The sequence below is a fragment of the Pleuronectes platessa genome, chromosome 5 (assembly GCF_947347685.1).
Source record: "Pleuronectes platessa chromosome 5, fPlePla1.1, whole genome shotgun sequence".
NCBI classification, from domain to species: Eukaryota; Metazoa; Chordata; class Actinopteri; order Pleuronectiformes; family Pleuronectidae; genus Pleuronectes; species Pleuronectes platessa.
Window position 1 is genome coordinate 15,993,194 of NC_070630.1, and position 131,859 is coordinate 16,125,052.

General features: G+C 42.9%; 4 protein-coding genes and 1 long non-coding RNA gene across 6 annotated transcripts; 2 read left to right on the top strand and 3 right to left on the bottom strand.

The window, feature by feature from the left end:
- The first annotated feature begins 33,727 nt into the window (after window positions 1–33,727).
- Window positions 33,728–36,411, top strand: fzd9b (frizzled class receptor 9b). The gene has a single exon (XM_053422695.1). The coding sequence runs from the start codon at window positions 34,119–34,121 to the stop codon at window positions 35,874–35,876; it is 1,758 nt and encodes a 585-aa protein (XP_053278670.1). The 5' UTR covers window positions 33,728–34,118; the 3' UTR covers window positions 35,877–36,411.
- A 21,361-nt stretch (window positions 36,412–57,772) lies between these two features.
- On the bottom strand, window positions 57,773–73,371 carry baz1b (bromodomain adjacent to zinc finger domain, 1B). The gene is made up of 21 exons (XM_053422501.1): window positions 72,592–73,371; window positions 71,100–71,216; window positions 70,005–70,149; window positions 69,365–69,557; window positions 69,155–69,276; window positions 68,809–69,006; window positions 68,537–68,722; window positions 67,132–68,446; window positions 66,816–66,971; window positions 66,426–66,564; window positions 66,171–66,334; window positions 65,856–65,979; window positions 65,633–65,731; window positions 65,070–65,247; window positions 64,672–64,857; window positions 64,182–64,329; window positions 63,392–63,539; window positions 62,621–62,736; window positions 61,730–61,869; window positions 61,511–61,617; window positions 57,773–61,044 (listed from the first exon to the last, which is right to left on the bottom strand). Exons 1-21 carry the CDS (start codon window positions 72,708–72,710, stop codon window positions 60,381–60,383), a joined length of 4,764 nt encoding a protein of 1,587 aa, XP_053278476.1. The 5' UTR covers window positions 72,711–73,371; the 3' UTR covers window positions 57,773–60,380.
- Window positions 73,372–75,012: 1,641 nt separating this feature from the next.
- Window positions 75,013–77,195, bottom strand: bcl7bb (BAF chromatin remodeling complex subunit BCL7B b). Of its 2 annotated transcripts, none has more exons than XM_053422332.1 (6): window positions 77,032–77,195; window positions 76,463–76,538; window positions 76,255–76,345; window positions 76,014–76,172; window positions 75,794–75,897; window positions 75,013–75,661 (listed from the first exon to the last, which is right to left on the bottom strand). In XM_053422332.1, the coding sequence occupies exons 1-6, from the start codon at window positions 77,142–77,144 to the stop codon at window positions 75,590–75,592; spliced, it is 615 nt and encodes a 204-aa protein (XP_053278307.1). In that variant the 5' UTR covers window positions 77,145–77,195; the 3' UTR covers window positions 75,013–75,589. The 2 variants fall into 2 exon arrangements, with proteins under 2 accessions (XP_053278307.1, XP_053278306.1); XM_053422331.1 differs by having other exon boundaries at window positions 75,794–75,948.
- Window positions 77,196–80,080: 2,885 nt separating this feature from the next.
- On the top strand, window positions 80,081–121,370 carry hip1 (huntingtin interacting protein 1). Its single transcript, XM_053422333.1, has 31 exons — window positions 80,081–80,417; window positions 99,340–99,403; window positions 100,061–100,203; window positions 100,316–100,372; window positions 101,138–101,218; window positions 102,048–102,124; window positions 102,730–102,791; window positions 104,367–104,507; window positions 104,809–104,866; window positions 105,060–105,135; window positions 106,373–106,516; window positions 107,217–107,314; window positions 107,994–108,066; window positions 108,186–108,369; window positions 108,928–109,016; window positions 109,557–109,673; window positions 109,984–110,085; window positions 112,249–112,443; window positions 112,617–112,764; window positions 112,928–113,014; window positions 113,785–113,892; window positions 114,742–114,878; window positions 115,032–115,142; window positions 115,318–115,376; window positions 117,416–117,509; window positions 118,233–118,333; window positions 118,571–118,676; window positions 118,911–119,034; window positions 119,244–119,305; window positions 119,992–120,109; window positions 120,211–121,370. The coding sequence occupies exons 1-31, from the start codon at window positions 80,301–80,303 to the stop codon at window positions 120,219–120,221; spliced, it is 3,144 nt and encodes a 1,047-aa protein (XP_053278308.1). The 5' UTR covers window positions 80,081–80,300; the 3' UTR covers window positions 120,222–121,370.
- On the bottom strand, window positions 91,962–96,047 carry LOC128439858 (uncharacterized). The gene is made up of 2 exons (XR_008338456.1): window positions 95,911–96,047; window positions 91,962–92,129 (listed from the first exon to the last, which is right to left on the bottom strand). It is a non-coding gene; the product is annotated as an uncharacterized LOC128439858 (long non-coding RNA).
- Window positions 121,371–131,859: the final 10,489 nt, after the last annotated feature.

Below are 131,859 nucleotides of genomic sequence, written 5' to 3' on the forward strand. Positions count from 1 at the left end.
CCTTACAGGCCTGAGAAGTGGTTCCATTCACGCTCGACTGTCATGAGATTAGAGGGTGGTTCAGATGGAAATCCAAGACGCAATATGATCGCCATCGGCTACGAAGCCAGGGTGGGGAGTCCACTGTGGACGACGTGACGACAAGACAAACTCAACAGAAGGTCTCCAGGAACATGTTCTTAACAGGCGCCTACAAGCCTCTGCCAGGGTTCAGTTCCCCATGGTGTGATGCGGTAACACTGCCCTCCAATACACACACACACATGCATGAACATGCATTGCATATTTACAATTCACTCATATTTGTGCATCTTCAGATACATGTGATATGGCTGATCATGCAAAGATGCACTCACACAGAGACACGCACACACGCAACCCCCCCCCCCCCCCCCCCCCCCCCCCCCCCCCCCCCCCCACACACACACACAAATCGTATTACATCTGTAGAAGCAAGCATGGGGTAGTAGAGATCAAAGGAGCACAGGGTGTAATTTGGTATCTGTGTTTGTTACATGCTCATGCTCTGGATTCACATCAAAGACATGTGCCACACTTTCAGCTCAGTCCTGGCATCCTCACCATCGTATCACACCACTGATGTTGCTGGGATTTGTTTCCCCTTTGCTGGCTGCGAGCATGTGTCTGTTTTTGTGCATACCTGCAAGTTCGGTTCTTCATAGATGGAAAATAAAAAAACTGCACTGATTTATGACTATATATGCACCTCGGTGTGTCTGTGAGAGAGTGTGTGAGAATTTAGGATAGGTGAGAAAGTAGTTAAACAGGGGAGACAGAGGGTCCATTGTCTGCTGAGGGAAAGCGAGAGTGAGCCATGTGGGAGATAGATTGAAGGAGGAAGAGGTTTGCTGCTCGTTGTTTTATACTAACGGCTCGTGTGAGTGAGGTCTATTTTTTGGGTTTTAAAAGTTATTTTCCCTTTGGCAGTTTTTGACATTTCATTTCCCATTAGCTTAGATAAATTAGAATCAGAGAAACAAGACCTGGATCAGACCCGAGATCCTCATTGCCCTGAGCCACTGGGCTGACCCCACTACCGCTCAGGATGTGTTTAGATTTCAGTTAATGTTCAGTTTTCTAAGCTTCATTGCTCAAATTCTTAACATTTCCACAAATAAGTGAATTCCAGCGTGGCAGTCCAACAGAAACAGAGCGTGTGTGTGCCTGATGTTCTTCCCCACTGAGGCCCAATGGGCAGTTTCCAAGGCGCCCAGACCTCAGACCCCTTCCACTGCCAGGGGCATAGATAGAGGCCGATCAGAAACACACAAAAAAACACACACGTTGACAGTCCCCCACTCTCAGCTCTAGACCTATATCTATTCCATGTTTGGTTCCTCTACAGCTAAAATTATCCGTCTTTGGCGTTGTTCTAATGTTAGGACATCAAAAAGTATTTTTCCAAAAACAAATTCTACCAGCGGAGCCAACTAATGCCACTAGCTCCCTGTTTACACTCAGATTCTAGGTATTCTAGTATTCATGTCTTGAACCACAACTGTGAGTCAAGAATACAACATGCCTGCACATAATTCATTAAACAAATTGATTTGTGCTGGAAGAAGTGAAAATGATCTCACCACATTAACAGACTGTTTTCACTTTATTCATGAAAATGGAATTTTATGGCTCGGCAAAGGATGGAAATGGCTTTTTTAGTAGGGGGGGGGGGGGGGGTTGCATGTGGAGGAGGGATGCAGGGGAAATGGTAGACTTTGTAAAAAAGAGAAAAAGAAAATATTTACTTGATTAATAAATAAATAATTCATTTTCAAGGCTACTGCCCCGGGTCCCCAGGTTCACAGGTGCCCCAGGTTTACATAAGAGCTGGTCACACAGATTTGCCCAATCAAAGTACAGTCTAGGGGCAGTATTAGGCACACCTAATCAAAGGCAGATTTTTTTTTTCTCTAATCAACCAACAATATCTACAATTTCCATTCTTAAATTTGTTGAGCTACACTGCAATCTTTCCAACCACCCTGCTGGCAACTATGGGCTGTTTATCAGATTTAATTCCTTGAAAATGCTTATTACGTGACCACTCACATGCACACGGCATGCGAATGCCAGTGTAAACAGGAAGCATGTGGATGGCAGGTGAATCCTTGGCGACGTTGAAGTGTTTCAAATGAAAATGTAATAATATGGATCTAGCCTCAGTGTGTAGGGCCTCTGATCGCCTGGTTCCAGACCTCTTATTCATGGTAATTCAATCAGATGATTGAACCGAGGCTCCGCCAGACTTCTAAAACTTTGATCCCTCTTCTTAGCTTTCACACTTCATGTCCAGCACTCAGCCACATCCCTGCAGTCACCTGTCACTGGGAATAAAAGTTCTCCCACAAGTAGAAAGTCCCAAGGAAGCAGCTTATAGTTCAAAAAGTTGCAGCATCCTGAAACCTGAGTTGACCGGAGCGGAGAGCTTTGTGATGTCCCACACCCCTCCGCTGCAGGGCGTTTGAAGATAAGCACATCAAACAGAGGGAGGGGGGTTCAGTGATACAGAATACTGTATCACGGAAACACTTTACAACCCCTCACTCTGATCTGTGAGGGGGAGAGAAACTGTGGTGCATGTGTTAATGCACTTTAAATACAGTACAACATGTTGCCTGAGAGGTCACTGACCGAGCAGGGTTTGGCATCTGTGTGGACATCTGTGTCTGCCCGCGTTTGTGTGTGTGTGTCTGTGTGTATTAGAGAATAAGAGAAGTGCTCAGAAGCAGGTATAAAAGCAATTGATTCCACAGATCTGGAAGACGGTGACACAAAAACAGAAATATAACCCTGAGTGCTTCCAGTTTGATTTAATTAGCTGGTACTTACTGCATACTTTGTTAGCTGTGTGACAGTTGGTGCGGCAGGCAGGCTGAGCTAAATCCAAGTCCATCTCTGTGTGCGTGTGTGTGTGTGTGTGTGTGTGTGTGTGTGTGTGTGTGTGTGTGTGTGTTGTGTGTGTGTGAGGACCTGCCTCTTCCAGACTGTCACTGTGTTTCAATATCTGTGTAAATTCACCCACACGTCCCTGAGCACCTGGAATGTGTCGATACGCAGCTGTTAATGGATACATTGTTTTTTCTTTGATCAACACAAGTGCAGTAACCCTGTAAAATGTTTGTGTTTTGTTGAAAGACAAAGGTCGGCTCCTGTTCAGTATTATTCAAGACAACTGCTCCGTCTATTGTGGCCAAACTAGGAGCTTTTCTCCCTCACAGGTACTCCTCACACCATGACTCATTTGGTCCTGAGAAGGAAGTACGTTCAGATTCTTGGCGAAAACGTTTAGACCCCTGAAAGCATGCATTTTGTCCAACGTTTCATTCATTGTGGACAGGATGTGAGTATGAGAGGTCTGCAGTGTGCTGGTGACAGCAGCCACATGATGTCATGGTTTACATCTTCAACGGTAAATGATCCCATCCAGAAGAGAAAGAATCAGACCTTTTATGGTCGTGGGTGGCTGGAGCCAATTCCAGTTTACATTTGGCGATAGGAAGGGAACACCCTGGACAGGTCGCCATCACAGATACATAAATACTGAAATCAAAATAATGACTGGTAAGCTCTGAATAAGGCAAACTGTCACTTAAAACGGCAGCTATGGAAATTAAGTTTATGCCAAGTTACTCTAAAGGGCTCTTTCCTTCTTCGAAAGTTATTTTCCTCATGTTTTACTTATATCTTGAGCAGTTATAGAGGTCAGTTGCAGTTGCTTTCCTGCAGCATCAGTCTTGCAGCTCCTCAGGGCTCTGGACATCAGTGGAAGGGGAACGAGGGAGCCGAGCAGAGAGAGGACAGGAGCTGGAAGTCAGGTGTAAAGGGTCTGTTATTTATCTTCCGCTGAGAACACACAATCTGGACGATATCATGGTTGAGGGTTAACAAGATCTAGCCTGTGATAGTCAGTCTATCCTCTCGTGACATTTGCTTCTCACTAAATGCTACAGTGAAGCCAAATGATTGTGAAAGGGATTCCACTCTCCAATCCAAGAGTTATAAGGAGTAGTGGCAGGTGCATAAAGCCAAATATAATGGTCCTACTTCATGCAAAGATTATCCATATATCTATCTATCTATCTATCTATCTATCTATCTATCTATCTATCTATCTATCTATCTATCTATCCTAATAGGCTCATATATGTTCCAGATGGACAGTACAGTTCTCCCTCTCTCTCTCCCATCTCTGGACGCTGCCTGTTTTGACAGACAGGCTAATTTAGGGAGCACTACTTTCGGCTCTTTCTTGTTGCAGGCCATCTCTTGGCATTTGAAATCCAGCTGAGCTCAAGTTGCCTGTCCAGTTAAGGCAGCCATAACTTCTGTTGAGAATGCTTTCAGCGGCAACACGCCTCAAATCTAAAAACTCCACGCTGTAACCTTACCAGACTTATTTTTATCTTCGGTGAATGACGTTTTATAACCGCATGTACAATGGATTAATGGCCCGGGCTTTATCTTGTGCCGATCATGAGGATGTGGTCTGTGAGATCCCACGTACACACACACACAAAATGCCAGCATAAATACATGTACAGACTGCCCCCAGATGTTTCCCGACATGGTCTGCTGTGACAATTGTTTATCCCTGCATGCATCGTTCACTTTCTATGCCCTGCACAACAGAGATCTGCACTTTTCCACTGGAAATCTTCTCTTCTCCTTCCTTTATAAATCGTCTGAACCACCATGCAAAAAAGAAAATGGTTGGAACGGAGATATTCATTAGTGCACGTAAAATGGTGAAAATCATTGTTTTCTTCTTGTGAACATTGTATTACGGTTGTTCTCGATCACTTTGGCTCATTTGTTGAAACTGTCTTTTCGCTGAACTGCAAGTGCAACTATCACAGCTGCTTCATGGGAAACACAATACTCACACACTTCTATAGCATGTTTGCAAAAGCTAAAAAACTGATCCCAAAATTGCAAATGCAGTGTAAGAATGGTATGAAAGAATAATTGTGGCATCTAGAAGTCTGTATGAATGTCTGAGTGAATGGATGTGACTATTAAAAAAGTGCTTGAGTGGTCGATTAGACTGGAAAAGCTCCATGTCAATACGGCCCAGGCTGTTCATCTACCATGCAAGAGTTATTTATTGAACATTTTAATTATTTATTGAATTTGGACTTAGATGAATGGATCATTTTGCATGTGGCGGATAAAAACAAGAATTCAGCAATAGCAAACTGTAAAATGGTGGACAAAAAAAATCACAAATACCAATGTCTTGTCAGAAAATGCCACAGTGCATATAAGACATCTGTGAAAACTCCAACCATAAGTTTCCCAAACGCACCATCCAAGTGATCATTGAGTCGTCCACATATTCTGAAAGGGACATGGAAATCTGTCAAACAGCCAAGAATTACGTCTGTCACCTATGACAAGCTCAAACAGACTGAAGTGTGTAGAGCGTTATCTGTCAGAGAAATCGATTAGGAGAGAGGAACCAGAGGGAGAGAGGAATCGACTCGCCACAGTGATTCAGTCATCTGACTAGTGGCCACTGGCACGAGTCAACAAAAATGTTGGTAAGCACCCAAATGTTGTAACATCATCAGATGGTTACGGGAGGATGAGGAAATTGCTAATTAAATCCACTCACTATAAATGTGGTGACGGTGCGATAACTCACACAAATGACACAGTGCTCACTCTCATATGTTTGACAGATTTTCTCTCTGGTTCATTTCTGCAGTAAAAACATCAGGAGAAGCTATGAACTGGTTTTCTCTTGGCATTGATTTGTTTCCTCTGTGGGAGCAGAACATGTTACAGCAGCTTTCAGAGACTCCTGCAGGTTAAACAAACCAAACTGCAGATGGACCCACAATGCACTAATATAGGGCAGTATGTTGCTGTTGTTGTTTTTTCAGAAATATAGGTTTAAAGGAGACATATTTTACATATTATACTAAGATTTACATTCTCTAATGTTCAGAAAACATCCCTTTCCATTGCTGCAGCTCCTCTTTTCAGCCTCTGTCTGAAATGCTTGGTTTTGGGTCCTGTTTCTTTAAGGATAACCTTAGACTGCTTTGATTGGCCACCTGGCTCACTTTGTAGTGGTCGACCACTTGCAGCACATATAGGAAATGTCGGCCTCTCTTGCTTTAACCTGGCTTTGTAAGGGGGTGTAGCATACTGCCCGCTAGGGACACAATAGGCAAATGTCGGGCATCGTGACATCACAATGATGAGAACAAGGCGTTCCAGGAGCACTACTTTCTGTGGGGGACAGAAGCTCTTTCCCCTGACTTTGGGATTTTAAACTTTACAGAACATTAACATCCACAAAAAAAACATATAATTCTAGGGGAACGAAAAAGAAAACACACATTATGATATCTCTTCTTTAATAAGGGGAAATAGGTTGCCAATCGTGTGAGGCAGCAATCACTCTGTTGAGATCCTGTTTCTCAAAAACAGGGGTTGACTTGTACTTCAGGGTTAGGGTTAGTATACTGCAGGCCAAGACGACCCTAATATGGAAAATCCTTGTGCTGTTTCTGTGCGGTTTTCAGCGGAGCAGTTCAGTGGTCCACCTTCATAAACTGTCCTTGAGTCGAGTCCAGGTCCAGTCCACATAGCTCCTGGGGGGTCCTCTCGCGGACCTCAGTTCATATTCGGTTACAGATCAATTCCCAAAAAAGTTCTCCTCAGTCACCATCCTCACCAGCAACAGTGCGAGGAAGAGCTCATATTCTGGTAGTTGCATTCAATGACAATTCAAGATTCTTACAGAAGAAAACCCCTCCAGGGATTTCTTCATTAGAGGCTGACCGATATGAAAATGTCAGGGCTTATACCGATGTTTAGGAATAAATGATTTACGATACCAATATATGAGCAGATGTATGGTCTCACTTTACATTTGAACTTCTGTAAGGCAACTGGAATTGTTCTTTTGGAAAGCGTACCAATTGTGACTCCTGACCAAAACATTTATTTGGTATACCTGTGCCATATAATGTGAGGACACTGCTAGGAATCTGCAGCACTGTTCTCAACAACCATCTCCTCTTATGCCTCCCATGGAGCGCTGAGAGCATTTAAAACTAGACTGTCACTCAATACAGTGCAAACCTCTGTCAAGGCCATATAGGCCCGCTCTGAAACCAAATTTAAGATCACTACATCAAGACTTGTATTCAATGAATCTTAAAAGAACATTAAAGAACGCTGGGAAAAAAAAGTATACTGTAGATCTGCACCAAAATGTAATGGGATTGTCAGTGACCAATACTTCATCCTTCCACTAAACGTCATGATAATCCATTCAGTATTTGTTGCGTAATCTTGCTCACAAACAAACCAGGGGAGGGGAGAAAACCTAACCCCTTTGGCGGAGGTAGCAATTTTTTTTGGAGCGTTCTCTGGTGGACAAATTTCATAATCACACAACTTCCAACAGTTAAAGCTGTTTTCTGTATCGTTTATTCTGTAAGTTAAAAGTTTTACCATCAGCTGATATCTGCAAACATGAGAGCCAGATACAGATATGTCGTAAAAAGAAGCATTTTGACGAATTATTTGGCTCAATCACATCTCTTTCTTCAACTCTGCTGCCTGAAACTCCACCGTCACCTCTCTGCTCCTGTAGGTGAGAGTTGTGTAGACAGCTGCGATGGATCACATGCTTTGTCAGATTGTTAACACAAAATGAGCCCACACTTATGAACATCAAACACATCCCTTCTTTTGTCAGTGCACTGTCCTCTCTGTTGTTGCCATGACCACGTAGTGTACCATCACTGTGAGGAGACAAGAGCATTTCCTGGGGAATGTGTTAATGTTATATCTCACCCTAACCCAGAATACACATGCAAATGCACACACAAAAACTCAACACACATACTTATATTCACACATACACACACTCGTATATATATACAGCCAAAGCCCTGGCATGTCTGAAAAGAGCTCTTTGATGGTGCGGCCCTCACTCCTCATTTGCCGTTTGAGTTGGCATTGGCAGCGCTCTCCTGAGGTCCCCTGGCCCCTGCACACACACACACACACACACACACACACACACACACACACTAACACACACACAGCCCTGAAAGCTTCATGGAGCCTGCAGGGAGTCAAACTGCTCTCACCTGTTGTCTCTGGCAGCCTAAGAGGAGACGATTAGCGCCCAGCACTGACAATATGCTCTTTGTTCCCCTCTTTCTCTCACTCTCCCTCTCTTGCCATCTCACACTCACAGTCTGTCGCTTCTGCTGCTGCTCACTTCCCCCTCTGCCCGGCCGGCCTTCTGTCTGTCCTCTGTTTTGGCCTCTCAGTGTCTCTGTCACTCTTTGTCAACGTGTCAATCGAGCTCGCCTACTATTTCTGTCTCGCTCCCTCTTACTCTCGCTCTCTCCGTCTCTATTCATCGCTAATGCCCTTGTGGCCGTGAGAGCAGCGTGTGGAAAACAGTTGAGCACTTTATCACAGATCATCGAGGTAATCCCTCACAAATTCGCTCCGTGATGGCGCTGCATATGTCCGGCAGAGGTCTCATTGCCGGCTCAGTCACGATGCCCAAAGACAGATTTAACTCATTTTGCTTTCCGGTGTTATCAAGCCTTTGGAGGTCAAATGTTTTATACATTAGCATCGACGTACAGAATAAGAGAGCATGTTCCGCTCCGAACACATTAGCATGTATTATGGAGGCCTGGTCGTCCTTCACTGGCATCTGTGGTTGAGAGGTCATAACAGTGTCTCTTCACACCAGCACAGAGGCGGCAAACAGCTTGACTGTGTCACTTCCTCAGGCCGGGTCACACATGTACAGCTGTATATAATGTAGTCTTTATAACCAGAGGGAGAGACCTCTGGGACCTCAGAGAGTCCAGCCAGCGCTCCTCCTAAACACAGGCTCTGAAGGGCAGGGTGAGGTGAAGAGAGGAAAGGCGGGTCTGTCAGATCAGTATCAGCTACACTTTTATATGAAAGTAACATTCTTAAGTCTTCTTGGTTTTCAGGCTTAAGGGAAAGAAGATTTAGGGAACATTTCCTGTGATCTACAATATAATTATATGGATCAATCACGAATAAAATTATTACCTGTTTATATTAGTAACAAGTGAGTAACAACTGGAACTTTTAGAGGGAAGAAGAGATAAGTTAACAGTGCACATATTGTCACCTCTGCCAAGGAGGTTATGTTTCCACCCCTGTCCGTGTGTGTTAGTTAGCAAGATTACAAAAAGAAAAACTGATCCGATTTCTATAAAACTTGGTGGAAGGATGTGGTATGGGTTCAGGGAGGCACCCATTACATTTTGGTGCAGATCCATACCTGCCACTCTAAGCCATTTAACTTGTGTGTATTCCGACTTTCCAAGATATTTAAATTTCTCCAGAGACCTTCAGTCATTCTCCACTGTCTCTGCTGTCCATGCCCCTGCCTGCTCCTCTCCTTCATCTCCTTAACTTACTTTACACAAACCAAGAACCAGACACAACACGGCTTAATATTATGTGTGTTTCACATTTCAGTTTTGTTCCAAGTACTTACATTTATTACTTACAGACGTGTGTCTGCAGTGCTTAAATGTATTTGCAAATAAAGTCATTGCATATAGAGGATTTATACATACATTATATAACATTTTTATACTTTGTGTTTATAAGAACTTCATGGTCAAATTCTTAAAGATATAAATAGTTCTAAATAAAATGGTATTTTCAGTGCAAATAGAGTAGGCTTTGACAACAGAAACTATTACATCACTGTAGAGGATTTTCAATTAAAGAGACCTGTGGGATCAGTTGAAGAGCAAATTTCCCTTTTTTTACTGTGGACGAATTTCACAAAAAAGATTTGAAACTATTGAAATAATGAAAGAAGTTGAAGTCGCAGCTGAGAAAGTGTTGACAGGAGCTGAAGACTCAGTTGAACTAAGAGAGTTTAACCGTTAGTCGAAGCTCAGCTGAAATTTGACCTGTAGAAGCTGCAGCTGAAGTGGAAATCAGGAAAATAAATTAAGCTGGATGAATTGTGCGTGAATGTAGGGGGATCTATTTTCTGATCATTTAGATAGTTCATTGTGAGAACATCCAGTCTGTGTTAGAAACTTTCAGGTCACTATAAATCAACTCAAGATGATTTATTTATGAAGCACAGAATCACAAGATTGCCTCACAGAACTTCATTATATGTACATCATGTGAAATACTATAACCTTAGATACTGCTTTAGGAAAAAATCCATTAGAAAACTTTGCCATGTGTCCTGGGGGCAGTGCATGGATGAGAAGGAGGAGGAGGACGGTCCATAAACACATGCTGTAGATTCATGAATATATACACAGTAGCATTATGGACAAACAGAATGACAATATGAGGTAAAACATATTGCTCATAGTTTATATTAAGAGTAGTAAAAAGTATACAAGTTCCACCTCTCAGTGTATATACTGTATGTGCCAGTAGGTGTTGGCAGCACGTACATGCCTCTTTTTTATGTCTCTTATATATAAAAAGTTCAAACACAACAGAGGCCTCAGGCACAATGCATACATATCTGAACAATGAATTTACTGTGATAGGGAATGGAAAGGTCAAACATGAAAAAAATATATTTTTATATTATATGAAGTCAGTTACTCTGGACATTTCCCAGAACTTTCCCTGCCAGTCGCCTCTTGTAAATTGTCCAGAGAACGTCGGGGTGAGCCCATGTGAGAATTCACCAATAGAAAATGAGAAAGAGGTGCCATGCTCAATGAAGACGCCAACAAAGATGTTAACTAAGAAAGACAACAAGATTTGAGCGCTCTGGTGATAAGGGCCGACGGCTCAGTGTCGATAAGCTGAAAACCAAAACACATGATCTGGGCATTGCAACTTAGACGTCATGTCCTGCCTCCTGCGTGCTCCATGCAGACACCACCCCTAAACTCAATGTTCTAGAAATGTTCCTGTTGCTGTGATCCCGTCTGACCCACACAATCTTAGAGCTGCATTCTTCTTGAGAAGAAAGGCAAACGGAAAATGCCCAGACCCAATTTTCCGGACAAAAGTTGTATCAGACACATAAATGCAGCTTCAGTCAACAGAAACACTCAACTAACTGCCCTCCTGTTTCTGTTGGCCCCTCTCAAACTGCAGCAGTGATTTGGTTGGCAGTGGTGAGCAGCTGGAACACAAACTCTACCTGTCAGCTGCTGGAGGCTTGTATCATCCTGCTGTGGTTCTGTATCCAGAGGCCGCCTGAGTCTCCGCTCTGCGTTTCCTCAGCTCCGGGCTGTAGTTCATGTGCCCTGACCCTGACAACATGATATAAAACCTGAAATAATCCATAATATCCTTGGAGGTCATTCGAGCTGCCTTTTTCAACTCAGCAGTTCACTGTAATGACGACCGAAGAACCGACGCAGAGAGAGAGAAAAAGAAACAACCTATCCGAGCCAAACTCCATTTGTGGTTCTTTTACAATCCATTGATGACAGAACACATTAGGAGATGACAGAAGAAACTCGGCTGCTTCAGCTGGCTGCAGACAACACTGGAAAGTATTGTAGAGGACACACATCGGCCACCGTTGATGTGATGACTAATAAATGGACATTTTGGTTCAAGATCAGTGTCAATGTGTTCCTTTACATGAAGCAGGACTCGGGGTGTCGGGCTGTGGGGACGTCAAGCTTCTTGAAGGTGCCTCTTAAAACCAGAGACTGTTTGTAAAGATGGACGACAGGACTGCTCCCAAAAAGTGAAGCCAAAGTCTCTCAATGTCCGAACACAAAAGATAGACAACATACATTTTCACAATGCAGAGGTGGTACTAACAACACACTGCTTTTTTATATCATTATTATTTCACATCCACCAAAAGTTGTACTCTGCACAAACTTGTTCATGGGAAGTTCAGCCTGGTTGGGCGCCATCAGATGCTATTTCCTGCTTTCGCTAACAATCTGCACCATTTGTCAGTCAACATAAATTCTCTCCCACAGATTAAGGCTGAGCCATGTCTACCTTCATCTATCAGGTGTATTAGTCCTTACTGCCTCACTGCAGCTACTGCTTGTAATATGGAGACAGCAGCATAGAGTCAGTTGCAGCTCAGATCTGCTCAGTAACAAACACGACCCCCAATTGTTAGAAATTCAACCATCGTTGTGTTTTAGGGCTTCACTGATCGGCCATGACGGATTGAGTCCGTACTCTGGTTCGGGGCCTCTCTGCCGACACACCAGAGCTTTATTACACTTCAATATGACTCCCTGTGGAACCATGTCACCCAGCCTGACCTGGACCTCTCCGGCCTCCTGATTAGCTGAGAGCCCCCTAGTCACAGATCAGGACTCTCTTTGGTTGCGGGGAAATGATTCAGGCACGTGCTGTAAATCAACAGACCAGAACAATGACTCCCAAGGAAGTCGGCATACATGATTCACAACTCTGTGTAACCTCGAGAGAAACAAGGGCTGATCTGAAGGAAAGGGAGTGCTCAAGCCTTGGATGAAAAATCCTCAGCCAAACTAAAAAGTTGTATTACCTTATATGCACTAACTCCGACTTTTATGAACCCTCTGCAATGTGAACAATTTTGCTTTCAGAATGCATGGCTATCTGCTATAAATTCACATGCAATATTAATGGAGGTTTTTTTCTGTGGTGGATGAAAACATTTTTTGTTGACAGGATTTATGTGAAGTCAGAGCAATCAATATTTTAGCTCATCTTCCATCCTGCTGTTGAGAATGAGAGTTTTATTTGCTGGCTGCAACTTTACAGGATCAAGAACACAGTAAAGTACATTATTGGATGTTGACAGCTCTGGTTTATTAAGACCCTCCTCAGTGGCAGCTCTCCCAAAATCCTATCGCTGCACTGACACGCTGAGACAACGTATGCAGAGAACATCCTGTTGTGTGCACTCAAACATAGACATACATTACCACCAATGAGTTATTTTATACTGACGCTAAACCTCACAAATCCTACACAGCTCTCCCAAGCATGAATGTGCATATGCATCATTAAAAAAAATATTTTTAGCATCAGCGTTACTGTTAGTATAAGTATTATATTTGGTGCTATCTTTACCGTTTGCTGATTGCTGTTATCGTTCATCGCAATATGGATATTGCTAACGGTTCTTCAAAGTTGTACGAGGTGCTATCACATCTACGAAGACATTTTGCAGTTTGACTCTCCCCAACTTCCACTAGCTGTAACTGACCCAATGTGGTGGACTGATAAACTGACTGAGTAGATTTTAGATGACAGCCTCATTACCGCTCTGATATCTATATGCCAAAATCCAAAAGGCCAGCATTTAGTTAGCTTAGCTTAACATCAATATTGAAAAAAGACGGAACCTCTGGCTAAAATGGAGATCGCCATTATCACATTTCCCAGAAAGTTTAACTATTATTTTGAGTGAACTCTGCAGGTCCAGATTATATAAACAAAATAGTAAAATGAAACATGTATCAAATTTGTAACACTGGCCACAGAGTTATGTATTCATTGTTGTGTTTACCACACGGCATGAAATTCCAGACATGTCCAAGTGGAAAGACTGAAACCTTTGTCTGTATCCTCCCCGGCTTTTTCCCCGACCCTATCTCTGCACGTCAAATTCATTCAAGGTTTTCTTTCATGCCCGCTGCACCGAGGAGGTTGTTATGAGTCAGAGTTACCAGCACGAATCCACTGTTTCAGATCTTTTTCATCTGCAAGATCCGTTCTCTGGTGTGTAGCTTGGCATGAGGGCGCTTTATCTCCCATCATCCTCCCTACTGTACGTCTCCCCAACTCCCCCGTGTCTCAGTGTCAGATGAGGGCATTAGTTGGCTCAACACACACACATGCTCATACAGGTAGAGTCAAAAGGCGTAAACCTCCTTTTTCTGCTTGATACTGATATAATTACACCAGATTAAAAGTGAGTGAACTGCTATAAAAGGTCACAGCTCGGATAAACTGTGCGTTCACATGCTCTTCGGATACTCCCCATTTCCCGAGTTTTAGAGTCGTTACAACTTTGTTGTTCATGTGCTCTGAAGTCGAAATATGGAAAAAAATGGACAGTGTAAAAAAACTGTTTAAAACATCAGCATCACGACTCTTTCCTGTATTTTCGAAGAGCAAAGAAAAAGGATTAGGTGTGACAGGCATATCAATAATTTAAAATGTATGCGTTATTCATTTAAATGTCTGCATTGCCTAAAAAGTTTGTTTTTAGGCACTTGTGAGAGATGGACTCATGGTTCGCAAGTGAAAAACTGTAACATTTGAGAAATTCACATAACAGCTAAACTTTTACAGCAGATTTTTTTTTAAATAATGTTGGTTTATGGGACGTTCCGCTTGTTGTTGCAACGACTTTTCCCAGTCAGGAATTCACTTTTACGATTATTCCACTGACACTGTGTGAATGTAGTAAAATACCTTTCTTATTTCTGCTATTCAAAACATGTTTACAGAAAAAAAGAAATCACTGCGTCAATGCACATCAAGCATCGTCTTCTTCTTTTAGGAATAATGGAGGATTTGGAGTTGAAGTTAGGTGGGAGTTATTTGTTCCATGAGCATGAAAGATTAATGAATCAAGGTCACTGCCAGATATTTAGTTTATATCATCTATCTAAAAATCCAGTCAATGAAACACCTGCTTTGTTGAATAAAAGCGTTTATGTATTTTTTTGTCTGGTTGGAAATCTCGTACAAGGGTCTGACTGTAGCAGCCATTGTCAATAGCTCCCTCTGGACTGGGCAAGAGTAATTACCAGACATCTGATGGGGAACCACTCCACAAAAATACAAACATTCTCATTGGAATAAGTCAAAATGGAAAGGGTTTGGCTGAGAGTAAACTGAATGTTTTTTTAGTTTTCTTGTTTTGAGTGGACAGAGGTTAAGGCCAGATTTAAATATCAAATGGGCTTTTGGGACGATTACAAAAGAAACAGGATTTTTATGCGTCCTCTTCAGCAAACCAGAGCGGGCTGTGTGCGCTGGCAGCCAATGAATGTGAGCGTTATGTTCTGACTGACAGAAGAATGAAGGGCTTTATTACCTCTGCACTCGGCTGCCATTCATCATAGGTGTCCATCACACCACTGCAATAACAAGACTATAATATATTAAGATATATAGCTCCAAACTGTAACCTTACAACAGTAATCCTGCTGTGAATAATAAAGTCCCTGAACACAGAAAAGAGTGTGTTCCCTGCTGTCATTTTATCTCTCGTCAAATCCACAGTCTTCATCTCTTTAGCAAGAGTTCAACCATCACCACTCTTCACCTACTCCCAGTGTCACGCTCCCAATCCAGCTCAAATCCCAGCAGATCCTGCTTTTATCACCAGATTCACACCAGTGAGACTCCTGGAGCCAACTCCTATCTGATGGCTTCAGCTGCTGCCTCCTCCAACTTTAATTTCCACTTGATAAGCATCAAATACTTGATCCTCCTCATACCTGCACAGCAAAATGTGATTGTCAGGATTGAAATTTGAAAACCATAACTCAGGGTGTCAACGGATGGAGATTGATTTGTTGACATGAGCGCTCAGTAGTTGTGATGATTTATTTGGGCTTATAAGCAATATAATTGGGTAGTTCTTATCACACTGATGTTTGTTCAAGTGATTTTATTAGAACTTTGATGCTACTGAAGTGAGGTGAAACGTCATGATTGACAGCTGGATAGTGTGAGTTTTCTTCACAAATGATGTTTGATGACAATGTTCATTAGCAACACAAGCAGTAGTTTGACCTGCAAGTGAAGTTTTTCACACGTGTAAACTGAAAGCCTGATGTTGAAATTATACTATAAAGTGATAATGAACCTTCAGAAATTACCTGAAAAGCAGACAGATCTGCAGCTATACATGATAATAAATCATTATTGAAATGCCTTTGAGCTTCTTGTTTAGTAATAAACCAATCAGATTAATATGAAAAAAATAAGGCAAGTAGTTTCTCTCAAACTGGTATATTAATATCCGATATTTAAGGACTTTTATTACTGATCTATTCATAAAAGAGCAAGGCGCTTATAAAACCTTTATAAATTACACCTTATTAGAAATTGGTACCAAATATACTTTGATTAAAGACTCTCGTGTATTTTTAATGTCTCTCGTCTGTAGCATCCCTGGAGGGTAACATCACTCTCCTCAGAGGCCTGTTCATGTCCCGCTGTGGTGCTGTTGGCACAGGGGCAGTAAGGGGATCCACAGGCCATCAGAGGGCCATCAGTATCATCCAGGGTATCTGTGTCATCTCTGGCATGTTCCAGCCCAAGAGCCAGAGCCTGTCTTCATTTCCATTACTTCATCACAAAATCAAAGATGAAAGATAGCTGCGTGCCCGGAGACGAGACGGCCCACCGTCGGTGAGGGGAGACGATCTCCTTCGTTTGGGCTTTGCAATTAAGTCTTTGTTTAATGTCTGGCCACACGGTGTGTTTTCCACATGTCGCCCCAAAATTGCATAACAGGGCCGCTTTATGGCGCAGCATTACCCTGCCAACACTTATCATATCAGCGTGCGACTGGAGGGAGCCGACGTGAGTCAAACTGCACATTTCCCTGCTCGCTCGAACACAAACTGCAGCTCAGTCAGTCACTCTGTCAAATGGCACTGGTCTGGTCTTGCATAAAACACAAAGCTCGAAATCTTAGACAAGTATCAGAACAAGGCACAACTCTGTCTCTACTACAGCCCCCCCCCATTCCCCCCCTTTCTCTTATACACACACACAACCCACCCGCTGACCCCCACCGCCATGTGCCAAAAATTATCATACAAGTTTCTCTTTGTATCCATATTTAAAACATGATGGAGAAGAATTGAGCCTTTATATGAGGAGGAGGTTGTGTGTTTATCCAGCAGCGCCAGCACCAGGAAACAAGAGAAAGCCCCCATTGCTGCTGGTGGAAGCAGGAAAGGGTCGGAGACTGCGGGACGGGCGGGAGGAAAGGTGACTGGAGACGGAGAGAGAGAGAGAGAGCAGGAGAAAGGAAGTCTTTGAGTGACAGTAATTTAGGAACTCCGATTTTTTATGATTTTCCTGCTTTTGGGAAAACATACAGAGTTCTGGGTATAGCACTTGGGACCAAATGAAAGACGTCTTTTACCATCAAAAGGTTTGTGTGTGTGTGTGTGTGTGTGTTTGTGTGCATTGAGTCATCCAATTGCCAAACAGATCAAAAAGTGCAAAAGGGTCTATATAGAGTGGGATGTTTCAGGTAAATATTACCTAGAGATTGCAGCCAGATTATATATGATGTATAATATAATATATGTCATATTTTCAAATTTTTCAAAAGAATAAGCTACAGTTGACATTTGAGAGCCAGCGTTGCTAGGTGACCCACTCATAACCTCCCCGATTGTACTACCAACCTGCATGCTTCCCCGTACGTCCTCTGAATGTTGATACAAGTTTTTTTTTTCTTGAATAATTTCTGTTCCATTAGCTTCTGTAACTCAATGAAATCTCTTCCTGGAAAAAAAACTTAGCCCGCTGAATTTCTGTATTCTGAATTAAATCAGCACAGACTATATATAGGATTTGCTATGATAAGTTAAAACTAAATGTTTCCCAATTTTTTTTGGAAAGTTAATTTATTACAGTATATTTACATCATCCTGACCTGGTTTCGTCCACTACCACAAAATCACCATCCCCCCTCCTCTAATGTTGTTTTTTCAACTTATTATGAATGTAAATTAAGTGTTCTTCTGTTTATCCCACAGAGTAACAAAGCACCGACAAAGTAGATGTCAAATAAATCAGTATTTTAGATTTTATCATCCTTATCTAAACATATATGAAGCAACCACACAACTCTGAGAAAAGCAACTGGTCAGATTCAACTACTGTGAGGTTTTCTTACTTAACTAAACCTGTTACTGTAAAGTTACAGTTTTTCTTTTGACCCTTATTGCTGTCTATTTGCAATGTTCCATATTTAGGAGGAACCATTGTGCTGTGAGGGGTCACAACATGGACATTTGATTTGAGGGCCTACAACACTGAAAAAATCAAAAATTCCCCCACTATCAATTTAGAAATACCTACAGTCTAAATGCCGAACACAACAGATTCCTATCCTCTGAATTCTGGGCTAAAATGAATATAGATCTAATTTTGGACTTTAAATAAGCACATTTATCCCCCAGAGTCCCTCTTCCTTATGTCAACCACCAGAGGGTCAAACCAGAGCTGCGTACATTTTTGTTTTATCACACCCTCTGTCCTCAGGCACCACAAGTTCCTGAGCTCCAGTAAAACAGTAAGTTTGATCAGTTGCATGAGGCAGCATCTACCGCTCCGCAACATTTCATGGTATTTCCTTTAATAGAGAGAGAATAATATCTTCAAGATATTTTGTGTCCGTGAAGCTGAATCGGTTCTCTGCCAGCAAATTATTGAGAAGGCAGCAGAGTGTAGGAATGCAAATGTTTGTGAATGGTCTTACTGATGGATCTGTGCTGTGTCAACACCGAGCCTGGACTCAATGGGCCTCCTCATGACCTTCTGGCCTCGGCTCCCCGCTCATGCCGCTCAGGAAGGCCTGAGGTTTGGAGGTTTCAAACCAAAACGACCTTCTCGCTCCTCTCGCTTCATTATTTTTGGGCTTCATTCTTTATTCCCGAAACGAGACACTGGATAAATTGCGTTGACTATGAAGGGCCCCCTTGTTCAGTTAGAATAATAAAGAAAGGCTACCCTGGTGGAGAACTTTGCAATAATTTCGCCCGTAAGTGTGTGTGAGTGCGTCTGGGCTCAAGAGTTGGCTGAGCGAGCCCGAGCCCAGAGAGGAGAGAGAGAGAGAGCGGGGGAGAGCCTCATTTCCTCCATGATGGATGAGCCTATTAGCTGTCCCGTGTTAGCGCAGGTTTAGCCTTACACCACAGTGGCACACACCACAGAGAGCTGACTGTGACAACCAGAAGGTGGAGAGAAGAGGAGGTGCTGCGGATGACATGACGTTTGGAAAAAGAAGTAACACTGATCAGCCCCTGTGCATTGTCCATACATGTGCCGACATATTGACAACTTAACACAACTATTATCTGAATGAGAGGTCAGTCACAGCCTCTGACATCAGAGCACTCAGCACTTTGATGGATCACTTTTTCCCCATTCTTCACAAAAGATTAAATGGAAGAAAATTCAACATGACTGCCCCATTGATGTGTGTTGTTTTGTCTCACGTGTGTTCTGATAATCGAGATACGAACTGTTCTGTCACTGTGTGTATCTTTATTTACATTTACTCCTTCGGCTTCCGTGATGTTCTGAGCTGAGACAAAAACCTTGAATAGGAACTGAATTTAATTTCTGACCATGAAAATAAAAACTTTTACTCAATAGTTCTATCACAGTAACTACTGATCTTATCTCAACCTCCACTGATGAAGATTTCATGATATGGCTTAAAACCTCAATAGAAGTTTTATCTGCCAGGTGTACTTAAAGTATCTAAAGTAAAAGTATATGACTCCACTGATATTTTTAACAGTGTATTATATTGTTAATACTGATGTGTAGTTTAGTCTAGTGCAGGGGTTCTCAAACTTTTGCAAGCTGGGCCCCCGCAAAGCTGGTTAGGGGTAGTTGCCCCCCCCCGCGCGCCGCCCGCCACCTGCGCCCTCAACTACACCACAATATATAGATAGATAGATAGCTTGGAGACAATGCTATGCTTGTAGATAGTGGATTGTTGTTGCTGGAGGCCATCACGTTTACCTTTTAAAGAAGGCCACAGGCTTCTCTTTCAAGTCGGGGTGTTTGGTGTCGAGGTGCCTTTTTAATTTGCATGGCTTCATGCTGTCATTTGCCAGCACCTCGGCAGACAAAACACACTGAGGACGTGGCTCAGTCGTGCAAGTGACGGTGAAACCAAACTGCAAATGGCTCTCGTCATATTTGCGAGCTTTGGCTTCTTCGCAACTGGCGCATCGGTTGCCTGACTTTTACGAATCAGAAACTTGTCCATAGTTGTATTTATTTGCTGATACAGTGTGTGTGATGTTAATAAAGTTCTAATTGCAATGTCATGGTCTTGTGAGTGTGTTTGTATGTGTGGCTGTGAGCGACTTGCACACGAATAATGAATAAGGCTGTGCTAGGCAATGGTTCCTAACAAAGCGAACAGTACACAATGTGGACAGGGACAGCACAGAATAGTATTGAAGTGCTGGTGTTTTATTTGTTGCAACACGGTGGATGATAGAAGATGTAAAGGTAGGTGTTAAGGAGAAAAGGGCTAGCTGTAGTTGGAAGAAGGCTAGCTCTTGGGGCTATGAGCTTTCTAAAAAAGACTGTGGAGCAAATTACTCCTTAGATTAGGCCACAAATAGGCCTGCTGCAAGTGCAGGAGGGTATTACTAAGGAAGGAGTGAGTCTTTAAAAAGACTGTTTATAAAGCAATGAATATCTAAATTATAGAGGAAACAAGAGAAATCGCACAAACTCTGCAGAGTGTCGTCTCAGTGAGGGTGAGCGCTGACCATGCCTGCAGTTACTTTTATACTCGGAAGCGTACGAGCAACTCGCGTTCAAATGATAACACGCCTCTTTTGATTGGTGGATCAGGAACGAAACAGTTTTTATTTGTTTGTGTAAGTCCAGCCCCTAGCATTTCGCCACTGAGGGAGCTTGCACTAACCAGTGACAGGTCGTCGTCGTTTTTGTTTTTTAGTTTTTTTGTCTGTGACATTGCGCACCCCCTGGAGAGTGTCTGCGCCCCCCACTTTGAGAACCACTGGTCTAGTGGTTCCAAACCAGGGATGAATCTAAGGGGAAAAACAAACTAAAGTAATTTCAGTTTCTTTTAATTTCTTTGGGCCCCTAAGAGTCACTTAAATGAAACAAAAAAATAAAAGTGGTAAGATTATTGTTTGAAACCTCTAACTTTTCACAGAGATATACTTCAAAATTTTACTAGCGTGCAGAACTTGAGTCAGTGTACTTTGTTTCCTCCACTGCTCTATTTACAAATATAACACAAAATAAAGATGATCATTATCGCCCGAAATAATGTATGGCCCAAAATAAATATTTTTACTTAATTGGCTTTACGATTATAGATAGAACATAACTCGAGACTTGGACACTAAAGGTCTTTATCAGACATCTAGTCTAACAGTAATAATACATTAGCAACCCCCCCCCCCCCCCCCCCCCACCCCCGGCCCTCACACGCACACACACACCATTCATACGTCGAGTGTTTCCAAAGGAGAGTCCACCTGATTCCCTCATCCATCCACAGGTTATATTTAGGCCACTTTCGACGTACCAGTGCTTAGGCTTTTACAGGGTGGGCAGACGGGGGCAGGAGGGTGAGGGAGGGTGAGAGGAGGTGGAGGGGGGGTGTGGTTAGAAGGCAGTGGAGGGTCAAAGATAGTTGATATCCTTGTGTGTGTCCTACAACTGCGCTCGCTCTCTATATAACCCCCCACTTTCTCTCTCCGCTGCCAGCTCTCTCTCACATGCTGCTTGCGCTCTGTCTCTTTCACTATGCTTCTCGGTGTCAGCCCACCATGTGTCCTCGCTCACTCACTCACTCCGTGCAACATGTGTCACTTGCACTCTCCCTGGCATGCTCTCTCGCTTTCTCTCTTCTCCTCCCTCTCTCTCTCTGTCTCTCTCTCTATCCAGCTGACAGCATGTAATTGAAATGGTCAAACACATGAAAACATGACAAATGGCGAGAGGTATGTTTGTGCTTCATCATCATCATTGCAGAAACCCTGTCCCTCTTCAGCTGGAGCTCGGCTGACAGCTCGAGCTGCTCGGACACAAGGGGCAAATGGCTGCAGATATTTGTGCTTCATCATAATAATTATAATGGAGCCCAAACCTCTCCTCCTCCTCCTGATGGACGTATCTACACATTTGGCAGCGGCACAGAATGAGTCAACGTGTTAAAATATGAATGGTGGCTCTGTGGCCTGCACATGTTGTATTTCCCATCAGAGGCTCCCTGAGAAACGGGATATGCAGATTAACGAGATTAAGATCAGAACAGCGTGATTAAATGTGGTGTCTAAGTGAGCGGAGGGAACAACAAATTGATTTTAAACCCATCTTACGTCTGAACATATCGTTTTTGGCTCAATCTGTGTGATTGCTGCTGATCCCCTTATGAGGAGCTCTAAACTAAACAAGTCTGGAAGATCACACTTCCTGGTGCCATGCCGGTGCCATGTTTATTCTGGTAGGAAAACAAAGATAAAAGTCTAATCGTGATAAGACAGGAGGTACCATGCTGGGCCGCTGACCTGGGATTGATCACCGACAGTCAGTCCTGACAATCAACACAGAACAATGATAGTGGGTGGGTCACTTACATCAGCCACAGATCTGTGACAGTATGTAAACTGTATTTTTAGATGAGTTTCAACCTGTAAGAAAATATCCATACTATATAATACTATAAAAAAATGATGACATTACAATACAGCCTGCAGTTTACAGCAGGGTACAAGCAAAATCCTGTAGTACAGTGATAGAAAAGGAGGAGAGAAGAACAAAGAATGTATTTAAATATCTATAGGCTACAAAATAAGGGAAACAAAGGGTTTGGGAAATCTTCTGTAAAACTACTGCATAAAGTAGTAATAATAACTAGAATGTCGCTCAGTAGAGCGACAACTTCTGCCAAGGTCCAACGGTCCCTTCACGTTGAATCAAGCTGCCCCAAATCATCATCAGTCCCCTAAATATATCAAATCTTTCAGTTTGTTTCTTTCCATGTACAGTATCTGAGAGAGGCTCGATGTAGAATATGTAAATGTCCCCAGACAAATCAGATCCCTTGTGTCCTGCATTCTTTTCATTTTGGAAAAAGAAAAGTTGTGCTTTATATAAACGGCATATTATTCTTATATGGTCAAAGTCTTCATCATTGGGTGGAGTGAGCTCATCATTATCAATGAAAATGTCCAAATGTCCAAATATTTAAAATTAATTTGTAAAACACCATTTTACACCTTATTGTGAGTTGTATTTGTGTTGTCTCTGCACCAATTGCAAAAGACAGATTTGAGTTTTTTTTATACATTTTCTGATAAACACTATACTAAAGATTATTTTAGTCCTGTGTCTTTGTAGTTTGGAAATGGACATGAAATGTGGGGGAGAGAAGAGGGGAAAACATGCAACCATGGTCCCTTAACAACAACAAACAAATACAACAAATATTTTCATGCCTTGGAAACATGTCCCATACATTTTTTTAAATGTTAATTCATCAAGTGCAGAACAGTCTATCTTGACCAGACAACTTTGTTTGGTCTGTTGTGGTCTGTTGAAAATGAGAAATGAAACATGACACAGAAATTGCACATATGTTGGTCTGTAACTTTACACCGTCCTGGTGGGAGAGCCCTGCATGAACAGACTGGTTTCCTTCTCCTGATAGTGTCTGAAGGGTTTTTCTGCTCTCACTGGGAGTCTTATATTAACAGCGTCTGACAGGTGGAGAATGCTGCGTCTTTTAAACAGGTCATTTGAGCTTAGTTGTGTTTCATTACAAGATACATGTATTAGTTTTGTGGTTGGTTTATGTGTAACCCTCTAACTTGACTGTAATACCTACTGTGTTGGACTATAAAAATGCAAAGGTGTTGCACTACAGTTGCTTTCAGACAAGTGCAGAAGTCTGGAGGTTTCCTGAAAAAAAAAAATTGAAGATTTCATTTGGAAAGACAACGAGATTCGACAGATTTTGGCAATAAGGGCCGACACCAGTGTCGATGGGAAAGCAAAACTCTGGAAAATGCCTGAACCAAAATTTCCCAAATATTTTCCAAGGTTGCAAATCGAGGACGACCTGTAACAGAAAGCCTGTCTATCACACCAAAACAAAAGCTTCCTGATGTTGTAATGTTGCAAATTATATCGCGAGGTGTTCCTGGTATGTTGCCCTCTACATGTTTATCACCCTGCTCTGTCTATTTGTGTTGCGAAATCTTTTTTTGATCAAGGTCCCAATTGCATCAGGATCCAAATAAAGACCGGTGAGTCATTTGGGTCTTTTTATTTTACAGTGGAGCATATCGCGCTGCAGTTAAATCCGTCTGTCCTGCTGTTTAATTGGAGCCAACTCACTTTGATAATGATTTGAAAATACGACACTGGAGACAGTTACACGCACAGGAATTTTCGGCAGGGAATGCGATGTCTGGAATATCAACAACTGCTCGCTGCAGCCAAATGCATAATGAAGTTGTTTTGGTATCTCCAGCTATCTGAAGCAGCCATCTTTCAGCTATCCCAGGCAGCTATCTTATGTCCCCTCCAACATCAGATGGGGGGACAGAACAGTGAGAGGCAGACAACACTGGATACACTGATAGTGCAGGGGGTCTTGTTTTCCCATGTGCGTTGCCAGGATGTGATGTATAAATAGGCACCAGGCTGTTTGTGTGTGAGTGCCGGCTTAAGTTATGTGGCTATAGCTTGATAGGGGCCGTACGTGGCTGCGAGGACGCAGCTGGGTGGGGTGCTATGGCGAGTCAGGGCTGTCGGTGTTGTCTCATGTCCTGAGATCTGAGAGGCCTCTGCCAAGAGGTGGTGACGGGCAGCCGAAGGGCACGGATTCAGAGTATTTTGGTGTTAATTGAGCTTATTGGTCTGCTATTCACAGCCTCAATGTGATTGATTTAAAGGATAGTGTGAGACCGTGACAGGGCTGACCTCTCTGCTCAGCCTCCTTAGATATGGCCTCTTGACTGCACAGCTGTGAGGAGTAATCCTCTCCCCGCATTTTTTTTTTTTCAAAGAAGAGCGAGCAGTTCACCCTCCCTCAGTATTTTATTAGTTTTTCCGGCTGGTCTGGGATTTGAACCTATGCTCCATGGAGGGATTTTCCCCTACAGCTATTATACACAACTCTGTTTACAATGAAAAACCCATTTGATAGCGAGAATATAACACGTGATTCTGAGTTATCTAGTGATTTGACTGCTGTAAAACAACAATGCAAGACTATTTTCTGTTTTTCAAGATTCTGTGCATGGATTTAAAACATTAACATTTGAATATTTTGGGGAAAAAACGTCCTTGTCTCTGTTCGATAAATTTCAGATATCCTGCCTGCAACTGGTTTGCTGAGCTTAGCATGGAGACTGGAGACAAGGGGAAGCTAGCCTGATGCTATTTAAAGGTAACTGTGCCAATCAACACCTCTAAAGCGACTTAACGCTCTAATAAAGGTTTTTCCGTAAGGACCATGGAACAATTTAGTGATGCTTTGCTCAATGCTATGGAGCTAAAAGTAAAAAATGGATGACTTAAATGTGCACCTTACAGAATCAAGAATTCTGCACGTATGTTGGATATATTGGACCCTCTCTGTAAGTTGTGGCCCCCTCTTTATGGCCCCCGATTTAGAAAGTCCGCCACTGACCTCAAATGCCAAGAAAGTCAAGAGTTTAACACAACATGCTTTAGATTCTAGTCAACCTATAAATGTGTTTTTTCCTATAAGTACAATTTACAAAACTGATTGACAGGCATTGACAAAATAAATGGCAACTGCGAGTGTTATTTCAAGTCAGACATGCTACTTGTTCCTTTAACCTTGCTCAGTCCACCACCCCCCTCAGTCCATTTTTAGTCCTTCCAGGCCGGGCCCTGGCTGACGGTTTAAAGTCATTCACTATAGCTGCACTCCAGCCTAGAGTGAAATACAATCAATCCCAGCACCCACCAGTGTGGAGTGTTCATGTTCTGGGATAGAAGCATATATCATGTCCTGTTGTTAAACCTTGGCAAACAGATGTTGTTTCTTCTCATATCGTCCCACAGAAATCCAAACAATTGAAACAACAAAATATCATTGTTTAGACTTCCCTCCCCAAAAAACTTTATCTTTAAATATTTCTAAATCCTCTGACCCCACGTTCCCTCCGCGCAAAGCCTCAGCCATTCAAAACACCCCCACCCCTCTCCACCATGACCGCGCAGGAGTATTGCTTTCAGCTGCATTGCTCCCCAAGGACGTCTGAGAGTGGACCTGAGTGTGCCCAGAAACTTCAGCCTCTAAAAACAAAGCCGAAATGTTTAACTATTGCAAATTGAGCCATTCAGCGTCGGTCTTCCAGTGCAAACACACACGTCCGCATATTAAATGCAGACATACATAAACACACGAATACATCATTCGTTTATTTCATTTTCCTGACGCGGCTAAAGGGCTGAAGATGTTAATCCATACTGAACACTTCATTCTGACCTTTTCATTACCCCCACCCAGGAGGTCATGTTTGTGCCTCTTTGTTTGTTGGCTGGTTTGTTTGTCAGTAAGATAACGCACAAACTACAGAACGGATTTCCATGAAACCGGTGGTAGGACGAGACATGGGCCACGTAAGACCGCATACACTTTTTCAGGATGTCCTGAAAAGGGCGCGGACAACTTTATTTTAAATTCCGAGAAATCTTTTGACATTTTCACCAATTTCCAAGTGAATAATGCATGGGAAATAAGAGAAAGACAATGGTTGTCCTGGGCATGACACCTTTACTGATGAATCACTATAGAAGGAGCTGTGTAGGGGAATAAGGGGCAGGTGTGCAGGCAGGTGTGCAGGCAGGTGATCAGGTGACTTGGGGGGTGGCAAGAAGCCCTGGGCGCAATTATTGCATTGAGGAAATAACAGGCTCTGGAATTACAGGAAATGTTAAGTGCAGGTGGACATGGATAAAAGCCCTTTGTGATGACACTTGTGGTTCTTCACACGTCTTAAATGGAATCCAAACCTAAATCTAAACACTTTCATCTTTATCCCTAAACAGCTTGAGGCTCATGCCTAAGTATATCTGCTGTTCATCATAAACCAAGCCTTTCACATTGGTCAGCCGCTGCCCAGCACCCTGCTGGGATCACACTTATTTAAACTTCTTCTGCTGTGCTTCATATCTCTAGAGTTCTGTGCAACCTTTCTCCCATTCCAAACAGGGAACTATGACAAATTAAATATCCTATTTATATGAACAGCCTCTGGCAATTTGCAAATCCTGTTTTAGCAGCAAGTAGCCACTGTCCTTGGAAGCCATGCTATAAAAATGTTGTCTGTAGCCAGTTGCTAGCAAAGACAGATGATAAATTCAACCAGTTAGTTAGTTTCCGTGATCAATGTTTGGTTTACATGAACTTTGTGCTTGATTGTGGGACACTAGTTTATAAATATGACAGGAAAAGAATGTGTAGTTTAAAACAGCTGCAGAAACCAGGATGCTGTACTCGATGTAGCTTCAGACAACTCAGTTTTAGTGAACAAGAAATGACTGTACGAAACTGCAGTTTTACAATGAAGAAAACATTTGGATCAGACATATATCTATGGAACAAAACCACCAGATTAATTATTAATTATATACCCCTGTCAACAGTAAGTGTACATAAAAAAAACGCCCAGACTCATATGAGGTCACTGTGACCTTTGTACTGAAATCGAATTGTTTAAGCTTTGAATCCAAAATTTTAATAAAATTCTGTGAAGGAATGCTCGTGATATCAAGTTCAAGAGGCCAGAAATATTTTGGATTTCTTAGTTCGAATCAGTTCATCCCTGTTCCTGATATATTATGTCCTGAGTACATGAGGTCACTGTGACATTTGACCTTTGACAGTCCACCGCCAAAATGATATAGGACGAACGTTTGTACATTTCGAAAACATATAGCTCCAGCCTAGGGTTGTTGCCAGCATGGAGTAATAAAATTCACAAATAGCTGTCGGTATTGCAGCCAGCCCCTAGGTAGCAATCGATATGCCTTGGCGTTGCTTTTCGGGAGCAGTCATATCATCCATCTTTATGTGAGTCTGTTGTTTATCTCGAATAATAATGATATTTTGAGGATAGGAGAGCAGCGTCATTCGCTACCTGCCACAAGCTGTAGAGAACATTATCTTTTTTCAAAACTCTGGACGATGAGTAACACAGCTGGACTGAGGTGATGAACCAGGCCTATTCAGTCCAGTCATCTAATAGCATGACATAAAATTGCATAACAGTGAAATGGAGACGTTTTGTGCACACTGTCCTCTCATTACAGCAAATAACAAACTGTGGATTTCAAAAGAACTGAACAATGTCACTTAAACAGACATCCTTACTCTGTAGCCTGGTGAATAGAAAACAAGAAAACTCCAGCTGCTGCACAAACTTTCGCTCGTCTCCTGTGTCAGCTCATTCCCCTGGCAAGGCATAAATTACAGATTATTACTACACAATATGAACAAAGAGATATCACACGATCCGAGCCTGAACAATTCGCCTTTATACTCCCAGTCAAAGGCAGTACACTGGTTCAGATGTATTGCTTTAAGTGTGAGGTGTCTCTTATTTCACCTATAACAATCTCAGACAGCCCGTGTCTCTGGGATAGTAATGTCATGCCGGGCTGTGTCGGCCCTTTGCCATTGTTCTCCACGGGATGTTTATAGCTGTGTGCCTGATATACGATAACCAATAAGTGAGAGGTAGTAATTACAAGGCCCACACTGCACCGTTGCCTGATGAATGCGTGAAATAAAAGATGGGGGGGTTCTCTGTGGAGGGTAGTCATTACAAAGACATACAGAGTCTTGACATACAGCAGCACTATGAGCGGGAGAATGCCAGCAGGGGGAGAAATAAATAGCATATATTCATTTCCTCCTTCAAATGGCAAAGTAAATAGCGCTGACCCTCTAAAAACAACTTCACTGCAAGCCAGCGAGTGTCCAAATCAAAATACTACATACTTGCACACAAAGTCTTTCTTCATCCACTGTTCAGGTCAAGAAGAAATAACACAAGGAGAAATAAAAACACACTAAAACAGCAGAATGGTATTCTATTGTAGGGCCCAGGAAACAGAGCAGTGGTGCGGTCAGACCTCGTGTCTCCTAAACGAACTAATCGGCAGCACAGTGCCATTTATTCTTTGTGCGTGTCATCCTAGGAACGCATGGAAGAAATAAAAGTCACCCATACTTGACTGTTTGTTTTAATCAATCCAGCAAGTGGTAGAAAAGGGGATTAAATGAACAGTTTTCAAATATGGGAAATGTTTGTTCTTTATGCTTTTTGCCAAGAGCTGGATTATAAGATTAATATCACTCTAGTATTTGCACGAAACTACAAAAAAGGTGCAGGTTAGGTTAGCTTACCAACTGAAAACAGACGTAAACAGCTGCCTGATTCTGTCCAACACCAACAGAATTAGCTAGTTTTACTGGGGTTACGTGGCAGACATTTTGTTGGCCTGGCACAGTCACTTCCTGAGATGATTAGGCCTACAGCTTTAAACATTTTGGAAGTTGGATTCTGTTACCATTGGACTGTTAGACAAAGCCAGGCTAGCAATATCTTACCATTGTTTCCAAATGTCTTAGGGGAATAGTCTGACATTTTGCAAAATAGTAGAGTAGTAGAATAGCAAAGAGCAAGATGAGAAGATTAATACTCCTCTCATACTGCTTCTGTCCATTAAGTATACAGCTGGAGCCAGTAGCTGGCTAGCTTAGCATATTTTAGATTAGCTTAGTTAAGCTAAGTTTAGCATGATGACTGGAAACAGCTAGCTTCTCCCTGTTTGACACCTACAAAATCCATAGCAACACCTACGACCTACAGTATGTGCATCTAAGCTGATGTGAATAAACAGCACTTAATAGCGAATAATTCAGAGGTAAATTTCAACACACCTGACTATTCACATTAGCATAACAGAAGTTAGCGATTCATTTTAAGATTCAAATGGATTAAAGACAAAAATAACCATGAGCAATGGCTATATTAGATAAATCAACAAATAAACGTTATATCAGACTGCGTGGACGAAGAATTAATTCGACAACTGTTGCCTCAAAATGTGACATTGTTAACAACTCGCATTCTCATTGGTAAGATGTCCCTCGCGGATGTCAAACCTTGTCTTGGTACAAAATATAAATACATGTGATATAATCGCTAGTGTGCAAAGGCGTTCATTATCTATATCTTCTTTGTTTAAAGCCAAAGTAAAAAAATAACATGACAAAAATTCTAAAGCCTGCTAGCTTTTACCACTATTTTCACACCGTTAAGCTAACTGACTGAAGATGGTATCTTCAAATTGACCATATAGAAATAAAGATGTTTTTTTTGTTGTTGGTTTGAAAACTATTCTTCTGACATAAGAGCAAACAAAACGTAACTAGGTGGCTTCATGATTGTTACTGCACTAGTTGGACCTCCACAGAGGGGCAGTCAATTATAATCCAAACTGCTTTGAAGGTCAGACTTTGATGAAAGTGCTCCCACCTAAAGAGGCTTTGTGACTTGTATGCTAATGCCTAGTGATGTGTGCATCTTACCTTGGACAGCGATATCTCTCTGATAATAATCTGAGGGCACTCTCAGGCCTCTCCAGGCCCTCTCCAATGACCCCCTGTCTTTCAAGTGTGAACTTGAAATGTTAAAGTGGAGTGTAGTAATGGAACTTCAGTCAAAGCATTTCTATTTGATTCACAAAAAGTCCCAGCGCTGGAGCACAATGAGATATCATCTCTGAGTCTGGAATGTATTTCCTCCCCCGCTCGATCAGCCTCAATTTGAAGTTGGAGTGAGGTTTTTTTTCTACCTAAAGCCAAATCTGATAAAGCTGCACACACAGTCTTCACCTAGCCCAATTTGTCATCTCGAAAGCACAAGACGAGGAGATTTCCTTTCAGAAGGCCGGGGTAAATTTACAAACTGTTAGAACAAAGTGTGGTATTTAAGCAGCAGTATTTTCACACCTCATTGGACAAGATCAAAATATTGTGCGATGCAGTCGTCCTATAGAAATTGTTCTAGGAATTGATCCGGGAATTGTTTTTTTGCCTAGAGTTAGAAAAGGTATTTCCTATTACTGTGATATTATTCTGCCAAATAGCCTGGCAACCATATAGCCTTCAGCTCCTCCATGTGATACATTCAAAACTCATAAATCAACACATTAATCCTGTTTATGGAATCCATACAAACAAATGACATGTTCAAACTACAATGCGTGGATTCATTGCCAAAAGATTTTGTTGTTATGTTTTTCCGGAAATTGTGTCGAAATTTCTGGAGTTTACCTTTCACATATGATGAACGCAACAGGAGAGTGTCTGGGCCAGATGCATCCACCAAAACAGGAAGATTTCCCAAACATTCACTCGAGGGGCGGTGCCTCGGTGGAATAGGCAGGAGAAGATGTTTAAATTACGCTGCGGAAATCAGCAGGAAAAGTTTGGGGAAATCTTCAGAGGAACTGACTCATGCAAAGTCTGACAGCAGCTTTAAATAAATATGACGTATCTGAAATATATATCCATACATAATATCGTATTCAAGAGGCCACTGCTTTATGCTTATCTCTCCTTACACAAGATTGTCAATGTGTTGTCGGCATTGATCTAAATGTTAGACAACACAAATTGTTCTCAGGCCAGACAAGTGCAAAACTGCCCTCAGCAGACAGAGTTTGAGCACAGGGGCTAATAGAGATAGTATGTAGTTGACAGCCTGCAGGGCGAGCGGCCAAAATCCAAGAGTTCCAACCCTGTTGGAGAAAAGATCAGATGTTCAGAGGAAGCTGTGGAGCTGCAGGCTCTCCCCACTCTGCCACTAGATGGAAACAATAGTCCTCCGCTCAGCACAATCACTCCTCCATTCATTTGTTCTCTGTTATGCCTCATTCTATATAGACACAGCTTTGTGTTTCTTTTTCATCATGCAAACAAAACAACAACCTATAGTATTTATGGTTTCCTTGTATGTGCATGTGTCTGTGTTTGTTGAGGCATCATTCTTCAGCTGGTCCATCCAGAGCCACCTGCCTCTGCTGAAGTGCCATTAGCAAGGCAGTGAAACCCCCACCAGCTGGAGGAGCACTGTGCTTTTAACATTATATATGAAAACATTAGCAGAAATGGTAACAGAGTAATTATGAGTCAGCAACATTCAAACCCCACTGGGATTATCATCTTACCAGAGGAGTGCGTTATTTCTTTTACTTGTACTGGAGTAAAATAAATGAGGGTTTAAGCTGTAGTGGCAGATTTATTGTTGTAGATCCAGAGAGGGAACTTTTTCCTATTTTAATTCTCGTCTATTCTCCACTTGGTAAAGGTTAATAATCTTTTTAACTTCATTTGGTGATTGTTAGTATGATTCGTTCTTAATAGAACACTATATGTCTGCTTCAGATGTTGCACTGGAGGCTCAAAGTGTGAATAAATACTTTTGCTAAAAGTAACTAAGGCATATTTGGTACTCAAGTATTTTGACGTTATATAACTTTTTGAATGTAAACACAAATGTCTGATTCATTTGTAGTTACTTTGCACATGAATAATCTTAATACAATGAGCATATTACAGTAGATTTGACTGCTTAATCGTATCCTACAGGTTAAAACGATGATGTCACTAACAGCATTTCCATTTTAAGCTATTTTATTCTCGTACATCCCTGCAGTTCACTTTGTACATTCGGAATGTATGTACAAAGTGTACAATAGAGTTATAGAAAAAAAACTACCCAACGCTCTATACAGTTTTAAAATCAGTTGAGACATTCATGTATCAGTTTCCACTGATATTATATAGAAGGGTACAACAATGACATAATAATGGCTGCATAATGAGCACTCTACTATAAATACTTGGCAATGGCCTCAAATGACCCAAGTTCACTAGGTCGTTTTTATTAATCTGACTGAATGAATGTTGTTCTCTACACAGGCCTGCACTTTTATCTGATCTTATAGTTTTGTAAACCACTTGTCAAAATCTAGTTTTAATACAGAACAAAACAGTTTACACATAAAATAATATGGTGAAGGATCGGAGTGGTGGTTTTATGTTTCTTAAGTTCAACTTGCATCTTCTGTTTGCAAATATTTATCTTTATCTTTTGTTTCATCATTCACTGTTTAATCGGTATGCATACATGTTGTCGATGTTAAACCATTTTTTAATTTAATCAAATTAGGGGGGGATCCGTTAGCTTTTCACGTTTTCTCTGGAGTCTTCCCGAAAGTTAATCTAAAGTCCTGCATATTTGCTAAAGTATCATTTTGAATACAGTACTTTTAATTATTTTGGCTTGGATTTAACATATTGGTACTTTACCTTTAGCAAAAGAGATACCTTTCAAACCCATTTGCATGAGTATGGAACCCAATAAAGTCATTTTGCAAAGATAGCAGTGGTAGGGGAAGTATTTACATGCTTTATTCGAGTAAAAATACCAATAGAACTACATTACAAGTAAGTGTACAATTTATGACTTACTATAATTTCCATACCTTACTGTAGGTACATTTACATTGTCAAATTGAGGTGTTTCGTTTGTAATGTAGTATTTCACATCGTATTCTGTGGCTGCTTTCATTCCAGCACTGGGAGTTATATTCGGGGCAGAAATGTCGGAGGTATTTGACCATCCTCCAGCATCTGTCTGATAATTTTCCTTCTTGCTCCGGCTGAAATGTGAGCGTCACGGAGCGACCTCCTCCTCCTCCTCCTCCTCCCCCCCGTCTCCTCCTCCACCTCCCCCCCGTCTCCCCCGCCTCCCCCGGACTGAAGTCCCACTGAGCGGCTCTCAAACTTCAGTGTCGAGCCTGAAAGCGGAGGAGCCGGAGCCAGCAGACACACGCAGACAGGCGGGCAGACGGACAGACAGTGGCCGCCGCTCAGCTCTCCGGACCCCGCTGCGGCCGCTTCTCCTCAGCGGGCGCCTCACGCTCGCTCGGCGGATCCTAAACTCTCGGCTCCCCGCGTCCGATTTGTTATTTCACCCCATTGTTTTGTCGAAGTTTTCCGACTGTCACGCTTTGCCCGCGGACCCTCCTCTCGCCTCCCCGTGGGATTAATCGTCTCAGCTCCACATTCAATAATTCAACAGCGTGCCAGTGCGTGTGGAGCTGGGTCTTTCTGGAGTGTTTTTTTGAGGCGGTGAAGGCGACGCTCGGACCTGCCTCCGCCATGGGGATATAGCGGGGATCTGTCGGTGGAAGCGACCCCGTGATTGTGACTTTCCCCCTTGTTTCATGTTGGTGTTTGAAGAGACCGAGCTCTGTTTTCGCAACAAAAAACGATGAGCATGGATGGTTGCGCGCTGAAGGTGGGGATTTTCCTCTGGTGCCTGCTGGTGATTTCAGGCTCCAGCTTCGAGATCGGCTCCTACGACCTGGAGCGCGGCAGACCGGCCAAGTGCGAGCCCATCTCGATCCCCATGTGCCAGGGGATCGGCTACAACCTGACCCGCATGCCCAACTTCATGGACCACGACGACCAGAAGGAGGCTGCCATCAAGCTGAACGAGTTCGCCCCCCTGGTGGCCTACGGCTGCGACGTGCACCTCCGCTTCTTCCTCTGCTCCCTCTACGCCCCCATGTGCACGGACAAGGTGTCGACCTCCATCCCCGCCTGCAGACCCATGTGCGAGCAGGCCAGGGAGAGGTGTGCCCCCATCATGAAGAAGTTCAGCTACACCTGGCCCGACTCGCTCGACTGCTCCAAGCTGCCCACCAGGAACGACCCCAACGCCCTGTGCATGGAGGCACCCGAGAACGAAACCAGGACGGAGGTCAAGAAGGGCGAGGGCATGCTTCTTGTGCCCCCTCGCCCCAGGCAGCCGGGCACCAGCGGCGCCCGCTCACCGGGGATAGTGGGCTCCTGCGAGAACCCGGACAAGTTCCAGTTCGTGGAGAAGAGCCAGTCGTGTGCGCCTCGCTGCTCCCCGGCTGTAGATGTCTTCTGGTCCAGACAGGACAAGGACTTTGCCTTCATCTGGATGACGGTGTGGTCCACCCTCTGCTTCGTCTCCACCGCGTTCACTGTTCTGACCTTTCTCCTGGAGCCCCACCGCTTCCAGTACCCAGAGCGGCCCATCATCTTCCTCTCCATGTGCTACAACGTCTACTCCGTGGCCTTCATCATCCGCTCGGTGGCAGGAGCTGAAAACATCGCCTGTGACCGGGAGCATGGCGAGCTCTACATCATCCAGGAGGGGCTGGAGTCCACAGGCTGCACCATCGTCTTCCTCATCCTCTACTACTTTGGCATGGCCTCCTCCATCTGGTGGGTCATCCTCACCCTCACCTGGTTCCTTGCTGCGGGAAAGAAGTGGGGCCACGAGGCTATCGAAGCCCACAGCAACTACTTCCACATGGCTGCTTGGGGCATCCCTGCTCTAAAGACCATCATCATCCTCACAATGAGGAAGGTGGCCGGCGATGAGCTGACAGGGCTGTGCTACGTAGGCAGTATGGACTCAGGGGCCCTCACAGGCTTCGTCCTCATCCCTCTCTCCTGCTACCTGGTCATCGGCACCTCTTTCATCCTCACGGGCTTCGTGGCTCTCTTCCACATCCGCAAGGTGATGAAGACGGAGGGCACCAACACGGAGAAGCTGGAGAAGCTCATGGTGAAGATTGGCATCTACTCCATCCTCTACACGGTGCCTGCCACCTGCGTCATAGTCTGCTACTTCTACGAGAGGCTCAACATGGACTACTGGAAGCTGAGGGGGCTGCAGATGAAGTGCGGCTCGTTCAACGGCCACAGCGGCGAGTGCTCGCTGCAGGCGTCCGTGCCCACTGTGGCCGTGTTCATGCTCAAGATCTTCATGTCGCTGGTGGTGGGCATCACCAGCGGAGTGTGGGTCTGGAGCTCAAAGACCCTGCAGACCTGGCAGGGCCTGTGCAGCAGGAAGCTGACGGACAGGACTAGTAGCAGGAAACCCTGCAGCGGCGTGAGCTGCGGCAGCACGCACTGCCACTACAAGTCTCCTGCTGTGGTTCTGCACATGGCCAAGACTGACCTGCACTCAGACAACCCCACACACGTCTGAGAGGGAGCACGCAGCGACACACACACACACACTGCAAAATGAAAACACAAATGTACACACACACCTAATGCCCTGTGTAAGGAGCTGCTAAAGACTTTATGAGAAGAAGAGTGGTTGAACTGTTCTGCTGCTGCCAAGGGACACACAGGTACAGGCATGAGATACTAGCTATTAACAGTATTTAAAGCATAAAGGGAAACGTTCAATATTGTTACACATATTTTTCTGTTCATAGTGTTCTGTGGAGAAAACATGCCCAGTGTTGCAAAGTAAAAAAAGAACGAGACTGTTATGGGAGGCATCTTGGGAAATGTCGGTCTGTCCTTCTCCTCCTGAAAGTGGCATGTTTTACTGTATAAATCTGTATAAAAGTTTTATTTATTGTAAATATATTTAATTTAAAGTTCACCTTGCCTCTTATCAGATTTGTTGTTTAGATATGTTTATTAAAGGTCAAGGGAATTTAAGTGCCTTTTCTAAGAACTCTGGTTCTGGCCTTTTTGGTGGATAATAAATTTGTGGAATTCATGTTCAACTCGCTGCCTGGTGTTATTGTTGTTGTCGTTTTGACTGTCTCACTTATAATGTGTCTTGAATGAATATTCAACCATTTCAACAGACTTAAACTGAGGTTTAATAGACACAAATGATGCTAATTTCCGTCCCGGATTTTCCTGCCAGTCTTCTCCTGGGATCTGCACATTTTTTTTGTACATCGGAAGCACCCCGCCAAAATGTGTTGTCTTCCAAGTGCATGCTTCACATCCCGGAGGCGTCCCCCAACAATAATCCTCAAAGAGAATCGCTGATGAATAGAGTGACAAACCGTGGCAAGTATTCATGCTTGCATCACAGTCTTTAAAAAAAAATGGCAGCGGCAGCTTGCGGAGGAGTATATTTAATTAATGGCTGTTTTAATCCTTCCGCAGAATCACTGTTGTTGCCCTCTCGCTGCTCCATTTGATCCTCGAGCAAATACTCATCACTTTGATGTGAGGCGACACATCTGAAGTGGATTTCAGCCTTATTGCATGGTTTCACTGACAGATTGATGTCGAGCACAGGCACTCAGTGCTGGTCGTTCATCTAGTAGATGGATTATAAACCTAATATTAACATTTCTGTGTGGTTTGTGGCTTTTGGAAGTGCATTTTCTTAATTAAGGGAATTCCAGGACACATAACACCCACATTTCCATATTCAAATGATTGAATTTGATACACTGGGAGTTTTGTTGGGTCCAAGAAACAATGCACCCATAAATTCTTCAGAAACTCCCATGAGTTCATACAAATAGTTTGTATAACATTATTTTCATTAGGTAAATACCCCAAACTGTGTCTTGCAACAAACTTTTCGGTCATAAAAGTCTATTTTATTGAGCACAAGAGCCACCATGTTCTCAAATGGTCCATTAAAAAGTGTAAATAAATAGTTTTTAGTATTTAACATTTTAAGTGCCAACATAAATTGGAGCCACACACAGCAAGTTGTTTCACAGTGAACCCTGGAAATCACAGTGTTTGACAGCGGTGTAACTGATTGTTTGCTATGACTGTGTGATATTGTGTCACGAGCAGCAGCAGCAGCAACACAGGGGAGTGATAATATGGAAAAAGTGTGATGACCGGGAGCTTGTTTTCATTACGTTACTGGATCCTCAGCGGCGTGAACCAGGCGTGTGCTCGCTGACATCTCCGGAGGTTAGAAGCTGTTCTGTTTTCATTTTTCCACCATTTGCATTCCAGCAGTTTGAATGTGATTCATGCTACTACAGCTTGTTCCACGTTGGTATTCATTTACCCAAATACACACACTGGTTTAAATTGAAGGTGCATCTCTGCAGTAATTTAACCACATTTCCACTCTGTGCCGCACACCGTGTGGATGTGTGCAACGCCTGAGTTAACTTAAATTACATATTCCTTCCTCCTGCAGAACAAGATGTGGGTTAACTACCAACATCCTCCCCTTTTTTTGTTTTCATTACTCAGCCATTGTAGACGCTGTCCACGGCTTGGCAGGCGAGCGCTGCCAGTCCTGGACTCTGACACTGTGTGGATCACATTTAACTATAACAAAAAAAGGGGCCTGTTTTGCTTGGAGCACGCTCGCAGCCGGAGACTCGGCTGGTGGTGCTTTCAGCCACATTTTCCAGTTCATGGGTGCCTGAGCGGGGGCGCGTGCTTCCTCCCCAGTTTACACTCCAGTGACATGACCCAGACAGACCAAACACTTGCTGTGTGAGACACAAACCAGCTTGTTCCACCTGTGCCGTGCTGCACTGATTAGATAGGGAGGAGGTAGCTGCAGAGGGTTAAGGACATCAGGGTGGTGCAGAGGGCAAGTTGGTCTTCTGTAGCAAAACCTGTGTTTTCTTTCCCTTTCCCCTTTCTTTTTTATTTTATTTTTATTATTTATTGCTTAATATGGTTTTGAGAGAGAGAGAGAGAGAGAGAGATTTTTTTAAAGATTACAAAGGTCTACAAAAAAATGACCTGCAACACGATGACTTTGCCCTGGTTCTGTTTTTCCCCCACAAATATGAATTCTACATTTCCAGGTCACTGACGGCTATTTTTAGCTCCTTACTCTCTCTCTCTCACACGCAGAGGAAAGGAATCAGGGCTTCAGATAGAGGCAAGAAAGAACGCTTCATTCCAAAAACAGAGTTTGTTTGAGCTGTGGTTCCTTTTGGCGCCAGAGATGTGGCTGCCGGGAACACCTTTCCTTCACACACACAAACACACACAACACACACACACACACACACATACACACACGGTCTTGCCTCTATGAATTCAGAGGACATTACATTGACATTGACTACTGGAGATTTACTCATTAAAAGCAAGACAAGTCCCCAAAATGCAACAGGTTTAGGTCCCCACAAAATAAGACGTACCTGCATGGAAGCATTGACTTCCATTCATTTTGGACAGCGTAACTAAAACCTTATCCCTAACCAAGACCAATTTATACCTAACCCTAACTTTAACCTAACAACAATTCACATCTGTCCATTAACATTAACCAGGAGCTCGGAAGTGACCTTTTGCCTCATTAGGGCCGAGCTTTGGTCCCCGTGAGGTCTACTGGTCCTCACAGGGTTGTGTTCATGAAGGAAAAGGTCCCATAAAGGTTAAAAAGTTACTATAAACACACTCACTCACAGACACACAAACACACACACACAGTCTTGTCTTCTGCGCAAATTTCGTTAACTTTCATTCATTTCTTGGAGATTTACTTTTCCCCATAAGGAAACAAGCTCCCATAATGTGACTATGCAAACAGGTTTAGGTCCCCACAAAATCTGAAATACCTGGAGCAAACACACACACACCTGAGGTCTACAGAGCTGGAGCCAGCCAATTGACACCAGGCTTGTTTGGAAGAAGACCCCACCCCATCTTCCCGTAACGTCCAATTTCAGGAGCGAGTATACGCTTCACTCTCATTCAAAAGATTTAGTTTGGCTGAGAGTCGGCTCTGTTTTTCTTCTCCTCTGGCTCAGGAGGTTAAACAGTGTCAGCATCAGTCGCACTGTGCAGCGAGTTTGTCTGGGGCCCAAACTGAGACTACTCCCAGAAAAGGCAGCACATTCTCCTCACAGGTTTCTCAGGAATATTTTATTTTGGTGCCCGCGAGGCGAACTGTGTATTTGTTGATTCTGAAGAAACACAGAGCGATACTATTTACCCAGGATTTGTGGAATTTGTTTTTTTCTTTCTCAGGCGTAAAAACGCCTCAGCGGTTATCCCGCTTTAGATGCTGACACCATGTTTTTGTCTGCCGAGGAGAAATCCCTCCATCTGGTCATGGGTCTGATTAAAGGCGATCATTATGGCATCAATGTGCCTCCCTTGTAGACCTAAACCCCCCGCCCACCCCTGAGGGGGGAGAAGGGAAAATAAAGCATCCTTCATTACTCTGCCCTCCCTCCTCCTGCAGTCCCTCACCCCCCTTGAGCACTATCCCTTTCCTGTGCTGTTTTGATGTGTAAATGAGCGCATTGAAAAGCTGCAGGCCCCCAAAGAGGCGCTTTCCATGAAAATGCAGCAGTCAGAGAGCAGCAGAGTTCAGACAGCTCAGCACTCCACGCAACCGGACTCCAGTCAGACACCCTGTAGTACACTGCTGCTTTCGCTGTTAGAACAGGAAACAAACACACATATGATCACGAAAAAACTGCTGACCCAGGTCACTACGCAGACATCAACATGTACACGCTGACCTCCGAGAAGAATCTGCTCCAGAGGTTAAAAAGCAGGGAGAATTTGGCTCTACGTTGAAATACAGTGTCAAGTGTGCTGAAGTGGCTGAAGAGATGGAGCAGCTGAAATTGTTCTGCAGCATTTATCACGTCAGGCAAATTTGAGGCACGCAGGCTGAGAGGCTGCTCTCGGGAACAGAGGATCGTTCAGTGTTTGGGAATTTGAGCAGCGGTGCAGAGGCTTTTTAATCAATTCATAATCACATGTTACCTTATCAACAGAAACACACCAATCAGGAGTTTAAATAGAATAAGATAAACCAATCTTCACCTCTCCTTTTTGTCTTAGATCCATATGTCAGGATTCATTTTTCATGTTAGGTGAGCAAAACACCAACTGTTAGCGGTATGACTCTGTTTTTCCATTTGTATTATCCAAACGTCACCTTATCAAATAAAGCTTATTGCTGCACAAGATTAAAGTTTAATGACTCTTCATTCAAGAGAATTTCATTTGTAAAAAAAAAGTGGACAAAACTTAACTGAGTGTTTTGTCCACTTAAGGAAATAAGACATAAAGCCCCATAACTGACAGACTGATCCTCTGGACACTGCAGCGGAGATGAGTTGCTACTGAAAAGAGGAAATGTACTTGATGTGAGATGAAGGACGTAAATCACCAGACATCCAGATGTCACCCTTTCATCTTCATCCAAAGAGGGCAGAGACATGAACTGGAGGGAAGGAAATTTAAATAATTTGAATTAAATCAGAATGAAGTATAAATTAAACATCAGCTTAAAAGACCTGGAATCTTGTTATAAACTTAAATTAAGAAAAATGTGTTATGATCCCATTCTGACATGTTTAGAGATATAAAAATAAATGATAATTAAGGCTCTCTCTTTGAAAATCCAAGCCCTCTCTCACGAGGTAAAAGAAAGTGAAACAAAATGCTTTGATCCTCTCCCTGGTCCAGAGCCGCACCAAAACGTAATGGTTTCTTCCTTAGGGTCATGCTTTACACCTCCACAAAATATCCTTGAAATCAGTCCTGTGGATCTATTAGTAATACTGCTTACTAACAAACCTCCTTGGCAAAGGCAAATATTGTTTATCCAATGTAAAATGTTTATCTTCGCCCACTAGGGTTTCCTGAATCAAAACAATGACAAAAGACCTCGATTGATGATGTCATTAATCAGAGTAGGATCATGGGAGTTGCTGTCTTCACATCCATTGACTGTAAAAATCTTCCTATGCACATTCACAAAAAACTGAACATTGTAATTGTAATTGGAGTGGGCCTTAAGCTGGACTTTATCCTCGAAATAAGGTATAAAAGGTATAAATACAAACACTGAAGTCTATAAACTGTTGGACACATTTCAGGAATGTGACTGTTGGCAACATCAGGATTTTGGATTAAATTACTTTGGGATTGGGATTTTGGATTGTTTCATTTGAACACGGAGCCTCTTGGTTACGCTTCCATGCACATAAGATATCAAGAGCAACAAGGTCTTCGGTGACTTTTATTGTGGAGTTTGCATGTCTTCCATGTGTCTGAGTGGGTTTTCTCCGGCTTCCTCTCACAGTCCAAGGACACGCAGAATGGGTTAAGGATATTTTGAGACTGGTAGATGTGAGAGTATAGTTGTTGGCCAGCTGTTTGTTGGCCCTGTGATATGCTGGTAACCTGAACAGGGTGTACCCTGCCTCTCACCCAATGTCTAGTGGGATTGGCTCTAGCTTCCCCCAACCCTTAAAGGATAAGCGGTAGGAATTGATGGTGGATGGATGGAGTTTCTTTACCTCGAGAAGTGTTCAAAATGAAAACATAAGAAAAATACTGAGACATTTGTTACGTTAAAATTATAACATACAATGGGCTTTATAGTGAAGGGCATGAAAAGGCTTCGGTAAGCAAGAGTGATCTTTTCTCTTCAAGCAGTGACCGATGTCTTACTTTTGTTCCACAGGGATTCATATACAATCTAGATTACTTCTAGATCTTGTTCCTGCAAAGACGGAATGCACGTATTGTCCAGTATTGTTGGGAAATCCAGTAAAGTAATGTAATGTCAGAGGTGTCAAAGGTGCAGACAGGGCAGGAGCGGGGGCACAACACAAATTGGTACCGAGCACTAAAGGCTGTTCAGATGATATTACGAATCACTGCGGGTGGAGAAAGTTTCAAGAAAAAGTTTCCATCTTTTTTCTTGCTGTATCTTTTTACTCCATGTGGTTTTTCAGTTCCTTTGATCAACAAGCAGAAGCCAGAGAAGTAAAGCTTTCTCATCCCTCTGTGCTCATTCCTGTGCTCTGCCTGCCTGTGGCTGAAGGAGAGATGAATCAGTGAACAGAGGGAGGTTCCGCAGCTCGCTCTCGCTCTCTGAAGCCAACAGCACTGCTGTGATCACTGTTAATCTCCTTTGCCACTCTGCTGCCATCTCCTCAAATGCATTCATCTCATTTCCAATAGTGTTCACAGCCTCTTCTTCCTTTCTAATTAGGCACCATCAAGATTTTCAGAAGTCACCCTTCAGTGTTTTTCACAGGAGGCGCCGTCGCTCTTTGAGCCAGGGGGTCAGCGATGACAAGTATTTGTTTGAGGGTTAAATCCCAGCAGGGCCTTTCATCATTTTGTTGTGTTGCACGATCAGAGGCTTGGGATTATGTAGGTCAGACGTTGGAGAGTGAGAGCGCCCCTTTTGTAGCTGCCATTTTTATTCAGTTGCTAGGCAGCACCCGCTCTAATCTCTTGTACCAAAGAGTCTCTCCCCAGAGAAAAAAGAGAGGGAGCAGGAGTTACAAAGGACGGGAAAAAAGAGTGAAAACAGCATCAACAAAGAGCACAAACCCGTGCAAGGACTGCTTTTAGAATCATTTTAAAGGGAGGGAGTGTAAAAGGACAGGATGTGGGAGTCTAAGTTCAGCCCTGAAACCCACTCTGACCCTCCTGAACATCTTTAAACCCCCGTGGTTTGTGTTTGTGCCCTCGACTGAACTACTAAAGAATGATCCACCAACAGTGCAGCTCCAGCAGCGGTCTAGATTCAACATTAAAATCCGTGGCACTTTGAAAATGCTGGAAGACATGAATTCAGTGTGAGGGTATGAGAGCTGAGCATCTATCAACTCTTGAGTCGAGCTTTTTAAAACAAGAGGAAAAGGCCCCACTGGAACAGTTAAAGCGGGTTGGTTGATGTGAGTCACGATTGCAGGCACTAAATTGTCTGTCAGCAGGTAGCAGAGTGGATCACAACCCCGTCAGATCCGGGGCTCAGTCGTGTGTCTGGCAAGTGCGTCTGCTGTCACACTGTCGCTGCAGCCCCATCCTAAATGTGCTCATGTCACGCTCCGCCATCAAAGGCTCACCCCTCGGCTCCGTGTTCAGAGAGCGCGGAGCCGACGCGCTGATCCCCTCCCTCCCACCCCGGGCTCAGGGTAAGGAGCTGCTATTCTCCACTGCATTTCACACTCTTTGATTTTGGGAGTTTTGAAGTTTGTTCTTGTCTGCTTTCCCCTTCTTAAGACTTGGTTTGGTTTCATATTGACTCTCTTGATTCATGAAGTTTCCAGATAATGTGCCCAACTGCAAACTTGGGGACGTAGCACTGCTGGCTCTGGAGCAGCCTGTCATCTAATGGATTTTACCTGCTTATAAAAGTTTAACACTCGCAGAGGAAGCAAATAACTCAGGAATTCAGTTTGTTTTTAAATCATCACTCACTGTTGTACAGATTATAGAGGAACAAGAAGCCTAAATATCCTGGATACGAGTTGCGAGTTGGTAGATGAAGCCACAGCATAATGTCCTGCTAATACACGAGTCAGTCTCTGCTGCCAATCACGTTTTTACAGCATCAAATAACTGATTGAAGCCAAACTTACTTTATTGTTTGGTCCATATTTTTCTTTCGTTAACAAGGAGGAGGCAGGGTTTCTGACCTAAACTGCAGCCAACCACTTGAGGGCAATCAAGATGCTTTGGCTTCACTTTTAGGGAGCTGTCATGTCGGACATCTTTATATACAGTCTATAGACGTGCGAAATATTCTAATCTTCTCAGTTTCAAGATGCCAAAGTATTTCGTTAAACAGTTCAATTTACAATCTTTTATAGGTAATAAATAAGTGAGTTAGTGAGTGGGGTGTATGTGGGCTCAAAAAGTGGAGTGATTTTACTTGACCAGATTTTCTAAAGGTATAAAAGTCCTTTGTGAAGTAGCTCAGAAGTTTGTGGTGGGGGTTGTAATTGGCTAATTAAGGAGAGGCTGTGTGTGTTTGGGGGCTTGTGAGTCTGTGTGGAGTTTAGGGTGTGTGTGTGTGTGTGTGTGTGTGTGTGTGTGTGTGTGTGTGTGTGTGTGTGTGTGTGTGTGTGTGTTTGTGTGTGTGTGTATAGCGTGGGAGACCCCTTGGGTCACCCATGGAAACCATTCTTTAGTCCGGATTCTCGGTTTTGCCAAAATGAACTTTTTAATTAACTAACTCTTTTTGCACATTATGCAAGTAGCCGGTGAGTTTGTCCAGGGTTGTTTGTGTTTTACTCAAAATTAAATGAGACGTTTCAGGGCAGTTCAACCACATTTGACCAAAAAAAAAAAAAAAAAGATTCCTATCATCAATTAAACCCTTCTTTTTCTGCCCAGGACTGTTGACTCAAGTTGATCACTGTACATTAGCCAGTCTGTGTAGTAAAGGAAACCAGCTGGGGCCACACTCACTCTAACACTGGCCCTTTTGTCAAGGTCTCAGCCCCCCTACAAGTAAAATAAAAACCTTGTTGCATGAGAGATACTCTTTGTGCAGGAGCAGACATTGTTCCTATTGTGGCGTGTCAAAGCTGACATGCCAGGTCCGGTGCAGTGCTGAATAAACTGTGGTTTGTGTACACACTGTAACTGTAGGCTGTGGAAAAGGAGCGAGGCAGCGGTCTGTGATGATCTTGGCGGCCGGCGAGGATTTGGCATGCGGAGCAAGAGCTAGAGCAGCAGTACCACATGCGGCCCTTTCCCCCCAGGATAATAAGTGCTTGTGGAGCAGAGGGGGAGAAAAACCTGCAAGGATCAGCCTTCCTGTTCACACCCCATCATGCATGAGCTGGCAGGATCTTTGTGTTGTTCTGGTCATGAGACATTTCCTGTGCATGTTTTGGGGTTGCATCTGGGCTTGTTTACGGGCCAGGGCAGAGTCTCATTAAGTGGAACGTGGTTCTAGGCTAATGTGTGTGTATGTGTGTGTGTGTGTGTGTGTGTGTGTGTGTGTGTGTGTGTGTGTGTGTGTGTGTTTGTGTGTGTGTGTGTGTGTGTGTGTTTGTGTGTGTTTGTGTGTGTGTGTGTGTGTTTGTGTGTGTGTGCGTGTGTGTGTGTGTGTGTGTTTGTGTGTGTGTGTGTGTGTGTGTGTGTGTGTGTGTGTGTGTGTGTGTGTGTTGTGTGTGTGTGTGTGTGTTTGTGTGTGTGTTTGTGTGTGTGTCTGTGAGGAGGGGAGGGGAGGGGGCTCTACAGTGCCTATTAGCGGGGTTGGGCTGTAGCCCTAAACCAGAGCCCAACTGGGCCAGGTGTTCTGTGCTACACAGCCTGGTTTCTTCAACGCAGCCAAACAGGGCTAAACATGGCTTACTCATAAGGGAAGCTTGCACTGTCATTTTACAACAAAAACATCCCCACACAAACAACACATGTTTTATCCTTTGTGATCACTTGTGAGCTTAATCATCAAATGGAAGATGAATGCTGTTTCCTGTAATTTACTCATTGACGAAATAAAAACCACCGAAACACCGTCTGTCAGTCATTAGTGCCCATAAATGTCTCTATATGTGAGGTTCCTAGTGCAAATCTCATTAATTCATAGGAAGGTTTAAAAATCTTTAAAGCAAGTCATTTTCTCAGACAACAGGAAATTCAAGATTTTCTAAACAAGATAACATAGTGCATTTGTTGGGGACTCTTTTCAGAGGTGTATTAAGATGCATTTTGTGTGCTTTTGAATATTAACGAGAGCAAGACAGTGTTTAAGTGGGACTTAGGGTGATATCAAACCTTGTTTGGTGTGGACAGTCCGACTTTTCAATTTAGTCTGAAGCTAAATAACTGGTGTGAAATGTGCCCCCCCCCCCCCCCCCCCCCATCTACAAACCAATCGATGTCAAACACACAAAGCCCACGTAAGTGACGACGACAAGACGAGGATGTCAGTGTGTTCCTTAAATTGCAATGTGATACCAAGATTATCCGGATCAAATGTAAACAAAGACATGAACCTTGGTTCAGTATTTCAAGTGCGAAAATGCCCTAAAACTACAACGTCCACATTTATCATAATGAAGGAATAAATGACTATGTAGAAATGGCTCATAGATTATATTTGAATGGTTTTAAGAAAATAATGGAGCTCTTTGTCACAGAGAAATAACAGAGATCAGGCATTAGATACACAGTTAATACTTTTGGGGTTTTGGTCTTAACATAGTGTATCAACAGCTGTGTCCTTTAGAATGAAAGTCATTGCAGCGTGTGCACGGCCCCTGCAAACAGACCAAACAGATGTATCATTTAAAGCGGTTTGAGAACCTGTAGTGGCCTTGATTCATCCTTTCATTCTAGGCATTCATATTCAAGGAGTCCTCACTCATTCATTTTTCCTGTGCACACAACAGTGAGACCCTCACAGCCCCATGGTCCCCCCACTCTCAGCAGCAGCGGCTCCATGAGTTCCTCCACAGCTCCAGTGTGAAGTGTCCTGCAAAGACTAAAGCTGCACAGCGGAGGACAAAGCAAAAGAAGGATTAGCGTCCCCCGCCTCTCTGCTCATGCACACCCGCACCATGTAACACTCAACATAATCAAACACTCACCCAGTGTGACACACAACACAACCAAACACTCTTCTGGGGCTATGTGCTACTAAAACAAACCCCGGCGCTGGAACCCCCAGGGGCCTGAGGAGAGCTGTGGAGGAGCTGAGGAGGAGGCGGATGTGAGGAAGGCCAAGAACTTGTGGTGTTTATGCTGAGCGGCCCGAGAGTGGGAAACACACGGAACACGATCCCCATGTTTTCCTTACCCCAGCTAATCCGACAAAACGACAGAGGGAGCAGATTCCCTTACAGAGAAAGCTGCCACTTAGATATTTATCCTTGCTAAGGCAAACATCTGGCCCCAGCGGGCTCTTTTCATAGGGTGATATGAGTGGGTGTGATACTCGGCTACATTTATTTGGGTGTGAAGTTTTAATTAAAAGTGAAAGCGATGCCCGACAGCCAACCCCCTCCTCAGCTTTTGTCTTTCCCCAGAGCTTCTTCTGAGCGTGGAATGAAGAAGAGAGACTGGAGGAGAAGAGACAGATGGCACAGAGAGAGGTAGAGCAGTGACATACAAAAGCAGAAGAAGAAGAGGAGGAGATGCAGATAGGAGATACAGGCTGATTTATCCGCTCGAGAGGTGCTCAGGGTGTGAAACTCTCCTTGTCTCTGTTTGTTTTCAGTAGCAGCTAAATGGAACAGCCTGAGTTACAGACAAAGTGCCCCCACGTACAGAGGAGGGCGTATTGCTTAGACAAAAAATCTGCTTACTCTCCAGAGTCTGGTTTTCCAGAAGCACCCTTGCATGCAAACCCGTCTCTGTGAACTGGCACAGGACACACAGGAAGGCATCAGGAACACCGGAGGGTCATTTCAGACATTCTTCCATCCTGTTATGTGGTTTTTTTGATGGCCGTATTTATCTAGAGGTCCATTCCTGGAACATGAAAGTAAACTAAAGTACATCTCGACACCGCTGCAGCTTTTTGTCCCATGCAGTCAGAACAGGTTTACAAGCGAGACTGAGATCACGCTGTGTTTACCGATCGCCTCCGGATACAGAGTGCGGGGGCCTTATTTATGAGCTGGCACATGGGTTCTCTCATCGCTTTAAAACGAAAAAATAAGCTCATTGTTCACACACCTTGTTTGTAACCACGCAGGTAATAAAGCTGGACCTTAGATCTATCAGGAAAAGCTGTGTGAGAATGAACGTCTCTGGGCTCACTTCATAAATGTGCCAGGTTTCTTTTAATTGAAGCCGGGTCAGGTTTTAGTGACACTGAGCAGGGAACTTTAACACATTGGTCAAGTCTGAGTTAAAAAAAAATGTATATGTAGATATCTATATTTAGCAAAGAGGAGTTAATTGATTTATTTTACTTTTACTTGCTAAACACGGCGTTCCTGTCTTTTTGGCCGAGGGCTGAGGTTACACTGCTTAATTAAGCAGCTCATAATTTGTTTTCCTATGTCATCTTGTAAGGCTTATTTTAATTTGATTTAATATCACTTATTCAAGACATGTGGTCAGAGCAGGTTAATATAATATAGGGCATGTTATTGAAGCATTTAAATGTCAAAATGGTTTTGAAATGTACCTTTATTAGAAATTAGTGTTTTAGAATTAGCTGGTTCCGTCACCAAGCCGACCATGCACACAGCCATTTTGGAAATGTTGTCATGGGGACACAAATGGGTGTGTCTCAATTCAGGGGCTGCGTTCCTCAGAGGACGGAGTCTTAGCAGCCAATGGAGGAGGAGGTCTTTGTGGGCTGGGAAGGCAGAACCGAAGGAAGATGGTTCGTTCAACAGAGGATTTCCAAGATTTGCATCACCAGCTTGTCCCGCCCTTATTTCTGTCGCTTAGCAACAGAGCTGCAGTTGGACACATCAAGAAAGTTTTAATGCCCCTTGTTTGTTTTTTGTGTAACATAAACTGTTCAGTTGATTTAGAGCATGATATTCAGGCATTGGACATCTCGTCGCTTCTACCACTTTGGAAAACGGTTTGTCAGTGAAGCACAACGAATCCTGGGATAGGTTGGGCCTGGAACAAACCACCTGTTGGAGCCTTTGCTTCTCGAGGATTGAAGGATCCATTTGTCGGCAGCATTTGAAGGAGCATCAGTGACACACTCGGTTTTCAAAAGCAGCTTCTGAAGGATGCAGCACCTGAATTGAGACAAAGCTATGTCATTTAGTAACTTCATGAATTCAGTTTGGGAATAAAGCTGAATAGGGATCTTTCCAGAACATTTAAAGGTATTGGGACATGTGTGTCACCATGGGTTCTTTTGGTTAAGTTGAACTTAAGTTGAATCTTCATACTGCTGTAAGTGTAACAAATAATTACCAACTGAATGTATAATTATAATAATAAATGTCTGAAAGGCTTCTTTTTACTCAATTTGTGGCATTTTTCTTAAAGGTAGGTTCTTCTGTGGCTCATTTTCTTCCAGCGACCCACTCACCATTTGAAAAAAAACATGCTCTCCTCGGGTGTCAGCAACAGATGTCCTGCGCATGGATAGGTTAATGAGTCTCACCCCACCTGACTGTCTGCCGGCTTCTAGAGCGCGGCCCTATCATGTGTTACCTGGCCGTCCTCTCAGTGTGAGAGGACGTTAATTGGCGGTGAGGCGCCAGTCTCTCCCTCCTGCCCTCCTCTGGCGTCAGTCGGAGCCAGGAAAGGTGGCATCGAGCCTGGCCTCAGAGCGCTCCAGACTCCCTGGGTCCGGAGGGAACCAGTGGGCAAGATCCAGTGTGTGGAGGCCATCCCTGCAGCATGCACCTGGCCCGAACTTGAACGCTTGAATGGAAAAGCTGCCCAGAAAGAAACAGGGAATTCAAAGGAATGAAAAGGGAGACTTATTTTCAATGTAAAACCCAAAGTCGCTCAAAGAAAAACTCCTGTCTCCTGCTCGATGCCGTGCAGAGTTCCCTCATGGCTGTTTGGCGTTCGACCAACATGTGTGTGTGTGTGTGTGTGTGTGTGTGTGTGTGTGTGTGTCTCTCTCCTGGCTCCCGTCTGCCGTCCGTCTGCCTCCCCTGGATTGGACTCCTGTCGCCTTCGCAGTGAAGGGCCACTCAACCTGGGTGGATTTTCTTTCCCCCACATCTGCTATGAATTTACCAGAGCCAAGCCATTCAAAGGCTCCTTTATGGAGCCGTCAGGAGCCCTGTGACTGCTCGCTATTAAGACACATGCACACGTATGCACACCTTGGCACACACGCACACACACACACACACACACACATACATATACATAGACACAGACATTTGTATTCATGCACACATTTATACACATGCCTACATTTAAATATGTATTACATACAGTATGCTGTCTATTTCTTTCTATGTCTGTTTTCTTTTCAAAAGAATTAGATACACAAACACACAAAAATACACATATATTCTTACAAGTCTCCAGAATACACAAAAATCTGAACCTAAGTCAGCCCCGACAGCTGCAGCCCCCATTCTAAAGTGAATCACCGAACCATGGTGGAGGGTGGTTATTGGGCCATTACACACTTTAATCTATTTATTGCTGCCATGCCTCTCACTAGACACATGCACACTCCAGAGAAACATGAGCTGTGACAGCAGCAGTAGGATCAGTTTGCTGTAATCAACTTCATTTAAAAAAAATTAATGCTTTTCGGGGAAACAGGTCTGCAGGAGATCTTTTCACATTTCTCCTCAGATCAAGATTTTAAACGTCTTCCAGCTCTGCTTTTTTTTAAACCAACTCATCCATCCTTATCCACGGAGTGGAGCCAATCCCATTTGGGTAAGACCTTGGTTAGTCAGCCACCATATTAACCACTTAAAATCACATGGAAATATCATTTTAAACCAATTGTTTGACATATTGAAAGCTAATTTGCTTTCTTGCCAAGAGTTTGATTACAGTGTTAAGAAACAGCCTACAGAGGGTTAGCTTAGCCAAGCTGTGTCCAAAGCTAACAAAGTCTGCCTATAAACATAGTTCCCCAATTTATGTGTTATATGCTTTGTTTTGTTTTCCTTGTTATTTTGGTACAAATGTCCTCTGCCCTAAACTAATTAGCCTGCTAGCTGCCTGACCAACACGCCTCTTATGCTCACTATAGTTAATATCTTCTTTGTTCTTGATTGACAGAAACGAAAAAGTGTATAAATGATACGTTGAGGTTTAATATGTGGTTATGTGCAAATTATTTCTCAGCCTGGCACACGGGAACCAAGCTAACTGTAGTTTTTCCATGTTTCCAGTCTGCTAACCTTGCAAACTGCTGGCTCGAGCCCTCTTCTCTTAAACATTAACAGACCACAGAGTAGTGTCGATATTAAGATGTCAAACTGTTTCCTTCAGCAAACTGGAAATAGGGGCTAGCCTCAGTCTACTGGTCCCAAAGCTAGCAAAAATACCCAACCAGCACTCCTAAAGCTAACTAATTAGCTCATTAAGTCTCTGGGTGTAATGGGCAGGCTAGAAATACTGAGCTCGTAAATTCCGTGCATATTTTGTTATTGTTGGATATATCCAGACTAGCTGCTTTCCACTGGCTAAGCTAAGCTAACGTTATCGTGGCTATTTTACGAGCTTCTCTTTTCACTCTGGGCAAGTTTCTCAAAAACATTTCTAGAAAGACACATTTGCTCAAAGCGTAAACAAGAGCCAGTGGTAAATCGGAAAAGCATGCAGCTCTATGTCAGGTGCTCGTGTTGAGAGGGAACACTTTTTATCATATTTTTAAGAAAAAGCATCCTTTTAATGCAACGCTCGAAACAGCAGGAGGAAGTTAATTGGCTTTTTATCATCCACTGCTAAGCTTTACAAAGAATCCAGTGATATACTGTATAAGCCTATTCAACATTCGGGATCACTGGCTTGACTGAACAGTAAGATGAAGCCTCTGTATGAATCATGAAAGGCTTCAGCCCAATTATTATGTCTACAAGTTTGACTCCCTTTCATCTTCCCCGTAACACGCTCATCCAATTGTTGCTGCTGCCATATCTGGATCCCCGAGTTCAAAGACATCGTTGGGTGATTCCGAGGTTATTCTCTCCGCTCCTTCTTCACTTTGCCTGTAACGCTTTTTTTAGACTTGCGCCTTCACGTAAATTAAAGATCATTGATATAGACGTAAGGAGCATGTACAGGAATACCCTGCATTTATCCGTTTGATGAAAGCGAGCCGGAGGATACGATGGACGCAGGCCACGTGTGTATCCTGGCACTGACGGTTGCAGTCATGGCGGAGGGGATATGACTGATATGTAAATGCTGCTGTTTGGAGCCTGATCGACAGGAAGATTCAAACTGTGTCAGAAGAGCGGAGGATCCCCTTTGGGATGAGAGCTCTGTAGTCCCGGGAGAAACGGCATCCTCTGAACTCTTCCATTTCTGCACTCCCTCACTTTTCTGCCCTTTTTACTGCGGTTATATCATCAAAGGGAGAGGACGCACATCAGTGGAGAAAATTGGGGGGGAAGGCTCTGTTTTGTGAATAATGCATTAACAATCATTTGTACTTGCACTTGCAGCGGATACGAGGGAGAGATTGAGGGCATGTCGCCGCCGCGGTCATAGAAGTTGGCTTTGGCACACGATTTCCAGGTCACCTTTATGCTTCTATGAATGATTATGCTACTTCACTTCTCTCTGTTCTGGCGGACGGTCAGGATTTTTCGTCCGCTCTCTCTCTCTCTCCCCTCCTCGTCCTCATTTTCTCTGTATGCATTCCTGCAGCTGCCAGTGTGATCGACTACTGACTGAGCTCACTCTGAAGTGTGCAGTGTTATGACACAAATCGGGGTTTACGCTTACAGCTCTAAACTCCCTTCATGCACTGCAACATCGACTCCAGCAGCAGAGCCTCGACCCGCTGGGACAAGTTGCGAGATGGCACCGGGTGGGACACGTGTCAAGACTGCAGCAAGTCTTATAACCTGTTGAAAGATTTTGATAGAGATTACATTTCTAGATTAATCCCAAGGTAGACCATAGGTATTGAAGATACAATTTGAAGTGTCATAGAAAGGTGTCGGGCCATCGAAAGGTTGATTTATGCTGTACGTTCGATACTTATTAGGAACAGGCTGATGTCTGTCTGACGTGTTCCAAACGTTCTCTGCATTCTTTCCGTCCTTATTTGTGCCTGTCTTCGGGAAGCTTACACATAGGGACAGAGCAGAAGAAATGGTGTAGTACCACCATATACCGGGGCAGTGCAGTCAACCGCACAAGGAAGACAACTGTAGTTTCAACAAAGAATTCAGCGTCCACATGTTGCGATGTATTTAACGGTCTCACAGATCAATGCCATTCGCTACACAACTGCTTTTGCCTTTTTAAGAGCTACACAATCATAACCTCCTCCACTGTCGCAATGTTTGTTGTTGTTAGGAGCTCTCGACGCTGCGCCGCCCTCTAGCTGATGTATTGTTCAACAGCCATGCCAACGTAAAAGACACATGGAGGTAAATGCTAGAGAGCTGCACCTTCTAGCTAACAGTCTAATATTTATATACCATATAACAACGTGAGGAAATAAAGTAACAAGGAAGAAATCAATAAGAAAATATTAAATGGTTAATTGTCTGTATTTATATAGCGCCTTTCTAGCCCTGACGACTCAAAGCGCTTTATATTACAGTTTTTATATTCACCCATTCACACACACATTCATACAGTGCATCTATGTGCAGCACTTTTCTCCAGGATAAGGCAACTTGGGGCTCAGTATCTTGGCCAAGGACACTTCGGCATTTGGAATGGGGATGACTGGGAATGAACCGCCGACCTTCTAGTGAGAGGACAACCACTCTAACCCAAGGGGCGTATTTAAATGAAGCAAAAAGTGAGAAGTAATTATTTTCATTTGTCATTACAGTTGATTAATGTATTATGTACCTTTGTTCTTCATCACCTGTTTATACGTAGATGAGTCTCTAATGAGTGGTGGAATCCGGCCTAAACACATGTATATGTATCCAATGACACGCCTCTGCTTTACTGTGGTCAGACGTGTGTGTGTTCAGTGTTGGATTCTCTCACAGCTCATCATGTCTGGTGGAATGGGAAAGGAGTGGGAAACACACTTGTTCCCTCATTGCCAAATGCCCTCTGTGCTTACTTGGACCTGAGGTAAATATTTGCAGGGTCGGTTGCGCCGCTCTGCTGACACATACACACACGCGCGCACACACACACACACACACGCGCACACACACACACGCACACACACACACACACACACACACACACACACACACACACACACACACACACACACAACACAGTGGGTGGATGACTCGGTCGTTCTCTGCTGCTGTCAGTTTGCACAGGGTTCAGAGATAAGGCTGCACATGGCCACAGTTTGCACCTGCTCCTTCTGCTGAACAATGTTTTTCAAGAATTCCGTCAAAGTTGATGCATCCAGACACGTTAAAGGAATTAAATGTGTCATGAGTTGATCTTCAACTCATCAAGTGCCACAATACAAGGAGTTAAAAAAAAAGAACAGACATGCAACGTGAATTATTTACAAGTATGTGGTATCCGCTAGAAGATGGTAAATTGGGTTTCATTAAAGAAAGAATCTTACGGTAAAACACTGACACTGCTCATCATGTTTCACAGGAATTTAATGTATCAGGTGTCTCTTGTGTTAAAACCGTTACTCATCAGAACATGTCAGAGTTTGGCTGTTTGACAAGAGGTGGACAAACTCGGGTTCAAACTCCGACCTTACGCTCACAGTGAAATACACGGCTCTCTCCAAATCACACAACAAATTCAGGTAAACAAAGTTGCCTGGTTTATAAAGTATGATGTTATACATTTCACAGTGTCAGACATGGTCAATATATACATACACATTATAATGTGCTCCATGTACAACAGTTCTAAGTCTTTCCACATGTATATACTGACTAAACAAATACAAACTGTGTATACAATGAAAAGTGATCCATCTCCTTGCATTCATTTAGGTCATTCAGGCTCATATGAACTCACACAACCTTCACTTAATGAAGTGGCTGTAAGTTATATACGCTGACTATATCTAAGAATGGACAACATGTGTCAGTGTCTCCATCGCCAACTGGTGGCTGGCTGTGGTATAGCTCATCAGCCCCTTCTCCTCCATGTTAAATGATGGTACAAGCACCACACTTAAAAGTAAAAGTACTTCAAGACTTCAAGATTGACAAAGGGCCTTGCTACCACGGCTCCATCCTCCCATCGCTACTGTGCAGTTCTCAAATAGGCAAAATGGCAACTTTCGTACACAGGATCTTTTTGCTTCATTTCTGCATAGTGGGAGGAAGAAGAGATGTGTCGTCCATCTCTGACATTACTTGACACACTCACTAACGCCGTTTTTTAAAGCATCAAATTAAAACCAGGTTTACCAAGAAAATTACTAACTAAAATGACATAATCTGAGAAAAATTTTGACTTTCTGTCACATCCACTCCACACGGAGGGGGTAGGATTTATGACCTTTCACTGTAGCCAGCCACCAGGGGGAGATCAAGATGGTTTGGCTTCACTTTTGGCAATTTGTCATGTCCTCCATCTTTATTTACAGTGTATGAGTCTAACGTGGCTATAAATCAGATACTGAGAAAATTGGAACTCACGACACAGGGAGTGTTTCTGCACCTCTCAGTCCTGCAACATGTAAATCCTCAGGAGCCTTTTCATGCTACAGAGCCACATGTTGGTTCCTTTGACCTGCACAGGGAGTACAAGTCCGGTGATTAATGCTCGTCTCAGCTATGTTTCAGAGCGTAGGATGCACCGCATGAGGAACGAACAATACCTCACATGTCTCATGAGCCTGGAAAGACCCTGATAGACCCACCAAACCTCTACACAGTTAATATAGCTTATCGTGACTGTATTGTATTTCATTCAATTTTAACAACAAATTCTTTCACGCTGAAGAGACTAAACCTCCTAAGAGCGAATTGATTTACTCCTCAGAGTTCATCAGAAGTTCATTCAAATCATGCAGAGCGCCATTTTGGTATAAAGCACATTCGGTTGTGTTTGGCTGCGTTTCCCAAAACAGTTAGTCACCAAAACTGGTTGTCACCGCGGCTGAGTCAGCGTGAATCCTCATTATCAACAACAACACAGACACAGATATGTGACTTCTCTCCAACACCTCAGGGCTTATCTCACTATGTTCTTTATAGCTATTTTCTCCTGGGTCAAGCTCATGAATCTGCAAACTTTAACAAAAATAGACAATACATTTTCATACCGATGATAATTTAAATGGAAGAAAATGCAACTTTACTAAACTCTACTTTTGAAAAATTGTCAGTAGATATTCAAGTTGAGGTAACTCTTCTCCCCTGTTTAGTGAAGGGAAAGAGTTATATTCAAAATCGCTATATATATATATATATATATATATTAAGATTCGTATTTCCACTGAGCAACTTCTTAAAATAAGTTCTAAACAAACCATTGATAACAATCAATAGACTATAACATGATAATTAACCCGATTGTGTGAAAACATGGATTTTAAGCTTAACTCTCTGACCCAATGAAATCTGTCTTAGAGTGTGTGAAGCCTTAATAGCAACACAACAGACACAAATCTGGGATTTCCCTCCAATGCTTTAGGGCTCATAATCCTAACGTCCTCTAAAGTCTGGTTTGGGTCTGCAAACTTTTTCAATGATAAACAAACAAAAAAAACAAGTACGGCTCGCAGACATCCACCAGGCCAAGATCCAGATTTTTTATGTGTATCAGAACCAAATTGCACACACTCAAAAATATCAATATCTTAAAAATGCTTTATTTTTTCTTAATCGAGATCCATGAATTATTCCCTGAGAAGTAAACCAAAATTCATAAAACTCCCTTTCTCGAAAGGTTAGGGAGAAAAAAATAGCTCGACCCACATCCTGATTCGAATGTGCACCAGAATTGAATGGGCTCTTTCTGGACCGATACCAAAGCCTACCTGCAAGTTTTGTGTTAATGTTTTGTATTTTTCGATTAATCTTGCTTACAATCACACAAACAATAACCTAACCTTCTTGGTGTTGGAAATTATTCAGTGCATTTTTTTAAGATAAATTCAATTTATTGAAGGACAATAAAAAGTGAACCATGGTTTTTGCTTTATTGCATCTGAAATCAGCTGCTGCCATGTTTCACTAATGAAGTGCTGTTTCCACTGACTCTCCTCATCTCTGACCTTTCCTCTGATCCATCTTAGCTCCTACACCTGTTGCCAAATTACAGACAGCTCAGAGGCTGTCAGCGCCTCCCTGCGAGATATTTCACGAGATCCCACTGTCCTCCTTGCTCTCTCTTCTGCTCCATACATCATAACCTCGTGCTTCCATCTCAGTGTTTGTCAGGCGAGGGGATCTCTGCTGCTGCCTCCCACTACCTGTTCAGGTAGTGAGAGAGCTCCCTTAGAAAGTGGGTCCGACTACTGAGTGCAGTGAAATCATTATTTTGGTCCATAAACAACCTTAGAAACCACATTTGGTGGCTGTCTAGACATGTTAATGACCTTGTGTAAATATCTGGGGCCACTTGTGTCCTCTGCTTTCTACTGGCCCAAATGGAATGGGTCTTTTTGACATTGTCCTGTGAAAACTTGATAAAGAACAGATGAAGTTGCACCTTAGTCAGACAAAAAACACTAAGAGCTGGATCAGTTTAGTCCAGGATGTGTAATTACATCCTTATTAGACCACTGTTTTTAGAAGCTTCAGTCCAGGTTGCTCATCTTGCTCGACTTCCCAACGACTTTGTCTTCTGCGATGACTGCTTTAGCTTCTGTGTGAAGAGGCAGATGTTCCAAACAGAAGACGCAACTACAGATAGAAGTCTGTTTGATATTTTATTAGAAAGCAAAATTAGACATTGCTTGGTCACCGAGAGCCCGTTGTCCTCCCTGTTCATTGTCTTTCACAAGTTTTTACAGATGGCAGTGATGTCACGTCTTCGACTGACCTGGGGATGCTTGTTAGCTCAACACAAAATAAAACAGGGAGAACTACGGTCTTCGTCCATAGCCTTTATTGGAAATTCTTTACATTGTAAATCCTCCGAAACTGCCCATACCCAACTTTAGAGACTATAAATATATATATAAAAAAGGAAGTGTAAAAAGACTTTAGCAGTTCCTCCAAGAATTAAGAAAGCATTTACAGTCAGGTCTCGTTTTAAGAGAGAAGGGGGCAGTCACCTTTTTGTTCGTTGAAATGTCCAACAATCACAACAGTGAATGCATCAATTGTTAATCGTGTCAGGAGCAAAGCTGAACCTAAACAAATAGAGGGAAGGGAGCGCAATCGGTGGGCAAATAAAATCAGGAAATCAGTGAAGTTTCGATGATAACAGCACTAGACAAAGACATGAGAACAGTACAGTACAGTACGAACAGAAGAGGGGAAACCAACCACTGCCTCATCAATCTGCTGGCAACCTCGCCGATGATGCACTTAATTTAGTGACTTCTGTCTGATTCAACAATAAAAGCAAACAAGCTGAGGAGTCCAAATAAACTAGCACAGTGGCAGTCAGGTGACACAGCTGCATCATCAGTGGAGGCGGATGAAGCTGGCACAAAGAGCAGGAGAACGGCACCACCTGGTGAACAAACCAGGAATTGCTGGAAAACCCTTCATTTACCTCTATGGAGCTGATTCCACCCGTTCAGTTTGTCACTTCTTCCACACAAAGGAACGACACTGGGTCATTTAGGTGTTCGTCACAAAATGTACAAGCACGTGACAGCTTCTGCTGCGACAACAAAAAGTACAATAGCTCTGAGGTGTTCTCAGTATCGACTAGGAGAGCTGCGGTTACACCTGGCACTTTTAACTGGATGTGACTAAGATCAACAAGTTTATCACTTACAATACCAAATAAAATGTGCAAAAAATATCAAATATTCTAAAAATGCCCATTTTTCTTAACAAACATCACATTTGTTGTTTTAAACACGGTTTACAAATGTCAATGCACAATTTTAATAAAATGTGGTCCTGCAGCTGCTGGCATAATGGGTGCACTTTACACAAGGAGTGCAAAGTGACGGAGCATTGAGGTACCGGTTCATTTTTTAGTGGCTGGGCACTACAGAGGACGAAAAGGCTGGTCCGCTCTACGAACCAAGACAAAAACTACAGTCGGGTCCCATTGTTTAACAAAACCCCAACTATCTTGGCACAAAGAGCTGGGATGATTTTTTTTCTTCTATTTTTAGCATTAGTCATGTGACTGATGTGATTGGCTGCCTCGACGCAGCTTTTGACCATGAGTCGGAGTAGGAAAACAACTACTACAACTAGAAATATCTACCATGTTTATCTATACACTTGCATTTAACCAAAGGTGATCTTGGTGGCAAGATGATTAGTCGGAGCGATTTACAGGTGACGTGGTTTTGTAGAGGTCAGTGCTGTTTCTAAGCCAAGACAGAGGGTTTCAGGTACGTTGACAGTTTCTTTAAACGAGAAACACTGTTGGTGAGTGAAACACACGGACATGTAACAAAGATACGAGTGCAACAAAACATTCTACAACTGGACTATGGCTACATCCACCACGTTTTCAAACGTAAGCGATCTGTGTCCACACAAGCATCTAGGCTCCGAATAAGTTTTTATTCCGTCCTTAATAACCCGCCTGAAAATACATATCACCTGACCACTCAAGTACACTGGGTATCCGCGTGCTGCTGGACACGGGAAATGTTGCGGTTTCCTCGAATAATAGCTCGTCAGCAGCTGTATCATTGTACTAATGCGGAATTAAGCTGCACAACAGCTGCTAGCAAAGACAACAGGGTCAGCAATGATTGTAATTGTTCTTCACCGTTTTCTTCCGGATGCGGGTCATGTGATAGGAGACGACTTAGCAAGGGCTACCTCGTGACTGAAAAGACCCGATCTACCAGTGGTGGAGTGTCTTCGTCACCGTTTCCAAACATCCCTGTTTCTGCCCGTCCAGACGAAAATGCAGCGCCAGAGTTTCCAAACTAAAACTTCGGCTTAAGCAGCTGTAAAACTCCTGAGTATTGTGGACGCGAGGCGTATCTGAAGCAGTGTTGAGGCATTTAATGAGAACGTGGTAGAGTGGATGTAGCCTATGAATGAAGCTCTGATTACACTGTCCTGGTGTATGGGGAGTAATAAAAAAAAAAAATGCAGGTGTGTGAGGTCAAATCAAATAGTCTTAAGAGCTATAAAAACGTCTCCATCATCTCTTTTCTTGGTTGAACAAAAACATCACCAATATTAAACATTACAAATATAAATCAGTTTTCCTGTCGTCGTTCAAAAATATGAACAAAAATTCAAGACAAAAACAAACGTCCTTCTGAGGATTGAGCCCCGCTGGCTGTGGGAGGAGAAGATGGAGGGGAGGGTCTGAAGCGGGACAGATTCATTTTTTAAAGCAAAGAAGACGACAAAAAACACCCTGGACTTCAGGAGCGTTTCTGCCTTTTGGAATGTCGCTGCTGGCTGGACCGGCCCTCGTCGCTGCTCGCTCCACCAGTGTCGCCCCGGACCCCCCGCGGACGAGCTCTCCGTGTGTCCCGCTCGCCATCGCTGTTCTGCTCCCTGTAATCCTTCTTGCCTGAGGTGGCAGTGGAGCGCTTACTTCTCCTCCTGCCGTCGTCATCATCGTCGTCTTCGCTCTCGCTTTCCTCATCCTTCTGTCCTCGTACGTTTCTGGGCTTCTTCCCGTTTGATTTGCCGTTCTGCATCTTCTTCCTTGGCTTCTCCTCCTGCTCTTCATCTTCTTCTTCCTCCTCCTCTTCTTCTTCTTCCTCCTCCTCGTCTTCTTCGGATGTAGCAGGAGCTTGGCTGATGCGTTTGCGCGAGCGGCGGCGGAGGTAGCTGAGACCCGGCAGCAGCTTTTGGAGCAGCTCTGTGAAGCTCTGCTCCGTCTTGACCATACAGGAGAGCACGGTGCTGCCCTGCTGGTTGTACTCCTCTGCGTTGGAGAAGACCAGCTTTATGTCTTCCAGGAAGTCATTGCCGTGACGATACGCGCCCTGGCTGAACTTTTCCAGCATCGTCTGGAAATCCATGGGCTGGGAGATGATTTCCAAGTAGTCCTCTGCCTCCTCTGAGGACACAGGATCTCTGAAAGAGGAGCAGAGCATGAGCAAAGGCTAAACACAGAGGATCATGATATTTAGCTTTCCTTATTCATTCGGCTGACTGCAATAAACACTGAAGGATTATTGTCTTGTTTGAGCGAACCTGTAACATCAACATGTTTCAAGTGTGAAGCAGAAAATAATCACATTTAAATATATCAACCTGCAAAGGGCTTCTCTCATCAAGGAGAGCATCATATTACGATGTAATACATTAAGTGCATCTTAATGTGAATCCTCTAAAAACAGGCCTTTGATCGTTAATTAGATCAGATTATTGTTTGCAAGATCATGTTGAAATCAAACCTAATAAAATCCACGATAGCTAGAAAGTTTGGATTGATGTATACCCTAACTCTAATCGTGGGGTTGATCCAAAGTTTAAAAACAAAGGTTCAAAAAACTGCTTAGTTGAATATTCCAGCATACAGAACATAGTCGTTGCTCACCTGAAAGGCCAGCTGTAGCGGAATTTTGTCAGTTTCTTGAGGATTTCCTCGCACCTCTCCAGCTCCCGCGCCTGCCTCCGCACGCCTGACTGGGAACTCTGCCGCACCTGTGGAAACCACACAAGCAACACATATCACTAAACAATGATATAAAAACTGAATGCTCTCAAAAGAAAACTTGACAACAAATGGTAGCAGGGAGTTGTTGTGGCGACTTACCAGCTCGTCGATGTCTGCAGGGCTGTTGGGCCCAGTCCTATGTTTGCTGCTCTGACTACTAGAAGACGGCGGTGTTTTGGGTTTGCTCTTTGAAAGCTTCTGTCGGGACGAGGACTGCTTATTTTTCTTCCTTGGTCTCACTGTAAGGAAACATTAAAGGGTAAGAAATTAAAAGCATGTATAAGCTGCAGTCCTGCTTATGGAATCAAGTTCATTAATGTTTAGTTTGTCAGATATGTTGTTATTTTAAAGTGGACCAAATTAATCAATGACCACTTTGGACTGAGTCCTACACTGTCAGTGATCTATCACAGTCTCAGTCCATAAATGAGAGAAATGTTCTGTTCTTGGGGCAGTGCCAGCTTCTCTTGAACTATTTGGCCTCGATGCACTAAACTTCTTAATTGTTGATGTGCAGGCTGGAACTGACAGAGGGGATCGTCCTGCCACATACTCTGAGTGAAGTCAGAGTGAGACGTGGCTTCAAAGCAACATCCAGACCCGAGCGCTGCTACATGACAACACACAGACAATAGAGACGGGGGCTCAAATTCCCCATCAGCATTCCTCTCACTCACAGACTTCAGCCGCAAGGACCATTGTTCTACAAAACCAACTCGGGCTTTAAAATCTGGGACTTGTCTTTATATTATTATTTCAAAAGGTGTGATTCATTCAAGGAACCGGGCTTATTCCAGTTTAGAATGGGTACATAAAATATCATAACCTGATATACTGGAACATTTGGTCATATTCATCACAATCACTTCACTGAAATGTGTGATATGAGAAACCGTTTGAATTCTTTCCTAAATCTGATTAAAAAAACTATCATCAAAGATGAGACAATATTGTGAAACCTGGATTTCATTTCCTCTCCTCGATACTCACAGATGTGACCCATGGCTTTGTAATCATTGTCCTCCTCGTCATCTTCATCTTCATCAGAGTCCTCCTCTTCAGACTCCTCCTCATCCTCTTCTTCATCCGTGTCTTGGTTATAGTTCCTGCAACAGAGAGATTTTCATTCTGAAATCTTAGACAACTGACAAAGATGGTCTGTAGTTTGAAAGGAGCAGATTTTACTGTTCAGAAAAAAGTATTCAAACATTGGTTTCTGAGAAGCCACACGCACACCTGTCCTGTTCTGCTGTCTATGGTTAGTTTAATTGAGCTACTCGGGTCAAGTAAGTAATAATGGGTTCTTCTCCATTCACCAGTTTGCCAATGTTGGGCTGCATTGAACAAAGATGGCAATGAATTTGCTTCCCTGGCTTCTGTCAAACTAGCAGTACTTCAGCAGCTCTTATTTTAAGACAAAATGTTATCATGAAACAGAAGAACATTTTAATCTGTGCAAAAAAACAGAATAGGTTACGTATTATCAAACTCTATTCATTTACAATAATTTATTATGGGGTGTAGCAGGGTTGTGATTTGGACTCAGTAGTTACCTTTACAGAAGTTATTTTCTATGAGGAGTTTTATGTAAATGATCCACAACACATTTCAGTGAGTTATGGGTGCAATGGTTAAAGAGGTTTCTAGAGACTTGTCTTGAGGTCCAATACCTTTGTGGATGACCTCACAGTAATACAACATCTTGTATGGACGATGGAGAACAGACGTACCAAAACAAATATTGTTAGGACAGACAGTTACCTTGAACGAGAGCCTCGTCTGGCCACAGTGGGCTGGCAGGCGGGACACCTCCATTCTCCAGCGGGGATTCGGTAGAGTACCGGTCGCAGGCAGAACAGGTGGAAGGCCTTGTTACACTCATCACAGAGGATCAGTTTCTCATCCTCACCTGGACAAAATTAGTATTAATGAATATATAGTTTTAGAAGAGGCATTTTTTTTTAATCCATTTAGTTTGACCCGGGATATTTTCTCAATATTTCCACATTTTCATTCTTTCCCTCTTACTTGTCCAGGTCTTAACTTCCTGAAAGGGTTATTTTTTCTGTGTGTCCCATGTTGCTGTGCATGAAACTGAGTGTTTACCATCATCTTATCACTACAGGTTCACCTGATGGGGAGCAGAGCTGCCAGATCTTTATGTTGACCTGCTTGACACTACTTGTCTGTTCTGCTCTGAGCCTGCTGCCCTGTCTGGAGTCTCGATCTGAGTCTGGACTCTGACAGCATCAACCCAGATGGGTTCTGCCCGAGCAATGGACAAGGAGCAGAAGACTGTTTGGGCAGTGGAGCGATGTTTTCACTCACTGTACAGACTGACCGTGTTTATATGCTGGCGTTAAAACAAAAAAAACGCAAAACATTTGGAACATCAGAAATAAGGAAAATCCGACAGAATTGGAGCTGACTATGTTACTGTAGTTCATCATGTTACTGTGATTTTTAGCCAATTGTAAGGACAGTGAAAACACAGATCAAAACCTGTGAGGGTGAGATTCTGATTGAGAAGGCAGGTGAGGTCACTCGTTACCTTTTTTGCGACAGACTTTGCAGCGAGCGTTCTCAGCAGACATGTCCCAGTTGATGCAAGCGTCCAACATTCCCAGGAGCAAGTGCATGCGGGAAAAGGTCTGGGCCTCTCGGATCGCCGTCTTCCACTTCTCTACCGCCGTGGCTACCTATGAGGAAAAGGTCAACATAACCAAAAATTAACAGGCAACATTTATACAGTTACTGTATACTCAGTGATGTAGTAATATTAATAGATATATAATAAGCTACATTTATATATCACTGTTCTTCACAATCAATAACAAAGTGCTCCACAAAAGGATAAAACAATAACATCTATGGTCAAATAAATTAAAATTCACACAGATGAGAGCTCTGATGATTAAAGTGGTTAACAGTAGTTCAAACTGACATGGCAACGGACCTAATTATTACACCAGTCAATTAAATTTTGATGACACAAACTCAGAAAAACAAGTTACTAAAAACTATATAATTATTTCTCTTACCCTGGCCTCCTCTGCCAGTCTCTTCTCCTCATCCACCTCTTCGGTCTTGCTGTTTTCTTCGCCTCCTTGCCTTTTCTTCTTTTTCTGCTTGGGGGCCATGAATCCCTGCAGGAACTTTTTGATTACACAGGCCTGGATGGTGATGATGCACTCGCCAAAGTCTTTCAAACTTTCTGTGTCTTTCAACTGTGTACAGAAGATTAACAAAATTATGAATTACAGTTTCAGGTTTGGGTTTACACAGTGGCAGGTTGAAACTCAATAAAAAAAAAATCGTATTTTGTTTATGTTGATCTCGTAAAAAGGAATAAGAATGATAAGGGTGCTGTTAAAGGGATGGGTGAACAAGCAGTTGACATCTTAACTCTACCAATATTGAAATGAGACAAACCAGTCACCTGTTCTTCGATGTCTACGTTGTCCTCCAAGTATCCCAGACCTCCCTTATGGAGCCGTGAAGCCACCTCCTGGATGTCACTGCGCAGGTATTTCAGCAGCTCTTCGAAGCCATCACAAGTCCTGAGGCCCGGTTTTCCCTTGCGGGTCAAATGGATGGAGTGGATGATGTCCTGATACCTACACATGGAAGGGAGAGATATATTTAACATTTAATCCGTTTTCAGACATCACCTCCGGCTAAAATCCGGAGACTTGGCTATTGAGTTTGCCTTTTACACATGCACAAAAACAGCAGGAGGTTTTCTGCACAGACGCCTTGAATCTTCAGGCGAGAGGTGGAGGAGCCGGGTGCAGCAAGCAGAGGCCAGAAGTGACGTATAAACTCTGCTCCCATGTCAAGTGATTTTTGCAGGTGCCGGCTCTTATCACCACAAACTCGCTAGACACCTTCATCGATGTCTTCGTTTGTGTCACCGCTTTTTCCCCGGGAGATATTTGTTCTCTTTTTTCGCTTTGTCACGCACAACTTGAACAATTTGCCCTATAGCGACAATGTTTTTACCTGTTTTGTATCTTTGCCTTCAGTTCGCTTTCTCTGACCCCCTGACAATGAAGACTTTCCACCAGCTCCTCAAGCTCAGCTGCGTTGTCACATATGAACCTGGTTAAAAAAAGGATACAAAAGTTTGAATATGGCAATGACAGCATAAAAGAGGAAAAGGAAGTAAAATCAATCAAATGAAAGAGAAAAAAATGAAAAAAGAAAAGAAGAGCTTAGCTCTTACCAGAGATTCTGTCCCTGATTGGGAACTGTGGTTTCTATACAGAGGTCAGGGGCCGCCCCCTGCTGGGCTCCTTCACTAATAGCACCATCTATGCTGCCATCATCCTTTTCAGTTCCTTCAGCTCCTACAAAAAAAACAATTTAGCATCTTAAATATAAAAAAAAAGAAGATATAAACAAATGTTTATTACTAAGCAAGTTATTATAAATATATATTCAACTATGTATATAAAAACTGCAAACAAAGGAAAACATAAAAAGAAAGGGAAGCACCATTATTTATTAAGAAAAATTCATTTATTTTGAAATATTGTACCTTGTGATTCATTAGTAGTGGCTGACTCGCCATCTTCCTCCTCTTCCACTTCAGGCTCAGCTGGTTTTTCTTCAGGTGGAGGGGTGAAGTTGTAGTCAATGCTTTCGTTCACCCAGCCTTTCTCAATGTAGAGACCAGGAACAACATCTGAGAAAAGCCAGTATCTGAAGAAAAAGAAGAAAGTGTTGAAGGTTAAAATGAGTGAAGCCATTAAAATCTGTATACGTACAAAATCTATTACTGTGCAGTAAACACCTGTTATGATTTCTGTCTGTGCCTAGCGGCGCCCTGCGCATGATGAGTTTGGCTTTGGCGATTCCATCCTGGAAGGCTCGCTCTACAGAAACCCTCTGTTTACGCATCCGCTCCTCTTCAGCTTCCTTCTCCATGCGCTCTGGATTCAGGGGAATACAGTAACGGATAGAGTGAGGTATACTTCCAAAGAAAAATATAATAATGATAACCTGTCCTGTCTTCCTGTCAGTGACTGAAATTACTAAAAGATCCTATAGATGGACAGACTATGAATTCTGAACAAAATCTAAATTGTCCCATCTAACAGTAGAACAAACCAGCAAAGCATTTGTTTATGTGATTTCTGAAAAGGTCCCATTTAACTGGTCCACAACCTGCTATGGTGTTTACCTTTGTTCTGCTTGTCCATCTCCTCCTTTTCCTTCTTGGCCTGCATAGACATCAGTCGCCGGCTCTTCACTGAGCTGATCATGTCCTCTGACTCCAGCTCCACCGTTACCTCCTTTTTGACCTCCTTCTTAAGAACACCATCTCTTTTCTTCTCACCTTTGAGACCAGAGGAAAAAAAAATCGACTTATTGGTATCAACTTGTATTTACATTTTGGAGGAAGGAATAAAAGAAACCCTGTGTAGTAATAATACAATGTCAGTATTGAATCTTCTCATTTATTCCACAGCTAAAGCTCTATGGTGATGGTCATCTACCTTTGCTCTCCATCCGCTTATTCTTCTCAGCCCTCTTGCGATCATTGGCCTCCTTCAGCATGGCCAGGCGCTCCTTCCACAGCTCAGCCGACCGCTGCTGCATTGCGTCAACATGGTCTTCCACTGAGTAGGTCATGAGGATGCGGTGGCAAAGTGCCACCAGCAGGCTGACCTTCTCTTCGGGGCCCAGCTCAAACACCTCAATTGTACCAAGCTTCTCCAGGAACTCGCTTGTCACCACATCATCAAAACCCCCCATGGGCCCCGAGTCCTCGGAGCCCTGGCCACTTTCCTCGCCATGAGCATCACAGGGGCGCAGACACAACCTGGCCAGCTCTGAGACAGAGTGCATGGTGAGAGGGATCTCAGATAAGGGCATATCGAGCTCGCTGTAGCCCTCTGCCAGCTCATCCTGCAGCAGCGTTTGGAGCAGCACTACGAGCACGCGGTTCAGGTAGAGGAAGCCGGACCGTTCCCCAGCCACCGCTTCCATCAGAGCCAATGCTGTGATGGGATACTGATCGTCCGGCATCAGCAGCCCTGCATAGCAGTTGAGGAAGTCCACAACCATGGCAACATCACCAAACAAGGTGTTGGGCAAACCCTCAGGCATGTCTACAAGCTTGAACACCGGCAGGGTTTGGCCGCCTTCAATCTCCTGGTCCTCATATCGACGTGATTGTTCGCGTCGGACCAACATCTCCTTCTCCCGTCTCTCCTTAGCCTTTTCCCGCAGTTTCTCTTTTACTTCTTGCCGCCGCTTCTTCATCTCTTCCTGCTTTTCCTCTTCGCTCATGGCTGCCCAGCGTTTCTTTTGCTCAAGCACCTCCCAGCGTTTTTGCACGAGCTCCTTGAGCTCCTCCGGGAGACGGCCGCGATCATCTGGGGATAAGGTCTTTGCGGCCTTGGAGATGAGAGACGAGAGGGAATTTTTTTTGTCATCTTTTCCCTTATGCTCCTTGTAGTAGCGGAGGAGGTGGAGAGCCATGGGGTGCAGTGGCTTCCCCAGTTTAGGTGAACCCATGCCTGTGCTCCGGGCCCTCTTCTTCGGGCTCCCTGCAGAGGTGCTCTTAGCCAGATGCAGCAGAGTCATCTGTTTCATCTTCGGTGTCTTGCCACCAGCTTTGCCATCCTTTTTAGAAGATTTGAGAACACCGAGCTTCTTATCGCCGCTCTTTCCGGTTTTCTTCCCTTCTTTCTTGTCTCCAGACTTCCTGCCTGATTTGGGAGTAGAGGGTGCAGAGCCCTTGCCTTCACCTTTCTTTGGACTTCCTGAGTTCTTTACCTTCAGCGGTGAGCCATTCATTTTTATTTTCTAAAATACAGATAACATGACCTCATTAATTAAGCCTCATTATAATTAAGCAGTATTTTTTATGGATTTTTTGCCTAGAAGACCACTAACCTGCATGTGGCCCCAGATGGTGGGACTAAGGGGTAGGCCTGAAGCATCTTTCTTTTTCCTTTTCTTCTCTCCCATCTCGCTTCCTGAATCCTCTCCTGGCGTATCAGAGTTCTTGAGCCTCTTGCTAGGTTTACCTTCTGGAGATGTCAAGCTCTTACGCTTCGCAGAGGGATTTTCTGCTAAAAACTGTAGCGAAACAAAAGAGCGTGAGCCAAAAACAGGCAAAGGTTTTAAAAACAGTCACATCACGAAAAAGGCCTCGGATGAATTACCTTGTGTGGATCAAGAAGAAAGTCGCTGAATTTGCTTGGCAGGTTAAACTTTTTCACCAGTTCATCCTCGACCACCCAGGGAGCGCTCTCACCCATGCCCAGCCTCAGCGCATAGTGTCTGATGAAGTAGCGCATGATCTCCTTTGTTGGAGGGCGCTCTGTTCTGAACAGACTGTCTACAGGGACATCACTGATCACCTATAGCAGGAGGGTAAGAATTCAAATCTCTTTAAGCAAGGATGAACAATCTTCAAAAGATAACTTTTCAGGAGATAATTGTCATCAGTTGAAGACTATTAGAAAAAGCATCTAAACATTTGTTGACTGCTGAAGACAGGATACAAACCTTGTCCTCGCTGATGAGCTTCACGTCGTACTTGAGAGGAAGGAATTTGGGCATAACCCACCTCTTCTTTTCCTCCTTCATGGCAGTGGGAAGTTTCCTTGGAGAACGTCTGGCTCTGTCACCTGATAGGAAGTGAAGCATTGTTATTTTAAAAGAAGATTAAGAGGAAAGCCTAAAACTCTGATTGTAACTTTATTAATTGGGACTCACTGAGACTTTCCCTCCTGTTGTCGTCCTCTCTGGGAGGAGGCTCCTTCCTCTGGTTCTCCTGACTTGCATTCTCCTTGTCGCTGGATGGAGAGTCGCAGGCGCCCTCAAGCTTCTTCTCCCCCGCCTCGCCCTCCGGGTTTTCTTGGGGGTGGATCTTCACCACCTTCACTTGCAAACTTTTGTCCTTCCCCACCTACAGAAAAAAAAAGATTCAGGAAGTTTCCGATCAAATTAATGCTTACCACTGTCCTACCACTAGGAGGGGTTTCATTAAGATTTCTTGCAGTTTTCTCTATTGCATTACATTTTTAGCAAAGAGTTTGCAGTGTTTTTCGGGAGAAAGCAACTGAAACAAATGACTGCGAGTGAAGGAAAAATAAATACAAAATCATACTGTCTGCTTCGGTACAAAGTCAGCTACAAATTTAAGATTATATTATTAGTTGGTTAGGCTTAATGGAAGAAAACGTTTTATGGTTCTCTAAAGACAATGCCTGAAGCAGTTCACTGATTGAAACTTTAACATACTGCTAATGCTATGGGTGTGATTTCTGTAGGAGACATTACAGGATCAAAATACAAAGTTATGCAACAGCTGTACATGAGACACAAGTTTAGAAATGTGAGGAGTCAAACTAACCAGGAAGTCGCACTCCTCATCAACCGCATACTTGGTTAGGATTTCAACCCAGGCCATTTCCACCAGTTTGTCTAAAGACACAGTGTTGTGGTGGATCATCTCCAGGACGGGCCTCTCAAACCACGGGGGATATTCTTCCTGAAGCCTTCAAATAGAGCACAAGGAGCGATTAGTACAATTAAGTTAATATAACCTGAGTATAATACAATTTCAGCACTACTATAGTTTTGCTTGTCTCACATACAAAGTTAGAGATTTTTGTTAATGTTCTGTCATAAATTAAAAACCAGCTTGGCTACCAAGAGTTTAGCCATGTTGGACATTAACTGGATTTGTTCATGGGTATGATGTGCTCTATTCACAGCAACATTTCATTCACACTTTTGAATTTCTGCCCTGCAGTCATCACAGGGCACACAGCATTACATAACAGGACAACAAAGGGATGAGAGTGGCCAGCAGGGGGAGTTAAATCTCTGGTCTGATATTATTAGACAGGGCTTAAATGCATCCTGTGATCATGAGTGACTTGAATCTGGGCAGCTGCGCACTGCTCTACTTGGTTCTGCCCCTTCTTTGCTGTGATACCTCTTTGGTTCACCTATATGGTTTAGGTCACCTTCCCCTTCCTGACAGCACATACAGAGTACAGCAAAAGTACACCTGGCTGTAAATAAGTGAATTGAAAGATGTCATTTAATATTTTGTCTAAACTTTGCACATCAGAATAAGTAAACTCTCACCAGGACATTGCAGATTCAAGGATGACTCAATCACACACACCCTCTAAATAGAATAAGAGGAGGAGCACCAGATCTATCCAATCATAGCAAAGCAGCAAGCCTTGTGACCTTGACTGTGGGATAAAGTCTCTTTCATAATACTAACAAGCTTCAATAAAAGCAGCACACTTGTATGGTTGTGCAAGTACATCTAAATAACCAGCAAATGTTTACTATTTAATAACATCCAGAGCTTGTATGTCTGAATATATATGAATGTGTAATGATGCAATTTGCTGGGTGCTGACAAATGGCTATTTTTTCGATGGCCGTATGGAGCTGTGAACATGTTAACGCTTGGTGTGACACTCACAGTTCGGTGACTTCTTGTTCCTCCTCCCATGCTTCTTTGTGCGTCAGCTGGCTGCTTCCAGTGCTCTTGCATGTCCAGATACGCTCACTGTACCTCTCCAAGCGTGCCTCATACTCTCTGTAGTGACGTTGGTCAAGGTAAACTCCAATAATCACATGGAAACAATTAACACAGTTTACTAATTTGCATTCTCATGACGACAAGCAACACACGCAGGGTGCTGACCAATTTGTGAAACTGTTGTTAACAGTTAATATGGGGCTGGGACAAAGGGGAACCGGTCTTAACAGAATACAACAAATTGGCTGCTGTGGCTCAGGAGATAGAGCAGGTGGTCCACTAATAGGTGTTCCACTAATTAGAGGGCAATTTGATCACAGTCCCGTGCATGCTGAAGTGTCCTTGAGCAAGACACTGAAGCGCAAAATTGCTCGATGGTCGTGTATGAGCTGGGAACATATGAGGCGATGCTGAGGAAATGGTCCTGACTAATTAAGTAATAAAGTTAGGCAACAGTAAACACTTCCATGAGTTGGGTTGATGCGAGTAAATAGTTTTGCTGTAAACAAACAACCACAACAATAAAGTGAGAGATTCAAGGCAGCTGAGACAGTAGGAGCTGGTAAAATGAGGAAGGAGGCCACTTCTATAAGCACTGAAGATATATCTTAATGTTACTGTTAGATACAAGCAGTTGGTTGGATAAAATGACCGTCACGTCATGTATCCAAACATGCTACAAGCTATGCTAACTTAACGCGTCATTTAAACTACTCTAGCTCCATGTGTGACACTTTGATCTGTCGCGGTTAGCTTTATAGTCCTACTGGCTGTGTCAAGTTTCCATACAGATATCTCTTAATAAACAAACGAGTAAAGTCACCTCATTATAATTACTTGAACAAGCTTAGCTACAAAACCTGTTTTAAACTAGTTACTGTCTGACAGCTGATCCCCTCACTTGTCCAAACTCAAAAAATAAAATGTACCGGCAGCTGACGCCTGGGAGCTAACGTGCGACGCTAGCTCCAGCCCGTGAGAGCGGGCGATGGGCTATTGTGACATAATTGGAAACCTGGTGTTAGCGGCTTGCTAGCTAGCTGTGCTAGCTATGGGTTATAAGTGACAGCAGGGCCGTAGAGGGTGAAAGTGAAAGGACGACCGTCAACACCAACTGTGTAGTTAACTAAACACACGAACTGTACAAAAGTCGCTTAAAATGTGCTTCTCTACCATTGTGAGCTAGCTAGCTATGATGGGTACATTAGCAAAGAGGTGCGTTAGCTAGCAGGGCTTGTCACCCAGTGTTCCGTGAGCACACGCGGGGAAACGTTTAAGAGATATGGTGATAATAAATTAGCGTTGTTAGCTTGTCTTACAACCTGGCGTATGTAAGTGTGTGGAGGTTAATTTATCCAGGCAGACAAAGCCAGATATATCACATGCCGACTGTCTCCAGCAGACTGAGCATCAACACCATGTTAAAGGATACTCTTTGTTCCTGAAGGCCTCCTTGCTGTGCTCGACGACGTAGACCTCCTCTCCCGGGCCTGGTGGCTCGGCTAGCGGCTTAGCCAGCGGGTAAGGTTTCCGGCCCAAAAGCGGTGCCATCTCAAAATCACAGCTGGCACGGGTGCCAACGTTAAAACCAGAACTTCTATCAACGAGTCAGCGCAATAATATACTATAATATGTCCTTAGCATGTATCCAAACGTCCCGAGTCACGTTAGCACGGCTCACGTTACCGCCGGCAGGCCCGGCACCCAACGTGTAGCAGCTAGCCGACTAGCTAGCAGGCTGGATGGCTATCTCGTCGCAAAACAATAACAGTGCCAGCCGCCTCATTGCATCCTTCTTCTCTCCTCCTGGAGCTGTGTGACAGGGGTGTCCAAGCGTCGTCTGGGATGTAAACAGGTCGCTGGACTTGCCTCTGGAGATAGTTGGTGAACTTTTAGCTCCGGGTTTCCAGGAAGAGATACACAACCCAAACCGAAATCAAACTCGCGGCAACAGCCGAAGATGCGCTCGGCGGGCGGTCTGGCGCGCTGCTCAGTCCCAAGTGTGTGCAAACCAGGCCCGCTTTCCTTCCAAAGGTTACTCCGCTGCTTGCTCGCTGTGTCGAGGCTTCTCCCTGTCAGATACCAGCGTTCACCTAATTTACATTAAAAAAATAAAAGTAGCCTGGATCAATCAAGAGGTTAATTCCTTGCCGAAATGGCGGGAGTTTCTAGTGCACCGGCTCAAGTCCCCAACACCCTCCGCTCTCTCCGTTTCCCCGGCAGCAAGCGGCGTCGCACGCAAGCCCCGCCCTCACGCCACGTTCATTGGTTACCTCAATGAAGCGCCCTCATCCAGTTGGCGCCACGCGTTCTGCGATTGGCTGATGTGGCCTGTCTATTGTCAGACAAGCTCAGCCCTCATCCCATAGGCCACGCCCACGTTGCATAAAAAAGCGGTCATTTAATGATCAAATATGTTCGTGCACAGTCAATTTTGTTCTCTACTGGTTCCCACTGTCTGTAGAAATTAGACCAGTGACACTGTTGAGGGAGGAAAACGTGCACCTATAGCAAAACCAACAGAGGTGAGACAGTTAAATAAACATCTGACTATTATGTACATTATGTTCTATTATGTATTATGTACGATTATATACATACCTGTGGGGAAATATCTTTATTCAAATTGACCATTGAGAAAAAAGTGAGGGAGAGTTGATTCTACTGAATAAACATTATGTCAGCTGCGTCATAAGATACTCTATACACAGTAGTTCAAGTTTCTAGTTGTATTAGTCATATCGAGTTAAAAGTACAATGAAAGGTGTTGGAAACCCATCATTTACATTTTCATATTAACAACGTGCACTATATGACAGTTTCCCTATCATGGACTATACTTACAATATTACTTTCATCATTATACAATACCACATCCATCATTATAATATATTGTATCATATTAATATCATGTGCAATATTGCACCCACTATCATGTAATATGTTACTTCTCATATGACATCTTCAATACTACTTTTCAATTTTTGTCTAATTTCTTGTTTATTCTATATTTGTGTGGCTTATTTTACTTGTATTGTAAAATGTAGAACTAGTGCCATCTTACTCCTCATTACACTTAATTGTTATAATTATTTTTCATAGTACTATAGTTATCTTTGGAGTTGTAACTTTGGAGCAAGATCTGGCAGAAGAATTCCATCCGGATTAATTAAGTATCTTAATACTATTTTATCTTATGTGCTTGGCTTTTTTGGTGTACAGTTTCCTGTTGTGCCTATAGAGTGCAGCAGCAGTAAGGAAAGTCCTGGATGCCTGGCAGGTCATGAGGGGTGTGGATGAGGGTTTATTAAACCTGCAGTTAGGTTCAACACATATAGGCCAATGGTCGACTCTCCATAGTGCTGGGGGATGGTTTCATTTTGCTGGTGCTGTCCTGGAGACCTATTTTACACTAATAAAGGGTTATTACCTGAGAACCTGTTTTCATCTTTACTCTGACCCCCTTGGTCAGATTATTTCTGGACTTGTACAGAATCCTTTCCCCCTATCCACATCTTCCTTGGGCTGATGGAGCTGCTTGAGTTTAGTTTAAATCAAGGCCTGTTTTCCCCGGACATGGAGGAAGTTTTATTGGCTTATAGACCTCAGCAAAACTAATGTATGATGTCAGTGTTCATCCAGGTCTCAAAAACTGTCCTAATTTTTTAGGCCTATAGCTCCTGCTCTGCCTCATTGATCCATCTTTCTGTGTGATTTCCAAACACACTGTCAATGCTGCATCTGCAACTTGACTACACACAAGGTTACTTGGGCCTGCCTTCATTATATACTTTATATATAGTGATTTCCTCAACATTTTACAGTGAAAAAATTCCAACCAATGCAGCATCAATGAATTGACATGGAAAGTAGCATTTATTATGGTTTACAAAACACCTTCAGTTATAAACATGGGCAAATTATAATATAAATATTTCAAAAAAAGCTTTTATTCTTGCAAGTGATAAGCCAAAAGAGGAGCTGTTTTCAAAAGGACATCATGTTTAATATAATAATGGCACATCTAAACATCCATCTGCGTAAAGCTACGCATTTGAAATATTACCAAAATGGCATATAAATCTCCAAAAGAAAACTAATGCAATAAGACACGGAAACATGCAAAAATAACAGTCAACTGCATAAAGAGTAAATGAGGGAAAGTCTTTTTCCAGACATTTAAAGTTTGAAAATCCTCTCCATTCCTTCAGAAAAAAGCTTAACAAAGCAAAACTTTAACGTCGTTTAAAAGTATGCAAAGATTCTGCCGTAAATAACTTTTAGTAATATGCTGAAATGAAATGAATAAAATTTGGGTAAAATAAGTCAAGAGAACCTCTGAATGATTTTGAACGCGTATCTGACAACAACTGACGACAGGTCTGCACGAAGACTTTGTGTCCACTTTGAGAAAATGAGTAATAAATGAGCTATCTGAGAACAGTGTTTTCTCCTGTGCAGATCTTCTTTAAAGGAGGCGCCCCTGAATCATCCCGCTCCTCCTGTTCAATAAAAAGGAAACACATTAAACAGGTTAGTTCAATAATTCAGCTGAACATCAGCTTTTCATCACGCAACTGTGAAATGATGGAGAATGTTTAGGTCCGCCTTGAACCCTTTTTCAGAAAGTGGACCTGTGTGTCTTGGTTGCTCCGTCTGACACCGCCCGATGAAAGAAGGTCCTCCTTGGTGAGAGTAGGAGGCTCGTCAGCCAACTCCTGTCCTGGGTGAACCGGCTCTGAAGTCACAAAGAGTATATCCTCATTGATGCTTTGACATGGAGGCAGTACTGCAAAAAAACAGGCGTTAACACCCAAGTCTAAGAAGGGATGCTGGGATGAGCTGTCCACATACCGTCCACACTCTCCTGGCCCAGCATCGGTGGCTGAGAGTCCTCAGCTCGGAGGCTGGACGTGTGTGGGGGGCTGACCTGCTGCGAGCTGGAGGTGCTGCTGCTGTTGTCCATCTTGGGCTGGTACACGTCCGACAGAAAGCTCTGGTTGCTGTTTTCATCTGGAGACACAACACCGTTACGTCTTTGTCATTACACATGCAGGGGCTCTGGCGTTTTATCACAACCAACCTCAATCCTCACCGGTAAAATCCAGTAAGGAGTTTGTGTTTTCCAGGACCACGTCTTTCAGTCCCCTCCCCACCTCTCCACCTGTGGATTTGGTGCGATATATCTGACAACAGACACAGCTCAAATGAGACCGGGGCCAAAACACATCTCTACAAGTCTGACATTTCTGAACAGCGACGAAGATGTGATTTGTGCTTCACATTTTTTTTCAGGCCCTCACCTGCTTGGTTTCCGTCACTGGAACCCACTTGAATATGCGTAAGGACGTGTCTCCGACCGTTACCCATTTCTTCTCCCTGGAATTAGCATGAGTTGGACTGATTTTAGAGAGCAGCTGGGATTAGCTCTAACACCACTTTATCTGCTTTACTAGCATTAATCTGCAACTGACATGTACCGGCTCTGTGCGCGCACACATGCACACACACGCACACACACATACGACAGCTGATCACATCTCCCATCGTGCTCTCTTATAGCTCCCGTGTGAAAACGACGTTAGAAGGTGAGTGTGTGTGAGTGTGTGCTGGCTTCATTGAGGAGTGACAGCAGGCTGCACCACGGCGAGCAGCATGTGGGGCTGTAGCCATATTGACAGCTCTCGGTGGAGAGAGGGGGGGAAACTCCGCTAGCCCCACCTCCTCTGTCAACCGGAGGCACTGATTGGTCGAAAGTGCCGTCCATCATGGAACTTTTGCGACTGAAGTTAGTTGAGCTCACGCAGCAGATAACAGTCCGCGGTCTGATCACACATTTCCCTCCATGTTGCCCTCCGCGCAGCGTACGTACCATTTGCGCACTTTCTCGATGGCGGCCAGCACCTTCTTGATGTCGTCCTTAGCGCGGCTCCGGGTCTCGGCACGGCCTGATCGTCCCGACATCTTGACGCTGTTATGATTCATCTACAGATGCATCTGAAAAACTTCAAGACCAAGCCCCAGTGCTTCGTTACGGCGTGAATCTCGCGAGATTTCTTAATCTCTTTTTTTCCCTCCTCAGTGTGCTCATACTGTACTTACTGTAACAATGAGGTGTGAAGTCTATTTATTTTGTATTATGTATTTATTTATGTAAGTTGACATTGACTTAAATACTGTATTTACTGTAACCATGTGGTGTGTAATGTATTTCTTTTTTATTATGTATTTATTCACCTAACTTGAAATAAACGGAAGTTACTATAATTTTTTTTAAAGCAAAATTGTTTCAAACACTGTATTTACTGTAACAACGTGGGGTGTATTTATCTTTTTATTATGTATTCATTTATCCGGCCTGAACAGTTCCACATGTCAAAATTAACTCAGGGTCATAGCGCCATCTACTGAACAGCGTGAAAATGAGATTGTTGTAACTCCACTGTGCATTGTGCTATCGCCAACAAAATACTCACCGATGATCAGAGCCCCAGCATTAACCCCCTTGATACACAAGCTATGCAAACCCCTTCTAATGCACAGCATGGGTAAAAAAATGACCCCTATTAATATTCGTTTCTTTGCTTTATTTTTTGTAGCTTTTTATAGCCCCTTGATGAGATGGACGATGAGCCTTTATATGTCATCAAGAATCCTTCTTCATTTAGGAGAGCTGGATTCTAAAACACACCCACAACTCCAGCTTGATCCTGTTTCTACAGGAGTTTAGGTCTAGGTCCTTAGCATCAGAGATTTCAGACTGAGAATCAATGAATACATACTGTATGGGTTATGTTTTTGTCCATGTGTGTAAAAGTGATGTAGAAACACAAAATTCAAGATTGTTTATAAAGAAAGAAAAGAATAAGGAAAATGACGATTTGTGGTAATCAAAAACCAGATATTTAATGAATACTTAGAATGTTAAATGATAAAATACATTTATTTAAAAAAAGACATAGAAACACTCATGCATTAAATAATAACACAAGAAATGAATACGTTTAATTTTTGACCCAATTTGTGCATCAGAAGGGTATTGATACAAACATGATTTTTTCATTCATTAACGTAATCAAAGGTTAATTGGGCCGGGTCACCTTTGAGCCATGCTCGGTATCAGAGGATTAACAGCGCCATTATGTCGAAGCTAACTCAGGGTCATAGTAGTGATAGCGCCACCCACTGGCATTTTCTTAAGTCCCAGACCAGTCTTTTTCTCTGCTAATATAGTTTATGTGCCACTGCATTTATTAAGGCCACATTTTGTGCACTAGATTACATTTTGGGTTCCATGAATGAACAGCAGAGGGCAGACTTGAAGCATGCAGACTGTACTTGGTTATGAGGGCCTGTTCATTCTTCACCTCCCACAGAGCTGATGGTATTTACTACTCTGTTGTCAATGAATGGTAATGTTAGGGTTTGTTGGGAAAACGGGATACTGGGCATAGTATAAAGTGGTTTCTAGATATAACAGCAAATTAAATTATGCTGTCTAATAACAAGCATAATTTCAATGTATATTATTTATGCATCTCCATATTTTCATCTTTTTGTGTTTCAAATTGCCTCTGCTATTTCATATACAGCAACATTTCTGAAAAAGTGTATACATTTTGTGAGATTGAATAAGTCTGAATCACCAAGCCCAGCTAAAGATTCGTGGAGAGTCTTGAGAAGTCTTATACGACATGTAACACAAGATTTGACAAAGATATGATGACACTTTTGATCTAGTTTTGAAAATCAAATTCATGACACAGTACTGATGTTGGTGGGTGGGTCCTGCAGGAGTAGGCAGCCAATGGCTGCCAGCAGGAGGAGGCCTAGAGAAATACCCAGGTAACAGTGGCAGTCTTTATCCTGAGTATAGAGCTGAACAGGGACTCAGTCATATCCTCTGAGGAACGTTATGAATGAAAAGCTTCTAATAGAGGTTGTGTGTTTTGTGCATGAATGCATCATTGGTTTAGAAAATGGGTTAATATACAAATACTGTGAGTTCTGTATTTCCCCCGTGTTACAAATTTGTACAAATGATATTGCTAATAAAGTTGTTTGATCAAAACAACAATTTCCTGTAATACTCAAGTTAAAACTCGCAATGTCAAGAAAAAAAGGGAACTATCACATTTCCCTTGTAACTCATTGTGTTTGAGAGTTAATTACTAACAGGTAAGCCTGATTATGACTATAGAGCTAATAGTGACCAACAGAAAGACACACACACCAACAGAGAGGCAACTAGACTTCAACACATCATCATCCACAAGATCAACAATAATGAGGTGAAGACGAAGGGGGGAAAAGCTCCAAAAATAATATACTGTAGTTTGTAAATATTGTTGAAATAAAGTTGCTTTCAAGTCTTTAAAACAAAAACAACAAAATGTTCACATCTACCAACTAACCCCAAACATCTGTCTATTTGTATTCAGAAGACTTATCTTGAGAACCATCAATCTCATCCACTTCACTCTTGGCATGTTTATTGTTAATGGCTCAGGGAAGTGAGTAAACGTTTAATAAACAGACTATGAGCGCTCTGTAGCACTTGGGTCTGACCATTTTGTCGATACCTGTCGACAGCAGGTAACCTAGTCATTCAAAAGTGTAAATAAACCCCACATGTGAACAGGGATTAAGCAAATGCAGTTTTATTTTATTAGAGACGTTGAATATTAAAATCTTCATTGCAGATAAACCAGGTAGGATAGACACGAAATTAGATTTCTTCACTCTGCACCGGGTTTTTGTAAAAGGTCGCACACAACATTCACCACACAAAACAATTAAAAAAAAGCGATAGCCGAAGGAATTCAAACGGCACGTTACAAACAGATACGGCACAAGAAATTCGTTCTATTTTGAAAGCGTGAGCCAGTGTTTCCGGTAAGCCTGCCCGACTTGACGCTGGTGCCGCTCAGGCTGCTGCTGTCAGTGACTGGGTGTCGGACGGAGAGGCCGAACGATCCAGTGATCGGGGCGACGGGTCCAGCTCAGCATGGACTGCTGCCCGCCATAGATCCTCCAGCGCGCCTTTAGTTTCATTATTGCTCTTTTACAGCCTGCGTTAGAGGTCGTCCTCCCTCCTCAGCTTCTCTCTCGCGGCGGCGTGTTTCTCCGCCTCAGACGACAATGGATCGAGTGAAGAGCTCCATGCAGCAAGTCCCCAACGCCATCCCCAAAGTGATCCGACGGACCGGGGGAGCGAACAGCCTGGAGATGGAGAAGGAGAGCTTCGAGAGGGGGCAGGTATGGATCCAGAGAGGGACATCGTAATAATAATCACTAGTATTGTCATGAGAGAAAGCGTGGGCATGAAGAGGGTCCTGCTGAGGAGGATGATGTCAGAGCTGTTTGCTGCCAGCTCCTAAAACTAAACAGTGCATTGTGAGATTTACACAATCTCTACTCGTGTGTGTTTGTGTGTGTTTTATGTACTTTGATTTCCACGTTTGACGCTTTAATCTGACTGTGTCGGGCTTGGTCCAGATTGTGGGTTATTTCTGGGTGACTTTCTCTCTCATGTGTTTGTGTATGTGTGTGAATTTCTGTGTTTGTATGTGTGTATGTGTGAGTGTGTGTGTGCGATCAGCAGACACCAAATGAGTCCAGTGCACAACAAAAGAGCTGTTGAAATGTAGGTCAATGGCCCTTTGAGTTGAGATAACGGTGTTGTTGGGTTATTTGTGCAGTATAAATCCAGACAGGGAGGCATGCTGGAGCTCCCTGTCAGTGTCTGCTGTCAGGCCCCAAGTCCCAGCAGGGTCAGTCAGGATGAGGATGATGAGGATGGTGATGATGAAGATGATGGTTTAATGAGATATTGGCATTGAGGTACTTTATTTGAAAGCAGAGCAGATGAGGATATGATTGTTATATGTGTATTTATGGCTGCTGGTGAATACTGAATAATGTGTGGAGCTCCAGTCTGACTTCTCCCACTTGAACATATGTATGTAGGCTGCTGTTATGGCTGTGGAGCCTGCTGCTTCCTGCCCTGCCTGGTGGTCCGAGCCTCCTCCCCTCCCCACAGTAGACTATGCACATGCAGGGGAGGGGGGGGTGAGAAAGTAGGTCAGATGAATCCAGGCAGTCAAACTGCCTCGACATTGCTGCAACATGCTTCTCCCTTTACAGCGGCTGTTAAACCGGACGGTGGCGGTCAACAGCACAGCCCCTAAAAGCACACATCACGTTTTTGGCCACTTTCATACGTGGTCTCATACATTCCCCTCACCCATGCATCTGTGCAGACCTCTACCATGTATCCGGGAGAGTAGCAGCATGGATTACAGAGGGAGGGAGAGAGAGAGAGACACATGCGTGTTCTTAATATGTCCCAGGCCAAGCTTGGTCACTAGGTCACTGTCAGGGAACTTACATATAAGTGTGTCGTGTTAAAAATGGTCCCCAGGAAAACCACGTATCACATGATCATAGCTCCTTCCCATGACATGTCTTTGCATGCAGTTCTCAGATCATGTGTCGTGGCAGTTGAAGTTTAAAAAAAGGAGGAATTTGGCCCAGATCTGAATTTTTTTTATGCATCTACCTTATTTAAGGTCTAAATTATCTCAGGTCTTTTTAAACTGAGCAAACAACTCACTTTACAGTAAGGGGGGGGGGGAAATATTCATGCAAGACACAACAAGCCCGACTTTGATTTGAAGTTAGATATCAGCGTTCCAACATGACTGGAGACGTCAGCGTGACACATTCATGTTCCCCTGACACTGATGGTGCCAATTTCTCTTCTGTAATCGTAGGTTTTCTCCTGGGTCTTTAAATCACTGATGGGGATTTGTTTTCCCAGTCAACACATGATATTTTTTTTTCTTTTTTTCTTGGGGGTTGATTTTTGACAGAGTTGTGGCAGACGCTGCAGGAATCATGAATCTGCCGTCTACTTTACAGGGATCAGTGAGAGATAATCTCATCTGATCCTAAATCTGCTGGGTTAGTGGCTTTCACCCCCTCTACAGAAAAAAACGACTGTCTGTCGGCATAACTTCTGTGTTTGTCTTAAATTTCCGGTCATCGCCAGTCTTTTTAGCTCAATTCGTTCTCAGCCAAGGAATCCCTGCATGATGGAATATATCATGCGGACCGCAGCCCCTTATGTATTTCCCTTGGGATACTTTGATATAACTTGTTTTATTACATGTCTACTTAGTTACGTGAAAGAAAACCACAAGAGGAATGAACTGGCAGAGTTTATATGTCATGTCTTGCCTCCTGCATGCTCGACTCAGACACAACAACCCCGATACGGACCATCTCCTGCTGCGTTCTTCATACGTGAGCGGGAGTAGTCTACATACAGTCTTTCTCATCCTTCCTACATTCAACATGAACCCTGATCCAGTATTCTTCGTCACAGGGTGCGATGCAGACCCCAGCGTCTACTTTAGTCACAGTTGCGTCAAACAGTGATTCTGGGAAGTGCTGGCCTATCTCTCTGTTGAGTTGGGTAAACAACCAGGGTGTGTTCAAAACCCTCTGTGACATAGTGTCCACACTGGTTTATAAAAAGAATGAACCAGGCAGCCGCACAGCACACAGAGCTGCTTTTAATGACATGTTTAGCCTCATAATAGCAGCCGACTCTTTCATTTAGAGTTTAGCGGGGATCACCATGGCATGTGTTGCTCCTCTATTGTGTTCACAATAGCTTTGAGAAAACCAACAAGCAAATAACAAGTCAGTGCTGAACTCTGTATGTATTATGTGTATATTATAATCTTTATCTCAAGGCTCCGATATGTCGGAGATGCCAACTCGCTCCTCGATGGCAAAACAGCCTCTGAGCTGTCCGGGGCCAGAAGAGCCTTTTCATTTGAGAGCTGGTGTAGGTAGTAATCTCTGGGCCAATAGGAACCATAATTAGTGCTTGTAGAAAACTTTTGGGGCACCAGTTCTTCCGCAGGGAGATGGAGGCATGTGAGCCAGAGAGTGACACTGTTCTGTATGTTACATAATTAAAGCCTTAAAATTAGACTGCCTGCCCCCCTCCTTCTCCTTCTTTCCTTGTTACACTTTTAAACGGAGGTCACTCACGTTTGTATCAGTGAAGCCAAAGCGCCTTGTTGGCCCCCTGGTGGCTGACTGACGAATTTGTCATAAATTATGCACAATCTCAGTTAGTGGATGGGATATATCGACATACCCATCAATATATCTGCTAAGTTTAGTTTTAATTTGTTATTTGACGTGGTAAAAATAGGGTGAAATGTCATGATTGAGTATGTGTGTCTGTGGGACCTCGTCAACACCTCTGCCCCCTCTGGCATCACATGTGCAATATAGCAACGTTCATAACAAGGAAATTTTGGATTCATTTCTGGTTAGTTTCATGCTTTTATATAAGTTTGGCTATTGGTGTGACTATGCAACAGGGATGCCTTATGGTAGAGCAGACAGTTTATAGTTGTAGCATCTGACTAAGTATTAGATAATTATTATCTACAACATCAACCTTACTGTGTAACCGTGGACAAACTTTTTGGACTTTGGAATCACAGTTTGTTTTGGTTTCAGAGAGCTATATTACTACTGTATCTATTTGGAATTATCCGTTTCAATTGCCCCTAGTTGCCTGATAAAGTTTTGAAACTCTTCCAAATCCTCCCTTGGCCCAAGCACCCCTGGTTATGAGTCTGTGGTGTTAGTATCTGATGGACACCCCTCGTCCTCCATTACCCTGGTTTAGTGCTGTGTGGTGCCCTGGCAGCTGTGGAATTCAGGGGAGGAGCGTGGCCGTGGCCCTCGGACACAACAAGACTCAGTAGTGCAGATGGAGACGAGCCTTTCCCTCTGCCTCTCTTTTCTCCTTTGCCTTCATCTGCTCCTGGTCGTTCTCCCCTTCCCACACCCATTGTCTCCACTCTTCCTTGAGCCGTCTTTTAACTTCCTGCAATTTAAAATGCTGGGGAAGTTATGGAGGGATATCCGCATACATGCAGCACACACACAGACAAGCATGCAGGCATGAAAGCACGACCATCAAAAGCACTGAGGCAGCAGAAACAGCAGGCGGCGGTTTGTGGCCTCATTGCCCTGACTGGCCGGAGAATAAAAGAGCTGGACGTGAGTGACAGGTCAGTAAGTGGAACAAAGTCCGGCAATGAGTTTGTGGCGGCGTTAACAATGGCTCTGATTTACAGATTGTTTTGGACCTCTCTTCTGTGTTTTACAGCACAGTAAAGCGGAAAGAGAGAGAGACAGAGATGGGGTGATGTATTTTTTTGTCAGAGGTCAAAAGTCAGTCTGAAGCCTGCATCATTAGTGTAAGGCTGGTGGTACGCAGATCAGCCTGCTTCCACATGAGCAGTCTCACACTTAAATAATGTCTAACCTACTAAATTGCAATACCTGTACTTTGACCTGTATCATTCCACTGAAAGAGGATACACAAAAATACTGATTCATGAATTATTGGCCAGCATTAGTGCCGACCATGCATGGGTTGTTGTTAACATGTCAAAATTCAAATAAAAGCTAATTTATTGCTATTACAAGTGACACAAACTGAAATTCAGCCTCTATCTTTGGATAGAATGAAACTCGGCTTAAAATCATCACAAGTAAATTTGTTATGGGATACCACAGTATACAGATGATGAAGATGTTTGTTTTCTCTCTTTTTGACGTATGAAGAGCCTTTCTATATTTGAGTTTTCACCCACGGTTTATCAGGGACCTGTTGTTTCCCGCCCTCTTCCACCATTCCTCATAACACACACTACACCACATCCTCGTAGCGTTGAAGCTTGATCTACTCTCAAGTAGGAGACGTTAGGTCATGCTAGAAAAATTACATGTCGTAAACTCAGGTCTTTAACGCACAGGAAAGTTTGCTCAACACAGACCATATTTCACCTGTACAGCTTCATTGAAGTTATTCAAAGCTAATTTCTACCAATCATTGTCATCAGATCCTTTTTTGAAGTTCTGAAAAGTGCAATTGCACAAACACAGCATTATCCTTTTTTATAACAGTAGTTCTAGGTATTTGTGGCCCTGACATTTTAGAGTCTAAGAGAGTTTTTTTGCGTTTGAGACTTTGTCATTCCTCCCAAAATTTAAACCCAACTTCCCCAAAAAAGAACATTTGAACAAACTTCAGTGTGATAAAAACTACCAAAAATGACTGAAACCATCTTTGAGTACATTGACTTTTTAACTTTGGTCCGAGTCCCAGCCACTTCCACTGAGTAGGTAGGATTTATGAACTATACTGCATCAAGTGGCGATCGAGGTGCATTGCCTTCACTTCTGGTCATTTTCCCATCTTATACACAGCCTATGGTTTAAACATCCAAACGCATAAAGAGTACGTGATGTCAACATGGCACAGTTTGTGACGATCAAACTTCACCTTTGTCTCAGGCACTATATGTCCAGGTTACACTCACCTGTTGCATAATTTCCTCACCTTAAAGGTACAGAGGAAATGACACAGATGTACAATGAGATCACTTAACAGTTGCACTTTGCACCATGTACCGGGTCGTCAGTGTAATCACCTATCAGCATTTTCACCTTCGTCTGAGCAACAGTTGTTTCCTACGAAGGAATTGTTAGACATTTATACTTTTATCACACATATATCAGAGTTCCCGAGTGGTTGAGTAAAAGACAGAGTGGGACTTCTGTATGTGAGCAATGCTCTGTGAGGCTGCTCTCGGCGAAGGGCCCACGCCGTACCAGGAAGTGAAGAGACTTGTTGGAAAAGAGCCGGCATTGTCTGGAGACAGACTGTTAATGCTGAGCAGCTCGGAGGTATAACGTGAAGCCCCGATGGTGTAATGTGTAGCATATTGTTTATTGTGTCCCGCCCTCAGTTCGTCAGCTGATGTCCTTTAAACAGAAAAAAAAAACAATTGTTTGAATATAAACAAGGTTCTTTTTGTCTTTCTGTTTCTCAATGGATCTACATGGCAAACAAAGCATTATGATCTATTAAAACACTTTTACATGATAAACATGATCATTTATTATCAAGCTATACGTATATACCTTGACTAAATCATCTATTGATCATTTGTATCATGTTAATGTATTAAAATGGATAATTCACATTAATACTTCTGGCATGTTCACACATAATCACCCAAATTGTTGCTAAAATAAATACATTATATAAAACAACTGTTAAGGTCTAACTGACTGCAACATAAGGTCTAACACACACACACACACACACACATACACACACACACACACACACACACACACACACACACACACACACACATACACACACACACAAACACACACACACACACACACACACACACACACACTGTTGTTGACAGTCTCAGAGAAACCAGAGGGGGGCATCACTTACCTAGAATTGCTCTCCTGGTGAACACTGAGCTTTTTTCCCCATTTTTTGTGGAACTTTCTCCACATGTGTTTTATAAGACCACAACTACTGTGCTCACACAGTGTGTGTGGTGTTTCTAAAAAAATAGCCACTTGTGGTTATGGTAACATTTGTACTGCCTGTGTGGTGTATTTGTGGTGTTGGTTCTGGTACTTTGGGGGCAAACAAACTGAGCAAGATTGAGAGGAGGATGAGTTCACCGCTTTTCATAGAACATTTCAGATTTCTTTATTTTTTCCGGTATTGTCACCATGAAAGTTAAATTTTCACCTGTGTTTGGTAGTTTGTTTTTTGATTCTTTGATGGATTCTCTTTATCCTCAAAGTTTGTTGAGGATGAAGAGAATCTTTTCTGTCAACATTTTTGAAGCAAGAGCTGCCAAATATTGCCGAAACATGAGACTTTCATATATCACCCACCCTAGACATTTTCCAAAATTTGTTGGTAACTTTATCAAGGTTGTTGTTTTTGTTTGTTTGTCTGCAGTAAGTCTGTTGCAAATCCAGACTCTGGTGAATTTAAATGTGTTTTCATCAGGGGACTGTTGGACACTGGCGGATGACCACATATTTGCCACAACATTTAAATATCTTAGTTTTTAACACAATACAACTGGGAAGAAAAACGTAAAGGACTAAGACATGATGAATGAGGGGATTGTTGGGCGTTGGCGGAGGTATGCACTCCACTGAGAATGCTTTAGGATTATTGATTGGGCAATTGATTCGTTTTTGTTTTATTTAATTGCAAACTATGTAAGAAAATATACCTTGATGTCAGCTTTAGATCACTTGATCTGGGCTAACTCCAGATGAGTAGAGCATCAGAGGATATTCATCTGTTTGCTGATTCCCTGGACCCGCCTACCTTCACCTCCCCTCCCCTCTCAGGACCCCCGGCGGTCCCCGGACCCCAGCTTTGGCATCCCCGGCTTTGAGCCGTCCCACTCTCTCCATGCTACTATTGTCTACCAGGAGAGCGGGCTATTTGCAAAATAAAGGTGTCCTCCTGCCTCGGCTTCAGCCTGATACATATACACGTGAGCGGAGCTGGTTTGTAAAGCGGAGCAGCGGGGAGAGGAGCGGGCTTTAGCGGCTCGATCAGCGGCAGTTCTCGCTGTGTTTTCCCCCTCACGGAGCCGCAGCTCTTTGGCGGTCGGATGTTGGGAGTCTTCGCCGAGCAGGGAGCGTTCAAGGCCGGCAGAGAAAGGAGCAGGGACGCGGAAGGAAGGAAGGAAGGAGAGGGCAGCGGCATTTTAATACCAAATCAGGACACATGTTGAGCTAACGGCCCCTCCACCTCCTCGTCCTCCTCCTCTTCCCCTCCTCCTCCTCCCGAATGCATTTGTTGCTTCAATCGCTTTCCCGTTTCTAATTACTGCGCGTTCAGGTTCAAACCAGCGGAGCTCCTCTCCTGGCCTCTGCGGGCTGCGAGGATCCCCTCACCGCTGCTGCTGCTGCGAGGACCATCATGGATCTCAGTAAGATTGTAAGTGCTCAACATTATTACAAAAATAACACACGCACACACACACACACACACACACACACACACATCGAGGGACTGCATGTGTGTTTGGAGGTGGGGGTGGTGTCCAGGAGCTCCAGTTGCGCGCACACACGCACACAGTTTGTGCGGACACATGAAAGTTGTGTTCAATGCAAGCAGAGACTTGTTGTGTGCAGCCAAAGAGAAGTTGAAGGTTTTATTTGTTGTTGGGGAGAAGAAGGTCTGAGCGGACATCCTCTCCTGCATGCTTTGCAAACCGGGTTCAGGAGCCTTAAATGGTGGGGGGTCCCACTGAAGGTTTAATATCCTCTTTCATTTAGTGGAAGATTCAGTGATCAAAGGTTTCTCTACAGCAGGGGCGGATCTAGGGTTTCTCTAAATCTGGGGCCACGCTTACTAAGAGGGGCCAATTCAATATCCATGTGATTCCTGGTTCAGTAAGGTGCAGATTTAAGGCTACATCCATACGGCAGCGTTTCCGTTTGAAAACAGTGTTTTCAATCCTTTAATCCCCATCCATACTAACATGCCTGAAAAGACACATCCTGGGACCACTCCCATACACCGGGCATGTGCCTTGCCTTGACCAATAACTTGTCTGTTAAGCAGTTGTATTATTGTAAAATGCAGAATTTGACTGCATAACAGCTGGTAGCAAAGAGGGGTCAAGGGGCAGACAGGGTCGGCAACACTTCTAATTGATTATCTATGTTGCGTTCTACAACGGTAGCCGAGGCTAATGCCGGTTAGTACCATCCGGTGATAGAGGCCCAACAAATCAGTGAAATCTCTGTTGTGACCAAAAATACCCGATCCAGAGGCGGCTGTGTGTGTCGACGTCTTCCCTTCCAAACATCTCGGTTTCTGCCGGTCCAGACTTAAATGTTCTCCATGCCCATCCTTCTTGGGATTATCAGACATCCCTAACCTACAGACATGTACAGCAAAACATGTGAAAAAGATAAAAGGAAAGGAGTAGATTCATAAACCAGTTTAAAATAGATATCTTAAAATTAGCTTTATAAAGAGTTGTTTTTCTTTTTTCCTCAAGGCTTTCTCCAGATATTTGGCTAATTTATATGTTTCATACATAAACAGCCAAGTCAGTCGTTGCACATCATCCATAAATACAAGATCAGTATTGTTTTCATCTTACAAAACAGAGCATCACACAGTTCATAGTAAGCAGGACAGTAGAAAACGTCTGAGATGTTTTTCTCTGTTGGCCACAGCTTTCTATCTTTTTGGCTCAGTGCGGAGCTGCAGGTTGGTGGATAAAGTTCAGCATCTTAAATGTGCCATGAATGTCAATTACAGGTTGTATCGATGTCAGTGGAGGACAAACCTAAAGGCACGGTGTCTCAATGTGTGACCATCACTGTGTTTATTCTTGTAATCTTGCAACATAAAGTTTCTGGCCAAGCGGTTCAGTCCTAAACACAGTCATGGTTGTGAAGTCACAGTGAAGTCGCAGTTTTACAAGAATAAAGTAGAAGTCTCAAGCTTTTTCTTTCCCTTTAAGTGGCCACAGTACCGTAATAGCAGTTTTGCTTCTGGGTGAAGGTTGTGGGTTTAAACTCTTCTTTAAACTGGATTGTCTTTATGAGCAGAGAAGAAGAAACGCTTGATAAACTGCAAAACATTTTACTAATCTGAAGTAGAACAACCATGTGTTATATCTCTTCACTGTTCTTGTACAATATATAAACAGTATATCGATTTATATTAGGCATTTGTTATATTGCTATTGATGAAAGTTAAATTGCGATAATTATTATTTACAGTGTTTATCGCCCAGCCCCCACTGGGTTACACATATTAAAGAGATCTGGAGTCTGCATCACAAGCAGATCAATACAAACTATTCAACAATGTTATTTTAACACATTTAAAGGTTAAACATTGAATTCTCCTGTGACTCGGAGTGCCCTGAATGATGTGTTGGAGGCTAACAGACTGGCTGAAGTGTCCAGCGTGCAGCAGGTGCACACAAGCCAAAGACACAAGACTGGCCTTTCACTGCCAACATGGATGGATGGGTGTAGTTTTAGCCCTTGTGTAGGTGTGGGGGAGGGTGTATGGGTGACATGAAAGCACACTCCAGAGCCCCCCTTTTTTTCTTCCTCCAAAGATCCCCATCAAAGGGATGGTCGGAGACATTTGTGGAGGAAATATAAGATGCAGGTCACATAGATGGTGTGAAGAAGAGGCACCAGATGCACAGTTTTGTTAGGAAACAGATAAATCCCTCTGTGGTCTGTGAAATACAACTCAGCTGCCCACATGAGGTCAGCTGGGCCATGCAAGCGCAGACAGAGGTGTACAGGGATGGAACTTGTCCTCCAGTTGGTCGTCATTTATTTGCTCTGCTGAAAAGGTAATTTCAAAGCTCTTGGTGTTAGTGGGAAATCTTTCGGCATTGTAGATTCAGCAGATCTCCCCAAGGCTGCTCTCCGTGGTTGAGCCGTCTGTCACCGTGTTTTGGCTGTTTTGGAACAGAGTGAGGCAGAGTGGTATGAAAACAAAGCTCGGAAGACTCTTCGCTAGGAAACTCTATTTTCCCACACTGCACAAAAGTTAGTGACGCATAAAAGAACTGGATTATAAACTTTATTTTTATGGCCCATTTTCTACAGGTTTACAGAGTTATTAACAGGCAGAAAAACAGAAGCTACCAGAGATGTTCTGATACCATTCACCAGGCCCCTTACCGATTCTGATACCTGGATTTTGCATATGCCGATGCAGAGTAGCGATCCTATACCAGTACATACAAAAAATATCAACCTACATATTCTAGCTGTGTGTTATTAACCCTATATAGGAGTGATGGCTGCTATCATTGTTTTATGGTCTGGCTCAGCTTAAACTCTTTGAAAAACAAATACATATAATGAAATACAACATCTTTTATTATCTAGTTTGACAGTTATAGACCAGAAATAAATAAATCAAGGAATATGCAACATGAACTCAGCAAGTTTGTCGGTTATGGTTCTTGCTTAATTTATTGTGTTGTGTGAACGCGGTTTCAAAAGTTTGCTGCTGCAGTTGGTCTGTTATTTTCCATCGCCTCATTTGTCTGATGGATCTTCAAATACTTTATGAAATTGCATGTGATGCATCTGGCAACACTAGTGCCACCCCTCTAAACCAAAATCGAACAGGCAGTACACGTCAATGTTTTACTTGAGGGACTTTCCAGCACGAAATATGGCCAATTTGTTCAAGTTGAATATTTGTTGGTTTTCCGTAATCCTCTTTTTGGACGGTTTTTGATTAGAAAATTCAATTCAGCCACTTATGAAATTTCACATCACATTTCTGAGTAATCTTACTGAAACTGAAAATAAACGTTATTTGGAACTTTAAACTAAAGTGCATTATAAACAAAATTATTATCCTCGTCATTTACTCTTAGTGTTATTTGTTCAGATGTGGATCAATAAAGACGGGTTTTTTCACCAATTCCATAAATCTCACAGCACTTCACAAGTTTTGCCTCTGTGACGTTAAGAAGTAAAGAGTGTTTGGAGTTTTCTTTACATTATCCATCATTAAATCCTACAGGAGAACACACACAGACCCTCATAAATACTGTGATTATGTGTGGTGTGTGTGTTTGTGTTTGTGTTTGTGTTTGAGGCTGTAGCTTTTATAATGCATCATCATGACATCCCTGGTCATACAGGAAGCCGAGGCTCCTTCACATAAGGCTGCAGAAAGGACACTTTTTAGGAGAGGTGTGTGTGTGTGTGTGTGTGTGTGTGTGTGTGTGTGTGTGTGTGTGTGTGTGTGTGTGTGTGTGTGTGTGTGTGTGTGTGTGTGTGTGTGTGTGTGTGTGTGTGTGTGTGTGTGTGTGTGTGTGTGTGTGTGTGTGTGTGTGTGTGTGTGTGTGTGTGTGTGTGTCTTCAACCAGCTGTTGCCCTCCACCTATTCCCACAGGAAGAACAGAAGCCGAGTGCTTTGAGATCACTCACTCCAAATATCCTGAACCTCCGTGTTTTAATGGGCCCTTCAGAGACTGTGTCATCCCGCTGAGTCTATCTGCTTCACCAAATGCCCTGTTATTCAGAAGACAAGCAGCGGGTTACAGACTAAAAGGCTTGAATGTCACTGACAAATAATTCTAGACCATCGGCTTTCAGGCTGTTGATTATGATTACAGTTATAAATGCCGTCTCACCGTCACGTATGAGCAGAATTATCATCAATTGCAATGCATATTCTTTTCAGAACAATATGCAGACTGCCTCAGTTCCCTCCGGTGAAGCCTCCATAACGTGACCTTTTTGAGTTTGTAATTTTCGCTCTTCCACTCGGGTCTTTCCCTTTTGAGTGCATTGAATTACACAGGAAAAAGAGCCTAAAATACTTCTAAAAAAAGACCATCTTTTCCAGTCAGGCTCGTTCTCAAGAGGTGTGGAGTGACTGGTCTGTGAGAGCGGATGTTCATGTCAGATGCAAAAGCTCCTTAAACAAGCAACACACAGTCCTCTTTGCACAGGAGTGACCTTTTGATTTGGGTGGAGTTACTTTTGGAAAATGTTAGGGCTCAAAATGTCTTTCAATTTATAATCTGATTTAAAAAAAATAGAAGAATTCCTGTCCTTTCATGCTGTTGTATCATGTTGTGAGGGAGGGTGTTTATTTGTTTTAAATGCCCTCTGGAAAAGTCCATTTTTGGTTGTGCATATTGAACAGTCAGGGGAGTTGTGTTATTTTCAGTCAAATGTATTTGGAGTTTGTGAAACATATTATTATATTATTAGTTAGCACATTTGCTAACTAGTTGGGGAAATACATTGTGAGAAACAATAATCCCATCATTTGACCTTTTCAGTGTAACTCCACCACAGCTCAGTGGAGCATTATAGTATCTTTTCGGCCCATTGTTTTGGTTTTACTTACTGTAGCTTTGCTGGTGTTACAAAGTCACTGTAGAGTACCTGGTCAACGAGTTCACCAATTGACATCTAGCGCGCCAGATCTATCCCTCAGGAGATGGTAGAGACCAAAACAGAGCTCAAAGTGTGAATATTGGACTTACAGAAATTTGAATAATTGCTAAGATTGCTCCATTTTATGGAAACAATTTGCCTTGTTCAGTTAAGTGCAGGTTTACAAACGACAATAGTCAGATAATAAGATGCATAGTGAACCACAATGGTACTCGGACATCGCCTCCCTCCGCTAAGGCAAACACCCGATTTCGCAATGTTAAAGAAAGTGAAATGAAGTTATTAGATCTGCCTGGCTAATCATAACCACTCCAAAAGTGAATGGGTATTTCCCTGGCTCATTCTTCACCCCTCCACCAAGTTTCAAGAAAATCATTGCAGTGTTTTTCCGAGATCCTGCAAACACAAAGACAAACAAACTCAATGTCGGAGCTAACAAGAGTGAATGGTAGAGTTGGATCACTTTTAGTTTTACATCCCAACAATAGTTTGGATAATCTTTTGTTTCAATAACAATACTCGATGTATATTAATCTGACTTTTTTCCCCAGGTCTCTGTCGAGTAATTTTTTTCCCATAACTGATGGACAGAGCTTGGGAAAATACAACATGAGTTGTTTTGAAGCATAGGTTTTTCTTAAAGGACACCTGGAAGCATCTGGCAGGAAATAGGAGAACTATGAAAGAATGAGAAGCTTGGCCTGACTGACTGTCTGGGTTGACAGAGCAAGGTTTTTAGATGAAGAGGGGCGGGTGTTGGAGCTGGGCATTTTTCAACAGGCAGGAAATGGCCAGTGCAGGGTGTGCCAAGACAGGAAGCCTGACTGAGTGTCTCTACCCACCCCACCACCACCAACAACAGCACCAACACTGTCTCCACCCCCAGTGCTTCAGCCACAATGACCAGGCCTCCACTGCTGCACCTCAGCATTACAGTGCTGCTGCATTCACAAACAGGCATGTTTCCTGTTTTCATTCCTCCCTCCATCCTCTCGCTGTTTACTCCACCCTTCGTACAGCACGGTGGATCGACAAGTCTAAGCAGTAGCCCTGTTGCCCCCCCCCCCCGTTATTTGGCAACGGAACCACTGTTGAGTTCAACTGAAATCTCAAGGCAAACTGTGAAAGGTTCTTGGTTTGGATTATTCTATTCAGGGATGGAGCCCGATAGGTGTGTGAGGTGCAATCACCAACACACTTCACAATCTTAAAGTGCAAGATGGACAGCAACATCAGATAATTAATGTATTGGATATGGCATGAGATGGCATGATGATATCAATGGTTAGCTCTTTTACCAGAAGGTTACTGGTTTAAATTCCAGTTGTGTCCCAGACTTTTTCAGATAATAACCAGTAACAAAAAAAGATCTATTGTCTATTGTATTCTTTCCTAAAATGACTTGGGTCAGATAATCCTAGAACTGTAATTTAGATCTACCACAGATTTGATTGATCACTCCACTCCTTCACTAAATCATTAGGGTCACACAAGGATACCTCCTCCGTCTCTTTAACCACGAGAATAGTTCAATCCAGGGAGAACAAGTGTTTCTGAATTCACTCTCTCCCTCTTTCATTTCGCTCTGGTTCGGAGGTTTTCCACTGTCACCTTCTCAGATCGAACGACCACTGGCTGAGGGTTTGTGCCACAGCAAAGACGGAAATATCCAGAAGCCAGTCTTTGCTCTCCTCATGTCATGGAGCGACCATGATGCGATGACATGCGTGTATCTTTAGGACTTACATGATATTGCCAAGGCATGTGATTCCCATTCCACAAATCGGTCACGGGAGTCACTGACTAGGTTTACATGGACACCAGTAATCTGACTATTGACCTTTTTCTGAATAAGAATGAGTTTTGACTTTCTGCCTGGATGGAGAAAATGTTACGGACCATAGCAGGACCATGCATCAGCTTGTTATAGTTTGAGTATGCGGTGGCAAGAGCGAGCAAGAAGAAGCGCTGCACAGTGCACACACCTTAGAAGTTAGAGATCTCTTTTGGTTCATGATGAAACTGTGGCAGGACAAAATTCAAATACAGCGGGCTGCCACAGTTGATGGTTAATGTGCAACACTGCCATACTAGCTTCCATCCTTTAAGGTGTTTTCTTTCTAGTTTAGCAAAAGTTTCAAATCCTAATTATTTTCTCATAGTTTTTACACTTGAACCCAAGACATGGGTCATCGAGTAGTTGGGAACTAATGTACATATCGATGTCTGTGAGAACTCCAATAGGACATTAAAAGGCCATTATGAGGTATACCTATGCAAACATGTATTTATGATGTGACTAAGGGCATAATACTCCACTGGTAGTATTTTGATGATGGCTTATTCTGAGAATGACCTTATTTGGGTTAAGATGATCAGAACGTTTGCATGTCAGTGTCTTATCCGGACTATTGTCTCCATCGCGTTAATATCAGAACATCGTTGTCCATGTAAGCGTGTCCTCTGAGAAGCGAGGCAGAGGAGAGGGAAGTGAGCCAGTGGGTGAAGGCTGTCTCACTTAGGAGGCAGACGATGCTTCTTCTCTCCCTGTGCCCGACGCCGGCCCTTCAGTGGACACAGCCAGGCTACGATCAGCATATCAATGCTCCCCTTTCCACAGAGCGGCCGATTGGGGCTTGCCAGGCCTGACTTAACATGCTTTCAACACTATCAATAACACTTTGTTCAAAAGCAAAGCTGCAGGGGGTGGAAAAAGATGTTCCTGTAAATACCAAGATACAAAGAGGAGTTTTGTGTTGGTTATAGTATTGATTGGTTATTTATGATTACTGAGTAGTTTAAAAAGAGGGAAGGGTGAACAGGGCATAGATCTCAGAGGACACAGTGACACAGGTTTCTGTTGAAGTCTAAGGAGGAGTCTTACCTCTACTTTTTATCTCCATCATCACTCACTTCTCAACTCTGATTCAACTTCATTTCACTTCATCATCTGGTGTGGCGTGGCCGCACTACAAGAAGCTAATGGGTTGTTGATGCCAGCGTGTCACCTCAGTTAATGCCAGTGCTCGGCAGCTGGCAGTTCTTATTCAACCCAAACACAAAGTACAAAGTCTCACTGTGGCCTAACTGGGTCATCCTCATGTGGGAACCAGTCACACTGGGCGTTTCTCAATCATCTCTTCAGTTGTGTGGACGTAAGACACAAACACGATAAAGTTTTATTTTCATGAAATTAACGTCTTGCATCAGCCGATACTAAAAATCTAAACAAGCCTTGTGATATTTAAACTCCTGTGACCCTTGTACCGATGACAACATGAGATAATGTCAGCATTTGTTGTTACGACACATTAACAAATAGGACAGTGACAGGAAGTGACACAAAAGGCACTTCCTCCAGATGTGAACAGACTGTAAAAATGATTACTGAGGTTGATTTTACATTTTTTTTCTCAAAGTTGAAAAGAAAACAATTATTTTGGTAAAGATACGTAATACTTATACTGAGAGACTCGAACTGTAGTTGTATGTGCTACCAATGGAAATGGAGCGTAAATAATGAAAAGATTGAAGTCACATTTTTGTGCTAAATACATCATGATAAATGTAGAAAAATGTCTTCTAAACAACTATAAATGAAAAAATGTACTTTAAATGAGATTTAACAATAAGATATTCAGTTTATTTGGTTTATTTAAACATCATATATCTCAAATCACAGCCTAAACGAAATTGTTATGTAAGTCAATGTAATGATACAATTAATGAAATTGTGTTGTAAAGGAAAGAGATACAGAAAGTGCACATTAAATAATAAAAGTAAAGTGAATATCTCTCTCTGTCTCCCAGCTGTTCAAAAGTCCTCTGGAATTATCTGAACTTCCTTCTGTTTATTTTCTATACAGGCAGTTTGAAATACAGTCATTAGCTCATTGATGATCTTGATTTTATGATTATTGAGCTTGGCAAGAGGTCTGTGATTTCACAATAAATTTCAAACTGAGATCAACATCTACACACACTCTTGTCCTTTTCAATGCATCCTGCACTGTAACAGTGTTCATGTAGAGATAAGACTGTAAGGAGTACTGCAGAGGCCCGACAGGAATTTCCCCGGGAATGAAAACTTGGTCCAATTATCAGTCCACTCACTTGTGATTTGTGCTGACGAGCCCAGAGCCAAGTTTATTCACGGGGAGGAAATAACTTCTTGGAAAGCAGATGCTCAGATTTTAACCCGGGGACCTTTTGCTTTCTGCTCTCGGTCAGAGGAAACAGACTCGTTTCAGGTCACTGCTGCAAAGTGAGGACAGAACAGTGTGAACCCCGCTGTGTTTGACCTTTACAGTACTGACGCACACACACACACACACTCACGGCTAAGGTTGTACAGTTGATCCAACAGGACAGGTGCTGGCCTCGTAGCTCCCAAACTTGTGTGTAGCCAATTCTGTGCCAGTTAAATCTGCCGCCGTCTTTTACGACACGTTGTGGCGTCTCCTCCTCGTGTTCGGCAGCGTTACACGCGTAAGCACAGATGGGTTTGACGATAGGGAGTTCAGAGTCTGAGATGTGGAAACAGCAGCCAGCTCCACATTCCTCCTGCTCCTCACACTCCCTCAGCTCTGGTGAATTACCTCAACTGAATTTCTCTCTTAAGTTAGATGTTTTTTGTATAAAGACAAAACTTGGTCGATTGTTTCTATCTAATCCCATATTTGCTTTGAGCTTTAAGCTTTTATTCTCGAGGGATTTTCCTACATGTTCGGCTTCAACATAGTCTGTGACACTATGTAGCCTATTTGTTTGTTTGCTCTAAGGACACCGCAGACGTTGCCTTTACTTATAATTTTAGCACTCTGTTGCCTCCTCCCTCCATTCCTTCTCGTCTTCCTCCTCTTCCTCTTCCTCCTCCTCCTGACGGTGAACTTCCAGTCCTGACAGCTCACATACTGGAAGAGGAGGAGCCGACTCGGGACATCTGTGGGAAGTGAGATTATGAAACAGGCCTCCCGTCCTCTGCTGACCTCACGCTCACAGTTCATGATACCGTGCAGGAAAATATAAGACAAAATGCATGTTTGTTTTTAAGTGTTGTTATCAATTTAAGTCTGGTTTTTCAGGCTCAGTTTCTGAGTTTAGAGGTGTGTGATAATCATGATAATAATCATGGTGTGATTTTCCTCTGGTGTGATATGATTTGTCAGCCAGCTGTTATAGAAACACCATCTGAATTGGCTTGATATGTGAAACAATGGAAATCTGGAAATGAATGCAGGAACACAGTGTTCATAAGTATTTAATAATGCTGCCGTCCTAACATGTCCTTGATAGGACACAAAGAAAAAGTTGAATACCAACGACTGTGATGATTCTCCGACTTTTCCAAAACTGAGATCAACCGTTTTGGTTTGGAGAAAAACCTCTTGGCATCTATTGCATGGACTAACGTAACATTAGGTACAGACTGGTTGTCCCCAGAGGACATCCAGATCTTTAGTGATCCCTTAATCTCCACTGCTTTTACACATCAAAGTATGTTTACAGATATCAAGATAAATTAGCTAAAGTTATGTCGCTATGGCTCAGGAGGTAAAGACGAGACACTGAATCCCCATGTGATTGAATGTGACTCACAGTTCAAAGCATTTGATTGGTCTATAAGACCATTTACCTTTCATAAGACTTAACTACTTATTTTACTAAAAATAGCCAAATGAAAATCATCTCTTACCCGTGGTAAGAAATAAGGGAATTCACCAGACAAAACCACAACACATAACGCAACCCTAACGCTGAGCTCTGATCATTTACCTTTTTTCCATGACTGTATCATTGTCTTTCCCTCTTCCTCTCTCATTTGAACTGGTGGCTGTATTGCGCAGGTGGGACATGTAAAGAGAGATGTGATGGCACACACGTCTCAGACAGCTGTTTGCCTCTGAGGCTGTCGAGCTCCTAAAAAGCAGCTCAGGCCTCTCAGGCGCTGCCTTGAATACCAAGTCTGTAGAAAAATGGGTCAATCACCCTTTACTAAAAAAACTGCTGCTTCTCATTCCCCAGGTGGTTCTACGCTGTGTGTGTGTGTGTGTGTGTGTGTGTGTGTGTGTGTGTGTGTGTGTGTGTGTGTGTGTGTGTGTGTGTGTGTGTGTGTGTGTGTGTGTGTGTGTGTGTGTGTGTGTGTGTGTGTGTGTGTGTGTGTGTGTGTGTGTGTGTGTGTGTGTGCATGCGTTCTTGTCTGTGTTCAAGTGGAACACTTAATACTTGAATAAAAATTCTGCAATCGATGAGAAAAAAAAGCTGGTTGCTGATTTGTGTTGACTGTTTCTCTCTTCTCCTCTTCTCTTCACAGGCTGTCAGCATCAATAAGGCCATCAACACACAGGAGGTCGCTGTCAAAGAGAAACATGCCAGGAATATCCTCTTGTTTTGTGTGTGTGTGTGTGTGTGTGTGTGTGTGTGTGTGTGTGTGTGCGTGTGCGTGCGTGCGTGTGAGAGAGAGAGTGTGTGTGGTTGTGCGTTTCCAATGTGGCTGCAGGGTTATGTTAGTGCAAGTTCAAAACAACAAACTTGTTGTAACCCCATCTTCTCCACGTGCCTCCGCTGCAGAGCTAATTTAGTCATGTGTGGAACAGACAGCTTTTGTGAGTTATAAAATTCTAGAAATGGAGTTATTAAACTTATATTAAAGGTTCATTGCGTAAGATTTAGGTGAAAGGGATCTTTTGGCAGAAATTTTATATAAGATATTCCTATTTGTTTTCACTAGTTTGTTTCATCTAAATTGTACAAATTGTTTTTTTCTTTAAATTAAAATGAACCCTTTATATTTAAATACTTTATATATACTTTTGGAGAGGGTCCTCTTTACGGAGGCCCTCATGTTTTTACAGTAGCCCAGAATCGACAAACTAGCCGCTAGGGGGAAATCAAGATGATTTGGCTACACAGAAAAGTTCGAGGCACTAAAAAAGTAAAAAATCGATTTTATGTAATATCGGTCACAATCCAGATTATCACCACAGAACAATGTCGTGCACTTTAACCCTTTGATCCTTGACTGCCGCTCTCACCCTGCATCTTGGGGACCCATCATGAAAAAGGCGCCCACACATTCTGGGCAGCCATCAACCGGCTCCCTCTCTCCAGCAACGCGGTGCTCTGCTGGAAGTTCTGCCACGTCTTCCACAAGCTGCTGCGAGACGGACATCCAAACGTACGTAACGACGGCACGACAGCAAAACCAGAAAACAGAATCATCATGTGGGATCTATTTTGTTTTTCTAATTCTTCTCCCCTGCTCTCCGTGTCTGCTGACGTCCCTGCAGGTGATTAAGGACTCCATGAGGAACAAGGCTGATTTAACAGATATGAGCAGGATGTGGGTAAGAACACGCAGATTCTTATATTCATCTAGTCACATCGCAGCGTGAAGCCTGAGGAATACGACCTTCTGCCTCTCCGCTGGTGGAACATTCAATCAAGTGGGCTGTTTTTAATAATATTACCTGTCCTGCTCACTGATATTCATCTCAACCCCCGCCCCTGTATGAGTAATATTCTTAAATCATCTACCTCAGTGATGATCAAAGCTATAATCACCTCCTGTTTTTCAGTAAACCTGTTACTTTTAGTCAGAGCCTGAGAGCATTTTTTTTTTTTATACACAGAGCTAAAGTACATTGACTATTACACCGCTAGAAATAGAGAAGTGCTTTTCTAAATTGAGCGATCACTCAGCTCATGGATTATATTTACTGGTGTGATTAGCAGCAGCGACTCGGGCGCAGGCCTCTATGCTCCTTTTTTTTCATGATTGAATTTTTGCTGATGTCAAGAGGCAGGAGGATACAGGAAGTGGGGTCCCTGTGACCGGGGCTACAGCCTCTCTTTCCTGTGTGAAAGAAAAAAAAGAGGAAGTGAGAAGCAATTGGACGTATATTTGGGGATGTTCCACTTGGTTCACACTCTCAGATTGTTTCCACACTGTATCTATCGCCTGTGCAGCAAGAGAGTGTTCCTTGGCTGCGTATAGCCAATCCCTCTCTCCGGTGCAAGGGAGAAGGAATTACATTTTCTGGCTTTGATCACGTCTCTCCTCATCTTTCTCTTAACATTTCTCTGTTGCCCCTCTCCTCTCCTCCCCCCAGGGTCACTTGAGCGAAGGCTACGGGAAGCTCTGCAGCATCTACCTCAAACTGCTCATCACCAAAATGGAGTTTCACATCAAAGTGAGTCGTCGGCCCAGCTTATAAAACCCAGCGCCAGTCTCCCTCCCTCGCCACTCATTATCTTTGTCTCAGACGCTCCTTTTAGTGCCAGCATGTCTCTTTTGATGGCGGGTTCATAGAGAATTCTGGCTTTTACACTAATGGCCTCTTAAGAATCTGTAATATGGCCTTTTTATGAGACAGCTGAGCACGGTGGCTCTGGGACCAGTGTTGATGCGATCACAGGACGATGTGGTTAGTTGTTGCTGAAAGCTGGAGGGTAATTCTTACCCCGAGGGCGAGGGTAGGGCACAACTGGAGAATCTCACAAGGGAAATGAGACACATGTGGAGCATTAACCCTCTGATCTACTTACATTTCACATGTCTGTTGTTTGCCGAATTTCTTGCCATATATTCTTACGTATTACCATCCAGTTTGAGCCGTAGAATCTGTGCATCAAAGAAAACACCTCCTGAGCTCAAAGGGACAGAAATAATACAAACTCTTACATCACACACTTCATAAGGGTCAGTTTATCCACAATCGGCTTCTGTCGTCTGTCGTATACATTATCTTTAAACCTGCAAAGAAATCTAAAAAGAGCACCTACCTCCGCCAACAGTACATTTTATGAAATCACATTTAAATTCACAAGATCCAGATTTATATTTACACATACAACAAATTGCATCAAGGTCATCGAGATGCATGAATTATAAACCATAAACCATGTTTGTTGACGGCTTTAAAAACCCCTAAACAATCCACTGTCTTCTGCCTGTACAGAGAAGTAGCTGTAGAGCTGAGCTGTGTGTGAAATGATGTTAAAGCCTCCTCTCCCTTTCAGAACCCTCGCTTCCCTGGCAACCTGCAGATGTCCAACAGGCAGCTGGACGAGGCGGGAGAGAACGACGTGAACAACTTGTGAGTGTGGCGAGCTGCTGCTTTAGTCATTGTTAAGGAGAATGGGACAGAAGGTGACTCAGACAGTGACAACACAGGAAGGAACTCTGTATGGTTGTGAAGCAAATGTTTAGAGAAAGACTTTAGTTTAGAGATTTTTATAAAACTTCAATCTGCCTGAGCTGTTCTGATGTTCACCAACAAGAAACAGGAGGAACTCATCTGAGATTTAAAAATAAAAAAACTGCATTAACTAGACATGTTTGTTTGTGTATTTGTATTTATATTTTTGTGATGACCATTGTGAGCCTAGACCTTACAGAGTGAGGACATTTTCAGAAAGTGAGGACATTTTGCCTGGTCCTCATTGTCTGTCCCACTTTCAAAAGGCGGTTTGAGGGGGAAGACATGCTTTTAGGGTTGGGTTCAGGTGTTAGATTGGGTTAAGGTTAGGTTTAGGTTAGGCATTTAGTTTTGTTGGTCAAGGTAAGGGAATGCATTATGCCAATGAGTGTCCTCATTAAGTTCAACTAATGTCCTCTGAGGTCATTGATACACCACTGTGTTTGTGTATGTGTGTTTTACTAATGGCATCATAAAAGTGTAATCTCTCTGTCTCTCCCTAGCTTTCAGTTGACCGTAGAGATGTTTGACTACCTGGAGTGTGAGCTCAACCTCTTCCTCAGTGGTAAGTTAGTCATCTCTGTGGCAGACCAGTGACGATGTACACACACACACACACACACACACACACACACACACACACACACACACACACACACACACACACACACACACACACATGTTCGCACCATTGACAGACCGGCAGCCACAGTCTGAGGTGCTCCGCAGAAAGACAAACACTGTGACAGACGGATGTGGACTGATGTTATCATCAGTGCCATCACAGCTCCTCCTCGTCTGAGTGCTGCGAGCCTGTGAGTGGTCACACACTGTCCTCTCCCCTGTTGTTGTCTGGGTGAGTCATCCCGGGTTAATTTCTCTTAAAGTACGCCTGAAGCTAAAAATAGACGGCTAGGATGTGACCCAGGAGCTCCGAAGAAAAGCTGTAAATGGTGCACACCCCCCTTATTAAAGGAAGGGGGCAGGAAATTTCATTGTGGACTCTATTTGTCATGCCCTTTCATTCTACCTCCTAATGAGGATATTATCTCTCCCTCCTCCTCCTTCTTTCCTCTTTCTAGAGAAATAAAGATACTAACCAAAGTTATATCTCTGCTTTTGTGTTCAGGACAAAATAAGCAACTTTAGTCCATGTATCCCGAGTTTAATATTTTCTATGACTAACCCCATTTCACAATTTCATAGCCCCCAAAAAATCCACTGCACATGGGTGTGTTAAATCACACCCTTCTCAAGGCTGCTGTCAGCTTCCTCCCCCGGTCTGGAGTATTTTAAAAGCATCACGTCATCTGAGAGTAAAGATTCCAGGCCTGAGGTGTGACTGTGTGTCCATGTGTGTGTGTCTGTGTGTGTTAAGCTGTGCAGGAAACCACACCTCTGCAGCGCACACACAGGCTCTGGCTCTGGAGATGCTGTGAGGCAGCAAAGCAGGGAAATGAAAGCGGGGTGTAACGATGGAGGCTGAGTCGCTAACAAGCGCGTTAGTGTTTCACTTTGCGGCTCCATTTTTTTCTGCCTACACATAAACATGCCTTTTGAGCTTTGTGTTGCTTTCACATACTTCATTAGTGAGGTCTAGTGGCCCGATGCAGAGAAGTGATCAGAGAGCAAAGCAGCACAAGCTGATTGATTGATGATAAAGTTGGGATTGATGAGCCTCATGCAAGTATTTGTCTTTGACCTCATTCAGACCTGGTCTTAACACCTGTCCTGAGTGATCCAGTCACATGTGGCCACAGCCTGGGCCATATATATTGGACCGCTTCTCAACTAACGTCCTCTGACCCACTTTAGTTTCACAATTAGTCAAATGCATTTTTTACGCAAACACAAACACACTGCCATTGGACACATCTCTATACTCAGAGTGGATAGAACTTTGAACTGTCCACTTGTGATTGGATGATGGATCTCTCAGGATGGATGTTAACACCAGGTGTGAACAGGGCCTTTGTGTTCACATCAATAATCCCTGGTATGTGTGGGAGTACGGCAGCTCCTGCTGTGTTTAAAACTGTATCTCACACAAGTCGGTATGTGTAGATAAAGATCATGTGAATACATCTATTGATCTGACCTGTGTGTTTGTGTGTGTCTCTCTCTCTCTCTCCTGTCCCAGTGTTCAGCTCTCTTGACATGTCCCGGTCGGTGTCGGTGACGGCAGCAGGTCAGTGTCGCCTGGCTCCCCTCATCCAAGTCATCCTGGACTCCAGCCACCTGTATGACTACACCGTGAAGCTGCTGTTTAAGCTGCACTCTTGTGAGTCTCTAACACACACGCACATACACACACACACACACACATACACATTGGTCGGGGCTGGAAACATGGCCGGAGGCATCATTTTGTTGGGTTGTTCCTCTTGTGAACATAATATCTCAAGAACGTCTTTCTTTAAATTAGGTTAAAACCATTAGTTTGACTCAAGGATGAACTAATATGATTTATTAGGTAGTTGAATTAGCTTTATCTTTGACATATTCATGTATAAATACCACAATATATATATACAGTTTGCAGGGCTTAGGACTAATGTGCTTGTGTTTGTGTTCACCTCCAGGCCTTCCAGCAGACACTCTCCAGGGCCACAGAGATCGCTTCCAGGAGCAGTTTAAAAAGTAAGACGTTCACACACACACACACACACACACCCACACACACACACACACACACACACAAACAGTCAGTCACAGCACTGTGCTCTCTGACCGAGTGTGACCCAGCAGTCTGAGCTCTTAGCACCATGTTCAATGAATTTTCAATGTTAAACTTCTTCTCTCCTCTCTCTCTCTCTCTCTCTCTCTGTTCCAGGTTAAAGAGTCTGTTCTATCGCTCCAGTAACTTGCAGTATTTCAAGAGGCTGATTCAGATCCCACAGTTGCCTGAGGTGAGGACAGCCGTCATTTATTCTCATATTAACCTCACCTAAGCCCAGAGTCGACCCATGACAGAAACATTATGTCAGGTTTCTGTTTTACGATTGAAATCATTTCTTAACAACATGCTCTGATGATTTTTCTTTAAACACAGGTCATTTACAAACACTTCATTCTTCATTGGAGCTCAGCAGTCCTTTAATCTAATTCAAATTTGCCAACAGTTTCTTATTATGTCTGTTCTTTTCATACACACTCTTTTATCCATCCTCTGTTTCACTGACGGGCTATCACAGAATGTGTTTCAATGATAAAAATGTAAATGAGAAACAAGACTTCACACACTGTTCACACGCTGGGCTAAACTTACTCACATTTATGTGTGGGTGTAACTCATATCCACTTCCCACTAGAAGTGATCTAGCGATGACAAAGACATTTATTATAAATCATTGACCTGCATGATCCTGACTCTTAATATTCAAATGACCATTTTTTAAAACATGTTTTAGTGCCTTGTATTCATCTTTATGAATGAAATAACAGTCAAATTAGCTTTTAATGCTTTTATCTTTCTTTAGCATCTCATCACTTTTATAGGCTTTATGTCATTGAATGAGAAAAAGCAGTACAACAATCTCAGAGGTCAAAATGTATAATAAGAACAAGTTTACAATCAGAACAAGGGTAGTTAATAGTGTGAACAGCAGTTAAATGGACACTGAGCATTTGAACAACATATCAGTATACATGTCTATGTTTGCTGATATGAAAACTCATATTTTACCGAGTAGAAATAACAGAAAAGATGTATATTTATTTATAGTTATTTATATAAAAGTTTATTGTTAAACTGTAAATTATCAGGTCTATTACATGTCTTGGTTATGAGGGTTAGATACTGACATCTTGGGATTTATTGCCAATTTGTTTTTAAGTATATATCGCCTATATGTCGTTAATATATTCTAATATCAGTATCAGCATCAACCCTCCAAAAAGGGTTACGGTTAGGGTTAGTCTGTCGATTTTCAGTTTTAATCCCTATCAAACATATACAGCATATATTGACATAATTTACATCTTAATCGGAAAAGTTAATACAACAGCTTTTTTTTTGTTCACACTGATGACAAACAAGGGACATTTTTGCACATTTCTCGCTCCACTGTGGTCAATGCTTCAATGGATACAGTAAAACATTTGATAATATATACTGATCAGACTTGTGCCTTGTGATCCTTATAGAACCCTCCCAACTTCCTGCGCGCGTCAGCTCTGTCGGAGCACATCAGCCCCGTGGTCGTGATCCCCGCTGAGTCCTCATCCCCCGAGTCGGAGCACATGGTGGAGACGGACGACCTGGTGGACACAGATGTCCCCTCACTGCCGGTAACTACACAAGACGAGTGTCCCTGAATGGTGCCATCTTTGACGCTGTGCATCGCTTCTGAAAGTGTCCTCGTCTTACGGAGTGCGTTGCTGTGATCGATCATCAAAAATATATTCTCTCCTGAAATTCCCTGAATAAAAACATCAGCTTTAGACACAAACAGGGAAAGAGGATGAGATAAATCAGGGAATAACCTGCTTCTCTGAAACTCCCACATGAAACCACTTATTTCTTAGATTACTGGTAAAACTACTCTAAACATCTGGTTTATATTTTGATCGCATGTCATCGTTTATTATATTGACTTCCAAAGAGTTGTATTTTGAAGCGCAAAAATGCAGCAAATACTTTAGTCTTCTTATGATATTGGATATAATAATGTTATAATGAGATCCATGTTGGATCCACCATCCAGCTGCAGAACACCCCGGATACCAGACTGAGCAGGAGCAGTTTTGGTCTAATGGATATTAAATGTTTTTTTAGCTGTAAATCCAAACTAGTCCTGCTCTATAGAACTATGGTCGATTTAAGTTAATGACTATGTTTCCTACAAACTGCATAATCAAAGTATGTAAATCAATACCCAAATTTAGGTATTGATCGCCCCCCAAAAATCTGTACCAGTGTGATTTTTATGACTATATTTAATCAGATTTTCATATGTTTTCTTTTAACATTCTTATTTTAAACCTTCAGGTTGCCGTGGAGACAAAGTTTGACGACCTGTTTGGCACCTCGGCGGCCAGTGACCCGTTCAACTTCAACAGTCAGAACGGGATGCGCAAAGACGACAAGTAAGTCTCTCCACAACATAATTTCAAGATTGATCTTTTTTATAAAGATTATTTAACTGCTATGGTGATATGTGAATCTGCAAGAAGCAAAACAACTTAATAAAGTATTTCACTATATGTAATTAGTAAAGAAAACTATAACAAAATGTCCCATCTCCACAAAAACATGTAAATGCCTGGTTCATAATCAGACTCTGGTTACTCAGTACCTCGGTTACAAAGCCCCAAATGCTATTGAATTTATTATCACTTAAATCATTAGCTTCCCTGTACTCGACCTCTTCAACCCAAATTGAAACCAACACTCCCTCATATATGATCTTAACGTTACATCTTTGTGAATTTTAAATTGGGCAAAGGACCAATTTTAGGCGTCTTTGTGGAAAATATTCAGACTGAGGACCATTTAGTTCGTATTATGTCATGTGCACACTCTCAAAACATATACACATAAGGAATATCTAAAGAACATTTATCTTCTCTAAGTATGAATGTACAGCAGAGATATCTGTACATGTTTTATTTGATCATATTAACTGTAAAAACCTGTTAAAAGTTAATAAAGAATATGAGCCAAAATAAAACCGATGATGGCTGTCACCATTGATAATACAGTTCTTCGATTCAGCTGTTTCTTTATGTGTTGGATAAATCGTGATATGTTGTCTGTGTCCATCAGAGATCGCCTGATTGAACAGTTGACGAGGGAGATCCAGGCCCTCAAAGACGAGCTGGAGTCTTTCAGAGTGGAGGTGAAGATTTGAAGATTCCAGTTCCTTTTTTACACCTTGTTGCAAATCCCAAAACATCACACAGACCCTGCAGAAGTGAATCATCTTAACTTCTCCCTCTCTTTCCTTTTCGCCTCCAGAGCGGTCGGTTGTGTCAGGTGCTGAGGGGGCGTGTCAGCGAGCTGGAGGCGGAGCTGGCCGAGCAGAGCCACCTGAGGCTGCAGGCTATGGGGGAGTGCGAGTTCCTAAAGGCCGAGCTGGACGACCTGAGGCGGGTCAGAGAGGACACGGAGAAGGAGCAGCGAAGCCTGACGGAGATAGAGAGTAAATATCTTGTCGTTAACTAATCTCTGACTGGTGCTATATTACAGAGGAGCGTGTTCCACCATAGACCCTTATACAGAGCAGGGACATTATTTCAATATCTTTGAACAAACAAGCAATTCTAACATGCATGGTTTTATATTTTAGACCCTTATTGTGTTTATCTTGGATATATGGAGCAAAAAATTGCTAAGGTGCTGAAAAGTGTTGACAGTAGATATTAAAAAGTTGTGGCAAACATGGTTGCTAATCTTACTGTAGTGAGGAAAGCCCACTTTGGAAAGGTATATGTGTTTTATCATGTGCTTGAACACACTAAGAACAGACATAATCCAAATACATTTCTGTGCAACTAAAATATCAAATCAATAGAGAAATTCTCTCATCAAAATAAGACCAGGAAAGGTAGGAAGGTACCTAAAGATCTAATATTTGTCACACAAAAAACTAAATCAGCAATTTCCTCACATGCTGAAATCATTCACTGTATGATGATGATGATGAAGATGATGCTGATGCTTCCTCAGCAGATAATCGTGTTTGTCTCTGTCTCAACAGAAAAAGCTCAGGCCAACGAGCAACGCTACACCAAGCTGAAGGAGAAGTACACAGAGCTGGTTCAGAGTCATGCAGACCTGTTGAGGAAGGTGAGAAAGATACCTGACTCACACCTGATTAATAAAACATTGAGCTTCCAAGTTAGAGTAAAGGAGACATACTCATATTCAGGTTCATCATTTCTAATTTAAGTCCTTGCTTGAAATGTTCACATGCTGTAATATTCAGGCAAGAAATCACTTTCCTCACACATCGCTGCAGCTCCTCTTTTCAGCCTCTGTCTGAAACACATGATTTTGGCTCCCGTCTCTTTAACATAGACCAGTGTGCTGTGATTGACAAGCTGGTCATCTCTGTTGTGATTGGCAACTGCCTCCAGTGCGTTCTGGAAATATCTGCATCTGCTTTCCTGGCTTCTCGGGCGCGTGTCAATTTAGCCTCTAGGCGTTAATAATGTGACAATGCATTAGAAGAATCAGTCGGACTACTGATGAGAAACAGGAACTTTTAAACTTTGCAGAAGTAGTAAATAAAACAATAGAAGATGTGAAAAAGCATAATATGTCTCCTTTAATTGCTCTCTTTTTAGACCACCAGATTTATGATAATTTCTCTGTGTGTCTGTGTAGAACGCAGAGGTGACCCGGCAGATGACGGTGGCTCAGATGGCACAGGATGAGGTGGAGGTGGTGAGGAGAGAGATGCAGGAGAATGTGAAAGCAGCTCAGGAGTCTGCAGACAGACAGGTGAGGAGGAGAAGAAAGTCCTTATCACTGACAAACATAAAAAATGATTTACCCCTTTTGCAGCCAAATGATTTGTGTCTGACAAAGATGTGGAGATGAACTCAAACCTGGTTATTTAAGGGTGCATGTATACAGAGGTCTGATGGTGAGGAGAATAGGAAGGTACAGATTAGCTTTGTGGGCCCCCCCTGTGCAGTCTTCTGAAAAGTCCTGTGTTCTTATTATCCGTGCTGAAATGTTTTAAATCCGTGTTTTCAACCTGAGCTGACGGGATCTATCTGAAGTGACATCTCCACGTGTCTTTGCTCAGGAGAGGGACCAGCTGGAGCAGCTCCAGGAGCTCCAGAGAGAGCTGGTGTCCAGCCGCACGGAGCTGGACTCCCTGAAGACCACCATGGTTTCTTCACAACAGGTTACTCCCTCTCACATTTCTTACTCGAGAAAGACTACACCCACTCTACTAGGTTTTCTTTTTAAAACGTGTTGGGACATTTACGCCTGCGGTCCACACTTCTCTGCCATGAGCGCCTCAAAGTGTTGTTACACTGTGGAACCCGTTTTAGTTTAAAACTCTAGCTGTTCATAGTATTTTCTGAAGCTAAGTCTACATCTGCTAACTAAACTCTTTGAAAAGTTACCAAACTAATTTTCAATATTCTGTCCCACTAAAAGAAACTGAAATGAAATGCTGTACCTTGGACCTGTATAATCCTAATGGATTACAGTCTGAATAGAATCTAATAACAGGATAGCACTCGTTTCCTAGTCATCAGTTACCTGATGATCTCATTTTAAAGCATTAGTCACCACATGAATCAGTCGAACCTGGGATCTGTTTTCAGGATCATTTTTATGACTTCTTTTACATGAGAGTGTGGTTCAAGAGGTAAAGTGGGTCGTCCACTAACCAGAAGGTTGGTGCTTCAATCCCTGGCTCCTTCAGTCTGCCTACCAGAGTCCTTGACTAGATACTGGTGTCTTAAAGAAGAAAGTGCTGCACATAGTAGCACTGTGTACGTCTGAATGGGTGAATTTGACCTTAAAATGCTGCTAGTGGTCTATAAAAGAAAAGCTCAATATAAATACAGTTCATTTACCATAACTGAGGAAAGCTAGACACAAGTAATATAATAACATCTGTATCCAGGGTCAGACTTTTAAAACATAGATTTGAACAGATCCTGGATCTTGACTGTGATGGTTAACCACACCCGAGCGTCTTTCAGCGAGTGCAGGCTGCAAGCTGAAACATTCCACCACACTCAAACAACATTTTCCAATTTCAGTCACACAACTGTTTTTGTGCATGTTTTTATCTTCAAACTATCATCCATCCCATCACGCCCTCCATTTCTCTTTTTCTCTTAGGCTAAGGATTTATTTTATGCATCAATGAGAAGTTATAAAAAAAATTATGAGGCCTGTATTTTCCTCGCTCACACTCACTGATTGATTGTGAACATAGACTGTATATAAGAAGTATGAAGTTGTTGTTTACTAGCAGAAAATAATACAAACAAGGAACAACATTGGTGAAAAATAAGATCAGGGACACTAAGTGTTAACATATTTTGCCGTCAATTTCTGGAGGTGGACTGGTGTCTGATAAGAACCAATCTTGCAGGTGATCATCATTGCGTCATCATTGAACAATATATATTTTTTAAATGTAGTGTGGATATAGCCTTAGTTTGGTACAAGTAACATCAGTTAACATGGAGGAGGCATGATTTATGACATACTGCAGCCAACCACCAGGGGGCGACCCAGGGTCTTTGGCTTCATGTTTGGGGAGCTGTGACGTCTCCATCTTCATATTCAGTCTGTGATTGTGACTGCCTTTGTCCCTCCCTTTTCCCTCCGTGCACAGTTCCCTCTCCTCTCTCTCTATTTTCTCATCAACTCTGTCACTTTTCCTGTCCTCCTCCATCTCTCTGAATCTCAATACCTCATTTTTCACACAAACCAGCCCAAGCTCTATCGCTCCTGTCTCCAGTGTCCAGCTCTCACCAGCTCCTGTCTCTTAAAAAAAACAACTTCCTTAACAATTCTCTTTTCTCCTTTTATCTCTCTGCTTCTCTCCCCCCCGTCTGTGTGGGACCTGCTGGCGTCCAGGCTGTAAGTCTCTCACCTGTTCTTCACGCACACACCTCATGACCTGACTCTGCTTACAACACGATGATCGTAAACAGTCTGAATATTTCATTTCACAAACCTCGAGCGCACAGAATGTGAAGCAACCTCACTCTGTTTGTCGTAACTAACGATTGCTGCTTCACAGCCGAGTTGTGCAACCACAACTTCCCCCGTCTTCCTTTGATTGTCAACCAAAACGTCTCTGGAGACTCTCCACAAACTGAAATGGAGACAGTATTGTTGTAATCACTGGCTGGAGATAAAATGTTTTCTATTGTAAGGTCGGAGCACTCGCAGCAAAACCACATCCTGACATGTCCTGACAGCCGCTTATTATCCTAACCACGTCCTGCTGTCTGTTCATCGCCCCCCGACACCATCCAATCTCTGTCATGTTCCTCACCTGTTTATCCCTCCACCTTTTATGTCCTCCGTGCAGTCGAGTGAGGTGCTCAGCACACAGCTGACCAGCCTGCAGTCCGAGAAGGCCGAGCTGGTGCAGTCCCTGTCGAAGGTGGAGGTGGAGCTGGCGGCCCAGGGAGAGGAGCTAGAGCGGGTCCAGAGCTCCCTGGCGACAGAGAGGGAGAGCGGGGTGAAGACGGCAGAGGCTCTGCAGAATCAGCTCAATGAGAAGGTGAGGAATTTGAACTCTTTTAATTAGCTGCAATCAATCAAGCAGATGGAAGGGACAGCTCCATGAAGATCCAGTGTTTCCAATTAATAGTTCTTTAACACTTAGACCCTCCAGCGTTTTTTAATATATGATGTCGTAGGTTCACCTTGGTCCGTGTGTGTTTGCATCCACAGGAGAGCCGGGAGCAGGCGCTGGAGAGTCAGCTGGTCGCAGCTCGCTGGTCCAGCCTGCAGGGAGCTGTGGAGGAGGCGGAGCAGATCATCCAGGACTCGCTGGCTCAGATTCAGGACCCGGCACACATCAGCTGCACCAGCTCTGCAGGTCAGGGGCTGTTATTCTACAGCAACACAGAACAATGCAGCTCATACTCCGTGAAGGAACACTAATTAGCAGTGTGTGTAGAAAGGTTTGTGTGCTAGCCCTCATGTTTGTCTCTTAGCTCCCCGCTGTAATGCATCGTGTCTGTTTGTGTTTCTCTGTGCAGATTATCTAGCATCCAGATGTCAGGCCTCTTTAGATTGCATGGATCGACTCCGTTCAGCCAGCGAGGCCTTCACAGCAGACGACACAGGTGAGTTTAGCTTTTTCAGGGACACATTTTATTTGTTAAACATTATAAAATAGGTCATAATTAGCTGTTTTAGCAGTTTTTTTTGTGCCTTCTAAGCATACTTAAACTCACTGGTTGAAGATAGGATATCACATATTCATAATGATGCAAACTGTCCTGAACAGGCACAACCATAGACTGCATATAAAGAGGACAGCTCCCAAAACTGAAGCCAGTAAAGTTCATAAACCCTGCCTCATCCATGTCCGTTGATGGGACATGAACCGTACAAAGAAGTTAGAGTACACACTAAGTAAAGTTAGTTTTCTAAGTGATGGTTACTGACATTTTACATATTTCTTATCACACTGTTTGTTCAACTTTGGTTGTGAGCATTGCTGCCGTGGCTCCATCATCCTGGCTTCATTTCTAGACTGTGAGGGGAAGTGGAGACGTCCACTTTCATGTACAGTCTCTGTGTGCACCATAGTTATTACCATGAGAGATCTGTACGAGGTTTATGAGAAGTGAAAAAACAGTCGACATTTAGACGGGAGTTCCCAAGATAAAAATAACACTTGTCGCTCTGTATTTTAAAAGGTACTATACTCTACTAGTTGTTGTGAGGTTTCTGTAAGCTGCAGAGCCTAATGTGCATATAAATACAGTATACTGAGATGTAAGGGGGCCAGGGTTTTATATATGTGTTTGTGTTAATGTTGACTAAGTGTGTGTGTTGGGGTCAGTAAATTCTTACAGATTTCTATTGACTTGTACTCATGTCTATCTAGATGTATCTGAGCTGCTGCGAGTGGTGACCCAGTGTGGCCACCTGGTGGGAGACACCATCGTTCAGGGCAGTGCCACCTCCCACATGGTGCAAGTGGAGCAGGCTGATGGTAAGCGTGCGAGTGTGTGTGTGTGTGTGTGTGTGTGTTAGAGAGAGAGAGGGAGCTTAATCTCCAGGTCTCACCTGACATTAATCTGTGGGTGAGTCAGTCTGCTCATTCATGTTCTGACAGGTCTGTGAGTCGCCCATGTGTCTTCCTGTGTAGCATGTGAACTTTGGCAATATGAGCTGAAACTATTGCCTCAATAATATACTTATAAGAAAATAATCTTCTGGTTTGCCAAGTGTTGTAAAACCTGAATGTCCTGCTTCAGCATCTGCATCATGCTAAGAAGCAGCCCTTTAAAAGTCTTTAGTGCGCAAGTTCAGCCAAAACGTGCACGATTTAATTATTTGCTGACTTCAAGCAGAAGTAATGTTTGCAGGATTTAATCTCTTGGGAGATGTTAGCAGCCTTTGGAAGACTAAACATGCCCAAATATAACAACGCTCTCTTATTACTGCAACAAATAACAAACACAGAATTGAAACTGGGTCGGACTGAATCTGCTTCTGTAGCTGTAGCTCAGGAAGTCGATGGCGAGGGTTAGACATGAACCTCTTCTGTCCATACTGCGCAAAACATTTCTATAGAGGATTTTAAATCTTGTTTACAGTTTGATGCAAATCAGCTGGATGCGGTTCATCTAAGAACCGGTCATTTTAGTTCCTCTTACTCCTGTGAGAGCGGCTGGTAGATGACACTTGGCCTGAGGGGACGTCAGTATAATTAACACCACAGCTGCAGCCACTGGTTGCACCGCTACACATCGGAGTTAACAGAGGACACAACATGGCCCTTTCATATGAGAGTGAGTGTAATTAACTCATGCATCCTCCTCGTCTGTGTCTGTGTCAGCCCTGTCGGAGAGTGTGAAGACGTGTGGTGCCGAGGCTCTGGCTCTGCTGGGACAGATGAAGCAGCGCGACAGCCTGGCTGCAGCCGACAGCAGCAGACTGAAGGCTGCTCTGGAGGCCCTCCTGGCCACCGCAGAGGTTTGTGCTCCGGTGCCGAGACACAAAACGGGTCACACCGCTGCTGAGATGATAATGATGATGTCGCTGTTACGACCTCAGAATCTGGATCCCAGTTAAAAGGTCCTGTTCTTCTTCTGTAATATTAAACTCAAGTCTCTCTGGTGTTTTCAGAAACTGCGTCCTCGGGGCTTGGAGCTACAGCAGGGGGAGCTGGGAGATCTCGTGGAGCTGGAGATGGCCTCCACTTCTGCTGCTGTGGAGTCAGCTGCTGCCAGGATAGAGGTGCTTAAGTGTGTGTGTGTTTAGATTTGCTCATTTGACGGCAGATGTGTATTTAAATATACTCGCTGTGTGTGTGAACATGTTGCTCTTTGCGTGCTGTGTGAAAACATCGCCCCGTGTTTTATTCTAAACCCGCTTTAACTTCAAAGTGTTTTTTCGCTGTGTTTTCCAACAGGAAATGCTCAACAAGTCTCGAGCAGTTGATACAGGAGTCAAGATGGAGGTCAACGAGAGGTAAGATGCAGATCAGGGCGGGGTTTGAACCCCGGAGACTAACAGAAAACTTTCAGTTCAAAAGTTGGAAAACACACACCACTGTCTTCCTTGTGAAAACATCAGTATAAATGCAGAAGTATGACAGCTGTGGATCAAGAGATAGAGCAGGTCATCCACTTAATAGAAAGTCGGTGGTTTGATCCCCGGTTCCTCCAGTCTGCATGCTGAAGTGTCCTTGTGCAAGACACTGAACCTCGAATTGCCCCTGACGGTTTCTTTAGTGTCTGCGGCTAAGTTAGCTTAGCCGCAGACACTAAAGAAACCTCAGGCTACAGGTGCTGGAGTTTCTACATGTTTATTATTTTTAATAAAGCTTTATTAACATAAGCTGCACATCAACCTTGGCAAGCCTGTTCGTACAGCGACCACCTATCAAACATGAACACAGTAGAGGCCGAAAGTACCTGAAACTCATCAAATATGAGCTGAGAGGCAAAAGTGCAACAGGTTCTCAGAGACCAAACCTGTGAGAAAACACAGTATGTCTTAAAGGAGCAGTCCATAATTTGTTACAAATGGTGCGTGGTAGAAAAAGGGCTGCATACAGAAGTGCTGTGTGTATGTGTGTTTGTGTCAACTAGAGAGCTGCTCTTCTCTGTTCGAACCCGAGCATTTGCAGACTGTCACACACTGATGTGCAAAGAATTGCATCAGTCCAGCCACAAAGGCCGTGCAAACTGAAGTCTGAAGCCGATGTGCCCTGTAACGTAATGTCTGTCTGCAAACCTGAAAGACGTTTCTGCAGTAAATCTGCTTTTCAGACCGGCACTGAAAGTCCAGATCGTTTCTTAAATTCCAAGTCAGTTGCTTCGGACGTTTCCCCCGAACTTTTCCAGCCAGCACCCCCGAGTAAAATGCCAGAGTGAGCCCATGTGAGAATACAACAGGGAATTCAGAGTGAGGGAGTGGGCGCCTTAAAGACGATTCTGACACACAACAGACGCGAAGCTGAAAAACAAAGGAGCCATACACGTGGGAGACACTGACAAAGTCGTCAATTCGGATAGACAAAAAGATCTGAGAGCTTTTCCCGGTGTCGTCCCGCCAAAATCGTATAATTCATGTACAGCCTCATCGTGTCCTCCCCCAAACACCATTCCTCATCTGAATGTTCCTGTCATTGTGAACGCGTCTGACTCAGACCATCTCCTGCTGCGTTCTTCGTATGTGAAATGCAAAGTCCTGTAAATACCCAGAGCCACTTTCGAGGTAATGTCTGAAAACCTTTCCCTGGAGCATCTCCACTGAACATGTTGGCAAGTTCTCAATGTGTTTCTTCACAACGCGCTGTTAACAGCTCCAGGAACCTCTTGATGACATAATTGGACAGAAACCTGGTTCTTTGCTCCAAACCGGACCATCAGGATAATTTGAATGCACATGAATCCTGACTCAACCATCCAGTGCAACATGAATCACTCTGTAGGGTTTAGATTTCTCTCTTAGCAGCTTTGTGAACCTCATTCCAATGAGCATATCTAGTCATTAGTGTTGCATCCTTTCATTTTCAAACCACAAAGACACAGAGAAGCTGGTGTATAATTCATTAGGCCCGTGTGTGTTTGTTTTATTAAGCCAATTACCAGCACTGCTCTTTCTCATCTCTGCCTCTGATCTAGGTATTAATGTAAAGTGTTGTTTTCTCAATACCTGCTGCGAGAGATGATTATGAAAAGAAACTAAACTAAACTGCTGCAGCTGCAAAAACTACCTTGAGTATTTAGGTCAGTGGTGCATCGGTCCTGTTATATCTAGACTTTCTGGAGACAGAGGGGGGGCTGATCCCTTTCAGTTTTGATCTCATTCTTTAAAAAAATGAAGAAGCTACATGGTTGTTCTGTTGTTATTTTGAGAGGCTACAAACCTTTCGTGAAAGATATTTAAAAGCACCACAGACTTGAAGATGTTCTGATCCCGTATGAAATGGAGATATCGCCTCAGCAGCAGCAACTGAAGAGTTTCAATGCCTGTGTGCTCTGCTCTGTCGCCCCCTGCAGGATCTTGGCCTCGTGCACAGAACTGATGCAGGCGATCAAGGAGCTCGTTCTTTCTTCCAAACACCTGCAAAGGGACATCGTGGAGGGTGGAAGGGTGAGTTCTACTTTATATGCTTTAACAGTTTTCCCATCAGATATTGAATCATTTGCAGGATTTATTTGATTATCACGTGACATCTGCAAACTTAGTCTTAAACGAGGATTCTAATCTACATTTCAAACTAGGAAGACGTCTGGTCTGTTGTATGATTCAAGAGATCTTTATTTTAAATCCTGTATTGATCACAGGGTCTGATCAGGACTAATGCTGGTATAAAAACTTAGTAATTGAAAGTGAAAAATAATTTTATTATCTATAGTGTTTTATAGCAGTTTAAGTTTATTTTAAATGTGATGCTATACCAAAATGCATAAAAGTCAGTGTTGTTGCTAATCAGTGACATATGCCAGGATCTCATTAAGATCTAGTATATTGAAAATTACTCATAAAAAAAAAAAAATTGAAAGTCAAACAAATTTTTAATTATATATAGTGTTTTATAGCAGTTTTAGGAAGTGGACATTTTGTGAGAAAGTTCAGAGGATTTCTTTTTTCAGGAGCTCTCAGTGTGAAACTCGAGTAAATTTAAACTCTTGGTCAGTTAGACCAACCAAGACATTTGAATGACACCTTGGACATATTCAAATTATAATAATCCGACAATTACCTGTAATGAAAATAGTCATTAGATCCAACCTCTGCGTTCAATTCAAACCCAAGAGTGAAAAAAGTGTGTCATGTTACATTTGTTTGAATGTTCCCTCTTTTGTCCACCAGGGGGCAGCCTCCATGAAGGAATTTTATGCCAAGAACTCCCGCTGGACAGAGGGTCTGATCTCTGCCTCCAAAGCAGTGGGATGGGGGGCCACAGTCATGGTGTAAGTACCAGTCATCCTCTGAGTATCTCTTACTCAAATCAAATGTATAAAGAGTTAGTGGAAACGTGTATTTCAAGACGCAGCGATCAATATAAATCTTTACCTAAGGATGCAAGAAATTAACTGTACACTCAAACAAAAAGTCACATTTATAAACTATCATTTATAAATCATGTTAAGTTTTCTTGTCCTCAACTTCAAAGACACGGACTTATTGAATGTGTTGCGTGGTTGCAGGGACGCTGCTGATCTGGTGGTGCAGGGCAAAGGGAAGTTCGAGGAGTTGATGGTGTGTTCACATGAAATAGCTGCCAGCACTGCACAGCTGGTGGCTGCTTCCAAGGTGAGTGAACAATGTATTTCTGTACTCTTACCTCTCCCAGGGGAGAAGAGACTTAATGTGGAGAAAACACACAGTAGACCCTTTAAGTCCATAAACATACAGTGAGTTAATATTGGGTGAATGCTTACTGTGATTTAAATTGTTAGCCATTGTTGAACTAATACAAGTAAAAGAAGAAGTCCCAGGCTGTAGATGTCATGTCTCTTGTCTTGTTGCCTGTTTTCCCGTCTGCAGGTGAAAGCAGACAAAGACAGCACCAACCTGCACCGTCTGCAGCACGCGTCCCGCGGCGTCACACAGGCCACCGCAGCCGTCGTGGCCTCCACCAAGTCTGGGAAGTCTCAGATTGAAGAAAAAGGTGAGGGAATCGATCTCATAACCACAGTTCAAATGTTTGACAATAGTTTACTAAAATTAATTATAATGCAGAAGTCCACTGGTTTCAATTTTTAATCTTTTTCTCTTTCCTAAGTTAACAAAAGTATTTTTCTGTTTAACCTATAAAACTGGTTATAGGAATGTTTTTGGCTCCATATAAAAGTTCTCTTCTTTGGTTTGTGTTTCCAGACACGATGGATTTCTCCAGCATGACACTCACACAGATCAAACGACAGGAGATGGATGCACAGGTAAACAGCAGGAGAGACACTGAGACGTCCTATACCTTAAAATAATATATTTCTTAATGAGCCACGGAGCTGAACTGGGAGTCTAAAAAATCTGTTTTAAATCAAGTAGAGAAGCAAAAGGAACTAAACTCAGCTTTGGGCCATAACACTACAACATCTTATTTGTACAGATTGTGAAGGTAAAATTTAATTTTGGATCATTTAAAGGAATTAAAGTTCCACTTTAGAATCTAAAGGTTGAGTGTTTTTCATCCATTGAGGAGCTGAATTTTGTATGGACACTTACACAAACACACACACATACACACATTCCATTGTTGTAAATGCACAAAGGACTTATATTTATACTTATACTTGTTTAAAAGATGATCATTAACTGGTTTTAAGTATGCACAAACACACACACACACACACACACACACACACACACACACACACACACACACACACACACACACATACACAGGAAATAATAGGAAACAACCCCATGTACTATATAATGTTTTAATTAAGAAAAAGTGCTCAGCTTTAAAAATCTTACAGACAGTCTTGTTAAGATATTCAAATATTTGTTTTCTCCCATGTAACCGATAAAACTCTGTCTTATAATGTTGTGTTTTCCGTGGGGGACATAGAGGCCACAGGAAGTGAAGAGAGTATGATCGTCCTCTACCTGTTTCCTTCAGGTCCTGGTCCTGGAGCTGGAGACTCGTCTGCAGAAGGAGCGAGAGCGTCTCGGTGTTCTGAGGAAGAAGCATTACGAGCTGGCTGGTGTAGCAGAGGGCTGGGGCGAGGTGGAGGAGGGTGAGGTTAACTCTGCTATAAATACACTTTAGTGGAAAAAAAACATTGTAGTAGAAAATGTAAAAATAAACTAAAACCTGTCTTTTTCATCTTCTCTCCAGGCACAGGTTGAGACCAGTCACGTCCCGCTCCCTCGTCCCCTTCCTCGACCATCAGACCGGCCTCTGTCTGCCTCTTTCTATTTATACACACTCTTCTCCGTCTCGTTCTCCCTTGTTTCCTTCTCTCTTTTCGGTTACTTTGTTCTCTAAGCCAAATGAAAAGGTGCTTCTTTGTAAAAAAAACAACTAAAAACTGCTTCTCCACCCATGTCCGGAAGCTTCCATTAAAGGACAGCACCAAGGGCTCAGCGGAGGAGGGGGACGTCGGAAGAAATGTACGTCAGGAGTTGGGGGGTGGGGGGGAGAAAAGCCTACAGTGCAGCCCGACTTCACAGCCTCATGTTCCCCCCTTCCCTCCCCCCTCCTCTCGCCCAGCACGGAGGCGAGCAGTGATGGAGTTGATCACCTCGGCCGAGTATTTATTGTCTTCTTTTTTATTTCTTCTCCTTCCCCCCCTCCCCCGATTTTTACTACCAAGGAGAGGCGACACGAGCACAAGCGTCAACTCAAGATGTCCCAGGATGCACTGCACAAGCTCTGGGGCAGAGAGAAGGGGCAGATCGGTGACTGTGTGCGCCCCCCCCTTCCCCAGCCCCCAGAGCCATGTCTCTGTGTTACATAGATGGCATGCACACTCTCCTTTTTTCTCTTCCTCCCTCGTTCCTTCCCCGTTCTTTTCTCTCACACTGTGAGTTATCACCTTGTTAAGTCCGTACCGCTTCACGAGCAGGTTCACTGGACTTTCTGCCTTTTCACCACCTCACCATTGTGACGACCGTGACTGTTAACCTGAACACACCCCTCCTTTATTTTTTTTTATTTAGTTTGTTTCTTCATATTTTAGCAGACGCCTACCCGGAAACTCTTTTAAAACAAGAACAGGGAAAAGTAGCACACGTAACAGTCTTCTCCCTGTGACCTGTTCACACTGCCAACTACCTCATGCTACATCATCAGAGGTCCGAGGCAGCAGCTGTGCATCATGGGGGGGTCAAATCATTTCCTCTTTCCTCAGTTTTTAGACACGACCACAGAGAATTGCCACACAATTGGTTCTGGACTTTCTCCGGAGTTTGCCTTTCACACATGAACGATGCAGCAGGGGATTCTCTGTTCAGAGGCGTCCACAACAACACAGAAATCTCAAGAGCGATGAGGTGTGGGGGGGGGGGGGGCAGCAGGTAACTTAAACATTCTGTTGTGGAGATCTGCCTTGCCTCTATGTGTAAGGCACCGCCTTTTCAGACTGTGATATTTGTATCCCCCCTTTTTCCATTTTTGCATCTATCGCGTGTTTGATTCATCAACACTCCCACGCCGCTCGCGGTGAACCCTACGGAGGACCTCCTGCTGTTTGTGTAGGCCCATTGGAACATTCTCTCCAGTTTTTACTATAGGACAGAAACAGTGAATGTCAAGAGCCTCTCGCTCTGACATTTGCATTCTCAATAACTGCCCCTCCGGAGCTCTCGTGAAGGAGAGTAGTGGGAGGAAACCCTTTTTTTTCTCCTCTATATATATAGAAAAAAAGCAACAACACTAGTCATAAAGTTTTTATTTCTCCGAGTCTGGCAGCAAAAGAAACGTTTTCAGATTAAGGTGGAGACCGGTTCTTGGTGCATATTTTTAGTCAAGCAGAGCCACGACGACGCTGTCACAGCAGCCACGGCAGCTCTGGAGGTGGAGCTGGGATCCAGTCACTTATAATGAACTGGGAACCGCGTCGTCTCCTGACAGATGGCAAGTATCTGCCCCTCTTTGAGACGTCACGACCCCGCCAGCAGGACGGCCGTGCTCCCGGTGAGGATGATAATCCTTTTAGGGTTCTGCAGGAGACGGGAGTGTCCACCCACTCGTAAATCTGCAGGAAGGGGCAAATGTAAATCTTTTAAAGTTTGACTGTTTCAAATCAGAGTTGAATGTGAGACTTTTATGAATTTGAGGCCACCCTGCTGCACAAGCCTTTATTAATGAAACGTTAAAGATCGACCTGCCTCTTCACAAATCCTGCAGGACTGATGGCAGACTGCAGTTTTATAAATCCTTCACTAAGGGCCTGCTGGCAGCACCACAGTGGACCCTGAAGAATGCAGTGCACAGACTGCAGTGTTTCAACTTCCTCAAGACCAAGTAGCTGTGTATATAAACTATGAGCCTTTAACTGTTGGAAATAATCTCTGGATTTCTTTTTACGGCATCTCTTCAACTAAAGATTCAGTTTAATTGAATACATGATGATGCCCAACAACACCACACATTAACTAATATAAGTCTTTAATTCTTACGTACCAGGTTTTTATTTAACTGAATTTCCTACTGAGACTGATGAACTGACTTTCAGTGGACTGTGAGAAGACTGATCATGCCTTTGTGTAAAAACACCACGAGATGACCAGGCATCCGTTTTGAACCCGACACCTAATTTCTCTCTTTCTGTTGGATAATGATTCTCTTGGACTCTTTGTCTTTCTCTGTGTCTTACCATACGTAGCTCTGAAGCGCTGCTTTAGCTGTGTAGCTCTAAAAAGTTGTGACACTGGGTATTTTACAGACACTGGTCAAATAGTACCTGCAAATAATTCTTAAAAACACAGAAGAAAGGGTTTAAACAGCTTGGAAAGCAGATGGTTGAATTACCCCCAAAAAATGTCATAGCCCCACTGATTTTTTTTAAGTTTAAACTTAAGATGTCTTTATCAAACCCAAAACTTTATTATAAATAACCATAAATAAAAAGAGAACAAGTAAACAATCAAACATACAAAACTATTTTTTTACATAAAATATCTATAAATGCGCATCTCTTCTACATTGTTTATTCTGTCAAATCAAAGTTTGGATATCGGCAAACACAAATGTTAATATCAATTTATTGATCAACTGATAAATCAGTCGGGCTCTAATTCTTATTATTTGAATTATTTTTCCCATGTAACCCCCACCCCCCCTCCCATCTGCTGCCCCAACCTTTTTCAAACAAGCTCAAGTATTGTTTGCAGTACCGTTGGCTCCAGGTCTTTGTATGTAACAATGAGTTTAGCTTTGTTCTGTCATTTCTCCCACACACGAGCTAAACAGTAGCTAATTTCATTAAAAACATCTGGAATATGAAACAAATTAAAACACCACAGAAGAAGGATTCATCCACTTTTGATGGTGTTACAAGTGTCTTGGAAGATGAATGCACCTTGAGTGATGTTTAGTTGTATTTTTCTTGCCCAGATATTCTTTATTAACCTCCCTCTCTCTGTCTGTGCCCCCTCTCTTCTCTCGGGTCTGTGTCTGTAGTCCTACCAGCTCAGCCAGCCTTTTCAAACTGCCTCACACTGTAGTCAAAGAGAAAACAAATACTCACATAGCAACAGTGGAATATGTCTTTGTATGATATACTAAAACTTTGTTGGTGGGTTTGTTTTTATTTTTTCAGTTTTTGAAAATAAATATTGCAACTCGTTAATACGGACCAATGTGGAACTGTTGTTATTTTCTGCTCCATGTCAGCTGAGTTCATGTGATGTGGAAATATCGGATCGGTGAGAAAACTAAACGTCCATTTCAGATGATTCAGATTTTGGACATAGCAGCTGTGCCTCTTTCCTGTTGTTTCCTCGATGTTTTCATGCTTCAGTGCTGGCGACAGAGACAGATATTATGTTGTTGGGAACGTTCGACAAGAACAAGAACGTTTGAGAGGATTTCTTCACAGTTGGTCAAAAGTCAAGGTCTCTGTCACCTCACAAAAAAAAAAACATTTAGTTGCCTTATGAAATATGAAAAACACCTCGAGAGAATTGGGGGGGGGGGATATCCAGACCATATTCATACTAGAGTTTTCAAATAAAAGTGTAATAATGTAAATAGCAGTATTCAGCATTAGTCACTATTCGTAACAAACACAAATTGAGTCTAATTTTGATCAGTTTTCTCTTGGATTCAAAGATGAATTGATGTTTTCAGAGGTCAAAGGTCACAATGACGTCAACACTGTCACTAGTTGGCAGAGGCATACAATCACTGGATCGTAATTCTAGTTCCTCCTTTTACTATTCGTGGAAAGGCTTGATATTACATAACACTGACATTGATTTATTACCTCAACGGTTGTATAAATCCTTTTACCAGCTGATGCAACATGCAGCGAAAAAATCTCGAGGAATTCCAACAAGTTAAATAAGCAGCTGCATCATTTCAGATTGTTGCTTTTTTCTGGAAATACTTTGTCGAATGATCTTCCTGATGACAGGGTTTTCACTATATGTTATTTTGTGTGTTTGTGTGGATGTGTGTGAGTGTGAGAGAGAGATTGGATGAAAAGTGTGTGTTTGCTCAGTAATTGTCTTCTATGTGGGCCCATAACCTCACGTCTACATCAGAGTGAAGCTAAAATCCTAATGTTCTTAATTGATTTTACTTTGGAGGTGGATTTTTTTTTCCATTAAAAGCATTGACCTATAAGATCTTAAGTGCTTTACTGGCATTGAACGGTAAATAAATTATTGTTAAATTAGTTGCAAAAAAAATAAATAGAACTTTGTATAAGTCTGTTGCTGCTCCTCCTACACTGGAAACAAAACACACACGCAACCCCCCCGTCTACACACACAATTTGTAAGGCATTGCAGGACTTGTGAGTAAATGAATCAACGTAATCTGAAACCACTGTGCTGAGATTACAGAAATCCATAATCTGGGCTAAAGTGTGCTCCAGGATCAACCACATCTGATAAGAGTCTTATTTCCTTGTCGCTGCAGTGTAACAGAGCCCCACTGAGACAGTAAGACAGAAGCTACTTCAAACAGTGTGGAGCCAATGTCGTGTTTTCTTGTTTGTCTCTTCTGTTTTTCATTGTTTGTCACTCGCTTTTTTTTTTTACCATGAACCTGGGAAATCTATGATCACGTCATAAACAATCTCACAATGTTATATTATTAAAAAAAACATCGGATCCACACCAACATTTAATGGGTCCTTCCTCAGGTCATGCCCCAGCCCTCCAGTCGTTTTTGCATAATCCTGCCGATGAAAACATCACCTCCAAGATTCAAGATTCAAGAGTTTACTGTCATATGCACAGTTTACTGTCATATGCACAACGATAACATTAAGCAGTAGCTTGCAAGGAAATGTTTGGGTCACAGGCTCTCTTATAGCAATGCTCAGAATATTACAAGCAGACAAAAAAAACAGAGTAAATAAAATATACATATCTAAAATATATATGTATACACCTAAAGAAAAAAAATTAAAGAGAAACAGTAGTGCAAGTGTGTGAAATACAATGGTGCAAATATCCTTAGGGGCAAGAGATGGTGGAATTATGACAGATTTGAGGAGTTTAAAAGTCTTATGGCCGGGGGGGATGAAACTGTCTCTGAGCCTGGTGGCGCGGGCCCGGATGCTGCGGTACCATCGGGAGGTAATGGCACTTTACTAGAGAGAAAACCTACAACCTCCACTAAGGCCCAACAGTCCCTTCAATTCACACACTCACAAATATCAGTGCCTTAAATGTGCCAGATTAGATCCATGAATTATCCTCTGGGAAATTAGTTTAAATGCAAAACAACAACAAAAACAACACCCTATGTCGTAAAGTAAATAAAAGAGATGAAATTAATTCCTTTAGTCCGGATTGGCGACAACAAACGGACTGGAGTGTAAACATGAGATAGTGAACACCAGTCGGGTAAATATTTATACTACAGAAAAACGTTGTTATATCACATATTTTCACAGCTAACGAGTCACACCTGGTGTCAGGTTCACATACCAGGTGTGACTCGTTAATTGGCTCCATGGTAACACTTCAACCTGCAGGGGTCCGGAACAACAACAACAACAACAACTCCTCTTCTTCTTCTGTGGTTTAATCCTGACTGACAAGCTGAGGAACAGTTCAACCACAGAGGCGAGCAGTTGATTGTAGTGACGTGAGATTTTGGGATCAGGTAAATGACATCGCTTTGAGTTGAAGGTTCTTTTCTCAGGCCTTTGCCAAATGTGGTGTTTGTGTTTGTAGCAGTGAGACAATATTCAAAGTGACATACGACTGACAGCTGTCACTAAACATCAGTCAAACCGCAACTGATCCATAATTCACCAGATTTCAATGTGATTTTTGAGATCCATTAAGCTAACTCAGGAGTGGACCTGTTGTACTGTGTGTCCCTGCTTTGTGATTTGCTCTGCTTTGAGACAGTCAGGTTTAAGTTAGGCCAAGCTATGCTGGGAAGCCGTACAGTGATAAAACGGAAATGCTGGGATTTGCCCCATTTTATCAACACGTGCAACAACAACTAACAAAGCCACTGTGATCACCCAAAATGAGCTAACTGATGTGGACCAAAATACTTTGGTTCAGAATCGGTTCAAGCCTAAAAAGGAAGAACCAGCAGCTGCTTTTCAGTGTATGGAGTCCTGAATCTGACAAAATACAAAATGTTATCTATTAAGTCAAATATATAACTATATACATCAATACAAAGTAGCATTAAAACAAAAGATTAAATTAGTGTAAAAGAAAAATATTTTCATCATGGATTAGCATGCGAACTATGTCTGATTAAATAGAGACGTACTTTTAAGAACTGTAACTGAATTGTATTTGAGGAACATCCAAAACCCAACGTCTTATAGTTAACTATAACATGTTGAGTGTGTGGATGGGGCTGGGGGTCTGTAAAGCACTGTGCTTTACAAAAAGTCTGATTAAACGTTAAGTTAGATAAAAAATTCAACTCATCACAAGAATGGAACAAATGTTTGGCAGTATTATTCAGTATATAACAATGTCATTATAACATCATTTAGAAATCATAGTTTTATTTCGTTTTGTCAGTTTATGTGCTCCGTACTGTGTCATGGGGGGAATTGAGTCTGTAAATACATTTTGCTTTCTTATCGGACGTTTTACATCTTATCATACGCTTTTTCTTTCACTTTTTGTTATAATGCACCTATTGCTACAGTGGAAACACAGCAGAGGCAGCATGGTACCTCACATATTCGTCTTTAATGTTGTTGTCTAACTCGTCTTTGAGTGAACATCTTGGCGTATGTGTGTAAAAGCAGATTTGCGGCCTTGAGCATCACAACCAGCACTCCTTGTTCTCTTCTCCCTCACTGCCTACATATATCTCCATGTCCTCCATCAGCAGTGGGCAGGTTAAACCCCCCTATCTGATTTAAGACGTGCTACAGTATGCAGTGGTGCTGTGTTGTTTTGTTCTGTGCTGCTGTTATGTCACATGGGTAATGTGGTGGGTGGTGCCCATGAGGAGCTATTAATAGTCACTGCAGTCCTGAGCTGGGCTGCTTTACAGCCCGTCTCCTGGCAGCAGCAGCAGTGGTGGGTATGTTTGTCTCCCCTCTGCTCTCCAGCACTCACATGTACAATATACATACTTTAAATCAGCAGGTACACTGATGGCCACAGGCTGATTGCTCACAGTCTAATGGAAAAACCCAACCTGCACAGGGGTGAATACATGTGTGACTATAAAGCTGTGACAGATACTAAAACAATACATAAAAAACACAAGACAGGTCAGTGTAATAATGTCAACACGCATCACTCTGTTGGTTTCACAATGTCACGCTTGTGTGTCTGTGTAGGACTAAGTTGAGCTGTACAGCTGTTCATGTCAGTGTCCTCTGCACACATGTTTCATCCCGGATCACAACAGCTTGCAAAACATTGTTTTTCCTGTTCTTTCCTGTTTGTGCAATTGTCCTGGAGGAGAGTCACACGTGTTGAAGTGTTTTAATAATTCTTCAGGGACAGGGCAAATTTATGTTTTTCTCAAGGTAACATTGGTACATCTTATAACTCTGAATCAAACCAAAGGAAACGGTGTGAGACCTTGACCCCTCATCTGTATTTATACCAGTACAATAAACAGCTACTATCACAGCAAAATAGGATCGTATACAACTAATGTTCATTTTGAACTTAAAATTCTTCACACATCATGTCTCCTTCCCTGGAGAGTAAACTGGCGTAATTGCAAAAAAGTGTTTGACACTGGAGACCACAGATTTCCATGACCAGTTAATGGATACTGATGTCTTTTATTGGAGCTCGACTTTCGACACAGTTGTGATGTCCAAGAGCCCTGCTGCAAGCCCTCTTGTTAAAGGTCCACTAAGGCCCAACAGTCTCTTTAAATTCTGTCACGCGGCCCCCAATTGCAAACACAGAGATCCGTCCCCTAAACGAGCCAGAGCCATGAATTATTCCCTGGTAACAGTGACCTTTTCTAAATACACCATATCTCCTAATGTTAAAGAAAGTTCTAAATTCCTGGATCTTCCCACTGATGTGGTTCTGACCCAGAATGTGATGGGTTCTTGCTTGGCTCAAGTCCCATCCTTCATTCAAGCTTTATGGAAATCTGTTTAAATGGATAGTGTTGAAACAAGGACCTGTATAGTAGAGGAAATAAGCAAAACAACGAGATGTACAAAAGAAGTTCCTTTCCTGACTGTCCACTGAGGGAATCCAGAGGTTGTAGATGCTCTTATATCTGTAATGCAAAGGGAGTCCAGCTGGAGAATCCTAGCTCCACCATCACGAGGCACTGAGGCCCTGAAAGGAACAGCCTTTGTATTGTGAAAGCACCTGAGCGCTCTTACTGTTGATGGAAGGGTTTATCTGTGTCAGCCCTCTGAACAGCAAGGTGTCATCACTGGGGCCGCCCTCGCCGAGGCCCTTTTTCAATGTACTGCTTTGTGCTTGCCTTGCACATTGCACTGTGGCCTGGCTGGCCTTGTCCTGCTTTTTGAGAGCCTGACACAGATATGAGGTCATCGACTGAGAAAAAAAAAAGAAGCCCCCCCTTCTCTTCTGAGGCCTGTGGGCACTTCTACCCGGGTAAACAAACAGTTGGCACTCTGCTTCCCTCAGGGGACGATGGTTCCCCACAAAAAGAAGACTGAGCGACAAAGGCAGCTTTTAGATGCTGCTGCAGACGATCCCCCGGGGACATTTCATGCGTCCTATTGATCGACAATATCTGGTGCCACTTAGGTGAATAGCAGAACCTTTTAGAAAAAAGGTTTATTTACTTTAAATGCACAAAAGAGTGATTTAGCGTCCTCATGAAGCTCTCAGTTCTTCGTGCTGCGGGGGCAACAGACATGAAGGAGGATGATGAAGCGCTTGTGGTGTCTGTATGATGCAGCTGGAAAAATAAATTAAAGCAATTAATCAGGGACGGAGGCCTCATCGTCAGGCATGTGGCGGCCATTTAGCTTGTGTTTTTCCCTCAGCAGTACTAAAGTGTCACGGTGGTGGTTCTGTGTGTGTGTCTGGGCATGGTGGATGATAACTATGCGCTATTAGACTTTAGAAGCGTCTGTGTGCACGTTCATATGAACAGGTTTGTTTGTGAGGACCAGAAGAATAAAAACATAGAAAGAGTTTGAAGGAAAGGGTTTTGGGAGTGTGTTGTTTCTTTGTAGAGAGTTGAGGATATCATTACAGGAAACAGACAATAAGCGAGAGCTCCCACTGTTTCCAGTCTTTGTGTTGATCTAAGTTGGCTGTAGTTTTATTTTCACCATACAAACCTGAGTTGTATCAGTCCCCACATCTCAGGAAAAAGTGAATAAGAGCATTTCTACTGTCAAATTATAAGGTTGGCTTCAGAACTAAAGAAGGACAAGAGGATAATGAATGACTTTCTATATACTAAAGAGTTAAATTAGGTAAAACACCACAGCAACTAATTGTAAACGCTTCATGTAAATAAGAGGTAGAAGACAATTCATTTACAAAAAGGAGAACTTAAGGACTTAAATGCAAGAAAATGGCCATTTGTTTAATTAATCAAACTTTATTCTTCAGTGCAGTTCTGTTTGTTTTTCAACAGTTTTGTTTCTGGAGCATTTAATTTATTTCTTTAGTTTTTGCTCTCTTTATATATTCTTCATATGTTGTGTGCTTGTTACCAATTTAAATATAATTAAATCTTCTCATTAAAAGCAGTGATACTGGGGTGATACAATTCGTTTATTTGTTACCAACTGTTTTTCTTACAAATCATCACTGGTCAAGCATCAAGCTGGTTTCTTTCTATCTGAAAAAAACAACAACTTAGACATCGCAGGAAATCATGAAGCCTTAATTCTAATTGATAATAAAGTAAATGATAATGAATCTAAAGTAAGAATAACAGCTCATCCATAACTGAGCCTGAGAGACAACGTCTTCTTTAAAAACCTGACCTTAAAAATAATGAACTATGACTAAAGAATGCAATATATGCATGTCATTGTAATTTTTTATATATCAGGTGTGAATCAGTTGTTAGCTGCAGCATTCTTTTGTTCCCTCCTCCTCCTCAGTCCCAGACACTACCTGATTGTTTTCCAGATCAAATATCTCTTCTTCTTTTTGAGCGTCTCCTCAGAAGCAGGAAGAGCATCAGGGAGGGGCTCCTGCTGGTGGTTGAGTATAGTTTTATATGCAGGTTTGTCCATAGGCTTCTCCTCCTTCTGCTTCCCCTCCTGCTTCTGCTCCTCATCCTGCATCTCCTGCTGCTTCTCCTCCTCTTGCCACACCTGATGCTTGAGATCCTCTCTCTCCAGAGTTGAGAAGTCAGCTCCTCCACTTCTCTCTGTAGGAGAGCGTACTGCTCCGCCTGGAAGGTTTGCATCCGAGACTTGACTGCTTTCTCAAGCTCCGCCTTCAGGTGAGTGGCCTGCTGCCTGGTTCTGAGGTTGTCAGCTTCATACCTTTGACTGATCTCATTGTATGAAGCTCTTAGTTTCTCCAGGTAATCTAGGAGAGCCACATTTGTGCTCCTCTCGGCCTGCAGCTCCACAGCAAACCTCTGCCGGTGAATTATCAGGCTGCTGTGTTTCTTCACCCCAGTCACCCTCCTCCTCCCAATTCTCAGGCTGCCATGTTTCTTCGTCTCTGGCACTTGTAGCTTTCTTCCGGGGATTGTAGTTCGTCAAACTTTCCCAGTGCTCGGCCAAACTGGAGTCTCCACTCTCGTTGTTGGCGACTGCTGTCCCTCTCCTTGACAAACAGAAGTTCAAGATATCTGACTTCTCGTTGAGATGCCCGGCAGTCCATGCAGTAGTCCTGACCTTTGACCTGTCTTGCAGTTCTTCTGTTGTAGGTCATGGTGATCAGTTTGAATCAGGAGAAATCGTATTGTTCAGTCTTTTCCTCCTCACAGTGGCAATCCACAACGTGATCAGTAGGGAATGACGTGAGTAAGAAGCTGAATTCTTATATATATGTGTAGAATGTTCAAGATCACAGACATTTAATCAAAGCCATCTTTACTATCAGTACTATACTGTACTGTATCGTTACAATGTTTACAGAAATAATGCTGTAGTTTGTTGGATGTTTTTATATGTGTCTGCGTGTATGTGTGTTTGTGTTCAATGTTTTTATCTGTGTGTGTGTGTGAGTGTGAGTGTGAGCAGAGACTGTATCTGCAGCCCTGCGTGTCTCTACAAGCAGACTTAATGGCGTGTTTTCAGAGGAGTTGCTCACGGGACGATAACAAGCTTTTCCTAAAGTTCGAGAGATACCTGCACAAACACACATTTGTAGGTCTTAGCAGGTAGCGACAACATGAACACAGAGAGACAAATTGTCATTAAACCCATCCTGACCCAGATGTGAT

Coding starts and splice junctions, on each gene's coding strand:
- baz1b (XM_053422501.1), bottom strand. CDS start 72,710: ATGGCACCGCTTTTGGGCCGGAAACCTTACCCGCTGGCTAAGCCGCTA. Junction 71,217..72,591: donor GAGGCCTTCAGGAACAAAGA/GTATCCTTTAAC, acceptor ACGTCACTACAG/AGAGTATGAGGCACGCTTGG. Junction 69,277..69,364: donor CAACAGGAGGGAAAGTCTCA/GTGAGTCCCAAT, acceptor ACTTCCTATCAG/GTGACAGAGCCAGACGTTCT.
- bcl7bb (XM_053422331.1), bottom strand. CDS start 77,144: ATGAATCATAACAGCGTCAAGATGTCGGGACGATCAGGCCGTGCCGAG. Junction 76,539..77,031: donor ATCGAGAAAGTGCGCAAATG/GTACGTACGCTG, acceptor TGCTAATTCCAG/GGAGAAGAAATGGGTAACGG. Junction 75,662..75,793: donor GGAGCAACCAAGACACACAG/GTCCACTTTCTG, acceptor TTTATTGAACAG/GAGGAGCGGGATGATTCAGG.
- fzd9b (XM_053422695.1), top strand. CDS start 34,119: ATGAGCATGGATGGTTGCGCGCTGAAGGTGGGGATTTTCCTCTGGTGC.
- hip1 (XM_053422333.1), top strand. CDS start 80,301: ATGGATCGAGTGAAGAGCTCCATGCAGCAAGTCCCCAACGCCATCCCC. Junction 113,015..113,784: donor CTTCACAGCAGACGACACAG/GTGAGTTTAGCT, acceptor ATGTCTATCTAG/ATGTATCTGAGCTGCTGCGA. Junction 118,677..118,910: donor AGCTGGTGGCTGCTTCCAAG/GTGAGTGAACAA, acceptor TCCCGTCTGCAG/GTGAAAGCAGACAAAGACAG.